This window comes from Lynx rufus, unplaced genomic scaffold (assembly GCF_022079265.1).
Source record: "Lynx rufus isolate CCGP_SWC_20201006 ecotype Redwood Valley unplaced genomic scaffold, mLynRuf1.p SCAF_10, whole genome shotgun sequence".
Taxonomy (NCBI): Eukaryota; Metazoa; Chordata; class Mammalia; order Carnivora; family Felidae; genus Lynx; species Lynx rufus.
The window spans coordinates 6,678,665-6,801,927 of NW_025814824.1; the positions used below are offsets into that span (position 1 = coordinate 6,678,665).

Genomic DNA, 123,263 nt, shown 5'->3' on the forward strand with positions numbered 1-123,263 from the left:
ATTCCAGAACATCCCAGAGTGATCACATGACCAAAGCAGGTGACCAACAGGAGACTACTACTGGGGAGAACGTAATTCCACAACGTTAACAGTCATTCCAGCCTTTTCAAGAAAACATGGGGACCGCGGCTCTTAAACATCTAAAATTTCCACGTACCAGTTTCTACACGACGGGATCTGTGGGTTGAGAAGGTGTGTAATGGAACAAGAATGAATTTACCAGAATGCTCTACAACGAATTTGTGTATTATTCTGAACAGCAGAAGTGCTTAGCATTTGGAGAGTCGCACAAGAATGTGCCAGTCGTATTACATGTTCAGTGTTCGCAGAGCTCTTGGGGCTGCAGATTCCTGGTAAACAGATAAGACACATAGGATGGCCCCTGAGGCACCAGGGCACTGCTGTTCCCCCGTCAGCACCCCCCCCCCCCTCCTCCAAAGCTGTTTTGTCGGCATCATTAACAAAGGCACTCACCACGCACTCCTGTAGTCTGAGGTTAGGCTGTTCTCCGCTTCCTCCTCCTCAAGTAGGTGGATAGGAAGTTCAAGTTCTCTTCATTATCTCCTACCCTTGGATCAAATTCAGGGCTATGATTGAACCTTTGCTGCTATTTCACCTTCTGAACTCCCAACAGACAAAACTCAGGACTGCAAATAGCACCCACTCAGGTTGTCGAGAGCTGCAAAAGTTTATTGTTGACACACAGGGTCAAGCGCTTTCAAAAACATCCACATAAGTTCTACATCTCAGAGAGGACCCTCAGAGAGGATCCACGCGGGCTCTTTTCTGGAGAGAGCCCATTGGCAGAGGAGCCGGGGTGGCAGGGCCTTATTTTAAGTGCGTCTCTTTTTTAAAAGCCCACTTAAAAAGCCCAAGCTCTCTCTCCCCATTCCCAGGCCCACTGCCTCAAAAACTATCTCTTCACACCTGCTGGTAGGTGATGCCCCCATCAGAGTTCTCTGAAAATCCAAGTGCCTGGGGGCTCAGGCTGGCCTAAGAGCATGGCCAACCACTTCTCCATGGTGCCCCCTCCCTGACCCTTTAGCGAGACTTATGCTAACCAGCCACAGGCTCTGGCACTCTCCCCGAACCCCACAAGTAGAACTTCGACACACGTTCTGACCTCTTCTTCCTGAGGGCTAAAATGAGCTCTATTGCCATGTTAAGGTTCTGAGCCAAGAAGTAAGGAACAGTCAATGTTACGCTCAAGAAACCAAGGACGTCGTAATTATGACAGGACGGAAAAAAAAAAAAAAATCCCAGCCTATCCACATACCTGACACTTCCAATACCTCGGAGCTTAGACAAGAAGAAAAGATGGTATCGGAATGGGTGGGACTGGTGGCCGCTGCTTTGAAGTTCACGTGTGTGGGTGACTGAGGCAGTAAGGCTGGGGCAAGAGTGAGACGTGACTCTGGATTTCCCACCGGGTTCCCAAAACTGCTCAGCTTCTCACAAATACTCCAGTCAAGAATGGAGGAGTTGTTTTTTGTTTTCGTTTTAAGCTTATTTATTTGTGAGACAGTGAAAAAGTGAGAGCACAGCGTGCACGAGGAGGGACAGGCAGAGAGAGGAGAAGAGAATCCCAGGCAGGCTCTGTGCTCTGAGCACAGGGCCAGATGTGGGGCTTAAACTCATGAACCGTGAGACCCTGACCTGAGCCGAAATCAAGGATTGGATGCTTAATCAACTGAGCCACCCAGGCTCCCCAAGAATGGAGGAGTTTATTTTTTTCCTGACAAATATCCCACTAGGCCAGAAACGCCCAAAATATGATCTGCAGAATAAGAGCACTATGTGTAGTACTTTCATTTATTTATTTATTTATTTCGCAGGTATGGAAAGTCCCACAGTCAAGTCAGTCTGAAAAGAGGTAGGTTAATGAGGGCAGTTCCAACCACCGGATTCCCAGAGCTCCGTTAATGAACATTGTGATGCTCCAAGCCTGGGCTGGACATTATGGCATGGTCGACACCTCTAATAAGCACTTTCCAGGGGGAGCATCTCGTGATGCCAGTGCACCGTGGAACATGCTCTGGAAAGTACTGTAATGGACCAGATGCGGTCAATCAAAGCATTCTGGAGTCAGCAGAGGGAGACACGCTTCTATAGATTCTTTTTCTTTCTTTTTTTTTTGTTTTTAAACCCACTAAGGTTGCGGAGAGAATAGACTAGTAAAGAGAACGTCTGCAGGAGAAGGGAGTGAACACTGACGAAAGCAGAGCGGAGATGGGAGAGAGCTGATTTCTGATGACATTGTAGTTCCTCGGGGGGGATGGGTATACGTAGTAGCTCTAGGATCCAACAACCCTGAGGCAGATCCCACCTCGTTAGTTCGCCCCGACTGGACAGATCCTGCTGTTCTGCACTGGAACAAGGTGAACTTCATGGAGATGCCTGTGGGCCTTCTTTTTAACTCCAGCATTTGTCATGGGGCAGTCTGACCCTGACCCGCATGCAGGTGCCATATCTCATCTCTGTTCTTCTAGCCGAGCACATCCAAGTACTAGATGTGAAGATAAACCCTGTGACTCATGCTGACATTTACCAGGGAGGGCAAAGCCTGCTTTGAATCCTTCCCAGGGATCAAACAGCTAGAAAGAATGCTAAGCATTTAGTACCTAACCATTATGTGTACAAACCCTCTCCAGACCAGGGTAGATGGTAGACAATTCCCATTTTGCAGATGAGAAAATTAGCCTCAGGTGCAGGACCCGCCCAATGCCACGCATCAGCGGACATAGCTGGGATTCACAAAGGTCTCATTCCTAATCTTGTGTTATTTGACATCGCTCTACTGAAACCCGAGAAACTAAAAGCTTTCCTCAGAAATTACTGAGGGGCACCTGCCTGGCTGGGTCAGTAAAGCACGTGCCTCTTGATCTCAGGGATGTGAGTTCAAGCCGCACGTTGGGTGTGGAGTCTACTTAAAAAAAATTTAAGAAATTACTGCGTTAATGTTTTTAAAAAATAAAGGCTTTCAAAAATAACATCAAAAGCACAGCCACATCAAACCTTAAAAGACGAACTCACTCCAGACCATCACGGGTTAACAGGGAGGAGAATTCGTGAACAACTAAGCTACCCACCACCCTAAATAAACATGTACGAGAATGGGGGAGTGTTAGAGGGGACGGTGAGGCAGTGATGGGCATCTTTCTGATTTTTCTGGCACCATATCACACATCAGCCTCAACTGCACAGAGGAAACCCAAGTGTGGGGAGGTAAATTATGTAACGTCCTAACAGCTGGTCAGTAGCCACGCTGAACCAGAACACAAGTGTGCCACACTCACCTCCTGAGATTCCATACCCTCCCCTGCACACCTAACGGAAGGGTCTCAACAGAGCAGGAGCCACACCCAGAACCACTAGCATCAGAAGGACCAGAGAGGGCCCATCCGCCAAAACTCTGACCTGGTCCCTTCAACGGGGCCAACCCAAGGCCCATGCTCAGGCTTGGGGTCACGCTGTCTGACAAGTGTGGACTGGATGTGACAAGGAATTGGAGCAGCCCCAGACAAAATGAAAGCTACTCTATTTGCTTGAGTAAAGGAGTGATGTGGCTTGGCCTCTGTAAGATGCCAAACACTGATAAATTCTCTACTCCAATGGCCTCTCAGACCTAGTCAACTCAAGTACCAAAAGACCTGGCTTGCCACATTCCCATGAGCCACTAGTCACTTGTGAAGAACAGGCCAGGGTCGTCTGGAGTGCGGGCTGCTTCTCCTCCACCGTGGAGTCAGGTGAGGAACAGTGGAGGTCTGGGTTGGGCATCCGGCCGGTGGTCCTGCTTTCCTATTCATCACGGACTGGAGAATATTGCCCACTGGTACATCCACGGGTCTCCAACCAAGTACCAACAGGCAAAGTCAATGGAACCCCAGGTTCTAATCCTCACACCATGACCAAAACCCCCAGTAAATCCATTTCATCACCCTATCTTGGCCCCCTCACCTCAACCAGGTGAGTCCCACCCCCACCTTGGGCACGGCCAACCCTGTGGTGATTCCGTATTTCCTTGGTGTTTCCTTTTCTCCATCTGCCTTTGATTTTCCCACTTCTTCCAACCTCCTCTACTCCATCCTGCCTACTCCTTCCTTTGCTGTTAGCACTTTGCAGTTCCACTCAAGTCAACATAAAACTGTCTGCCAGCATGGGCCTCACTGAGGATGCTCCCAAAACAGACGACTTAGCAGAAAGTGGCCACCTTGGCTCAGTCAGTTAAGCATCTGGCTCCAGCTCAGGTCATGATCCCACGGTTCATGGGTTCGAGCCCCATGTTGGGCTCTGGGCTGACAGCTCAGAGCCTGGAGCCTGCTTCCAATTCTTTGTCTCCCTCTCTCTCTGCCCCTACCCCACTCATACTCTGTCTGTCTCAAAAATAAACATTAAAAAAAAAAAAAAAAAAAAGGAAGTGGCCACCTCATGGGCTTTTGTGACCGTGAAAATATAGGCACATGACACAACTTAAGCTTTTGGGTTGTTTTGTTGGGTCTGTCATTAGTTATGTCCTTCACCACTTTCTTATCAGAGAAGATTGAAAAACCAAACAAATAAACATGAAGTTTAGCTGCCCTATGAGGGCAACTTGAATTTCCATACAGCCTCCCGTTGCTCTTCCCCCATCTGCAGGTCTTGCTACAATAGCCCAGCTTCCTCCCACCCCTTATCAACTGCCTTGATGAATACGGTAGAGTAATTATGAAGGACGCTGGCTGGGGCTTACACAGAAGTAGTTGAAGGGTGTTTTTAAAGACAGAAGCAGGGCCTGGTAGATGACAGAAAGGCAAAAGCAATGTTCTGCCATGACTCCCAATAAGATCACAGGTGTATCTGCCCTAAAAAAAATATCGCTAGCCTCCCTGAATTCAGAGTGGTCTGTCTTCAGACAGCGAACAGAAAGACCAAGATAGAAAACCAAGTCTAAAATACTAGAATCAACAAACTACCCCAGGGGTAGCTGGGTGCACCAGGAGCTAATCTAGGAACAAGGCAGAGACTGGAGGGGCTGAATGTCACTAAGATGCACCAGCACCTTGCACAGAATGGCTTCTGCCCAGTGAGTAGTACTGCTTCTCTGGAGCATTTAAGAAGGGGCTGGGAACAGGCTATACCAACATGAAATTTCTCCTTTTGGGCAAGATCGTCACCACCGCCACCAGAAGTTCCCAGTGCAGAAGCAGCTACGGCAGAAGGAGGGCTGGAAACCACCAGATTCTTCCACGTTCACGGCAGATAGCAGCACACACCCCTTCTACTGCTTGCTGTGATCTGCCTGGAGTCCACTTGTAACCTAAATTGACCGATAGCATTTCCAGAGCTTGCTGTAAGAGATAGAAAGCCCCACAGGGTAGTTATCTGTCGTGTCCAGAGCAACGTGGCCCCTTAGTTCTATGTTTAATCATGGACGGATCTGAGTTCAAACATCAGCAGCACTCAGTAGGACTGCAGCATGGGACTGATGAACGGATTAAGATGTGGTATATACACACAATGGACTACTACTCAGCAATCAAAAAGAATGAAATCTTGCCAGTTGCAACAATATGGATGGAAGTGGAGGGTATTATGTTAAGTAAAATAAGTCAGTCAGACAAAGACAGTCATATGATTTCACCCAGATGTGGAATTTGAGAAACAAAACAGATGAACATAGGGGAAGGGAAGGAAAAACAAAACAAAAAGAGAGGGGGACAACAACTGAGGGTTGCTAGAGGGGTGTTGGGTGGGGGGATGGGCTGAGTGGGTGATGGGCACTGAGGGCACCTGCTGGGATGAGCACTAGGTGTTGTATGTAAGCGATAAATCACTAGATTCTATCCCTGCAATCATTATTACACTATATGTTAACTAAGTTGGATGTAAATTAAAAAAAAAAATTGGTTAAAATGTAATATTTATGTTATCAATATTTTACTACAATAAAAAAATCCATTTTTTAATCATAAAGGAAAAAAAAAAAAGACCACAGCATGTGCGGTAGGCAGGACTCTCAGATGACCACCCAAGATTCCTGGTCCCTAGCTAATCAAACACAAACCTAGGTACCGTCGTGATCAGGTGACCTTAACACTGATAACCCAGGTAAGCCTGTGATAGGAGTCATTGAAAAGCCATCAAAGCAATGAGCCATTTAAGTTTCCTTTAGCTGGTACCACAAGGAAAGGTCAGATTCAAAGCACAAGAAAGATTCAATGCAACAGCACCGCTGCTGGCTTGAAGATGGAAGGAAGCAAGTCACAAGGAACACGGCCGCCTCCAGAAGTGGAAGGACACCGCCAGCTGACAGCCAGGCAGAAACAGGAAGCCCAGCCCCACAAACCTGAGCGAGCTACATGCACATTCTTTCCCAGAGCCCAGCTCAGCTGACACCCTGACATCAGCCTTGTGAGACTCTAAGCAGAGTCCAAACAGGCCCACCAGGACGTCCAACCTGGACCACGCACGCTATTCTAAGACACACGCACGAAGATACACGCACGCTATTCTAACCTGCTAAGGGCGTGTTCATGTCTTACGCGTAAAAGAAAACAATCACGGGAAGCTCTCCATAAGTGCCATGCCACGGTTCAAAATGGCCTGGCTTTCTTCAACGTCAGGCCTACATGGAAGACGACTAGGGGGCAAAGCCCTCTCCCTACTTCAAAAGCTGCCCGCCCCCAGCTGGAGAATAACACTGGGAATCCGAGTTGAAAGAATTAGGTCTGCTCCTGCCTACCAACCGTGACCCCGTACACACACCAGATGTAGACTCTGTTCGTTGTCAGGGCCATCCTAGCACGGGCCGGGTGTTCCTGCACGTTCCTGCCAGGGAAGCTTTGCAGGACCAGCAATCCTGAGGGGTGCAGATACGTCCCCATCGGGAACGAAGAGCAGGCTCGCCGGAAGAGGTGGAGCCTCCAGGCTCGCGGACCTCACTGGCTGTGATGCAAACTGCGGCTCCCGTGGCATCTGTCTACCTGGGGTCCCTCCACGTCAGCAGGGGGCAGGGAAAGCGACACAAACATGAAGCTCATGCTGCATGCTGCGCTCCAGGTAGTAAAATTCTCTGTCTCTGACGCAAGACTCGCGGGACTTCTGCTGGCACCCACGGAACAGTAATAACCTAACTTATTAGCTCGCAAGTAGGGTAAAATTCCAGATTCTGACACTATTATACACAGAAGTTTAAATCAGGAGATCAATGTCGTTACATTATACATTTCAATGGAATAAAATACCCTTCTTGAATTTTCTTAACAAGATAATAAAATCTACATCACACCTGAGATACAGAAAATATCCAATAAGTTTAATCGAGCCCTGCCCTCTCCAGACACTCATCCCCCCACATATACATGTGACGGACCGGAGAAGAGTGGTAGCTGCCTCCAAGGTATCAGTCCGTTCACAAGACGAGGGACAAATTAGTTTCACATTATCAATTTTTGACACGTGCATTCCACATAAAGAGCTTCCACCCATATGATCTCATTTAATCCCTACCCAGAAACCGAGGCTCAAAGCGGTCAGTCCTCGCAGAAGAAACTGTAATGGACCCTGCAGGTCTGGAGAACAGCGCCACGACAGAAGCCGGGGATGCAGACGGAGTGAGCCCTGCGGAGATGCAGGGGCGCGGTTGCTCCAGCAACACAGCTGTGTCCTGAAGGCACGTTCTTCCTCCCCGTGGGCTACGGGAGCTCTTGTCGTGACTGGGCTTCCTGAGGAATGTCAATGCCACTGCAGAAACGGCTAGAAACCACATGACACAGAGAGGTCTTTTATTTAAATGTTCTGACTTTGTTTTTAATGGAAAATGAAGAAATCCTTAAGGTAAGAGGCTCTCCTGTCCTGGATGAATTTGGACTTGGTCCCCTTGGGTGTCCGTGGCAAGCGTCTGCTTTGTTTGTAGGCGGTGGGTCCTCATCTTGTGACAGTATCACTTGAGGGTCTTGCTAAGGTTGGAGAAGCCAACGCCAACGCAGGTCAGCAGCACTTTATCCCCACCCTTGAGTTCTTCGCCACATGGCTTGGTTTCAATTTTAAACATAATCTGGAAAAAGCTCTTCAAATGCCGCAAAAACTCTATCCTGAAAAGGAGGGAAAAAAAAAAAAAAGGAGGAAGGAGTGAAAAAGGAATTCGATTTTCAAAACAAATTCTCCTTCCCCCACATAGAAGCCAAGCTTTTACTTTCACAGATCAAGAATATCTAAAATTAAGAACTGCTCATCAAAGCTCATTGAACAGTATTTCTTCACAGCCTGCCAGTTTCCAAAGTGGATTTAGACAGCCTATAGAGATGCACACGATACAAGATAAACACATTTTTAAAAGGTCCAAGGTGAGTACATGACACAGAAGTCATTCGGTCCCGCACAGTTGAGGGGACATAAACACAGCGTTAGTCTTGAGCAGCGCAGGCAGAGAAACATGTACTCCCGTGACTCGCAGCATCATGAGGTAAAAACCAAGAAGATGCCAAAGTAGAGCAAAGTCTTTCTCTTTGCTCCTCAACCGCAACAAAACCCTTCCATTCACTCCACACAGATTTACTGAGTGTCTACTATGTACCAGGCACTGTCCTTGGTGCTGAGGATGTTGCAGTCAACAAAAAATCCCTTCTGTCATGAAGTGTTCAATCTAGTGAGGCAGACAAGTTAAACATTCTTTAAAAGTACTATGGAAATTTAAATAAACAAGGAGGGGGTGGGGGGGAGAAACTTGGATATGACAAGATTTGTGTGTATATGGCAGGAGGCCAGGGACGAGCTCACAGTAAACATGACAAGGAGTTTCACGGGGCGGTTTCCTGTCATCTCCTTTAAGACAGAATGATGGCTGCATCCCAACAGCACCTTGGGAACAGCAATTGCACGGAAGGACCATGGGACAGGTAAGCGACTTCTACTGGTCTGCCCTAGCCGACTCAACATCTCCCCAAGCTTGCCCAACCAGAAGACCCACCAGGAGTGTTCAATGAACACACAAGTTCCTGAAGGTTTTACTCAACTAACAACTGGTAGGGAACAAGGGTCCAGTGGCAGAGCCTGGAAGCACAGGCCAACACAAAGACAGGCCCTCCCCACCCCTTACCAGGCGCCATCTCCCCAGGGCAGAGGGGCCAGAAATCTATTGTTTACAAGTAACCCTAGTGATTCTTTTCAGGCAAGTTTGGGAACACTGGCTTAGTTAAAAAGAGATGGTCTGCATGTCTGTAATGAAATATCTAGCAACCTTGTGTTGCTCCCCAAATGAACCATCCAAACTCCCTATCCTGGCCAGATGCCTCTAATGGGCCTGCTATGGAATCACGTAAAGAGCTTTCAAAAGACTGATTCTAGACATAAAGACCAATGGGAAAGAATTGAGAGTCAAGAAATAAACTCACATACTTATGGTGAGTTGATTTTCAAAAAGGGTGCCAAGATAATTCAATGGGGAAAGAATAATCTGTTCAACAAATGGTGCTGAATGACTCCACATACAGAATGATGAAGTTGGACCCTCTCTTCCCAGCATACATAAAAACCAACTCAAAATGGATTAAGAACCTCTAACAGCTAAAACTATGGAAGTCACAGAAGAAAACAGCAGTAAATCCTCATGATCTTGGGGTAGACATTGGTTTCTGTGTGTTGTTGTTTATTTTTGAGAGAGAGAGAGAGAGACAGAGCGTGAGTGGGGGAGGGGCAGAGACAGAGGGAGACACAGAATCCAAATCAAGGTCCAGGCTCTGAGCCTGACAAAGCCTGATGCGGGGCTCAGACTCACGAACTATGAGATCATGACCTGAGCTCAAGTTGGACGCTTAACTGACTGAGCTACCCAGGCACCCTGAGTTTCTTAAATACAACACCAAATGCAGAGTGATAAAAGAAAAGAAAAAAAAAAAGCCACACAAAATGAGACGTCATCAAAATTAAAAACTTTTGGACATCAACAGACATTATGAAGAAAGTAAAAAGACAGCTCTCAGGATGGAAAAAAATATTTGCAAATCAAATACCTGATAAGAGTCTGGTATCGAGATTATATAAAGAACTCTTACAACTCAGAAAACAAAAACAGAAAGACAAGAAATACAATTAAAGATAGGCAAAGGATGTGAATAGACATTTCTCCAAAGCCTTACAAATAGCTAATAAGCACGTGAAAAGATGGTCAACATCATTAGTCATGAGGGAAATGAAGACACCACTATGGGGTCCCACCTCACACCCTATAGAAGGGCTACAATCAAAAAGAGAGAGAACACAGGTGTGGGTGAGGATGTGAAGCAGTTAGAACCCCCGTTCGCTGCTGGCTGGAAGGGAACGCGGTGTGTTCCCAGTCTGGCGGTTAAATCCTAAATAAGAAGCTACCACATGACCCAGTAACTCCCCTCTCAGGTACGTGCACAGGAGAAAAGCAGCATACGCCCATACAAAGGCCTGACACAAAGGTCTGCGACAAAATTGCTCAAAAACAGTCAAAAAGGCAGAAGCAACCCAAATGCCCATCAACTGCTGAGTGGCTACACAAAACGGCAGATTATTCGGCCTAGAAAAGGAAGGCGGCACTGACCCAGCCACAGCGCAAACTCTGAAAACCTGACACTAGGGAAGAAGCCGGACGCAGAAGACCACACGCTGCAGGAGCCCATGTATGTGAAGTGGCCACAAGAGGCCGACCCTGGAGGCAGAGAGCAGACCAGTGGTTGGCCAGGGCCGCGGGGCCCCGGGCCGGGCATGGGGAGGGCCGGGGGCCACTGTGAACGGGCAGAGGGCTTCTACCTGCGGTGCCCAACACGTTCTAAACTTGTGGTTACGGTTACACGACTTCGTGAATACGCTAAAAACCACTGAACTGCACACTTTAAATGGGCAAACTGTGTGGCACGTGAATTATATCTCAACACCATTGATTAGAATACATATATATGGTATTTGTGAAGTTCAGAAGACATACTGAACCTGGCTCCCGCGCTCACACAGTGTAGACACAACTGAGCGCGGGGCACCTCCTGGGGTGCATTTTCTACCCCCTCCTGTCCCTCTGCCCTTCCACCTACACAGGAGGGAAAGGGCAAAAAGGAGAAACGGGGCTGGGACAATCCCTCACCCCGTCCGGTTGACGTGACCAGCATTTCAGGGACTAAGAGAAGAAAGAGTAACTACCCCAGAAAGCAGTTCTGGTGCATGGGGTGCGCTCGCAGGAAAGCCCCTCGCTTCTCGGCTCTCTCTTCATCTCCATCTTTAAAGCGACAGCCCAGGGGTACCTGGGTGGCTCAGTCGGTTGAGTGTCCGACTTCGGCTCAGGTCACGATCTCACGGTCTGTGAGTTCGAGCCCCGCATCAGGCTCTGTGCTGACAGCGCGGAGCCTGGAGCCTGCTTCGGATTCTGGGTCTCCCTGCCTCTCTCTCTGTTCCCCCCCACCCCGCCCCCCGCCCACTTGCTCTCTGCCTCTCTCTCAAAAATAAATAAACATTCGGGGCGCCTGGGTGGCGCAGTCGGTTAAGCGTCCGACTTCAGCCAGGTCACGATCTCGCGGTCCGTGAGTTCGAGCCCCGCGTCGGGCTCTGGGCTGATGGCTCAGAGCCTGGAGCTGTTTCCGATTCTGTGTCTCCCTCTCTCTCTGCCCCTCCCCCGTTCATGCTCTGTCTCTCTCTGTCCCCAAAATAAATAAACGTTGAAAAAAAAAAAAAATTAAAAAAAAAAATAAATAAATAAATAAATAAATAAACATTAAAAAATTAAAGGAATTAAAAAAATAAATAAAGCGACATCCCATCTGCCAACTCTCCGGCGAGGCTTCCCCAGCCGGCAACCTCTCTGAGATAGGACAGCATTCCCGGCCCTGCTCGTGGTGTCCGATTACTGCTCGTGCGCCATGGGCTCACAACTGCCCCGTCCCCTTTGGGTAAAGCACCTCCAGGGCAAAGACCTTGTCTACTGCTCAGAGCCACTCCAGCTGCTGGGCACCGCTGGGTGAGGAGGCAGCAAACAGAAGTCAGGAGCCAGGGCTAGTCCTGACAAGTGCCGTCCACACTCCCGGCAGGGAGGGGAAGTCGCTTCTTCCCCTGCTGGCTTCCCGGTCTTCTCACCAACTGAACATTTCAGTTTCTCGCTCTCTGTCCCAGCCTCACCACACCCCCCAGCCTGTCCCAGGAGAGAACACAAACACATCAAACCCACGGATCAACAAGCTGCATCCGTGGGCAAAGCTTTCCAGCTGGCAGCCGGGGGGGGGCACAGCCACCTCACCCCGTCTGCGTTCTAAGGAGAAAACAGTCTGTTCTCTCGCGGCCTGAGCGCTAACGCAGCCCAGGCACGCTCCGCTCCCAGGGCCTCCCCGGCCGGCCGCACCGTGAATCAGTCGACTGTGCTGGAAAACCCAGACCCCCTGGGCAGCTGGCAGAATCCCCGAGGGGCCCCCGCGTGCTCCTGGGCTCCCGGAGAAGGATGCAGGCCTGCATATTTGCAGCTCCAGGGTATTTGCGGCCTTTGGACCTGGTGGGGTCCACGTTTTACAAGGTGTTCTGCCGGCCCGCCTGCCCGGCTGAGGAAGCCCGCCTGAGGGGCTGGGGGCAGCCTTCGGAATGTCCTCCCGCCTCCGGCCCGGTTCTCCAGAAGCCGAGACCCTAACCACAGGCGACGTTAAATCTTAACGGTCTCCCGAAGGGATGAAACAAGTCATTAACCAAGTCACATCCTCGCCGGCCGGCCGGCGCCCTTCTCCGCCGTCCGCACCCAGGCCCGAGAGGCCCCACTCCCGCCCTTCCCTCTCCCCCGGACGCCAACGGCACACCCCGCGCCCTCGCCTGCTGGACACGGCACGCGGCCGCCGGCCAGCCGGGAGTGACGTGCGGCGCGCTCACGGCAGCCCTGTCCCTCAGCGGAGCGGCGACCACCTGCATTGCTCCGTGTACCTGCAGAGGTGACCGGGATTCTTTCTACACAACCCCCGCGCGAAGGTCCAAACCCCTGACTTACACAACCGTACCTGTCGTGAGCTTCTCTGGCTGTTGTTCGGGAAAAAGTGATTTGTTTTTAGAAGAACAAAACCGAAAACGACAACCTCCTTTTCCGTGAAAGCCTCCAGTCCGTCTGACAAGCAGGTTTCAGAGAATCCTGGAGCACACACAGTCTTCCTGTGTATTTGCCGAGTGGGGGGCTGTTCCGCCACCATCGCTGGTCAACAGGTGGAGGCCGGTGGGCTCCCGCTCACCTGCCCACCAAACCCCAAGTGCCCGGGGCCTGCCAGGTGGCTCGCCCACCTCTTAAACACAGCCCCCGTTGCCTTCAGAAGCCTGACGGAGGCGATGAGAGGTCGCGGGACAGCGCTCTCTCGGGCCGCTCCACAGACACAACCCGGACAGACGGCCCCGCCTCCTGCTCCACCAAGGCACTTCGATATCAGGGTTGCCTGCTTCCCAGGCCCCGGGCGTTGCTCTGCAAGTGGAGGGGAAAGACCCGGGAACAGGAAGAGAACCCGCTCAATGGGGTCCCCAGAGTCATTACACAGCAGCTTTTAAAAAACACACTGGTGGTGCTTTTTGTGGCCAAACAGCGGCTTTCCCAAAGCCCGCTGGCCTCTGTTCCGAGAGTGAACGTGAGCTCTCGGCCGAACTCGGTCTTGGGACCCATATCTCTCCCAGCCTGGCTCCCTGCCTCCTGCTGCCTTTACAAACCGAATTTTGTTTCATCTGGAAAACTGACGATATCGTGTGCTTTTCCTGTATGCCAGCTCCGTGCTGGGGCTCTGACCGTGTGATGATAAGAGTGCCAGGGCCCTGCAGCACCGTAAGCACCCCCAAACGTGAGGTGCGGAGGCACCCCGCCAGCTTGCAGACAGCAACTGAGCGACCGGACCCAAACAGCCGGGCGTCATTCGCAGGCTGTGCGCCAGACCAGGGGAGCCCACCGTCCCCATCAGTCAGTGACAAAAGGGACACCAGGGCTCTCTCGCTCCCCAGCTCTTCACAAGCAGTGGAAAGAGGTCATTTATTAAAGTTAGAAAAAAACAAAGTGGCATGATTTATTTTAGACTTCGAACTAAAGATAGAAGGAGATCGTTTTACGGCAGAATTTGAAACGAGGACTCTGAAAAGATGTGGCGTGGCACCCTGCCCCAGGCAGCAAAGTGCGTGGAGCCCAGCAACGTGGATGCAATCCCAGCTCTTACACAAGAGCTCAGTGCGTCAGGGACGCAGGGACTCTGGACGAGACTGTCTCGGTCAGAACCCCACGGCTGGCCCATGTGCCTCCGGGCACGTGGCTCGACCTCTCTGTGCCCCAACCCCCCTCACCTGTAAAATGGACAGCGAAGGGTACCTACCTGCTTTTATCACCCCCCCCCCCATAGGGTCATCATGAAAACTAAGTGCATTCATATTCTGAAAGCACTTCAAACAACATCTGGACAACAGTAAATACTGTAAGTGCTTGTTAAAGAAACCGACCCTACACAATTCTCGGGAATAGTACGTAAGATGGGAATGGTTTCTTTAGTAAAACAACTGCAGGAAGTTGCTCATAACGGACGCAGATTTAGAGTCGCTGAACAGACAATTTACGGTGACTTCAGGCCTGAGAATACCCAACGCAAGTTTACTAGGCCTCCAGGTGTCCAAAGTGACCTTACTGGGATACTGGACTTCCCAGACAGAGGGGATGTGGAGGCAGGAACCTCGCTGTTCAGCACAGACGAGCTCTGTCAGGCACACCGCACGGCTGGGAGGACTAGGTACCCAGCCTCATTAAAGCCTCATACCACCTCCACAAACCCAGGGCCGCAGGACCACTCAGCCACCTTCACTACCGAGGACACAGATGCGCAGACCCGCTCAGTGCCTTGTCCACGGTCTCCCGTGCTCCAGGGCAGAGCCAGAACTGACACGCATACAGGGGGGACTCTGATGCCTGCGCACCGGCAGGACGCAGAACGCTCTGGTAACCGCAGCCCCCGATCGTGAACAATTTCCAAAAGCGCCAATTAAGATGCTCATTAGTATTTTCCTTGCTGTTAAACCTGCTTTCACATAAAATGTAAATCCTGCCCTAAACTGTAAAGTTAAGCGTTTTGAGGGAAAGGCAGAACCACCACCGCCAACTCTAACTATCTAAAACTCAACAAAGTCAACAGAAATAGAGCATACACGTACCGGCATGCCATCCAACACTATTTTATTCTACGGGGGAAAAAAATCTCTCTGGCCTTCCTGAAGAATTTCACACATACAGACTTACTTTCTTAAGTAACACAGGAAGCCAAAGGCAATCTCCTGAAGTAAGACAGAGGGAAGAGGAAAAGAAGAACACAGAGACCCTTATTTTCCAGAAAGGATTTGAAAGCAAGAAAAAAATCCTCCTTACTCCCAGTGCTCTGTCAACAGACATTTGAAAAGCTATCTATAAAAATCAAAATGTGCAATGAAAAGATGTTCAGCGTCGCTCCTTATCAGGGAAATACAAATCAAAACCACACTCAGGTATCACCTCACGCCAGTCAGAGTGGCCAAAATGAACAAATCAGGAGACTATAGATGCTGGAGAGGATGTGGAGAAACGGGAACCCTCTTGCACTGTTGGTGGGAATGCAAATTGGTGCAGCCGCTCTGGAAAGCAGTGTGGAGGTTCCACAGAAAATTAAAAATAGACCTACCCTATGACCCAGCAATAGCACTGCTAGGAATTTACCCAAGGGATACAGGAGTGCTGATGCATAGGGGCACTTGTACCCCAATGTTTAGAGCAGCACTTTCAACAATAGCCAAATTATGGAAAGAGCCTAAATGTCCATCAACTGATGAATGGATAACGAAATTGTGGTTTATATACACAATGGAGTACTACGTGGCAATGAGAAAGAATGAAATATGGCCCTCTGTAGCAACGTGGATGGAACTGGAGAGTGTGATGCTAAGTGAAATAAACCATACAGAGAAAGACAGATACCATATGGTTTCACTCTTATGTGGATCCTGAGAAACTTAACAGAAACCCATGGGGGAGGGGAAGGGAAAAAAAAAAGAGGTCAGAGTGGGAGAGAGCCAAAGCGTAAGAGACTCTTAAAAACTGAGAACTGAGGGTTGATGGGGGGTGGGAGGGAGGGGAGGGTGGGTGATGGGTATTGAGGAGGGCACGTTTTGGGATGAGCACTGGGTGTTGTATGGAAACCAATTTGTCAATAAATTTCGTATATATAAAAAAAAAAAAAAATCAAAATGTGCAAAGGGCCAGAATACATTTCTTTAAACCAAAGAGGGTCTTGCTTCTGGTTTTCATTAGAAATCTGAGGTTTCAGAAAACGGATTTTTAGGACTTTAACTGCGCATAAAAGTAAGTGCGACAGTTTGACTTCAAAAGCTCCTGAACTGGATGGATTAGGATAAACTGCTCCTCCCAAGTGTGGCTGTCCTCATTGCGGATTCGATCCCTTTCCACCCTTCACCGTATCCAAGTACGATGTTAGCTTCGCCTGCTGCGTCCCTGAAGGACATATATTTCTTCCCACCTTTGCCCCTTTGTCACTTTGGACCACCAGAGCCTTCCACGAGGATAAAGGATCCCAAACAGGGGCGCCCGGGTGGCTCAGTCGGGTGAGCGTCCGACTTCGGCTCAGGTCATGATCTTGCGGTTTGTGAGTTCGAGCCCCACGTCAGGCTTGCTGCTGTCAGCCTGTAGGCACAGAGCCCGCTTCAGATCCTCTGTTCCTGTCTCTCTATCCCTCCGCCACTTGTGCTCTCCCAAAAACAAATAAATAAAATTAAGAAAAAAAAAAAAAAGGATCCTAAACAGATCCTTTCAAAAATACAGCTTTCAAAAATAAACCTCCTTACCCCCACGCTGATGCTAGCTTACCAGAAAGTACCGAAAAGAAGGTAGGGAGTCCTTTCCCACCCATGGCAGCCCCTCTTACATGAAGCCCTGGGAGGCAGGTAACCCAGAGGACAAATGTCCTGTAAGTCCGAGCCCCAAGTCTTAAAACACATAATTTTACAATCTGTCCTATTCCTCTGAAGCTCCATTCAGAGCAGACCGCTTTGTTTTCCCAGGAGACGGTATAATTTTAGGCAAGGTTTCTGGAAGACAGGACACTGCAATTAATGTTTGGTGAAAAGTGAGTCAAGGAGGACACAGGAACTTTTAAAAATGTCAGTCACATCTTGGCCATCTCCGCAGGGGCTGCTGACTTGAAAAGATTATAAAGGCCCTGTAGCCAAACTGAAGGAAAAAAAAAAATCTCCAAAAGAAAAAAAAACCGTCAAGGAAAAATAAAAATATACATTCTGTTTTTCACACCACGTTCTGCCAAACCCCATGGCCCACGACCACATGCATTTCAAGACAGGGCCTGGTGCCGTGTGAGCAGGAGGCCTTCTGCTGCCCTGAGGCAGACAGATGTGGGCAAAGCAACAGCGGTGAGAACGGCTGCCCGGCTGAAGGGGCCATGGCAGCTGCAGACTGTCAGCAGCTTCCAGGAAACTCTCTCCGGGAAGCAAATCTCTGCACTCGGGGGTGCTGTGCTCCTAGCCCTGACCTCCTCCTCTCCGAATGCCTGAATTACCAAGTCTATCTCAGCAATGCTGACCCCTGGTGTGAGTGTGCCATTTACTCAATTTCGGGTCCCATGTCCTGTGAGATACTTTAGATGAGTTATTGGGAGACCGTGTGGTCCTCACCGGCTTCCTGCTTACCAGTCTGTCTTCCCCCACTGTTAACAGAATGGACTCTCTCTCTCTTCCACCTCCCTGTTCAAAACAACCTCCCCCCGTTAATCAAAAAAAAAAAAAAAAAAAAAAGCCTCCTTAAGAATGTCTTTTGAGCTCTTTGTCTCCAGGCCCCTGGAGCCATGGCGGAGAACGCAGCACCCCATGGCTGCGCTCGCCCCCTCTCTCAATGTGATGGCACCATCATTCTTCAGTTATCACAGTACTGTACCTTTCAGACATACAGCATCGGTACCATGATAACCGAAAAAGGACAGTTCAGTCTCGTATCTACCTGAACACTTCCTCCCATGAGGCCCAGCCGGCCCTGCTCCCCACTCACAGATGAGTACGAATGATCTTGAGTGGATAAGTACACACTCGCAGACATCAGCGCTCCAACAGGCTGTTACGGCAACCTCAAGTACTATCAGTGGGAAATGCTTCTCCCCCCCGTGCCGTGTATCACTGAAGTCTTCTGAGAGCTGCTCTTTTTTGGAGAGTGCTTGCTTTAATGCCTTAGCCGTCAACTCTGGAGGACACCCACAGCCTCAAACTCACCTCTCTAACTTCCCCGCTAGTCCAGCAGCATGCCTACGAACTCTGTCTCCTCCTCCGGCTTTCCAGCCTGCTCACACCCTACCATCTTGGACAAAAAGACAGTCCTTTTTGCCACAGCTAAGGAAAAGAGGGATTTAAAGAACAACAAAATCCAAGCTATTAACAGAACCAGTTTACCTTTAAAATGGAAACAAAATCTAAAGCACAGACAAAAGAACTGTCTGGTATTTCTCATGTAACTCTCATATCATGGGAATGACACAGAGGAACGATGAAGCTACAAGAAAGGATGTGAAGCAAAATCCTCGCTAAATACCGGGTTTAGGGTGACAACCTCCGGTTCATGTAAGCAACGGTACGAGCAAGCGTTCACGGCGACAAGCTATACGCAGTACGACACCCGGGTGGTTTTGTGCAACTGCAAGATTGAACTGGATGGCACGGCGCAAGGTGGAAGAAAAACGACTCACGTGTAGGGAGACAGCGGTCCTAGCAGGACTTTGGAGACATCCTGCTGTCCAAGGGTCATGAGCAACAGACCCAGGCTCTGGTTGGTCGAGTCAACACATCCACCCTGTAAACACAAACACTTTCAAGATTAATCGTTCTACCAACCAGAAAATGGAAAACCAACAAAACAGAGAGAAGGAAACAAACCACAGACACCCAGAATATCTGAAGCACAGAAGAGCAGGCAACAAAGTTCAAGCAATAATGAAACACAATACCGGTCTTGTAAGAGCGATCCTTATACCAAGTAACTTCAAGGGGGTAAACAGTTAATAAAAACAACTGCAGGGGCACCTGGGTGGCTCAGTCGGCGGAGCATCCTTCGGCTCAGGTCCTGATCTTACTGTTTATGAGTCTGAGCCCCACGACAGGCTCTGTGCTACAGCTTAGAGCCTGGAGCCTGCTTTGGATTCTGTGTCTCCTTCTCTGCCCCTTCTCCTGCTTGCACTCTGTCTCTCTCTCTCAAAAATAAATAAACGTTAAAAATTTTTAAAAATTAAAAAAAAAAAGAACTGCAATCGCGGAGACTACGAGAATGAATAGACACTCAAGTCTACTGAGGTGCATCTAGTGAAAAACGCCACTCTGCCTTTGTAACTAAAGCTGCGGCAGGACATACAGGCAAAAACGTGTACTCGGTTCCATAGCTGAATACCTAGGGCTAAATGAAGGTTGCTTCTACTGATCCGATCTGTCACGGAGCACCACAGTTAAGGTGACGTGAATGGAACATCACCTTCCACGGGCACCACCTGTGCACACACTCTGTCACACTCAGAAACGGCCGGCCACACTCCAGGGGCCTCCACCTCTCCCTGTGCACGCCTTAAACCTGGGCAACGACTATGATCACCCCCTCGGTTCTTACTGAGGGTGCGTTATTCCCCTCCCCCCAACTCCTCCTTCCTTTTCTTCCGTATCAGAACGCAGAACAAAACTCTCTCCTGAGATGCAACTGCTTTGGTTGCCCTTCTTCTTTCGCTCTTGAATTTGTCCACCTCTGCCGCCATTTTGCTTCAGCAGAGGCTTGCATGACAGCTGTTGACATCTGTGCCCTTAAATTTGTCTTGATCTCTCATCATTCCTCCTGGGGTAATTTGATTTCGAACCATTCAAACTTAACACTGTCCACAATGAAAGCAGGATGACCCTGGATCTCTATGTATTTGGCACACGTCACCGTAAGAAACCCAGTTTCTAACACAGTGCATCCCTGTCCGAGGCGAGGCTCTCTCGGACTGTGCACCCACTGTTTATGTGGGTACGCCTCTGTCCTCTGTTAGTGGGGGCAGGGTAGTGGATAAGTCAGTTTTCAGGCACAGACATTCTCTGTATCACACTCTGTGACAACAGTCAGAAAATAAAGGGGTTTCTGCTACAGCTGGCCTTTATGAGAATCCACTGCTCTTTGCAAACCACTGGAGATAGTAAAGGACAATATTCACCTCGTTTAGCAAAATTTTAAGAAGAGTTACTGCGTACGTATTTCCATCTACAAAGGAAAACCTGACCCACACGGAGAACAGGAGGCCCAAGGAAACTAACTCTGACGGAACTTGCTCCCTCTCACAACTGTCTAAAGTTAAACTGTTCTCTTCAGTCTCTCCTTCTTATCACTGTGTTGCTATTCTACCATGCTCACGGACTTCTAGTACGCGCTAGACCGATATTTTAGTGCGATAAATATGTCAGGGTCTGTGCACAGGATACCACGGAGGGAGTGATGGGGCTACCCCCGAGGCACGGGGTGTAGAACCTGTACTGAGTGGCTCTGGTCTTGTGGCAAAGATGATACAGGGGCAGGAATAGGGACAATTCAAGTGGAGCCAGTGCTATGCAGCAGGGGGGTGTGGCCACTGGGGCTGCCAAGGCGAGCAGGAGAGGGCTGTCACCCGGCTGGCAGCAGAGGGGGGCTCTGGGGAGGGGGACGGGAGCTGGCCCTGGAGGGGACAGCAGGAGGATGGGGGAAACTGGACCCAGGGCCAGCAAGGAGCAGCCAGGAGGCCAACGAAGTGACTGCCTGCTGTCTGCAGAGTAGAAGGCGAGACCGCGGGGAGAAGAGGACATACACAGACTGGCTTTTCTAACCAGGTTGAGTTGAGGGTTTTGACTTTATCTTGGGGAAGTGAGAAGCTGGAGAAGGTCTCTGAGCACAGGGATGAATCGATCAGATCAGTATCTCAGGGGGAGACCTGATCTACAGAAGATGCTAGAGAGGCAGGCGGACGGACGCGAGGAGGGCAGCAGGTGGTGGCAACGAAAGGCAGACGAGAAACGCAGCCCCAGAGAGCCTGTGGCGTAATCAAGGGGGCCTGGGAACAGAGGAGACATAAATGAAACGAGGGATTAGACCAGAGGGTTAAAACGTTGGTAAAAAAAATAAGCAGGACCCTCCAAGGGATGGATTTTTTTTTTTAGGTTTATTTACTTATTTTGAGAAAGACAAGAGACTGTGTGTGTACAGGGGAGGGGCAGAGAGAGGGAGAGAGAATCCCAAGTAGGCTCCACGCTGTCTGCACAGGAATGCTGGGCCTGACACAGGGCTCGATCTCACGAACCATGGGATTGTGACCTGAGCTGATATCGAGAAAAAGAAGTGGGACGCTTAACCGAGCCACCCAGGTGCCCCCAAGGGATGGATTTTATGACTCATTTAAACCACATCATATCACACACCTATGAAAAATTATTCAGGAAAGCAAAAAGTGTTTTCATCCTTTTGACAATTAAGGATCACAGACACACACACAGTTTTCTCAATGATTAAAAACAAAGGCAAAAAACCTGGTCCAGGCATAAGGCGATGGTATAAAACAGAACTTAACTGGAGCGTAAAGAAAAAATAAAATAAAGTAACCTAATCCAGATTGCACGTTTCCTCTCGGGTGGACTGACGATGGGCTGTGCTCTCACCCAGAGGCTTACAATCTGCTCTTTACAGGGATGTAACATACACTCCAGCTGTGCTCGTGGGCCCCCACTGGGCTATTCTGTAACGTGATGCTTCTGATGCCCCCAGGTCAGCTAGAAAGAGACAGCAGCGTCCCCACAGTCACAGAGAGCGCCTGCCAGTCACCACAGGATGCAGTCTTCCCTCATAAATGCCGAGATGACAATCTTCCTGAACTAAGTAACAGGCAGAGCGAGCTCTCGATCATTCACTCCCAGCTTCCCGTTACCACCCGTCTTTCAAAAATCACTCAATGTAGCACCAAACATTGGGCTGGTTTAGCATCAAAAAAGCGGAGGCCAGACTCTAGCCGCACAAGAACCGTGTTGAGATACTTCCTCCTCTGGGAGGATTTCATCCGACAGGGTGATTCCCTTCCTCCACTAGTTCCCAGCTGAATCGCTGCGTACAGACGATCGAGGCACTCCAACGCAGACAGGTACAGTCTGTCCTCCATTTTAACCAGATGGACGTTAAATAGAGCCATTTCAGACCTGGAAATTTCAATCAACTCTGAAGAAACAGTTCATTCTTACTTGTTCCACCCTGGGACCGGTGACATATTTTCAAGAATGCTGACTTGGATCAGGGGAGTAGACGGCGTTAATAAGCTGTTTTCCTTAGTGAGGCCTGTACAGGGATCAATACCCATGGCCCAAGCATCACCCTACCTCAGAGGTTAATCAGCTACAGTGGAAAAAGGAAGAAAGGAAAGAAAGAAAAAAAAAAATCACCACTCTACCCGCCTTACTGGTCTTATTTCACTGGGCTCCCATGTGAGTTTTGCTGCTTTAAACACGGCAAAGCTTCCCCGGGAGACTCCGGAAAAGTACCACAGAGATGTCTAGTGTCCGAGAATAAATACACAGACAAATACAGAGACGAAAGGCCCTTCAGCTAGAGAAGAAAGACAGGTTACAAATGCTACACGCCATCTGGTAGCGTATCACCCAGAGTATGGTTCCCACTTGTGCTCAGTTCTAAAACGTGGGCCCTCGCATCCACAGCAGGGCAGTGACCGTCCCTCAGAGCCTGGATTCTGCACGTTAGAGGGAAAGCCTGGGCTTCCTGACATGGAGCCAAGACAAAAGGTAGTGCAGGGTAACAGATCCTGGAGCCAGATTTGGGACTCCCCACTAAATAAAGCGTGTAAGGTCACGAACAATGTATTTTCAGGTGGCTTCATCTTATTTTCTCCTGCCATCATTTTTCCTTCCTTCCTCATTTCTTCCTTGCTTCTCTGAGGTCACCTCAACTATCTTAGGAAACAGCATGTGAGTACACACAGCGTGTGTGCTGCTTGTCTGGACGGGCAGAGAAAGCACCGTGGCGACAGAGAGGGCAGGCCATGTCCCACTCCCGCCGTCCCGCGCACGGACCCTTCCAAGCCCCGACCACGCTTGGACGCAGGACTGCCTTCCCAAGACATTCTTCTGTGCTCGAGAGCACGCTGCACAATGCGGCCTGTTGATATTATTTTCTATCTGAACTGTCACATACAAATCCAGATTTCCAGTTTCTCTTGAGAAATCTGAGAAGAGCGCACCCCCATTCCCCTACGGCCGGACTGGGGGAGCCGGGAGATGGCACCTGTGTGGTCAAGGCAGTGTCTGCTCTTCACCTGGCCAGTCACCACCAAACATGCTCCGTTTTCACCTTCTCTCTCTTGTTCCAGTTCTTTCCTCTCCCCATTAAACTTACCTGCTCTGTATCCCAAACCAGAGGGGCTAGATCTCTGCTCACTGACTAGCTTACCTTATGTAGTAAACTAGTTAATGCTAAACTGCTGAATGCGTAGGAAGAAGTTAATTCCTTGGCTCAAGCCCTCGGAGGAGAAGAAAGTTGCTAAGGAGTAAGAATGAGAGACAGCGAACCGCTCCCTGATGGCACCGCTCCCAGACCTGCAGAGGCCGAGACGTACCCTATAGATCTCTTCGAGCAGCAGCTTGGCGCAGTTCTGGCCGAGGTCCTCCGGAAGCACGGCAGCCCCCTGGCCCTGGGGGTTGGAGGCCAGCTCGGCACTGAGGAAGGCGCCAGTGGTGGTTTCCGCAACCAGTGACAACCCGAAACCCGGAGACCTGGAGATTCAAAGGCACGGACGTGAGTACAGCTGATAAAGTGGGGGGTGCACATCTTTCTGATGGCCTTCTGTCTGGCCACACCAAGCCTTGCCAGCACTCCCACCGGCTTACACTAGAAATACAAATGACTTAGCGAGAGCATGCAGGGCGGAACCAAAGGAGGCCCGAGTCTGCACTGCTTCTCCTACCGGCCCTGCCTTCCCCCTCTTTCCCCCGACGCCTACCCTGTGAGAGACCCCACTGTGAGAGTTTGTCACCACCGACGTATAAAGTAGCGTTCACAAGGGCTACCAGATATCGAGCACCTACTAGTGGCCAATTTCTGAGCTAGGGGTCTGACACTGTAAGTCTGCAAGGTAAGTATTACCATCCCGCGTAACACGTGAGAAACAAAGCAAGCTGCACCAAGTCCACACCGCCAGCAAGTGACCGAGACGCGTTTCGAAGGCAGGTCTCCCAGACTCCAAAGCCTACGAGAGTTCTCTACCCACAGTACTGGGCCCTCAACCAATCCAGAAGGAAGGAGCGGCCTGGAGGCCACCTGAAACATCAGGCTGTTCATCCCCCGTGATGAGGAAGTACCACACGAGCCAGAAAAGGCCCAGGGATGGCACACCTCAGATGAAGGAACATCCCCACCTCAGAATTCATTTGAGATAACCAGCTAGCACCGCGTCCTCTTCCGCTGCGTTTCTACTACCAACAGCCAGAAGCTAACGCCTTTCTTGTCCAGAATCACTGCCGACTCATTTGTTCACGCACCCCAACAAACATGTGGGGGAAAGCTTCTGTGGCCAGGACGTGGGGCACCACGTACACGAGTGTTCCTGCTCCTAGAGAGCTCAGCGACAACCAGTCTGACACAAAACAAAATCAGTCCACAAACAATAAAAACAAGTCTCTCTCCCCTAAAAGTTCCAAATTTAACACCTCACAGATGTCTACTTCGCCCGGTGCCTTTTAAATGTGTACTTCCCAGATGTACACTCCACATGCAATCACGGCACCCACGTGCCTCCTTTAACCCAATTCAACACACGTGTTCCTGAAGCGCTTTCCACGTGTCCGGCACAAGGCTAGCCAAGATACCTGCTTCAGAAAAACTGTGCATAAAATCATAAAATTAATAGTGTTTCAAATGCACTAAGTGAGCTCACTGTACGAGAGAACTATATTGGTCAGTCCTTAATTTCTTGAAAGAAAATAGTGTCTATGCAGCCAAGAGCTACTAACTAACACCTTTGAGGACAAAGGTTCTGGGCGCTCCGAGTCATGCTCTACAGTGGACACCGCGCCACCCAGCCATCACGCCACGGGACAAGCTGAAGTGGCCTTCGAGTCACCTGACCAGGAGGAAGGCACGGCACCAGCTCCCTCAGTGGTACAGGCGGAGCCACGAGAGCTTGCAGAGTGGAAAACAGAGGGACGCAGAACCAGAAGATATGCTGCCTTCCCTGCTTCAACCCACTCACCTGCAGTTCCCAAGAATTCTGGACTCTTCCATCTCTGAAATTTTTGAAGTGTGTGTAGTTGTCGTTCCAATAAACTTCATGTTTAATCGAAACTGCTCCATTTAACGCTGTATTTGTTGTAGGAAAAACAAAGGACTCGAGAACCTACGAAGCTCCGTGTGCATTCCTCCAGTATCTCCCCTCCAACCTGGGGTGTGTGTGTCCTCGGGCCTGTTATGCTGACAGAGCAGCTGGTCACCAGGCGACCTCACTGAACATCCGCATCAGTACAGTTTGCAAGCGACAGCCCCCAAAACTTCCCAGTTGGTAAAGGACTAGATTTTTTTAAGGTCCTGACTGCGAGGATCAAAATGAGCCAACGGGCAAATGCGTACGCTGGTCAACGAGCTGACGCAGACCACCCGGAACCTCTGGTCCCCGGGCTTCCGGGCCTCAGCACCCGCTCTCTCAGCCTTAGAGTCAGCAAACCTCACTACAGGGATCCCCCGCTGAACTCGAAGAGGAGAATACCCCCCTGTGGCTTTACACTTCCATTACAGACAAGGAAGGTCACCATGAGTCCTCTGCAGCTTGAGATGTAGAAAACAAACACTCGCCTGATGTTATGCATTGCTCTTACACGTAATTTTTTTAAGTGGGGCTTGGAGTTGATGACCCACGAATCTCCATCACGCCCACATCTTGATCCCTGTGTGAGCTTCCTACTCACCCTTAGCAAGGACAGGACTGAACTGCACACGGGGGTCAGCTGAGTCGATGGCATTACAAGCAGCTGCACCACAGCCGGGGGCAGCATGGCCTCAAGCCCGCTCTGCTCTATTCTCAGCCACCCTTTGGTGGAGCCAGAGGCCAGACCCCTCAGACAGCTGCTGCTGCACTGATCCTCCCCCACCGCTCTGTGATCCCCCTCCCCGGAGAATGGCCAAGAAGGGAAGAGAAAGGGAACCTTTTCTGCAGCACCTACTACGTGCCAGCCATTGCATTAGTGGCTTGCGCGGGTGATCGCTCCATCTTTACGGTGACCTAATGGTGCCGGCACCATCACTCCCACCATACGAGTGAGGAAGGCACCGGTGGTTTCGGAGCAGTGCCCCAAAGGGGTCCGGGACCATCACTGACATTCCCAACTACCAGAGGAAGGGCCAGCTGTGCACACAAATCCCTTCCCAACTACAGCCTCCGACGTCTTCACCTCTGCAGCGCTGAACCACGAGCCACCGCCACGTGGCTGAAATCACCTTCGTCACTCCCGTGGGCCTTATCAAGGTCAGAAATGCCACATCACCCTCACCCCTCCTTTGCTCTCTCCTTCGGCCGAAGTCAAAACAAAGCTCAGATGCAAGGGCCGCAGACAAGGGTGGGTGTGTGCTACTTCCTGCTCAGAGAAACACCGAGGTCTGAACTCACAAGTCAATCCCTGATGTTCTTATTTTTAGGAGACACAGCCTACAAGCTGCAGACTCCCCAGCGTTAGTGATCCTGTCGTTCACACTGAAATGATTCAGCAAAAACAAGAACACAGAAAACCCACACACAAGTAAAGCCGATTTGGCAAAACAGTCACTGCTAACTAGAAGTAGAAGGAATACACAGGTGTTCACTGTGCTAGCCTTTCAACTTCTCTGTGTATTTAACATTTCCATAATAAAAAAATTAGTTCTTAATTGCTTGCCTAACTTACTGGTTTCTAAATATACAACCAAAAGCCTAAAACAAGTATTTTCATTACACAGATCATCATTAACTTTTTATTTTCTAAAGTGAGGTTTTCTACAAAGGTTTAATTAAACCCAATTCCAATCTGTAATAACAACCCTCTCTGGCTCTAAGAGTGTTGTTCCACTCGATGGAGAGGGAAGCCAACTGGCTGGGACCAGCGGCAGAGGACATTTTCCCCTAAACTGTTATTTACTCAGGGTGGGAGAACTTGTTTACTTTATAAACTTTTTTTTTTTTTTTAAGAGTGAGAGAGAGCGCGAGAGAGAGCATGCACAAGTCAGGAGAGGGGGAGACAGAGAGGGGGGAGAGAGAGAATCCCAAGCAGCCTCCACACTGTCGGCAAGAAGCCCAACTTGGCACTCGATCCCACGACCCCAGGATCATGATCTGAGCCAAAATCAACAGTCGGACGCTCAGCCACCTGGGCCACCCAGGTGCCCCGAACTTGTTTCGTTTAACTTTTTGTGGGAACAGATGTGATTTAAAGCTGGAAGCACCTGGGTTTTAACTCCCCCAGGCCAGGGTCTGGACCCCTCATCTCCAGCACTGGCCACTGTGACACTTTCCATGTGGCAGGCGCTCCAAAGATGCCTGCAGGTGACAATGGCAGTTAAGTCGGGAGGAAATTAACTCTGAAATCATTCCCCTCTGGCTGCCCTGTAGCACAGCTGGCAGCTGTCATTTCGATCAGAACAGGACTGGAAAAAGGCTGGGGTAGCTGCAGAATTAGGCTCTAGACGCGCACACTTACTTTCCAGAGCTGACTCCTTTCATGTGGTCTGTGTAAATATAGATATCGGGGATGAACTTGTTGAGGATGCTCCTTGCAGAATCCACGATCCGGTTTGCCATCTGCGGGGACACACGCACGGAGTACCTGCAGTCTGCAGTTAAGGGTGCGTCCTGCTCACACTCCAGGACAGAGGAAAGTCAGTTCTAAAGCCAGCAGCTACCTGCGGAACTGTAACACATCGGAGCTCCCAAAGCCATCCTACTTTCCACCTGTCTTTAATTGCTTAACTTGGTAACACTTTAACTCAACTTTTAGAGCATTTTCATCAATTGTTATCATATTAGTATATAACTCTTATATTATTATTATTATATAAAAAGATCACAGTGAGAAACCCCCAGATATAGAGAGTTGGAAAGTATAAAATAACAAGTTCCCAACCCTGCTCTAGACTTCCTACCCAATGCCCCTCCCTTCCCCTAGAAATGGTTCACCTCAATTCTGGAACAAGAGAAGAAGACCGCCTGTCTGTCTGGCATGAGCCGAGCTCGCTTTGAAGTGTTTGTTGTCTGACCACCCCCCACTGCTGGAACCGATGAGTCTGTCCCTTGAGAACCTGAGGCCAGAACACACACCACCCTGGGGCTCACCGGGGCCAATCCCAATCCACTGCCCCCCCCCGCCCCTCGTTCTGTTGACAGGAAAAGCAGAAAAAGATCAGTGAAAGACAGTACAGTAGCTGTTTATAAAGATCTAAACAGGGTGTTTTTGTAACAGAGCCTATTTTCAATTATTTAAGTATCAATTACTCCTTTTGTGGACAAGACAGGCTCCTCACAACTGCTACCTTACAGTCAAAATACTGATAATTGGCACTTTTACACCAGGGCATCCCCAGAGAGAGAAGGAGAAAGACATCAGCAACTCAAGCGAAAAGGCTGGTTTTTAAGGAAGTGGAAACAATTCTCTAAAATTTGACTTCATTATGGAGACCGGCTCTCCTCAACCCCACGAATCAAAAATTCAGTACGGAGCACTTTCGATGCACAACGTTCAGTCAAGAGGTGCCTACGTACGTGGGACAGGAGCCTAGGGAAACGGACGAGTAAGGACATGTGATCTTCCCACTACCCCAATACACACCCCACACAGCAACTCCAACAGGGAGAACAGGGGGTGTGGTCTGCCCAGTCCAGCCCAGCTGCTCAAAAATCACTGTCAATAACATATTCCACTTCCATTCGAGCTGCAGAAACAAAATGCTCAGAGACCGCAAAGAACGCGGCTGGCACCCAGCTCCGCTTTCTGATCCGTCCGGCACCTTTGCCGGAAGATCAACCTTTCCTCATGGCGGTGAGACTCTGCCAATTAGCCCGGGTCCTCCCAGATCTTATGATCAGTCTGCTCAGGGTTCGTCCCCGCCTCGGCACCCCGCCACTCACCCAAACTGTCCAGGTTCTTCCACCTGAACTGCCTCCCTTCACTGTCCCAGCCCCGAGCTCCCCTTCTCTCCCCAACACCCTCCAGCCAGTGCCGGGCTGTGGTCTCCTCTTGACCTTACCGTACGCCTCTCTTCATCTACACACGTGCTGCCCTTGCCCGTCAACAAGACCATGCATTCCATAAGGAGAGGGGCTCTGCTTCTGTACAGAGCAGAGCTCTCCGATGACTCTCACACCCTATTTCTGTACTCAGAAACACTCGATAAATATTTGACTTGACACAAAGGGCAAACCTAAAATGGGGAAAGAGCAAAGAGGAATTTTTCAATACCCACACCAAGCCCGGTTACATCACCACCTCTGTCCAGAATGTACTTCTGACCACAGGCAGCTGAGATAAACAGTGCCGGGTCTCCTACCTTTGGACCGGGCAGGTGCTGTCCTTCCGAGCCCGAGGCTGTCCACTCTCCTAAGGAGAGCGCCAACGCCACTGTCCTGACATAATCCCACGGCATCCACGGCTTCCAAAATCCTTTCAGGTACATTAATAACTGATCTTATGCTCACGGTGACCCCAGGGGCCAGGGCCATGGATTCCTAGTTCCGGAGCTTACACTGAGGACAACCAAGTCACAGAACGGAGATATAAATTAAACAGATCTGACCTCACAAAGACAACCTCCTCCCTCCAGCCCCTCCAGAGATGTGGAAACCAGGTGGGTAACTGTTCCAACTCAGGGCCAGTGGAGTCCTACATCAGAATCCTGGCAGTGCAGAGGGACAGGGTGGCTACAACCCAGAGTCACTGTGGAACCACCTAGCGCGGTGTGGAGGCTGAGTTCCAGAATCGGACCATCCGTGTTCAAGTCCCAGCTCCAGTGAACCATCATTCTGTGTCTAGTGTGCTAGACACATGAGGGGCCCCACCTCCTCATCAGTGAGACAGGGATAATCAAAATACTCTCCCCCCCCCCCCAGGGTTTAGAGGCTCAAAAGAAAGAATGCACGTGAATGCCTGGCGATGCCTCGTGTGTGGTGGGAACCCCACGAATGCCAGTCACTGCTTGTCAGGCCCAAGACTCAAATCTCAAAGCAGAGGCTGCTATCCTTTCAGGAATCAGAGATCCTTCTGGGAACCCGATGAAAGCTACAGCCCCTCCCCAAGAAAGATGCCCACGTAATTTTGCAGGCAGTTTCAGGAGACTGTGAACCTTCTGAAGCCCATACGTGAATACCATATTAAGAACTCCCATAACCGAGAGAGACAATTTCACAGTTCCAGGCCCTACTATCCCTCACTGGCGTTCCAGGTCAGAGAAGGCACGCACGAGTGTGGGTGTGGAAAGAGAGAGACGCAGACTGATGCTCTACGTACCTTCCCTACAATCAGAGAAAGGAAACCAGTTTGTCCTACAAATTCTAACTCACTGCCATCTTGGGCCTCTCCCCCAGCTTCTTCATTTGACTCTTAGGTACCAAATCATGAGCTTCTGGGACAGCGCCACAAACCGGAAACAGAGCGTCCCCCTTCTCCCCACCACCCCCCTCAGGCAGGGGGAGAGGAGAGTGGGTGGCATTAAATAAAAGGTAACCGCACCATCCAGTCACAGCTGCTGGCAGGAACCCACACCAGCTCCTGCCCAGGACCTGGCCGGTCAGGGAGGGAAAAGACGCGCTCTCAGTTAAAGCCACAAGAGCAGGGCCGGCTCTTCTAACCCCGGCCCTCCCATGGGGAATACAACCTCCAAGCTCAGACCCACAGTCAACCGGACTTGCAACTACAAAAACCACAAAACCAGCTAGAGCGTTTTGCCGAAGGCGGCTCTTTTTTTCCCAGGCTCCAAAACTGGCCAGGAAGGCGATCTCAGTTCAAACCCACATTCCTTTGGGGTGTCCCGGAGAGGGGCAGCTCACATCTGGTTTGCAGACAGGAATCTGAGCGAGGGCACTGTGGCTCCTTCCCCGAGGAGCTGGGAAGAGGGTTCAGGGGTCCCAGCCCCGGCCCCACACGAGGAGTTCCTCGGGGTCTTCCTGGCGCCGGTTCTATACAGGGAGGCTCAAAGAACACGGGAGGGAGAAGCAGGGAGGAGCAAAGGGACAGCCCGCCGCCCGGGGCTCTTCCGGCTTTCTCCGTCTCCTCTGCACAACCCCCGAGCCTTCCCCACCACCCAGTGTCCTCATCAAAGGTTCACTCACAGGGCGTGTGCACACCCGGGACACCATTCGGGGAGACCCCAGCGTGACAGCCTCCGTGGAACCCATGTCGTTACCACAAGACTGTGTCAAAACAAACAGCACACTCTGCAAATCACATTTCCAGACTACAGAGAATGGGCCCCGAGCAGGGCTCACTGCCACGAGACAGCATGAGGGACACAAATCTCAAATGAGAAAAATCAAACTGAAACGGTCCGGAATGTGGGCAGGATTTCACGCGCAAGGCCACCGACTGCCGCACTTTCCAGCAACAGAGGCAAACGGCCACCAGCAGGGTTTCATTCTGGGTTATTTACATGGCAAAACACAGGAGCCTGTTGACAAGAATAAGGTTGAGCTAAAAGTACATGCGTATTTGGTTAAAGAGAAAACTAAAAAAACCTTCCTATTTGCACGGCATCTCCATTTCTCCACAGAGAACATCACCTTAGAAAGGCCATACAATTGTGCGCCAACCTGGGGGCTCCGGGGACAGAGGTGCTGGGCGTGGCCCTGAGATGGGCCCCAGGGGAGCCACGCAGAGAGAACAGGTCACAGCGCGGGAGGCTCGGTGACACGCTCCTCTGGTCTGAGGGCTCCTGCAAAGAACTCCGGGCGGCACCCTCTGTCTCAACAGCAGCTTCCCCAGCTAATCCGCGTCCTCACGGCTCACTGTTCAAGCTAATCAAGGCCTCTGAAGAGTCAGTCCACACCACGTTTCTTTTCCTCCCAGGAGGACTACGCCCAAACCTCCTGAGAAACATAAAACTTGACTTTAGGCACCTATCCCACCCCTGGGAAGAAGACATCCTGATCTCTCCCTTTTGTCAAACTCCCACCAGGAAAGTCATTGCGCAAGCCATCCAGCCCTCTGGCCTCCAGTGCCTGCCCTGACCCAGATCTTGTCGGCCTCTGGAATCGTACTACTTTTAATATCCGAGACCCCAAAAGACAACTCCCCACACACAAGTTCTTGTTCTTCTACCCTTATCTTCCCTCCTGCTTCTCTTTCCGGTCAAGACTCTTGACAGAGCAACCTCCATGTTGCACCACAGCCCTCCGGGTCACACCCCTCAGCCGGGAACTGGTCTTGGGGCTGGCTCCTCCTCTCTGGAAGGAGCTCCTCCTTGGCCGTGGGCTGCCCAGAGCATTCTCCAGCCTCAGGCTGACTCCTCTGGGCTCCTCGGGCAGGGGAGGGGGGCGTCCAACCAGGACTTCTAAGAAGCTGCATTTTCTTTATTCTCCTCTCAACCCCTTGACTCTCCCTGGTCCCCCTTCCTGGGAGCACTTGGCCTTCTTTTTTTTTTGGTTTATTTTGAGAGAGAGTGCGTGTTCTCGAACATGAGTGGGGGAGGGGAGAAGGAAGGAGGGGAGGGAGGGAGGGAGGGAGGGAGGGAGAGAGGAAGAGAAAGAGAAAGAAAGAATCCCCAGCAGGCCCCAAGCTGTCAGCACAGAGCCCAACATGAGGCTCAATCTTATGAGCCATGAGATCACGATCTGAACTGAAATCAAGAGTTGGATGCTTAACCAACTGAGCTCCCGAGGTGCTCTGGGAGCACTTTGCTTTTGCTTTCAAGTCTTAGTGGCTTCTCAGGGATCCACCCGCCTCTCCCGCACACTACACAGTAGCCAACTCCAAATCACCCACTTTGGGCTCTCACCTGGCCCCCAGGTTACAGACGTGCATTTCTAATTTCCTTTCTAGGCCTATCTCCCTGTAACCACACGAAGGGCCCTCAAACCCAGCAGGAATAAAACTGAACTTATCCTCACTGCCCCCCACCCGCCAAACACACAGCTACTGTCAGAATGTATATCTCTATCCAGGTGCCAGGAGACACATCAAAATCGCCCTCAAGGACCCCCCTGTCCCCCTATCACAGAGCCAGGTGGTGATGGCATCCCCCGCATGCTGCCCCCAGGATCTCTGTAAACCAGCAACCCTCACCCAGGCTCTTCAGGGCACAATGACTCTCTAGTATCTTTGCCTGTAAGTGGTTGCCACTAGGTGATAGGATTTTTTTTTTTTTTTTTTACTTGAACCTTCTAAAAAGCAGCCAAAAGTTCTTTTAGCATCACCAAAGTTATGGTCTTAACATGGAAATTCTCTCTCTAGATAACTGCTGACTTTGGAATAAAAGCCAACTCCCTCAACGTGGTCTTTAATCTTCACTGGCTCCCGCCCCATCATCCACTACTTCTATCTCCATCTTCTACTACCAAACACCACTGCGCAACCTGCACTGAGGCCACACTGCACGGCTCGCCACTCCCAGAACCGCTGTGCGCTATGACATGTGCACAAGCATTCCTTTCTTGCTCTGCTTCACAGGCCTCCAGTCTTCAAAGCTCAGTCCCAATGCCTTCCCTTCCTATAGGAAAAGGCAGAGGCTAAAAGTCTGGGCTGCAATCAGACAGAGCTCAAATCCCAGCTCTGCTGTCATGAGCAGTGTTATGTGGATACAAATTCCATAAGGTGCTGCCTCAGTTTCCCCATCTGCAAAACAGAATGCAAGTAAACTCAGAAGTCACTTTGAGGCTTAAAAATAAAGTGTCTAAAATGTAAACGGATTAACCTTCGCAATCAGAAGAAACAAAAGTTGCTACATGGGTAAAACAACAAGACCCAACTATATGCTGTCTACAAAAGGCCCGCTTTAACATATAAGCACAAATATAAGCTGAAAGTGAAGATATTCCGTGCAAATGGGAACCAAAAGAGAGTAGGAGTGACTAAACTTCCATCAAACAAAAGAGACTAAGTCCAACAAGACTTTCAGGTCACAAGAGACAGGGCTCCACGCTAAGCCTGGAGTGGAGCCTGCTTAAGATATTCTCTCTCTCCCTCTCTCTCTGCCCCACTCACTCACACTCTCTCTCTCAAAAAAAAAAAAAAAAGAAAACATTCTCTCCCTTCCTCCGCCCCCCTCCTCCACTCATGCTCTAAATAAATAAAAATAAATAAATAAATGTTTTAAAGTCACAAGAGATAAAGAAGTTGATCATACAATGTAAGGTCAATTCAACAGAAAGATGTAACAATTATATATGCACTCACTCAGATCACCTAAATATATAAAGTAAACATCAACAGATCTGAAAAAAGAGCAATACAACAGCAATTGAAGACTTCATACCCCACTTTCAACAATGGATAGAACATCCAGAAAGAAAATCAGTAAGGCAACAGAAGACTTGAACAACATAAACCAAATGGAACTCACAGACATCCAGAGCACATTTCACCCAACAGTAGAGGGGCACGCATTCTTCTTACTTGCACAGAGAACATTCTCCAGGATCACAAGGTTGGTCACAAGACACGTCTTAACAAGTTTAAGAAGGCTGAAATCACCTCAGCTACCTTTTCCAACCACAATGGAACGAAAGTAGGTATCAATAACTGCAAGAAAATGGAGAAATCTACAAACCGATGAAAATGAACACATCCTTGAACATACAAGGGGTCAAAGAAGAAATCAAAAGGGAAACTAGAAAATCTATAGACAAACAAAAATGAAAACACGACATACCAAAACTTTTGTGACTGAGCAAAGGAGTACCAAGAAGGAATTTTATAGTGATAAGGACCTACATTCTTTCTACAAAAGAAGAAGGGTCTCTAATAAACAGCCGAACTTTACACTTCAAGGAAATAAGAAAAGAAGAACTAAAATCCAAAGTTAGCAGAAGGAAATAAATAATAGGGTAGATACAAGTGAAACAGAAAAGCAAAAACCAACGGGAAAAAAATCAACAGAAGAATCAGTTTTTTGAAAAGATAAACAAATGGCAAACCCTTAGATTAAGAAAAAAAGAGCAAAGACTCAAGTAAATAAAATCAGAAATGAAAACAGAGACATTCTAAGTGATGCCACAATCTGTAAAAAAAAATAATAAGGTACTATTATGAACAGTTACATGCCAAATTGGACAACCTAGAAGAAATGGATAAATTCTATCAAGCCTGCATCAAGAATAGAGCTTGAACAGACCAATAACAAGTAAGGAGACTGAATCAGTAATCAAAAACCTCGAAACAAAGACCAGATGGCTTCACGATTAATTCACTGGTGAATTCTACCAAACATTTAAATGACAAATACCAATTCTTAGACTTCCAAAAACATCAAAGAGAGAACACTTCCAAATTCATTTTATGAAACCAGTGTCACCCTGATACCAAAGCCAAACCATAAAGACACTACAAAAAAGAAAACTACAGGCCAATATCCCTAATGAACGTGGCTGCAAAAATTATCAACAAATATTAGTCAACTAAATTCAACAATACATTAAAAGGTTCATATAACATGACTGAGTGGGATTTATCCCTGATATGCAAATGTATGCAAATCAACTAACGTGATAAACCACATTAACAGAATAAAGAATAAAAATCACATGATTGTTTCAATAGACACAGAAAAAGCATCATACAATTCAATACTCTTCCACAATTAAAAACTCTCAACAAATTAAGTATAGAAGAAACTTATCTCAACACAATAAGGACATACATGAAAAGCCCACAGCTAACATCATCTTCAGGAATAATGGAAAACTGAAAGCTTTTCCTCTACAATTTGGAATCAAGCATGGATAGCCACTCTTTCCATTCCTATTCAGCATGGTACTGTAAATCCTAGCCAGAGAAATTAAGCATGAAAAAGAAATGAAAGGAACGCAAACTGGAAAGGAAGAAGTAAAATTATCTTACTGCAGATGACCCGATCTTACACGTAGAAACCCTAAAGATATCACCCCCCAAATAAAAAAACTACTGGAATAAATATTTTTAAAAGTTGCAGAATACAAACTCAACATACAAAAATCAGTTGCATTTCTGTGCACTAACAATAAGCTATCTGAATAAGAAATCAAGGAAATAATCCTATTTACAAAAGCATCCAAAAAACCTAAAAACGTAAGAATAAACTTCACCAAGGAAGTGAAAGAACTGTATACTGAAAAGTATAAAACAATCATGAAAAATATCTTTAAAAGACACAAATAAATGGAAAGACAGTCTACATTCATGGACTGAGAGAATTAATATTCTTAAAACGTCCAGACTACCCAAAGTAAACTACAGATTCAATGCAATCCCTATCAAACTACCAATGATATATTATTTTAATGTTTATTTATTTTATTTTTGAGAGAGAGCGTGCAGCATGCGAGCAAGCACCAGCAGGAAGAGGCAGTGACAGGTGGAGACACAGAATCTTAAGCAAGCAGGCTCTAGGTTCTGAGCTGTCAGCACAGAGCCCGACACGGGGCTCACACCCACGAACTGTGAGATCATGACCTGAGCCAAAGTTAGATGCTTAACCAACTGAGCCACCCAGGCGCCCCAAAATCCCAATGATTTTTTTTTTTTTTTTTTTACAAAATAACAGATACAGAAAAAATAATCCTAAAATTTATATGGAACTACAAAGGACTCAAAAAAGCCAAAGCAACTTTGAGCAAGAACAATGCTGGAGGCATCAGAGTTCCTGATTTCAAAATATATCACAAAGCTACAGTAATCAAAAAGGCATGGTATTGCCACAAAAACCAATGGAACACAACAAAGAGCCCAGAAATAAACCCCTACAAGTCTGTTCAACAGACACACCACATACAAAAATCAACTCAAAATAGATTAAAGATAAACATAAGACCCTAAAACCATAAAAATTCTAGAAGAAAACATAGGGGAAAAGTTTCTTAGCACTGACAATGATTTATTGGATGGAGCACCAAAACAAGGGCAAAAGAAACAACAAAGTGAAAAGGCAATCCACAGAATGAGAGAAAATGTCTGCAATTCATATCTCTGATTAATATCCAAAATATGTAAAAACTCATACAACTCAACAGCAACAAACTAAAAATAATCCAATTAGAAGATGGGCAAAGGACCTGAATAGATACTTCTCCAAAGAAGAACCAGATATGTTCATACATTCATGTGAAAAAGGGCTCAACCACAATGAGTTAGGGGCACCTGGGTGGTTCAGTTGGTTGAGCATCCAACTTCAGCTCAGGTCATGATCTCCCAGGTTGTGGGTTTGAGCCCCGTGTTGGGCTCTGTGCTGACACCTCAGAACCTGGAGCCTGTTTCAGATTCTGTGTCTCCCTCTCTCTGCCCCTCCTCGACTCCCCCTCCCCCCTCTCTCTCTCAAAAATAAACATTAAAATCTTAAAACAAAACGGGTTATCACCTCATGCTTGCTGGAACAGTTATTATAAAAAAAACAAAAAACAAAAGATAACAAGTATGGCTGAAAGTGTGGAGAAAACGGAATCCTTATACACTGTTGGTGAGGATGTAAATTGATCCCACAATCCCACATAGGGTACATATCCACAGAAACTGAATACACTCCCACATTCATTTCAGTGTTATTCACTATAACCAAGACATGAAAGCAACCTAAATGTCCAATGCAAGATAAAGAAAATGTAGTATTTATATACATACAGTAGAGTATTATTAAGCCTTAAAAAAAAAAAAGGAAATGCTATCATTTGTGACATGGTTTAATAAGGAAGACAGTGTGCTAAGTGAAATAACACTTAGTGAAAGATACAGAACAGACAGAGAAAAACAAATACTGCATAATTCCATTTATAGAAGGAATCTAAAATAGTCACACTCACAGAAGCAGAGAGAATGGTGGTTGCCAGAGTCTGGAAGGAAGGGGAAAGGTGGAAATGCTGGTAAAAGGGTACAAAGTTTCAGCTATGCAAGATGATTAAGTCCTACAAATCCACTATATGCCATGTCTGCACTATATACTTAAAAATTTGCTGGGGGTCTTCGGTGGCTCAGTCAGTTGAACACCCAACTTCCGCCCAGGTCATGATCTCACAGTTCGTGGGTTCGAGCCCTGTGTCGGGCTCTGTGCTGACAGCTCAGAACCTGGAGCCTGCTTCGCATGCTGTGTCTTCCTCTCTCTCTACCCCTCCCCTGCTCATACTCTCTCAACAATAAATAAATGTTAAAAAAAAAAAAAATTAAAAAAAAAAATTTGCTAAGATAATTATACTGGAATTTAAAACATAATTTTTAAAAAAATTTGCTAAAAGAGTAGACCTATATCAAATGTTACCACAAAAAATTAAAAGTATAAAAATCTAAAAAAAGTGTAAAAATAAAAAAAAATCAAGAGGGCAGAAAGAAACTCTTGGAAGTAACGAATAGGTTTAAGGCACTATGCTACTGGTTTCACAGGTATATACTAATCTCCAAACTCATCAAGCTGTACACATTAAATCCGTATATCTTTTTGTACGTAAATCATACATCAATAAAATGGTTTTTAATTAATTAATTATTTTTGAGAGAGACAGTGTGAGTGAGGGAGGGGCGGTGGGGGGGGGGGGGCAGAAGATCTGAAGTAGGCTCTGCGCTGACAGCAGTGAGCCAGATGCAGGGCTCAAACTTGTGAACCATGAGATCATGACCTGAGCCAAAGTCAGACGCTCAACCGACTGAGCCACCCAGGTGTCCCAATAAAGTGGTTGTTTAAACACAAAAGAAAAGCAAGTATACCCTTATATTATCACAGAGTATGCAAAGTAATCACTTAATAGGTATTACTGGGGCACCTGGGGCGCTCAGTCGGTTAAGCGTCCAACTTCAGCTCAGGTCATGATCTCGCGGTCCGTGGGTTCAAGCCCCGCGTCAAGCTCTGTGCTGACAGCTCAGAGCCTGGTGCCTGTTTCAGATTCTGTGTCTTCCTCTCTCTCTGACCCTCCCCCGTTCATGCTCTGTCTCTCTCTGTCTCAAAAATAAATAAATGTTAAATAAATAAATAAATAAATAAACAAACAAACAAACAAACAGGTATTATTCCTGCCCTCCTACATCCTCCAGACAAAATGTGCCATCCTGTATCTTAGCTCCCCCAACCTGCTGTGTACCTGTCTACACCACTTTACACATTAGATCAGAATTACATGTTTGCGTAGGTTTCCCCTCATCAGGGGTGTGTTGGTGGTCCCTAAACCAAAGCCCCCAGGAGAGCAGGACATACTCTGGAGTTGTTTGCTTGAGCGTGAACTAAAAAAAGAACAACGAAGGAACCAGTCTAGTCATGGTGAGACGGATAATAAAACATCGTATCTCAGCCAACAATTACCATTTTGCACTGCTAAGACTTCCCCAAGACTGCTGTCTAAAAGTAAGTAACTCTGCGAAGAGGTAAACTGTTGGAAGTCATAAGTCATTCTTCCCTTCGAGAGGCAAGTCAAAGAACAGAAAGCTAAATCAAACAAAAGGATACGCAATTCCTCTAATACGTTTGATCTTCCCTGGATCCGTGAGCTGAACGGGCTTCAGGACCTTCCTCACAGGACAGGAGAAGAACACTTCTCCTCCTCCTCCGGGAGGCATTCCCCGTCGCACAACCTGCCCGGGTGGAAAGACAGAAGAGGTGATGACGCTGTGGAGCGCGTGACCCTGACACCCAACCTGGCTGCGCTATGCCAAGGGGCTCTTCCTCGGGAGGCAGCGAGCTCTTTCGTACCCACCTTGTCAACCCCTTCGATGCCGACAGCACCTTAAGTTAGCACCAAGAGGGCACGTGCTGAGCGGTGACTCCGGGCCAGCACGTCCCCGTCACAGTGAAGCCACTTCAACACGAGGGCCTGTCCCCTCATCCTAACTGTGAGCAACTAGCCCAGCTCACTGGCTCATCCCATTTCTCACCCGTCAGGAGCCCGCTTCTCCTCCTGTGCAATGAACTGATCTATCAAAACTCATTTTATTCAGTAAAAATGAAGTCATTTCCCCCGTTTTAAAACATTAACTTAAGAAAGAGATGCTAAACAGCTTAAGATATCCAGTGTTACTGATGTAACCCTGCTTAAGCAGATGCTTAAATTACTTCTACTAGGTTTTGAAAACACTGAACATTCACAGGGGCATCCAGGTTGGGAGGCCCTGGAGACAAATTACATCTTGATGATTCGACCAGAGAGGGCAGGCCGTGTGGCTAGAACCCTGGCTCCACTGCTCACTAGTGGAGATGCCACGAGGAATAAGAGCCAACGCGTGTGCAGCACTCACACCATCACCTACTGCAGAGTAAGTGCGAGTAACTGGCCACTATGACTGTCATTACTCAAGAGTCCCTCTCCAGCTCCAAGTCTGTAACGTTGGGGTCATGACTCCCGTGGATCTTCTCAATGGAGACGTTCGATGTGACACACACAGACACAATGAGTCACACGGCTCTTCCTATGAGTTCACAAGAGAATATGTTGTACACATATATATACAGCCAACAAGGTACACGCATCCTTACCTTTAGCTCAAATGATTCACCGTCAATTCCAAACTGTTTCAACAGGGGGAGGGCTGTTGCCTTAAGAACATCAACCTGTGGAATTATTTCAGGAAAAAAAAAAAAAAAAGTTATTTAAACCTTGAGAAGTGGGAAGAACAAAGAGCCCACAAAGCAGGATGAGGTTCAGCAACCGGGCAGACGATGTCGTCCTGCAAGGAGGAAGCACACGGGCTTACACCTGAGGGCATGGGCCGGCTCTGCTCCCAAATAAGACTGCAATTTTACAAGCTGCTGGCTTCTCCGAGCCCCTCTTTCTCACTTTATAACAGCATACATCTACCCTGTCAGTCATCGTGAGTATCACATGCATCACGCAAAAAGCATCAAGAAATGGCTAGGCCCATCCAGAAAACAAACCGGGGCTTCTGCTCATTCCTAGAGGCCTAAGCGTTACAGAAGAAAATATCAGCCTTTTTTATTATTCTTTTTCCAACATGGTTGTTTAGTGCTGAGAGCTGGTGGCAATCCAAGCCAAAGCAAACCAAACGAAGTCTGCAACCTGAGCAGGGGCTACCTGGGAGTCCTGCGGGTGCCACACAGGCAGTCACAGGAGGGGGTAGTCCACAAAGGGGTAGGCCGGGGGAGGTAGGCTTGGACTCAGGGAAGCCCCACAGTGCAATGACAATGCCCACAGTTGATGGCAGGGCTGTGCCGAGCATGGATGTTATGACCTCCTCCCTTAGAGCTCCTCGGGGGCCTGGGTTCCTCTGCTTACTTATTTGTGGATGCCCCAGAGGGAATAAGGATGACATTCAAATCAGGTTGGCGAACAAGTCAGTGAACGCTGTCTCAACAGCAACTCGGGAAGGAAAGGACAATCACTCCCTTACTTGTTCCCAACTGAACAGAGCTGCTCTCCAGCCTGCAGGGGCGAGCGACCCCCAGGCAGGGGCAGGGCGGCTCGGTCCAGGCTCCACCTCCTGTTAGCTGTATGGCTTCTGGTCAGAAAATCCCAACTGTCTGAATTTCCTGGTCTTTAAGGTCTGGGGCTCTCAGCCTGTCTCTCTCCGAGCTGCCACCAACTCTAACATGCTGAGATTCAACAGAATGATACTCCAATAAGCCTTCATAGCAGAGAACAGCCCCAACTAAATATTCTGATACCACAAAATTAACCAGGGGCAGAAATGACCTCTGAAGCCTAGGAACCTGGTCAGAATGGATCAGGTGGGGCAGAAGCAGTTACGAGGAAAACTCATTAAAGATTAGCTAATGTCATTCAATACTGAAGCTAAACGTATGTCACAAACTTAAAATAATGCATTTGGGGCTGCCAGGACCGAGAGGAAGCCAGTCGAGGCTAGAATTAAGGGCAACTGGGGAGCAGGCCAACCCAGACTCTGGGAACAGTGGGGGTGGAGGGGCGCACGCTGCTCTGCCAACGTGACTCTGGGACCCAGGAGCCCAGCCTGGAGAGAGGGGAGAAAGCAGCGCATCCCTTCTGCCTCATCCTACCTATACCTGGAGTCAAAAGGCCGAGACCAAATGGACTCTGAAGGTCAGACAGAAGCCCTAGTGTAGCTGAAGGGGGTCCCATCTCCTGAATCAGCCTCTAGCTGCCCCGGATGGCAGGCATCCTGGTGCAGTGGGACTAGGGCCGGAAAAGCAGATGCGGGCTTGAGTCCTTCTCTGCCTCTTATTAGCTGGGAGACCTGGACACTTCCCCACATCCCCAGGGCCGTGGGTGCCTCCTGCGTAAAGTGAGGGGCTGGACTGGACGTACCCCTCTCGCTGTGCACACTCTCATTTTAGCAGAGTGAGGATGGTCTACAAGTTCTGCTTAAGGAAAATGGAGCCGGAACTCTGCGATTACAGGCCCAAGTCTGGTCCAAGTGGCACCTGACGGCAGAGGCATTACCCTTCAGTTCAGTCAGTCAGCAGATAGAAATGCGATCAGATCCAAGCCGACGCGAGAAAGGGAAGAAACCTGCTCTCAGCTACCTTGTCTGAAACAGTGATAAGAACATCCACCTCACAGGGTTGGTTCAAGAATTCAGTAAATAAGGATACATACAGAAGAACACAGGTTCACTCACAACAGGGCCCAGCACACAGGAGACATGATAGTACTTCTTTTCCCCTTCCAGGAGGGTACTGGAAAAGACTGGAACCTTCCTTGCCATTTGACCGGCTTGTTGGCACCAATAAATATCTACTATGCCCTGGTGCAGAATCACGGAGATGCAGATAAGATCTCCTGAACTTTTCTTCTCAGAATTTCTCCCTACTCCCTGCCCTTCTGTCCCCAAGGGAAAATGTCCCTATGCTCTCACAAGGCTCGTCCTATCACTTCTACTGTCTTACCCTCACCCCTCCAGCAGCTCCAGGAGTCAGCCTTATAAACACCCCCATCATCCTATCTAACCTTCTAACCATCCCGGTTCTTCATCTGTCTGCTACTCATTCCCCAACCTATGGCTGTCTTTATAGTCCAAGGACACTGCTCTCTCGAGGTCAGTACAACTTCTCACTGCCGAACCCCCCACCCAGCCCTAAGTCGGCTCCTGCAAAGACTGGCTTTGTGAGTCATCCCCCGCTTCTTAGAACTTGCCTCCTATGTCCACAGTCGCTGTCTCTGGCCCCTCTTCCCTGCTCACACCTCATTCACTTCCTCTCCTTCCCCTACTCTCAGCCTCTGGGACCATGGGGCAAAACCCAAATGCCCATGGAGGTCAGAAAGGGAATTTAAATGAATGATGAGGTCAGCTAAGGCCTGTGTCCAACTGGAGAGCTCACGTCTCATCCAGAGGACCACGCCACTCAGGTCGGGCTGATGGCCACCCGGTGCCGCCACGTCGACCTACTGTAACGTAAAACCTGGGGTCTCAAACATGGACCACCAGTTCAGAGACACACACCAGCACACTGCAGCCCAGAGGAGGAACACCTGTAGGATTAATTCAGTCAAAAAGCCTCCAGGGTTCAACCCCGGCACTGGTCCATCTCACTCTCCTAGGGATTTAACTGTCAATAGGTAAGATCCTGGTGACCTATCTCTGAGACCCCAGACAATAACTTCTAACTGCCAGCTAGACAACCTCTGTGGATATCCTGCCAACATCCCAGAGAAGGATGAAAATTAAACACATCATCCATCATCCTACCACAATTTTCCTCTTCCCCATATCAAATGCTATCTGATCTCTACCCTTCAAGTCAACCAGGACAGAAATCATGGAATTATTTATAACTCCTTCCTCCTGTCCCATCTCCAATTAGCTGTCAAGTTAAGAAACCTCTGCCCCCACAATGTCCTTCAGATCTGTCCCTTCCTTTCTACTTCCACCTCCATGATGTTCAAACTAGTTGAGACCTTTCCAATTCATCCTCATCCTGGCCTCCGGAGTCATCTTCCTAAAATCCAAGACTGACTCTGTGGCCTCCTTTCCTCTAGAAAACCCTCCCAGCCCTCAGCATTTTGCCTATACCTCTGATAAGGGTACCCTCGTAGCCCCCCTGGCTGCCTCCATAGCTGTCCACCTTAGGAGATCAAGATCCCGAAGGGCAAAACTCCTTGAGTTCATCCTGTGTGCACACAGTGGGCACGGACGTGAATCGGGAAAGCCACACATCACAGAGAAAGCTTGAAATGAAGCCACAGGCTGAAGAAATTACTCTTCATCCAGGATTAGGTGTATTTCTTTTATCCTAGCCTGGAGTCAAGTATTCACCAAGGTCACTTTAGTCATGAAGCTAGAAAAAGCAGAGCCCCACCACACCTGAAAACAGATTTTTTTTTTTTTAAATATTCTGCACACAAGAGTTAAATATTATTTCTGGGGAATTCATCAACTAATCTTTGTCACTGCTACCATACAAAACTTTTTTTTAATAACGCCAGTGCAAATAGCTTTTAAGATTATTGGCAATTATAGAAAAAAAAAAAAAGAGTACATAACTGAGGCAGCCAGTACCCAAGTTTCCTCATGTTTCAGAGCTTTTTCCCATTATGCAAGGCTCCTGCTCCCCCCGCCCCAATCCAGAAGTGACAGGCCTCCTGTCACATTTCTAACTGAAAGGCCCATTTCCTAGAATCGTCAGAAAATGCAGTAAAAAAGGAATCATTTGAAATTAGTTTAAAATTCTAAAGAGGCTGTGCACATTCCCTTACAGCTGACAATTTCAGGTCTTGCACTGTACTCAGGATCCTCGGAAGAGTCTATGCACCTGAACTCCCAAGAATTGAGGAGGAAGTGCCTTAGTGCCTAGCAACACATTAACCACGTTTCCACCCTAGGAGATGTCTTGGTGAACACCAGCGGTCTCCGCTTTGGGGCTCAACGCGCCACCTAACTGGTCTTTACTGGCCAGGAAAGCTACACACACTTCCCATTCCGCCTCCGGAGCCACCCTCTCCGAGGTCCCGGTCCCAAGTCGGTAGAGGTGAACCCTGGTGAGGTGTCCTTGGTAAGAACTTCACATCATGGCCTTGGGTTTTCAGATACCTTCTCTGGAGAGCAGGGGATCCTTCCCTCCCCGCAAGAAAGGTCTAAGGCAGACCTGGACAGAACTGTTCTAGTATCTCTCTCTCTCTCTCTCACACACACGACAAAACCCATCCTTGAATGATTCTAAGACAGGTGTGGTGGCCACAACAAAAATTCCAGGTATATATTAAACTATCCTCCCCACACAAGCAGGAAAATTAGCACGCTTAATAAGGAGGTCGCTGGTGCCCACAAACTATCAGAGTTCGCGTATACCTTCCCCGCCCCTGCCCTTTTTCTAAATCTACAAACTCTTCTCAGAAGAAGAAAAGCCCTAAAATTTATGGTTAAAATCTGAGTTAACTCAAGATAATGCTACAGCAATGCCAAGGAGATATTATTATTTTCTGTCTGAAATTCTGGTCTGCTGCCTTGCAGCCGCAGCCATCACATGACCTTAGGAAGACTCCACGCTCAAGCACTGGAGCCAACAGAGCCATTTTTCATGTCAACCATGATGAGACTGCACACATCTGCTCCGAAGGTTCTTAGACACGACAGCGAAAGGCACCTTGATGAATGTTAACAGTCATCACGGCATTTGATGATTGCAAATTTTGGTTCGTCTGCTTCCCGGGGTGATTAATGTCTAAATCTCAAGGTAAATAACAAAACAGAGACCCTCAACAATAAAACCTGTGCTTTGTCAGGAACTTGCTTCTCAAAAGCTGGGCTGTGACAAGAGACGAGACTATTCACTACTCACCGAAGGGTCAACCTGGTCATTGGTTACTCCCCGCAGAACAATTCTTAACGGGTGCTTCATAAATGGAGCCAGGCAAAGAAGACTCTCCAGGTAGTAGCCAATGCTGCGAAGGACACTACAGTCATGTTCCACGGACCCGCCATACAGGAGGCCAGGCTGGTAATACAAGGTTGTTCCTTATACCGGAGGAGGAAGAGCCACATTCAGCCGAAAAAACAAAAAACAAAAAAACAAAAAACACGAAGTGTCAAAAAGGCAACAAAAGCAGGGAGTCCCAAGGGGAAAGTCTGACAAGGGCATCCAAGAAGTTCAAAATGCCATTCCTAAGAGCCCACACTTAACTTTTCCAAAAGCTGACTCATTACTGTCAAGCCCCTGTAACAATAATAAACTGTGAGTGTAATTTAATAAACAGTAATAAATTAAACCCCTCCCTAAGCAACTGAATTGCCAAAGTCGTGGCAGGGCACAGAGGAGAGATCCCAACGGGCGCTATGGGCTTCCAACAGCACACTCTGCCTGCTGGTGGAGGGCTCTGCAAATGATGTGCTGAAATCGTCACATCAGCAACCAGCTTCTTTCCAGGCCCTTGAAACGAGATTTCCCAGAAACTGCACTCATCAACAGGATTCCTAGAGAAGGCAAGTACTTCATGGCACTTAATTCCATTAATAGTAGCTCTTTTTAAACTTAATAACAACAAATAGAAAGATCTAAAATTACTGAATAGCTTTGGTGGAAACTCTATTATCTTCGTTCACTCTTTCCCATATCCGTATCATTCAAAAAGTTTCTTACTGGGTGTATGTATTAGAGGAAAAGCAAAGTAAAATATTCTAGATCTTGGGGGGAGGGCATAAATGGCTGAACACGGTATTGCTGCTGCTCAAAATCTTTTGTCAGTGTCTCCTGGCATAATTTACCAATACATTTAACATTAGAGGAAAGAGATTTACGCTCAGTCCCTCACAAGGAAAGCCACTCTTGAGACGTTCATAAAATAAATGTAGGTTTTACCAAATTAAAAGCCAAAATCCCAATGATCACAATCAGAATCATGTTCTGATCAAAGTGGGAAAGAGTCTACATCAGTTAGTCTAAATTAAATTTTAGATTAGTCTAAAACCAATCCTTTAGGTCAAAAAGCCAAAAACAAACAAACAAACAAAAAAACAAAAAAAAAAAATACATAACCACTAAACTCTGCAAATCTGTTTATGCCTGCAAATTAACAGCGTGACAAATTGGTCAGATTATCAGAATTGAAGGCTTCTACGCTGGTGGGCGCAGGGCACATGAGGTGGAAGCAGGATCATGTAAAATGTCTTACTTCCCAACTTGAGCTGAGGAGAGGACTAGAAAAGAATTACGCACCCTCTGAATCACCGATAAAAATTGCTGAAAAAAAATCTCCAGCAAAACAATATTAAAAATTTTTAATTTTTTAAAAATCTCCAGCAATTTCCAAGTAAACAAGCCAAGGAGAACTCAGGGAATGACAGCTTGCTACGAGCCCCCGAGGTCTCACGTCTGAAACCTGTTCTCCGTAAGGCATGGCTGAATGCGGCTACAGGCCGCTGAATCTCCTGTGACACAAGGGCCACTTATCAGGCCAAGCTGGTCTTCTTTCTTAAGAGAGCCAATGCATGAGATAGGTCATGGTTTCCTTTGCTGAATACATGTGCAAAGGTGAACAGCTCGTGGAGCCGGCCAAAGGATGTTTGCCATGGTCTCCCTGACAAGGTCGAGAAGAGTTTCTAACAGCAAACAAACAGCTAAAAAGAACCTAAATGTTTATCAGTAGGGAACAATCAAATAAATGATCATGCATCCCCACGCCAGAATACTCTACTAGGTGCACTGAAATATCGAGATAGATCTGCGTATGCCTGGCAGGGAAAGTCCTCGGAGACCTCGGTGACAGCGAAAAAATGCTGGCTGCAGAACAACATGAAGAGCATGACCCCGCTGGTCTCAGATACGGAAGCGCCGTGCAAGCAAATGCGTGGAAAGGAGACCAGGGCACACGCCCCAGACCGTGACCGCGGCGGCCCCTCGGGGAGGGGCTGGAAGAAGAAACAGGTGAAGGGATTTTCACATCTTCTGCATACGCTTGTGCGTGCTTCTTTTAAAAGACAAAAATAAAATAAAATTCAGCGCGTTCAACTATCTCACAGACTTTGTTGTAAAATTTTATTGTGACAAAATAAACAATCGGACTTTGAAAAGCCGCACATCAATTTTAGGCGTAAAGTACTTTTGTTGCTGAAGCAGAGGCGGTGCCTGCTTGAGCTGAAACGTTCAGCCCTCTAACTTCTCTCAGTCAAGGGCGCGCCCCTCACGCTGGCAGATCTGACACACGTCTCCAGTCAACTTCTCACAGGCAGGAAGCCAGGTCTTCCCACCCGAACATTTATCCCGTTAAGAGGCACGAGAAGTAGAGGAATGGGTCAGCAGCACATGTGGCTGCTTTCAGGAATGGGAAGAGAGAGCGCTTACCTGTTTGGTTTATTTCGATCCGAGAACCATTAGTTATTTTGTCCAACAGCCTTATGAAGCTGGCTTCAAAGTCTGCGGGGGAAAGAGAACACAGACTGGTCACCGTTTCCAGAGAAGAGGTCTCATCCGGGAACTGCAGTGGAAGGTCCGTGACCCCTGCACCACACCCGGGTTCGAGTCAGGACAGGGCCGGGACCACTGGCTGAGGAAACCGAAGCATCAGAAAAGCACCGACTGGCATATCTATGTTTAGTGGAACTATGAGAAACAATTCAGCTTTCATATTCCACGACAAACAGCAACTCTACCTGCATCTAATGGGGTATTAATTTCAGCAGCCTAACACCCATAAAGGCCTGTTCTTCTGACCTCAGGCGTGCATGCCAAACAAGGGAGAAGCAGCAGAAAGGAGGGAAGAGTTTTAAAGTCAATTTCGTATTTGTTCCCCACCTGAGAGGGCAGATGAATGTGCAGGCCACCCTCCAGTCTCCGAAGCAGTAAGGGGTCCCGGTTTCCTCCACTCAACACTGTCCCTTCTCTCCCCTCATCATGCCTCTTACTCACCTGGAGCTATCACCCCAGTTTAGTTTTCCATTTCATTACACACATACTTGAATGTACAATATTACCATCACCTTCTTTTTAATGTGTGAAAAAAAGATTGCAAGAAAAACCACCACGTGTTAACGAATGGGTTTCTCTTCATGGTAGGACATTGTACGAATTTAACTTTCTTATTTAAATCTTGATGTACATTATTTGCTTCAATTCCTTTTACGGACAGATTGTCGTCTAAAACACAAAAAGTGGGCATTACTTAAAAGGGGGTGGGCAGAGGGGGAAGAAATGGACTTTAAATGTGCAAAAGGAGAGGAGGTAGAATGAAGACTCAGGCAGGACAGCACTTCCTGTAAGTCCTGTGCCTTCCCGTAAGTGGGTCACACACACACTCGTTCTCTCTCGCTCCCTCTCTGGCGTCAACCTGTGCCCGTGAACAAGGACAGGAAGACTAACTTTTCTGCACCAAAGGCATGGTCACCACCTGGCGATTTAGGCAGTCTGTACCCCTCTATATACTAAGAGAAGTTTCCAGCACAGACCCCAGCAGCCGCCTGAACTGATCCAGAGGGCTAAGCAATTCCCATCCACCTGTGCAGTTACTTATTGCTGCCCCCGCACCCCCATCACAGTAGATGCTGCAATCCATACCGAGAACACTGGGCTAGAAGTCAGAGAGACTCCGGCGAGCCCTGAACAGGGACGACAGCTAATTCCAGCAGGTGTGCATCAAAGCATGCCTTACAGCCGGACATTCTCTCATTTAATCCTCAAATCCCCACGGCAGGGAGGGCTGTTCCCATTTTATAGGAGGCTGCGGTGTGAGAATGAAGACCAGCAAGTGACGAAGCCGGGGGCTGATGGCAAGCCTGTCCTTCTCCACGGTCCACACTAACCAGGGACGCCACTTTGCCGAACTCCGTTTAATCCTGAGTCCACCACCTCCTCCAGAAAATCACGGTACCTCTTAACTGTAGGCACTGACCTACCGCAGAGTCCTGCAGACCACTTAATGGGTCCCCAATCAACATTTTTAATGAAACCAGAATAGAATAAACAATGTCAGAGTTAACTGTACGGAGTTAACTGTTGGTGAAACCTTAATGCTTTACAAATATCTGTATGCGTACTTGGTTGTGGTGTCAGGTAGCATCCCAAAGTTTGAAAATAACTCAACTACAAAATGATTTCTATGGCCTCTTTATATAGAGTTCTTAAAGTTTTTACAGTTTTATTTATTTTTGAGAGAGAGAGCGAGTATAAGCAGGGGAGGGGCAGAGAGAGGGGGAGACACAGAATCCGAAGCGGGCTCCAGGCTCTGAACTGTCAGCACGGAGCCTGACATGGGGCTCGAACCCACCAACTGCGAGATCATGACCTGAGCTGAAGTTGGATGCTCAACCAACTGAGCCACCCAGGCGCCCCTAGAATATTCTGGTTTTAAAAATCGGGCATGATCAAGACCACAGCGCCACTTTCTGCCTGTATTTTTAGCAAACGCAACGTGCTCTGCACAAAAAAAGGAAACCTTGATTGCTCAAGTTTTTGAGGTGACTAAAGGGGATTGAGGAACAAGAATTCATGAATAAAGTCCAAGACTGAACTGCATAGCTCTTACAGATTAGGAAAGAAAAAAGAACATTAAAAAAAAAGCCTAACTTTCAATTTTTTTTTTTTCTTCTGCAATCCATGGGAGCACTTACGTACCAACACAGTTTAAAACGCCCAGCAGAGGGGCACAGGCAGGAACAGAATAGGCACACAGAGAGACCTCCAGGCCGGACCATCCCCTGGTCACAGCAGATAGGTGACTCAGAAACAGTACTTCAAAGAACCAAACACAAGAGCTAGTTCCAGAATCCTGGCAACAGCGAAGATATAGCTCCATCACATGGTACGAGAAAGATCTCAAGTTCACCTAATAATAGTAAGACTGAAGTCCGCAGACTTCATTAAGGCAAGATGTGTAGGATTCGTTGTCCTTTCACTTCCCATACACCCTTTGTGACTCTTCCTCCTCAAGACTGCTCTTGGGGGTACAGTTTCAAGTATCTAAAAACACTGGGGAAAAACATCCAAAAATAGGCACAAGTTTACTGCACTGCTTGGGAATACATAATTAGGTGATAAAGCTATAAAGAACATCGGCACAAATACCATAGTGGTCAGGAGAGTGACTGCCAGCAGCAGCAGAGAAGGGAGTCTCTACTGGAAGATGCCCGGCCCCATGGGTCAGCAATGTTCCATTTCTTGACACAGATGGGGTCACACAGGTGTTCACTGTATAACCTTTTAAGCACCACTTTTATGTTTTACACATGTTATGTTACTGTAGTCAACATTTTTTAAAAATTTATATTATTAGGACCTTCAATCTCAGAATTCATTAAATACTGCCTCTGATACCTAATGTACTCCCCTCCTTAAGGGAAGTGAGCTCATCACTTCTTTAAGGGACCAGTAACTCTGTAAAACAGTGGCAGTCATCAGCCTGACCCACTCCTAAGAATGGCAAACTATGTCTCAAATAAGGATGTTTATTTATATCTATTTATAACATTCATATATAAATGTTAGATACAAATACATACAGGATATATATCAGAACACTCTATAGCATCAAAATTAAAGAGATTTCTTATATACTGATATAAATCATCTGCATGGTATGCTGAGTGAAAAAAAAGTAGGATGCTGATGGCCATTTGTGTGAAAGAGGACAACATACATACGTACTTGCTTATTTATGTAAAAAATAGCCCTGGAAAGAAACACAACAAACTAGTAACACTGGTTGCTTCACAGGGAAGGAAAAATAAAAAAGAGACAAAAGCCCATCTTATAAACCCTTTTTGTTCCCTCTGAATTTCATGCCATGCGTATATTTTTTAAAATACATAAAATTTAAGTTAAAAAATACAAATAAAGGTACTGTGACACAATTTAAATAGCCAACAAAACCACTTTCATTAAATAGCCTATGAAAGATCTTTCTATTTTTTTTTTTTAATTTTTTTTTTTCAACGTTTATTTATTTTTGGGACAGAGAGAGACAGAGCATGAACGGGGGAGGGGCAGAGAGAGAGGGAGACACAGAATCGGAAACAGGCTCCAGGCTCTGAGCCATCAGCCCAGAGCCCGACGCGGGGCTCAAACTCCCGGACAGCGAGATCGTGACCTGGCTGAAGTCGGACGCTTAACCGACTGCGCCACCCAGGCGCCCCTGAAAGATCTTTCTAAATACTACAGTCATTATGTATAAAATATATGTATTCTATGTATAATATGTAGTAATACATTATGTGACAAATGATAAATTATATTTTAACTGAAACATATAACATCTTTCCTAAATTGTCAGTATGTCCAGAAAAAAATTAGAGAACATAATAAAATATTTTGAACAGAAATATTAATTTTATCAGAATACACAGGAGTCTACCAAAAAAAATTCACCATACTAACCATAGTATGAAAAAAAGGAAAAGAGAAAAAAACGAACTGAGATTTCAGATACGGAACAGATTTACAAGCCAAAAAGTAAATGACAAAATAATCTCAAAAAGATTTTAAAAGTGGAAAATATAGCAGAAAAAAAATCAAGCTAATTCATTTTAACAAATACGACACAGGGGCACCTGGCTGGCTCAGTCAGTAGAGTATGCCACTCTTAATCTCAGGGTTGTGAGTTCAAGCCCCACACTGTGAGTTTAAGCCCCACACTGGGCATGGAGCCTGCTTTAAAAATTAATCAATTAATTAATTTAAAAAATACAACACAGACCAATAGTCTCATTCATCTGTAAGAAGAAATAAAATGTGAGTTAAGAAAATCAGAAATAAAAAATAATATAATTAAAAAGAAACTATAATCTCTATGGATACATGTGAAATTAATATAGCTATGTAAAAAGATGATAAACAGATAAACAGAAAGAGAAATCTAAAACTAAGGGAAGGAGAAAATTTATCAATAAATCAAAAAGCTCACTGATGAAGTTGCTGGCAAATGTTTTCCCGACATTCAAAGGAAAATAATTCTTATATTACGTATTCCAAAGAACAACAACAAAAGCACAGAGAGATGGCTTCAATCACAGAACAGTTAAGAGCATCACATGCAAAATAAAAAATTACAAACTAATTTATTCTGTTCATTTTTTATGTTTTTTAATTTTTTTTAACATTTATTAATTTCTGGGAGTGAGAGGCAGAGTGTGAGCAGGGGAGGGGCAGAGCTGAGAGGGAGACACAGAATCCAAAGCAGGCTGCAAAGCAGGCTCCAGGCTCTGAGCTATCAGCAGAGCCCGACGCAAGGCTCAAACCCACGAACCGTGAGATCCTGATCTGAGCTGAAGTCAGATGTTCAACTGTTTGGGCGCCCCCAAACTAACTTCATTTAATGAGAACAAATGAGGGGCACCTGAATAGCTCAGTCGGTTAAGCATCTGACTTTGGCTCAGCTCGTGATCTCAAGGCTTGTGGGTTGAGCCACACATCCAGCTCTGCACTGACAGTGTGGAGCCTGCTTGGGATTCTCTCTCTCTCTCTCTCTCTCTCTCTCTCTCTCTCTCTCTCTCTCTCTCTCCCCCTCCCCCTCTCTCCCTCTCTCCCTCTCTCTCTCCCTCTCTCTCTGTCTCTCCTTCTCTCTAGGCCCTTCCCCCACTTGTACTCTCTCTCTCAAAATAAATAAATAAACTTAAAAAAAAGAAGACGTTATTAAATACAAGATTAAATACAAAAACGGGGGGGTGGGGATCAGGTAACTAGCTTAACTACTACTAAAAAGGCATCTGTTAAAATTCAATATCTATTTTTCAACAAAATTCTGTTTTAAAAAGTATGAAGAATGAATTTATTTATTGTAACAGACTTTTACAGATAAAAACAGAAGCCTCTTTAGAAGTTCAAGGAGAACATCTTCATTGGCCTTGGGGTAGACCAAGATTTCTTTACAGGGCAGAGAAAGATTTATAGACTGGGCGACATTAATAGTACTTATTGCTCATCAAAAAAACCCACTAAGTGTAAAAAGACAAGTCACAGAATGGAACTAGTTATTTGCAATACTTTAACACAGAAGCCAAAAATTGTGCCATATTAATAAAATGTAATAGCACGCTATAGCAATGAAAATCAACTACTGCTGCTACAACAAAGATGGATCTTACAAACACGATACAGAACAAAGAAACCAGACATACACAAAAAATACAGACTCGGGGTGCCTGGGTGGCTCAGTCGGTTGAGCATCCAACTTCGGCTCAGATCACGATCTCACAGTTTGTGAGTTCAAGCCCCACGTCAGGCTCTGTGCCGACAGCTCAGAGCCTGGAGCCTGCTTCAGATTCTGTGTCTCCCTCTGTCTCTCTGCCCCTTCCCCGCTCATGCTGTGTCTCTGTCTCTCAAAAATGAATAAACATTAAAAAAAAAAATTAAAAAAAAATACAGACTCTATAAGACCACTTATATAAATTACGGTTAACATTTCAGAAATTTAATTTATGGTTCAAAAAGGCAGTTTATTACTTACACTGCAGGTGGAGAAAATGATGTGACAAAACAAGCATGAGAGGGGTCTCAGGGCTGCTGTTTTATTTCTTGGCATGGATAATGGCTATGGGAGTATATCCCCTTTGTAATAATTCACCAAGCTATATATTTATGATCTTTGCACTTTTATTAATGTGTAGTACACTTTGGTAAAAGTTCATTTTTAAAAAATAAAAACCAAGTTCAAAGAAAGAGTACCTTTAAAAAATATGAAAAACGCAAAGAAATCCAATCATCTCTCTAATCTGCTATGCTAGAAATACCATTAAATACATCTCCAAAAAAAAAAAAAATGCAGAAGGTGTCAATACAAGGAAGAAATCACAATTAAGGGAAAAGTTAGCTTACCAATTAGGCAAGAGGATTTCACATACTTTGATTTGACCCCACATTTTAAGAAAGCATTGTCTTTGGCCTAGCAATTCCACATCTAGAACTCTATCCTGCAGAAATAGAAGTATGCTAGGAGATAGATACAAAAAATTTTATTGCTGTTTTATTTATAATAACAAACATTGAAGATTACTTTTTTTGTCCCATACTTTCAGGTGTTTATACAAAAACCTGTAAAAGAAATAAAATTAACAGAGGAAAATTTAATTCTCTGATTTATACTGCTTTATGACCTTCCAAGTTTCCCATTTATATATAAATTCTTCAGTTGTAGTCCTTTTCTTTACAAACACATTGGGAGGAAAAATCATACAATCACGTCAATTGGTGTAGAAAAGGCATTTGACAAAATACAACACTCATTCATAATAATGATAAACTCTTAGAACAATACGAATAGAAGGGAACTGTCTCAATTTCATGGAAAACATCTTCAAAACAAAACAAAACAAAACAAAAAAAAAACCCCACACAGCTAACACTACACTTAGCAGCCAAACGCTGGAGGCTTTCCCCCTAAGACAGTGAACAAGGCAAGGCAGTTTGCTCTCACTGCATACTTAATATGGTGCTAGAAGTTTCAGCGAGTGCAGTAAGGAAAAGGAAATAAAGCCATAAAGTTCAGAAAGATAAAACTATTCCCATTTGCAGATGGCATGGTTGTTTACACAGAAAATCTGAAAGGGGTGCCTGGGTGGCTCTGTCAGTCAAAGGTCTGACTTTTGATTTCAGCTCAGGTCATGATCTCATGGTTTGTAAGACCGAGCAGAGTTGGGCTCTGTGCTGACGGCATGGAGCCTGCCTGGGATACTCTCTCCTTCTCTCTCTGCCCCTCCCCAGCTTGCACACACACACACACACTCTCTCCCTCTCAAAATAAATAAACTTAAAAAAAAAAAAATCCCAAAGACTCTACAAAAAGACTCCCAGAACTAACAATTTAGCAAGGTTACAGGATAAAAGATACACATCTTCTGAAAAATGAACTGTATTTCTATATACTCGCATTGAATAGATGGAGACCAACACTAAAAATACCATACCATTGACAACTGCTCAAAAAAGTAAAATATTTAGGTGTAAATCTAACAAAATGTGTATAGGACTCATATACTGAAAACCACACAAGGTTCCTGTCAAAATCCTAACAAGATTTGTGTTTAGATAAGACAAGATCATTCTAAAATTTATATGGAAAGGTAAAAGAACCAGAATACCTTATAAAATCACAAAAAGTAAGAGTAAAGCTGGAGGGATCAGCCTACACGATGACAGGTACAGTAATCAAGAGTACGTGCTACTGGCCAAGGAACAGACCTATAAATCAGTGGAACCGGATTAAGGCCCCAGAAACAGAACCACACAAATGCGCCCAACTGATTTTTTTACAAAGGTACAAAAGTGATTCAATGGAAGAAAGATAGCCCTTTCAACAAACGGTGTTGGAGTAACTGGACACCCATAAAACCAAAAAAAAAAAAAAAAAAAAAAAGGGAACCTCAACCTAAGTTTTAAACCTAGTACTAAAATCAAATGTAAAACTATAAAACCTTTAGAAAACAGAACATGAAAAATCTCTGGGATCTAGAGCTAGGCAATGAGATCTTAGCTTCAACAACAAAAGCACAAGCCATAAAAGACAAATTTGACAAATTCTATTACATTAAAAGTAAAATCCTGCTCTGCAAAATACCCTGTTAAGAGAATGACAAGACTGGGGGTGCCTGGCAGGCTCAGTCGGTGGAGCGAGCACCTCCTGATGTCAGGGTCATGAGTTCAAGCCCCACACTGGGTACAGAGCCTACTTAAAAGAGAGAGAGAGAATGAAAAGACAAGCTCTAAAGTGGGATAAAATATCAGCCGTCCACATATCTGACAAAGGGCCAGAACACATAAAGAGAATTCTCAAAACTTAAGGGTCAAAACAATCCTACTAGGAAATGACGTCCAAGGAGGCAGTGAGCACAGCAAGTACTACACCTATCACCCATCCATAAAGACACCCATGAAGATGGCCAAAATACAAACCGGGAGCCCACTGGCAGCGGGCTTCGAGGACGAGCCTGGGGAACCACGAGGCCCAGAGATGGCATGGCGCCCCCCCCCCCATCCCAGTCCTTGGTGGAGTACCCCCTCCAGCTCCTCCCCTGACGGCCACCAGCTGTGGCTGACGGCTGCCTCTCTGGACTGTGGCGCTTCTGCACTGCCTGTGCCCGGACCGGCCACCCTGCAGCTCCCGATGGCATCCCGGGTGTGCGAGGACCATGGGCTCTGTCCCCTTCCTTGTCTCTTTCCTCCTTTTCTGGGGTGGGGTGCTCCTGGGTTTTGTGATCCTCCTCTGAAACCGGGTTACACTCACTGGTGTTCCTCTTCCTTCTGAACGCCATCGGTGGCCTCCACATCAACAGCATCACCCACCCGTGGCCACCACCAAGGAAACGGCAGCCCGCCCTCCAAATCCAAGAACATCAAGTTCTACAAGAAAGTGTGGTCAAGATGGGACTTTTCCAACATGTGACGTCTGATGGGGAAAGGGGTAGGACAATGACCTTGAAACTGCTGCCTCTCAGCCAATGACCTTTGGAGGTCATCCAGAAAGAGCCCAGCAGACTCTGCAGCTGGTGTGCAGGGCCAGAGGCAGGAGGGGGCCTCAGTGCCACCAGCTGCACAGGCTTAGCCAAGTTATCAAGATGCTGATTTTAGAAGAAGTAACACATTTTAAAACCTTTCAGGGTTTTGATAATAGAACAACAATAAAGAAAAATAAATAAAAAAGAAAAATAATAAAAAATAGTGACAATGCCGAATACTGGCAAGGGTGTACAGAACCTAAATCACCCCCACATTGCTGATGGGAATATAAAATGGTAAACCCACAGTGGAAAACAGTGTGGCAGTTTAAGCATGCAAACTACCACACAACCCAGCAACTACACTCCCAGGCATTTATCCCAGGCAAAGACTTACGTTCACATAAAACCCTGTACACAAATGTTTATAGCAGCCTTACTCAGAATGGCCCCCAAACTGGTAACAATCCACATGTCTTTCAACAGGTGGATGGTTAAGAAAAACTGTGGTACTTTCATACCATGGAAGACTGTTCAGCAATAAAAAGGAACAAACTTGATTTAAAAAAAACTTAAATCTCCAGAGAATCATGCTGAGTGAAAAGTCAATTGCATAAGGTTACTTACTATGATTTCACTTATATAACATTCTCTGAATGACAAAATTATAGGAATGGAGAACAGATTATCGATTGCTAAGGGTTAAGAAGTTGGTGGGGCAAGGAGGAAAAATGAGTGTGGCTACGAAAAAAGGGCAACTTGAGGAATCCTTGTGGTAATGTTCAGTGTCTTTACTCTTACCAATGTCAATTTCCTGGAAATGATACTTTACTATAGTTTTTCCAGATGTTACATACGGGGGAAACTGGCTAAAGTATAGACAAGATCTCTTGGTATTATTTATTACAACTGCATATGAATCCACAACAATCTTAAAATCAAAAGTTTAGCTTTCAGGGTGCCTGGATGACTCAGACAGTTAAGCATTCAACTCTTAATTTCAGCTCAGGTCATGATCTCATGGTTTGTGGGATCAAGCCCCATGTAGGGCTCTGAGCTGACAGCTGCGAGCCTGCTTGGGATTCTCTCTCTCCTTCTCTCTCTCTCTCTGCCCCTGCCCCAAGCACATGCGCACACACACACACACACACTCAAAATAAACATTTTTAAAAAACAAAAAATAACTAAAAACTTAGTTTAAAAAAAAAAAAAAACATGGTACGCAGTTCCATCTGGAACAGCATTTTACAGCTTCCAAGCAACAGCAGATGTGAAAGAAGACCATTAGGATTCTTAGCATTTGTCTTTAAAAGATGAGTATCTCATTTGGGGCTCCCAGTAATTGTCAGGTGGCAGCAAACTGTAACAGTCAACAGAGGCACAAAAGGGCAGGTTCCCGGTCAACAAGACACTATTCAATCTACTATCGTTACTAAAATAAAATACAGGTGCTCCTTGTGGTATACTAAGTAATGGGTGGAGTGCCTGGGTGGCTCAGTCAGTTAAGCACCCGACTCCTGATTTCAGCTGAGGTCATGATCTCAGGTTGTGGGACTGAGACCCTCACTGGGCTCTGTGCTGACAGCATGGAGCTTGCCTGGGATTCTGTCTCCACCTCTCTCTCTGTTCCTCCCCTGCTCACATGCATGCTCTCTCAAAATAAATAAACACTCAAAAGAAAATAAATAAATGTATTTGGTCTTTGTCCCCAATTCCTGGCACAGAGCTCCTAAGACCCTTGGAAGTTCCAAAATAATAGGAGTGTCTTTTAAAATTTATTCATAAGGAGCCCCTTTGGAGGACACTTGAATTTATGCTGATGAGGTGACTTAGGATGAGGCCCATATACAGCCTCAGAATAGGACTGGTCACCAGAAAAAAAGTGATTAGAGGCTTGGAAACTTCGGCCCCACCAAATGACCCTGAGCGAAGGGGAGGCTGCCTGGAGATTAAATCCTGTAAAACTCTAGAACAAGGAGAGAACTTCCAGGCTGGTGAATGAACACACATGCTGGAAGGGTGGCATACTCTGGCTCCAGAGGGACAGAAGCCCTTGCTCCGGGACCCTTCGGGGCCTGGCCCTACATACCTCATCTGTGTGTGTGCAGCCGTATCCTTCATAAAATCCTTTATAATAAACTGGTAAATTAGTGTTTCCCTGAGCTTTGTGAGCAAATTATCAGTCCAAGAAGGGGGTGTGGGAACCCCCGATTTATACAGCCAGTTGGTCATTAAGTACAAGCGGCCTGAACGTGCGATTGGGACTTGTGATTGGCACCGCAAGTGGCAGCAGTCTGGTGGGACCGAGCCCTTACCCTGTGGGATCTGAAGTTATCTCCATGTAGACAGTGTCAGAATTGAGTTAAATCTGTAGTACACCCAGTTGTTGCTAGTTGAGAACAGGAGAACTGCTTTGTAGGGGAAAAAACCCACACATCTGGTGTTAGAAGTATTCAGAGGAGAAAAACAAGTTTCCCTTACAATTCTCCTTCCAGAAGACACAATTTATGAACAGCCAGACTTATCCCCAAAACAACCCATCAATTTACCAAGAGATGTTTTCCTTTCAAAGGACCTCTATGTAGCATGTTTCAGCAACACATTTGAAGGAATTCTTTTCATTAAAACTCCATTCACCCCTCCCTTTTCGGAATCTCATCTGCTTGTGCCCCATGCAGCACTCCCGTGGGTCCACGTAACTCCTCTCTCCAATATCACAGGGAAACCCAGGCTCAGTCAGGTGACTGGCTCAGGGACGGGGACCGGAGCTCAGGGACCGGGGCCGGAGCAGGCCTGCGTCCTAACTGCTAACGCAGTGCTCCTCCTGCCCAAGTCTATCCTTCTGTTATTCCCACTTAAAACGGCCATCATTCTCGCGGAATTCTTTCCATTTGGACCTCACCTTACCCACTGTGAACTCAACCTAACCCTGCATGACACAGCCCTCAGGAAATCCAGAGACAGAGGCAGTGTGGACGGCTGCTTTATAACATGACAAGGAACAGCCAAGTCCATCATGCAGTTCAAAGGGAGAACAAGCCCGGAGGGCGGGAGCTGGCTGCAGTCTCCTTCCAGCCCTGCGGTCAACCTCACCAGCTAGTTTACCTAATGCTAACTATGCCTTGGCTTTCTACCTGCAAGAAAACAGCAGCCAAAAAAAAAAAAAAAAAAAAAACAATTTTCTCCTAATAGGAAGAGTAGAACGAAACACAACTGTTCAAGTTTCTCAAGAGTGAAGCAAAAATTACACATATGGTTGTACAATTAATAAAAACAATTCCAGGATCATCTTTCCTTGTGGTTCAAATTCTTCTCATTATGTACAATCCCTCTCTGCGTTGGAAGGAGGCACTTTTATTTAAGAGATCAGCTTGTTTGCCTGAAGTCACAGAGTGTGACCCTGTGTCTCATCCCCTTCTGAATCCCCGAGCAGCTTTCTTGGTTGACATGCTGCTATTCCCAACCATCGGAGACACGGGGAAAAGAAAAAAAAAGGACAAGGCTTAATAATTAAGTCTTGTATGCCAGGGTGTGTTTCAACAGCCACACTGTTGACATTTTGGGCACAAGTATTCTTCATGTGAGGAAGCTGTCTGGTGCACTGCAGGATGTTTATGGTATCCCTGGGCTCCACCCACTAGATGCCAGAAGCAGCCTCCCAGTTGTGACCACCAAAAATGTCTCCAAAAACTGCCAAATGTCCCCCTGGGAAGCAAAACTGCCCTCGTGGAAAACCACTACATTATACATAATACATACAAATACTTGGGAGCCGTCACCCAAAAGGAACCCTTTAGACTGAAAAGAGAAGATAAAATCAAGGCATAATTCTCTTTAAAAGAAGACAAAGTTGAAAGTTGTGAAAAGTTCCCACATAGAAGCAGAAACGGATTTCGGACACCAGACAGCAGAACTATACTTGAGGCAGAAGTTACGCAGTAAAACCAGCTAACTAACGTTTATTCTGCCGACGTGCCAGGCACTGTTCGGGGCACTTTGAGTGTTATTTCATTTAATCTTTACAATAACCCTGTGAGGTTGGTAACGCTGGCCTCGCTTTACCGATGAAAAAACCGAGGCTCGGAAATGTTAAAGAACTCGCCCAAAGTCCAAGAGCTGATATAGCAAAAGCAGAACCAGGACCCAAACCAAGGTCTGACTCAGACCAAGCTCTTAACCACCCAGCTACTACAACCGCAACACACTAAGCATTTTACCTCAACGTAATAAACAAAGAACTCTTTGACTTACAAGCTGTTCCCTTCACCGACAGTGATTCTGGCAGTCACCACCCTATCTGTCCAGACCGGCAGCAGACACAGAAAGTGTTCCTTCGATAAGCCCCAGAGAAGCCTCTGCCCTACCTCCTCTGAGTCCCTTCACAACGCTCAGCCCTTCCTAGTTCACGTTACTCAAGCCACTCTCTCAAGCACTTCCTACTTCGAAAGCTCCTGGAGGACGGAGCAAGCAGCTTCTCATGTTTACACTCCCACGAAGCCTTGCATATGCTGGGGCTCCGTAACCTTTTCTGAACCACTGCCCCTGAGGCAGGCCCCACACCCCCACCCTCCAGAAGGGATGATTAAGCAAGCACCTTCAAGAGATGCAAGTTTTCTACTTAAGCCGAAGATTTTATTGGATAGGCTGAGTTGTTGCCAATTCTCAGAACCTGAGTCAGAAAGAGTCAGAAAGGGACAGATGATTGGCAACACAGCCCCCTGGCTACACCTTCAATCAAACTACCAAGGGCTTTCTCGACTATGACCATGTATCTTGTATCAGGGGCCACTTGTATTGACATCCATAAACAGGCACGTATGTGTGTGGATATGCATAGGTATATATACACAGGGGTGTATAACTATGAATGCATATATATATACATTTATCTCAGTTCCCTCTTGAAGAAATTAAGCAAACATCTACAAGATTTCTCAGGACTTGGAACCAGCACAAAGAACTCTAAATCAGGAGCCTCTTTTTTTTCCCCCCTTGGTATATTAATCAGGTAAGAAAAATAAGGCTCTACGTAGTGCTCCCCATAAAACACCAGCACATCTGCCAACAAGCACTACCTCCCCCAGGTAGTGGAGTCTGGCGTCGTTCCAGGAAAAGTGCAAAGTGGCCCGGCCCTGTTGGAAGAAATGAGAGTTCGTGTGCGTGGCAGCGAAGAGAAGTTCACAAACAGAGGACCGGGGCAGGGGGGAGGGAAGAATCCTTTGGAACATTAAATATTAGTTTGGAGGCCACCTGTCGAAAGACAAACACTAAATTGTATCTTACAGGTACTATATTTTCCACAGAAATCCCAGGTTTCCAGGACACTGTGCTTCTATTCCTATTAAAACAAAACACACAAACAAACAAAAACTATGCCCAGTGTTCACAGAAGAAGCTGGTCGTACCATATCCAGCCAATGGCAAGTTCTCTAGAGTAACCTGGAGGTAAAAGGGAGAGCTGGCTGAGAATGCCACAGAGGAAAGCAATCAAGCAATTGCTTTGCCCAAACAGACACAAAATACGGGCAAGAAATGTGGAGAATACCCAGCATAAACCATGCTTGGGGTCCCTCCTTAAACTTCCTCAGGGTTTCTGAGCAGTAGCCAGAAGACAATCATGTACCAACACAAACCTTTCTCATGATCACCAGGTATGAAGGGTCTTCTGGTTCTTTCTTTGCTAACCCTCTGTCTCCATCAATGACATGGCATTTTCCCTTTATGCGCAACCAATCACCATTCAAGAGAAGCAGAAATGTAACCCTCCAGAATAGGCATCAGACAGATGATGAAACGGGCTGGCCACATAGTACAGAAGTTGGTGCAAAATTACACACTTCGACACGACCCACAAAGCTTCCAGGACCAACCACAAACCCTCTCCTTCAAGGTGCAGATAGGTTTTTCCTTCCTCCCCCCGCCCCCCACTTCGGGGGGCTCTCTCAGTTTGGGATAACCAGACAGAAGCTTTAAAATGCATGTGTCCAGGGGACCAGTTGAAAATCGGCACCACTTAACTTGATCTGGGTTTAAAGAGGGACTGTTTTGTAATCAATCCACCGTTGTAGGGCAAAAGGGGGACTCGGAAACCTGTAGTTTAGCGCTTGTCACCAAATCTCTTACTAAAGGCAAGGCAATTAGGCCCATGACTGTTAAAAAATTTATCCCAAAGCTTCCGTCCTGCGCACATCACAGATACGGCTAAAAACAAAGAATTTTTAAAATGTCTTTAATCCACATCCACAGAGAGGTGTGAGGGCAGCCGAGAAATCATGGCGACAGGGACAGCCGATGTCCATGGGGGCAGCTGTTTCTGAGACGTGTTTTGGGACAGGACGCGGAACCAACCAGTGGTAGGTACTTTTCTCTCCAAATCTCTCTCCATCTTATAACTGCCCAATCACATTTCGGTCCAACAAACTGCCTTTATCCTTTGAGAGGTTCTCGGCGAGGGCGAGACCAAGAGGGACCGAAGGCGGGCGAGGGGGCGATGCCCGGGATTTGTTGCAACACGTAGTGCTGGAAAACGTGTAGCTGTTTACTACCAGCGCCCCGGAGCCGCCAGCGCAGCGCGCCGCGGAGCACGCCCCTCGGGCCCGACCCCGCCTCCCCCACCCCAGCCCCGGCGCGCCCGGGTGCGGGGGCGACGCGCCACTAGCCCTCCCCGCCGCGCCCGCGGGACGCGCAGGCTCCCCGCGCGCCGCCCCCCGGGGCATCGGCGCCGCACGCCCGCGGCCCCCACGCCCATCCTGCGCGCTGCCCGCCCCGAGGTACCTCGGAGGCCCGGGTTGTCGTCTCTGGCCCGAATCCTTCGGATTTTGACGGGGCGCCCACTCAGGGTGGACAGGACCAGTCGTTGGCGCAAGAAGTTGCAGCCCGCGTAGCTGAGGGAGTGCGACTGGGTCGCCATGTGCGCGCCCTCGGCAAAGGTGCCGGCGGCTGGGGCGCAGCGACTTCGGACGGGCGCGAGGGTCGCGACCCCGGCGGCGGCGGCGACAGCGGCGGTGGTGACCCGGGCTCTCTCTCGTAGCCCCGCAGCCCCCGGCGCGTCCACGTGGTTTGGAACAGGAAGACGGAGAGACGAGACACCGGGTCAGAGGGGAGAGGGGCGGAGTCGGTGACCGACACCCCGCCTCCCCACCCGACCGGGGGCGGCTCCCGCGCTGGATCTCGCGGCTATTGGTCCGCGCGAGATCAGGGCGGTGCCCATGCCGCGCTTCCGTTGGCCAGCGCTGGAGCTGGGCGGTGCCCGGGCCGCGCTGCCATTGGCCCGCGCTGGAGTGGGGCGGTGCCCGGGCCCCGGCAACAGCGCCTGGCGGGAGGGAGCGCGTGCGGGGGGTGGCCCGGGAGCCCGGTGCGGTAGCTGGCTTGTCCCGCAGGTCTCCCTGGGGTCTCTCCTGGCGTGGCGGCCGGGGGAGGCGACGGGCTGGGATTGGGTGCCTACCACATGCCTGGTACTTAGCCTCAGTACTGACCGCAAACCCTAAATGTGGAAGGTATTATCTCCCCGCCTTTTTCTTTATAGAGGAGAAAACGGGATTGGCGCGCTCATCCAGTTGCAGACTCGGCGCTGAGCACGCTGCCGGCGCTGTCCCCACGCTCCCCGCTGTCACCAGGCGGGGTAGTCCCATTCCCTCCTTACGCTTGAGGAAAGATTCGAGAAACATTGCACAGGTGACAGTGGCCGCATGCTTTGGGACCGGAGTCTTGCGACACCAGGCCATTGCTTGTTTTATTATGAGACACCAAGATTTCTTTGCCCCTTTCACATCGGTCCCTTTACATTCACAGCGCTTCTCGCCAAGTCTGTTCCTCCCACCCCGCATGCCTCAGAATGGATAGTTGTAATAACTTCACACATACACACACGGACTCTGCTTTCCCCTCTTTCCTATCTTTTTAATCCTGCACACCAGAATCTTCCCAAAGATTGGATTGTGTCACTCCTCGGCTCAAAAACCTTAAGAGAGGCGCAGATATCTATCAAATGACCACGAACTGAAGAATCCAATATCATAATAACACGGGTTTGCAACCGTTCTTGGACAATATCACCAGATCATGAGTTCCAGAACATTTAGGGGCTAGGCAGGGGGAGGGAGGAAGATGGCAGAGATCTGCAAGGGGTGGAGCTTGGGTAAGATTAACCAAGGTAGCAAGTCTTGTGTAGATGAGACTGGGTTATGAGGAACCACTGGAGAGGTCTGAACTCCCACAGAGTGACAGGTTATTAGAGGAAAAGACAGAATTTAACAAGCAGTGCAGAAGTCTATTAAGGGAGGTGGGTAATGCATTTATATTATTGCCGTTTCTTGAGACTGCCTTTCAGGAAATTGGCAGTGTCTCCCGATGTGAGTATTGAAAGCTCCTGGACCTCTGAGGGCGTTCTTTGAATCCTGCAATGGTCTGTGCCAAAGCAAATACAGGCGCCATCACACCAGGAGTGGATTTTTTTTTAAATACCATCTCATTTTAATTCCTCAACAACCTTAAAACACAGCTACTATACTCTGTAGCAAACCCCGTTGATGCCTTGTTCATATCCCTTCAGCAATGCAAATCTGCTCATTTTCCTCCAACAGCACCTGTATCTCTTTGTCTAAGGCTTTTTCCCACCTGCATGGAACTCAGTAGACCAAAGGTGCTGAGAAATTGGGGCACCTGGTGGTTCAGTCGGTTAAGCTTCTGGCTCTTGATTTCGGCTCAGGTCATAATCTCACATTTCATGAGATGGAGCCCCAGTTAGGTTCTGCACTGACAGAGCATGGAGACTGCTTAGGATTCTCTCTCTCCCTGTGTCTTTCTGCTATCTCTCACTTGTGCTCTCTCTCTAAATAAATAAGTAAATAAATAAATAAATAAATAAACTTAAAGGGAAAAAAAAGTGCTGAGGAATTAATCCCCAGAGTCCTCAACCAATGACTGATGGGCATTGATGTATAAATATCCCAGATCCTGAACCCTTGGACAAAATAGCTCTGTGGTATATATTTTACAGTGTTTCCCTAGGGTTCCGCAGAGGTTTTAAGCTCCAGCTGCCCACTGTGGTGACTTACCTGGTGACTAGCTTCCTCTCTTCCCTGAATACTTCTCAGCTGCCTTCTGATACTTCCTGGGATTAACTCCCAAATAAACTACTTCCACTCAAATTATTGTCTCAGAGTCATCTTCTGGGCAGAGTGAATCCTGATCTTTAAAATTTGAGGGGCGCCTGGGTGGCGCAGTCGGTTAAGCGTCCGACTTCAGCCAGGTCACGATCTCGCGGTCCGTGAGTTCGAGCCCCGCGTCAGGCTCTGGGCTGATGGCTCAGAGCCTGGAGCCTGTTTCCGATTCTATGTCTCCCTCTCTCTCTGCCCCTCCCCCGTTCATGCTCTGGCTCTCTCTGTCCCAAAAATAAATAAACGTTGAAAAAAAAAATAAAATAAAATAAAATAAAATTTGAGAACTGAGGTTGAGAGAGAATAAATGACCTGCTTAAAGTGGCATAGCTAATAAAGGACAACCAGAATAGAAATCCCATCTTCCTGTTTGTCTCCCTCTGTAGCTCCCTCTCCCTCTCTCTTGAGTCATATATCTTTGGCACCCTGAATCTCCAGTAAAAAGTCTAGCTACCATAAGGCTGCCATGCCAGAGAGACCACACAGAGTGCTGACTATTCCAGTGGACAGCATTCGGAGGAGTCCAGTCCCCAGCCAGCCTCCAGCCAGTTCATGGAGCCACTATGGCTGACACCATTTGGAGCACAGATAAGCTGTCCTCACCGAGCCCTGCCCAAGCTGCATATTCCTGAACTAAAACGAATGGTCCTGTTTTAAGCTATGGGTTTGGGGGTAGTTTGTTCCACAGTAACAGATAACTGAAACTACATGTCTCTGATTTCCCATAATTCTAGGTTAGCCAACCCCGAGAGATTTGAAAGATTTGGAAGACAAGAGCAAAGGCACAGCCACGTTGTTCATGTTTGAAAGGTCACTGCAGGGCAGCAGGCTCTCTTGCAGCTCACATACTTACCCCGAGGCTGACCTTCCTTATTGGACTGGGCCCCTAGCTCCTCCAGCTTCCGCCAGATCCTGCTTTAGCAACTCCAGCTGCTGGGCCAATTATGCATTTACCTCCATGATGAAGGACACCATCTTCTACTGGTCCCTCACATCATTGAGGTTGGACGCTTGCAGGCAGTGAGAGAGTGATGCGCGTTCCAGCATGTCCTACTGACTTTGGGTCCTATCAACAGGCACAAAGGCAACAGCCTCACAGACTGAAATCAGCCTCCACGATTGCATTAGATCAAATCCCTATAGCAAATCTCCAGTGAGTGGTTCTGCTTTTTTTTTTGAACCCTGACTGGTACGACAAGTCATTATTGAAAGTTTACTGAGAGTAAGGCTCTCAGCTAAAGGCTTTGCCTACATGATCTTACTGGTCCTCACACCAACTAGGTCAAAAGTTGGATTTTAAGTATATAGGGGTTTAGGATACAATTCTCTCTACTTTCATGTATATTTGAAATTGCCCATTACAAACTTTTTAATCTCATAGATTTTTCTTTCACACCAAATGATAAATGACATATACCTTGCCTTATAATCACATCCATACAAAAAAAGATAAGGATAAGGATAATATAAGGATAAGAGTGTCCTTGGCTCAGCGATGGGACATTGAATTTAGGGACCAGAGTAGAAATGGATTCTTCCCCATCTGTACAAAAAGTTGCTCAACACATTTCTACCCACTCTGCTATCTCATCATCTCCTTTATTCAAACCATAGTGGTTCTATAGGATTTTTCTCAGCTCAGCCTGGAAATAATGATTACCTGTTTCAGGTTTAGGATGAATATCTGTGTTTAGTCCTCAGCCCTGGGCTCGCACAATAACTATTCACAACTACATTTTTGCATAACCTGTTTATGTGGGCAGCCTTCCTGAAAACACTGAGTGATCCAGTGAGTGCAAGAACAGTATTCGGTCATGTAGAGTAGAGGTAGTGTCTTACCATTGTATCCCCAGTGCTTAGCACCTAGCAGGAGTTCAACAAGTATGACTAGAATCAATTACTTAATCAATTAATTGAAAGATACATGGATACCCTAAATCAATAAATTCAGAACTATCTAAACCAGTGGTTTTCAAACCTTAGCACGTACAGGAACTGCCCGGAGGGCTTGTGGGTTTTGTTTTGTTTTGTTTTTTACATTTTTTATTTTATTTTTTGAGAAACAGAGACAGAACACAAGCAGGGGAGGAGCAGAGAGAGAGGGAGATACAGAATCTAAAGCAGGCTTCAGTCCCTGAGCTGTCAGCACAGAGCCTGATGTAGGGTTCAAACCCACAAACATGAGATCATGACCCGAGCCAAAGTCGGACACTTAACTGACTGAGCCACCCAGGTGCCCCTAGAGGGCTTGTTAAAACATAGATGGCGATGGTAAAATACTGAGAGTTTTTCCTCTAAGATTAAGAACAAGACAAAGATGTCCATTCTCAAAACTTTATTCAACATAGTACTGGAAGTCCTAGCCACAGCAATCAGACAAGAAAAAGAAATAAAAGGCAACTGAATTGGTAAGGAAGAAGTAAAATTGTCACTATTTTTGGATGACATGACACTATACAAAGAAAACCCCAAAATGTCCACCAAAAAATACTGTTAAAAGTAATACATGAATTCAGTAAAGTTGCAGGATACAAAATTAATACACATAAATCTGTTGCATTTTTATATACTAATAACAAAATAGCAGAAAGAGAAATTTAAAAATCCCATTTATAATTATACCCTCCCCCCCACAAACACACACAAAAAACCCCTAGGAATAAACTTAACCAAGGGAGTGAAAGACCTGTACTCTGAAAACTATAAAACAATGATAAAATAAATTGCAAAGCAACATGAACAATGGAAAGATATACCATGCTCATGGATTAGAAGAATTAATATTGTTAAAATGTCCATATACCCTTGGGGCACCTGCGTGGTCAGTTAAGCATTTGACTCCTGATTTTGGCTCAGCTCATGATCTCACAGTTCATCATCGAGCCCTGCATTGCACTTTGTGCTGACAGCACGGAGCCTGCTGGGGATTCTCTCTCCCCCTCTGCTGCTTGTGCATGTGTGTGTACTCTCTCTATCAAAATAAATGATTAAACATTTTTTTAAAAGCCTATATACCCAAAGCAATCTACAGATTCAATGTAATACCTATCAAAATACTAATATCGTTTTTCACAGCACTAGAACAAAGAATTCTAAAATTTATGTGGAACCACAAAAGACCTCAGGTAGCCAACAATCTTGAGAAAGAATAAAGCTGGAAGAATCACAATCTCAGATTTTAAGATCTACTACAAAGCTAAAATAATCAAAACAATATGGTACAGGCACAAAAAGTAGACATTTAGATCAATGGGAAAGAACAGAGAGCCCAGAAATAAACATTCTTTTTTTTTTTAAGTTGACTTAATTTTTTTTTGGGGGGGGGGACAGAGGGAGAGACAGAGCATTAGCAGGGGAGGGGCAGAGAGAGAGGGAGACACAGAATCACAAGCAGGCTCCAGGCTCTGAGCTGTCAGCACAGAGCCCAATGAGGGGCTCGAACTCACAAACTATGAGATCATGACCTGAGCCGAAGTCGGATGCTCTACCGACTGAGCCATCCAGGCGCCCCTTAAGTTGACTTATTTTGAGAGAAGTGAGCACAAGCAGGGGGAGGGGCAGGGAGAGAGGAGAGAGAGAATCCCAAGCAGGCTCTGTGCCATGCAGAGCCTAACATGGGACTCAGTCTCACAAAGTGTGAGATCATGACCTGAGCCAAAATCAAGAGTCAGAAGCATAACCAACTGAGCCATCCAGGCACCCCATAAACTCATTCTTATATGGTCAATTAATCTACGATAAAGGAGGCAAGAATATGCAATGGGAAAAAGACAATCTCTCCAACAAATGGTGTTAGCAAAACCGGACACCTACATGCAAAAGAATGAAACTGGACCACTTTCTTACACCAAACACAAAAATAAACTGAAAATGAATTAAAGACCTAAATGTAAGACCTGACACCATAAGAGTCCCAGAGGAGTACAGGCAGTAATCTCTCGGACACTGGCCTTAGCAACATTTTTCTAGATGTCTTCTCAGGCAAAGGAAACAAAAGCAAACATGAGACTATTGAGACTACATCAAAATGAAAGGTTTTGAACATCAAAGGAAACCATCAACAAAACAAAAGGCAACCTACTGAACGGCAGAAGATAATTGCAAATGATATATCCAATAAGGGGTTAATATCCAAAATATACAAAGGATGTACACAACACCAAAAAACCAAACCGTCCAATTAAAAAATGGCCAAAGGATATGAATACACATTTTTCCAAAGAAGACATACAAACGGCCATCAGACACATGAAAAGATGCTCTCAAAACTGCTAATCATCAAGGAAATGCAAATCAAAACCACAATGAAATATTACCTTACACCTGTCAGAATAGCTAAAATCACAAAGGCAAGAAATGACAAGTGTTGGTGAGGATATGGAGAAAAAGGAACCCTTGAGCATGGGTGGTGGGAATATAAACTGGTGTAACCACTGTGGAAAACAAACGGATGTTCCTCAAAAACTTCAAAATGGAACTATCATATGATCCAGTAATTCCATTCCTGGATATTCCACTAATTCAAAAAGATATGTGCATCTCTATGTTTACTGTAGCATTGTCTGTTATTATTGCAGCTATTACAATAGGCAAGATATGGAAGCAACATAAGTGTCCATCAATAGATGAATGGACAAAGAAGATATGGTGTATGTACACAATGCAATGTTACCCATAAAAAAGAATGAGACCTTGGGGCATCTGGGTGGCTCATTTGGTTGAGCTTCTGACTCCTGATTTGGGCTCAGGTCATGATCTCAGAGTCCTGGGATCCAGCCTCATTTTGGGCTCCATGATCAGCATAAAGCCTGTTTGGGATTCTGTATCTCTTTTCCTTTTCCTCTCTCTTCCACCCTCTCCCCTCCCCCAAAAAAAAAGATGAGATCTGGACATTTGCAACAACATGGATGAACCTACGGGTTCATGAAGAACCCTATGCTAAGTGAAACAAGTTAGTCAGAGAAAGACAAATACCACATGGTTTCACTTACATGGGGAATCTAAAAAACAAAACAAAGGAGCAAACACAACAGAAGCAGACTCATAGATACAGAGAACAACCTAATGGTAGCCAGAGGGTATGAAGTTGGGGTATGGGCAAAATGGGTGAAAGGGAATAAGAAGTACAGACTTCCAGGGGCGCCTGGGTGGCGCAGTCGGTTAAGCGTCCGACTTCAGCCAGGTCACGATCTCGCGGTCCGTGAGTTCGAGCCCCGCGTCAGGCTCTGGGCTGATGGCTCAGAGCCTGGAGCCTGTTTCCGATTCTGTGTCTCCCTCTCTCTCTGCCCCTCCCCTGTTCATGCTCTGTCTCTCTCTGTCCCAAAAATAAATAAACGTTGAGAAAAAAATTTTAAAAAAATAAAAAAAAGAAGTACAGACTTCCAGTTATGGAATGAATAAGTCATGGGAATGAAAGGTACAGTGTAGGGAATATGGTCTATGATATTGCAAGTATATGGTAAGCATAGCATAACATATAGATTTGTCAAATCACTATGGTATACACCTGAAACTACCGTAACATTGTGTGTCAACTATTCTTTAATTCACACACACACACACACACACACACACACAATTGTTGGGCCTCTTTCCCACAGTCTCTTCAATATATCTGGGGCAAAGCCTAAGAATTTGCATTTCCAACAACTTCCAAGTTGGTGTTGATGGCTTAAGAACCATGCTTTGAGAAGCTTAAAAAACAAACAAAAGATGTACGGGATGCCTTCAAACACACACGTAATGGGAGTTGCAGAAGCAGACAAGAAAGAGAACGGGGCAGAAAGAATATTTGAAAAAAAAATTGTGAGTAAATCTTTCCAAATTTGATGAAGTTCATAAATCTACATATCCAAGTTGTTAAAGTGACTATTTAGAAGTTGACCCTGGGGGTGAGAACCCCTTCCTGATGGACACCTTGGTTACAACCTCCTGTGGCTCTGAAGCACAGAACCCAGCCAGGCTTGAACTCCTGACCCACAGAAACTGTGAGATAATGAGTATGTGTTCAAGCCACTATGTGTGTGGTTTGTTACCCAGCTACAGAAAATTAATACAGTGGGTTTCAAACCCAGGTCTGTCTGGCTCCCAGAGTCTATTCTCCTTCTCCATCTCTTGATTAGTTAAATATATTGTGAAAGGTGTTAACTGAGGAGCTGGTAGAGATTACAGACTTTCAGAGTTCCAAGAAGCTCGCAGGTCATTAGTCCGGTCCTCTAGGACGAGCAGAGCCCCCTGTCCCAAAGGAGCATCTAAGAAGGTTGGGATATTGAGCTAGAAGACGTTGGCCTGAGTCCCACTAACATTTAGACGATGCCCATAAGATGACCATAAGATGACCATAACATTTAGAATAACCATAAGTAGTGCTTTTGAAGATTCTTTTTTTAATGATTCTTGGAGACTCATTGATTGTGATATTGAACATCTGTCTTCCCATGACTATTACCAGCAAAAACACTGATACAATTCGAAAATGTTTGTGTGCTTGTTTTTAGAGCCTTTGGGGCGGGGGCGAAGAGAGAAACTTGAGTCTGATTTTGCAGACAACCTCAAACCACCTTCATTGACAGTGAAAGTGACAGAGAAGTGGATGATCAGAAGGTGATCAACACTCAGAGCAGAATTCTCAAGGCTCCAGTTGCCAGTCTGGAAGCTACATCATAATCAGGGAACATTGTGATTTATAATTATGAAACTTTAAGTGTGAATTTACACCTAATACACAAAGGTAACATTGTCACATAAACAATACATCCCTGACTTTCTAGGACTCTCTTTTTTTTTTTTTTAATTTTTTTTTAACGTTTATTTATTTTTGAGACAGAGAGAGGCAGAACGGGGGAGGGGCAGAGAGAGAGGGAGACACAGAGTCCGAAACAGGCTCCAGGCTCCGAGCCATCAGCCCAGAGCCCGACGCGGGGCTCGAACTCACGGACCGCGAGATCGTGACCTGAGCTGAAGTCGGACGCTTAACCGACTGCGCCACCCAGGCGCCCCTCTAGGACCTTCTTAACTTCTTTTTTTTTTTTTTATTAACTTCTTTTTTTTTAATGTTTACTTACTTTTGAGAGAGGGAGAGAGAGAGAGCGCGTGAGCAGGGGAGAGGCAGAGAGAAAGGGAGACAGAGCATCCGAAGTGGACTCTGAGCTGACAGCACACAGCCTGATGCAGGGTTCAAATTCATAAACTGCGAGATCAAGACCTGAGCTGATGTTGGGTGCTTAACCAACTGAGCCATCCAGGCGCCCCTGTCTTAAATTCTCATATTTTATTCACTGTCTCTGTCCAAATCATACTCGTCACTCATGAAATCACACGTTCCAATATTTGATTCAGAACTGTCTGCATTACAAGCTTTTTCACTGTTATAGAAATACTTCACCACAGAAAGGAATTTACTGGTCCATGAAAAGTCAAAGGCACCCAAATGTCCCCTGACTGATAAATGGACAAACAAAATAGAGTATATCCATACACTGCAATATTAGTTGGTAATAAAAAGGAACGAAGCACTATATGTGCTACACCATAGATGAGCCTTGAAAACATCATACTAAGTGAAAGAAGCCATCTATTAAAAAAAGAAAAATCCACCTGTTGTGCGGTTCCATTTATATGAAGTGTCCAAACAGGCAAATCTGTAGAGACCAAAAGTAGATTAGGCGGAGGCAAAGATGGTCATTAGAAAGTCTAGACTTCTGTTACACCAGCTTAGCAAACCCAGTGCAAGGAAGCCACGTCTCTCCTAATGGCACCAGCAAATCTGGAGTAGAGCTCTCACTGAGTCACACACCCGTGTCTGAACCAATCACAGTAGTCTGGAGGAATATATGTTCTGATTGGCCAAAGCTGGGACACAGGCTCACCTCCTTTGTAGAGAAAGTCTTGTCGGTGCCTCTCGGACTACAGGAATGGAGCCTGAGAGACGGAGCCTGGCTCCCGTAAGGGAAACCGAAGTGCTATTATCGCAAGAGATGACAGATGCCAGGCCGGCAAAAACAGTACATGATCGCCTCACCAAACCTATCGGTCAAAGGGTCTCATCAACATAGAATCTCTTCGTGAATTAGCGCATCAGAACTTTATACTATATGGAACTTTTTCCAAATCAGTTCAATCCCACACACATTTGTCTAACGCCTGGCAGGGTCCTAGGGTTGCCTATGCCTGGGGAAGGTACAAGGGTAGAGGGGAGAGACTAAGAATGCACAGGTGAGTAAGACTCAGCCCCTGTTCTCAGGATGTTCACAGCCCAGTTCAGTGGTTCTTGAGCTTCCCTGGGGGATATTATTAAAGATGCATGTGTCCGGGCCACAATCGAAGATTTTCTGATTTGGTGGGTGTGGGGCTGGCTCTGGAAATGTGTCTCCAGATGCACACCTCAGGCGATTATGCTGCATGGGGTCCAGGAGCTACCCTTTATGGGATTCTCTAACTTGATGGAGGGAAAAGACCTACAAAAGGGAGGCTACGGCACATCTGAGAGCCTTTACAGGATGAGGGCGAATGCCTGAGAGGCGGAGAGGAAGCAGGGTCTTTGTGTAGCTCACATCATGCAGTTTGCACAAGATACGGTTGCCTATGAAGGAGACAATGGATTACATCCAGCCCGCTGTGAATGTTTCTGATTATGATGAGCCTGGGGATATTTGGATGATGAGAAGCTAAGAGTTGGTTTTTGTTCATGTGCTTGGAACGACCCTGTACATTCGCTCTCCTTTAATTCCAGAGAGAAATTTGAGAGAGCACGAACGAACTTACCCTTCAGAATTTATCCTACACTTCAGTACTTGCTTAACTGAAAATCTTTTTTTTTAAATTAATTTATTTATTTTGAGAGAGACGGAGACAGTGCAAGCAGGGGGAGGACGGTGCAGAGAGAGTGGGAGAGAGAGAATCCAAGCAGGCTCCGCATTGTCAGCACAGAGCCTAATGAGGGGCTCGAACTCACAAAAACTGTGAGATCATGACCTAACCTGAAACCAAGAGTCAGACACTTAACCAACTGAGCCATCCAGGCACGCTTTAACTGAAAATCTTCATCCTTCTTTGTTTCTTTCAAATTGTTTCAATATATCATTTCACCTTTAAAAATAATTTAATGTTAGATGAGGCACCTGGATGGCTCAGTTGGTTAGGCGTCTGACTTGGGCCCAGGTCATGATCCCATGCTTTGTGGGTTCAAGCCCCACATCAGGCTCTGTGCTGACAGCTCAGAGCCTGGAGCCTGCTTCAGATTCTGTGTCTCCCCCTCTCCCTCTGCCTATCCCCTGCTCATTCTCTCTCTCTCTCACAAAAATAAATCAAACATTTAAAAAATTTAATATTTGATGTTATATACTATTAGGGTTCCATTTAGATCGACCCTTTTAATAACAAGTAATGAGGTATCTTAACCTCGTAAAATGTAGGTGTAATCCCTCAATATATTGCAGTTGATATATCTTTTTTATGTTAGCATAGGTTTATTAGAGACTAGTGTTTCTGTCACTTTAGGATCTTATAGGACATTGAGAGAGAGAGAGAGAGAGAGAGAGAGAGAGAGAGGTCAATTGTGGTGGTTTAGAATGTGTCCACCAATTTTTCATAACTGCCTTCGATGGGTGGATCCGAGTTTCCCTTCCCTTGAGTATGGGTTGGGCTTACTGACTCACTTCTAATGAGTAAAATATGGCAGAAGTGACAGTGTGACTTCTAAGACTAGGTCACAAGAGGCACTGCAGACTCTTGCTTTTTCTTTTTCTTTTTCTTGGATTGCTTGCTGTGAGAGAATCTAGCTGCCATGTCATTAGGACACTCCGCAGCACTACAGAGAGGCCATGTAACAGGGCACTGAGGCCATCACACAACAGCCATGTGAGGGAGCCATCTTGAAAGGGGACCATCCAGGTGACTGCAGCCCCAGCCACTCTCTTGATTGTAAAAGATGCTGAGACAGAACCATCTGGCTAAGAGGCTCTCAGATTCCTGTTAACTCAGAAACCGATGAGATAATACTGTTTGAAGCTGCTAAGCTTTGGAACAATTTGTTATGCAGCAATAGATAACTAATACACCGATTAAAAAAAGATGCTACCCTTGGGGCTCCTGGCTGGCTCAGTCGGAAGAACATGAGACTCTTGATCTCAGGGTTGTGAGTTTGAGCTCTACATTAGGTATAGAGATTACTTAAATAAATAAAACATTTTTAAAAATGATGCTACCTTTAATTTTAAAGTAAATAACACTTTTTAAAAAACTACCATTTGTTATCACCATCATTTTATATAATAAATCATTAAAATCTTTTAACTTTTTATTATGCACAATCCTAATATACCAGAGAGTGACCCTCATATACTTATCTATCCAGTTCAACAACTACTAACTTATGGCCAATCTTATTTCATCTAGACCCACATCCAGTTACCCATATCCATTGAAAATTATTTTGAAGGAAATCCCAGACATCATAATGTTTCATCTGTAAATATCTCCATATGTATCTCTAAAAGATAAATACCCTTTTATTTGCTAAAGAAACTATAACAAAACCTTGGCTTGCGAGCATAATTCATTCCAGAAACATGCTTGTAATCCAAAGCACTTGTATATCAAGGCGAACTTCAAGAACCATTGGCTCAGTTGTGATCATGTGACATTGGGCGTCACGTATGACTCATATTGCAAGACATCATTCATTGATCAAGTTAAAGTTCATTAGAAATGTTTGCTAGTCAAGGGGCGCCTGGGTGGCTCATTCAGTTAAGTGTCTGACTTCAGCTCAGGTCGTGATCTCACGGTTTCATGGGTTCGAGCCCTGCCTTGGGCTCTGTGCTGACAGCTCAGAGCCTGAAGCCTGCTTCAGATTCTGTGTCTCCTCCTCTCTCTACCCCTCCCCTTCTCAAAAATAAATAAACATTAAACATTTTTTTTAAAAAGAAGAAATGTTTGCTGGTCTTGTGGAACACTCACAGAACAAGTTACTCGCAATCTGAGGTTTTATGGTACTGTGATTCTCTTATAGAGTTTCCCATATCTGATTTTGTTGATTGCATCCCTAAGACGTCACTTAACATGCTCTTCTGTCACTGTATATATATTAATTGATTATTTGATCTAAAGCAGATTTCTCAAGCTGGGCACTATTGACATTTTGGGCCAAATGATTCTTCATTGGAGGCGGTGGGGGGGGGGGGGCGGTGATTGTCCCATACAGAAGGTTAAGCAGCACCCCGAGCCTCTAACCATCAGATGTTAGTAGCACACTCTCTCCCAATTGTGACAACCAAAAATATCTCCAGACAATGCCAAATGTTTCCTAGAAGGCAGCATTGAGAGTCACTGACCTAGAGAATTCCTAAGATTCAGTTTCCGTTTCTCGTTTGTTTTGCAGGAGGTATACTTCATAGGTAGGATGTGCACTTCTGTCATGAGGCATAAATGTCTAGAAGTCTGTTTCTTGGGTGCTGGCCGCTACTGATAATCATTGCCTACTGCCATTCATTCATTACGGGCAGCAAAACAATCATGTTCTTATTCGATGATTTCTTCTTCATTAACTGGAGAACTTCCATAAAGAGAAGCTTTCTGTTATCGACTATTTGGTTACCCGAGGTGCAGTCATAGAGGAAAGAGAAGATCTCTGTTCCTTTTCCTTTATCTGCCAGTTTTCAGAATAACAAGTTCTGCAAAAGTGTCCATTGGGGATTTGCAAGGATATGAGCTCATGAATTCAAGCACATTCGATGTGTTTCAATCCACCTCACTTTGTATTCTTAAAACTGTTCAAGGTATCCCCTCTCTCCAGGAAGAGACTATTCAACTTGGTCGCTGAGCCTTTTTGCACGGCTCAAGTATTCCCTTCATAAATTTCTTGCTTTCGGGGCGCCTGAGTGGCTAGTCGGTTAAGCGTCCGACTTCGGCTCAGGTCATGGTCTCACAGTTCGTGGGTTCGTGCCCTGCGTTGGGCTCTGTGCTGACGGCTTGGAGCCTGGAGCCTGCTTCGGATTCTGTGTCTCCCTCTCTGTCTGCCCCTCCCTCGCTCATGCTCTGTCTCTCAAAAATAAATAAATGTTAAAAAAATTTTTTTGATTAAAAAAAATAAATTTCTTGCTTTTTGGATGACACGATGTTCCCGGCTCAACCCGTATATTTCCTGTGCCTAATCTGGAATCAGCCATTTTTCCAAGAAGCTTGATTTCTTTTAGAGGGAAGTGGTTATTAGAGGCCATAATCTGGGCACTCTTACCTATTCTGTTTTTATTTCTAGCCTTTCTCAGTAGACAGAACTAGAAAATACTTTTTTTCTTTTTTAAGATAAGATATACTGAGTTCATACTGGTACTTCCAATTCAAAATCAGGATTCAAGTGAAATTAAGTTAACTGCATTGTTCTCACATTTGTATCTTTCTGATCCCATGGCAAAAAAAAAAAAAAAAACAAAAACCTTGCTTTCCCACATCTCCAACATAATTAATTGCTTTTTCTCACAAAACATGAAAAAGAGTCTAAGAGCAATAATCCTAGCAGTACCATTGCACAGCTCTGCATCGGAAAACTAACCCTGTCCCTTATAGATGGATTCCTGTTAGTTTCTGCTTCAGAAGTTTGCCTTTTCCTAGACATAACCACTGAGAGGGTCCTAACTGAAATAACGGTGAAACTATTTAAGAACACAAAGAACAAGCTGTTGTCAAGCCCAAGGAAAGATTTCAAAAATCCTATTCACATCTGAGTTTTTAAAACCTGTAAGCTATATGCCATTTACATTATAAACCGTTTCTGTTTGCCGACTAACATAAGGCACGTGCATTTCACGGCCCACCTGATTTTAGGTGTGATCAAGCATTTTGCTCTGGCCAGTGAAATGTGAGTAGAAATTATTACAGGTGTCACTTTCAAACTGAAGCTCCTCTTTCCCTTTTCCACGGCGACCGGCATTTTTCCAGTTAGTAGGTGCTCCATTAGCCTGGGTTTTAGAGTGAGGACAAATAGGATTCAGTAGTCAATCCACCACCGACATGCAGCCTGAGTGAGAAATAAAGTCCAATGCTCTGTCCAACACACAGCCTTCCTGTACCATTCCCGGAGGACGGTCTTCCAGAATCTTCTTGGAAATTTCCATGGGCATACAGCTTATGTCACATGAAGCAGTGTGCTCCATTTCTTGACAACTTTAATTACTTAAAAGTTCCTTAAATATCGGTCGATATCATTCTTCCTCTTACTGTGATGCATTACTTCTATGATTACATTTAATCCCTCTTGCTACAAAGTCCCAATGTACTACCTTCTTCTCGTTGTGAAATATTCCCAGGTTTTTGCATTAATCCTCAGTGTCATTATTTCCAGACGACTCTTTCCCAGTCACCTACCTCTGGGCCATTCTTCAGTCTAACAACCAAGAGGACTATGAATTCGGCATGGAATATTCTCCACTCCTCTCTCCCTACCCTTCCCACCCCACCCACCTCTGCTTTTTCCCCCACGCTGCTTGCGGCTCAAATGGAAGCTTACCACAGTAAAACAAAACCCTGAAAGACACTTTTGATGTGAAAATCCTCCAAGAGATCAAAACCACATCGAGAAGAATAGCTAATAGTTAGGTCTGGGACTCTAATAGCCAAAAGGGGACAAATCCCTGAATTTTGCCGTCAGGGAGAATTATTGGAACAATAGGGTTACTGTATAATTCCAGCCCAGTGATTTTTGAGACTAAGCAATCTGAAACCAGAGAAGGGAAACCAGCTGCAGAGAATTCCAAGAAACATCAACATGTGTGTACTTCTTGGAGGGAAATTTCCAGTGATTTCTGGGAACATTTAGTAACTTCTGTGCTTACATATGTTTGGTGTGTAAAGGCAAGTGCTTACCCCAAAGCTATTCATTCAGAAATTGACACAGTGAGTTTTTCTATTTTTGTTTAAAAAAGTATCCCATTTTTTTCCTGATTTATAAAAATAGAAGCTAAAAAAAATACCACATGCTGTCATAAAAAATTTGAAAAACACGGAAAAATATACATGAGTTGCAATTAGTTATGACAGGTACTCATACAATAAAATCATTGCATATTCAATAGATAACGGCATGGCTATTAATGGTCATGGTTTGATGCAACAAAATTGTAGTTCCAAACGATCTGGGTGTATCCTTAACATGTAACCGGGTTTAGAATTTTGAGGCTTTCACTCTCTTTTTTTTGGAGTAATAAAACTTATGACTATTTCATGGACGACCAAATTGTCAAAGAAGTTTAGCTGTTCTCAGTGGCCCCCCGGGAAATATTTAGTCATTTCAAACTCAACATGGCTAAAAACTGAGCTCATTTTCCACTCAAATCTGAGGTTTTCCCAAGTGATGCTATTATTTTTTCAAAGAAATGAAGTAGCACTACTTTTCTGGCTCACGAGACCTACAACATCAATGCCTCTCTCCTTCCCAACTTACGCGGGAAGATACTAATTGCTCCTTTAAACTCTCTCTAGGATTCCATCCCTTCCTCTTGTATTTTGCGACATTACCGTAGGCCCCATCAACTGGGAAGCTGTGAGTAAGGAGGATGCATTAATGTCCATCCAGCTGCCTCCATCATTCCCTCTGAAGCTCTAACCCGTATTTACGTTTTATCAGCCCTTTTTCTAAAATGTGTGAAACTCCTCCTTGCAAATCTAAATTCTTTGGCCTCATGACATCCATCTAATAGCTATTATCTACTCTGTGCAAAGCACTGTGTTGGCAGGAAGGATACAATGACGCACTGAACAGACACGCTTCCCTGCCCCATGGTGCCACAGTCTAGTCGAGGGGACAGACAACAAAATGAACAAAATAATTGTGTAACTTGTGCCAAGTGCCTGAAGGAAACGACCAGGGTGCTGGGCCCGAGAACCACGGGGGGTGAGCGGTCACTGGTGGCTAGGCGATGTGTAGATTGGCAGGGGGTGGGTGGTGAGAGAGGAAGTGGGGAGATCGATAAAGATGCCGCTGCCGTTGGGCAGCTGATGATGATGGTTTGGATTAAGGTGGTGGCAGTGAAGAGAGATGACACAAAGGGGTAGGGGAAGGGCTGAGTCAAAGATCACGTCCAGCTTTCTGGCTTATTTGTTTTTAATATTTTAAAAGTATTTTTAAATATTAATATTAATTTATAGTGATATATTAATTTAATATTAATATAATATTAATTGTTTTAATATTAATAATGTTTTTAATATTTATTTTGAGAGAAAGAGCAGGGCAGAGCGGGAGAGAGGTAGAGAGAATCCCAAGCTGGCTCCACACTGTCAGTGCAGAGCCTGACACAGGGCTCGATCCCACAAACCGTGAGATCAGGACCTGAGCCGAAATCCAGAGTCAGATACTCGATCAACTGAGCCACCCAGATGCCCCCAGTTTTCTGGTTTAAACAACTGGGTACGTGGTAGTGACAGTTCTGAGATGAGGAATATGAGGCCAAAGCAGATCTGGGAATTGAAAGCAACGGTTCCATACTGGATCTAAACCAATCATCTAAGAAGGAAGAGAAACCAGCCCCAGAAGCGCTACAGAAACATGCACGAGGGAGCGGGCTCCCGAGACCCTCCCTTTAAACCCAGTTCTCCCAGGGAGAACCCAATCCTTTGGACAACCAGTGGCTGAACAATCCTCCTCCTAGCTGGGGATCCAGACCAGAATGGCTTTGACTTTGGCCTGTTGAGTTATCTTCTCTGGCCTGCAGGGGAGAAAGAACCTGGCCACACCTCTTCCCCAGCAGTGCCTGCTCCTAATCCATCCCTGCTGTAAGCAGGAGGAGCAGAGAGAAGGGGTTTTCTTCTGAAACCCCCCATCTGGCAGGGGCACCCTCTTTCTTTTTAAATTATTTTTATTTATTTTGGGGGGGAGGGGCAGAGAGAGAGAGAGAGAGAGAGAAGGAGAGAGAGAATCCCAAGCAGGCTGCACACTGTCAGTGCAGAGCCCGATGCAGGGCTCAAACTCACAAAATGTGAGCTCATGACCTGAGCCAAAATCAAGAGTCAGACGCTCAACTGACTGGGCCACCCCGGCTCCCTGTACCCCCTTTCTTTTTAAGAGAGTGGGAGAGAACACATGCATGTGGGGAGGGGCAGAGAGAGAGAGATTGAAAGAGAAAATCCCAAAAGGCTCTGTGCTCAGCGCAGGGCCCAATGCGGGGCTCGACCTCACCACCATGAGATCAAGAGTTGGATGCTAAACCGACAGCCACCCAGGCGCCCCCTTATGGCACCTTCTTTAGACTCTCTGCAGAATAGAAAGAAGGGGAACTCCTCCCTCCCATCCTTCCAAGACTGGGATCGCTTCTAAGAGGAAGTATTACCCGCCCCCAAGTTCCTGTCAATCAGCAGAACCTTGATCTGCTTCTCTCTGATCTGGAGGGTGCACGCTACCTGCTACAAGCAGAGAGAGGCAGAATCGGCCTTCCACTGGTCACGACCATCCTGACACTGAGTCCTGGCATCCTTCTAGTCCAGCACTGTGAGGCAGGGCCTGTCCCCTGGGTGTAGGGCCTCTGGCTGACGGCTCCCTGCCCGCTTCCAAGCAGCCCTCCCTGGACAAGCTGAACCAGATCTGTGTCCCGGGCAGTAACATGTACTGTGTGGCCTGTGGAACCTGCTCCTAGCTGGCTACTCTGACCTCAGCCACCAGGGTGAGGCCCTTAACTTCCCGGAGAGAGATATGCCTGCTAGGGCTTCCGGCCTTATCATTTCAGCTTCCCAGAACGTGCACACTGTGTTCTCCGAGGCCCAGGGCTCGGTCTACCTGGAGACCACAGGTGCTGCCTGCAGGTGGGGCAGACATCTGTTTTCAGGGCACAGCTCCCTCTTGCCCAGAGCAGTCCTTCTGCCCAGGCTTTGTCTCGAAGACAGGAACATTTGCCACCCACGCACTCCTGCTTGGTGCTCCCAAGCCTCCTGGCTACTGACTCCATCTAGATGCAAATGTGGGCAGACCCCTCATCGTGAGGACTATCAAATCCATATGGGTGACCCAGAAGGATGCCCATGCCTCCTGACCACGTGACCAGGACCAGGCCATGAAGTCCTAACCTTGACTGACCTCCCGCTTTATGACGTTTGAACTTTGAACTTGACTATTCAAGAAATAAAAAAAAAAAAAAGGAAAAATATTACATGCTCCTGGATAGGAAGAACAAATATTGGTAAAATGTCAATACTACCCAAAGCAATCTACATATTCAATGCAATCCTTATCAAAATAACACCAACATTCTTCACAGAGCTAGAACAGTCCTAAAATTTATATGGAACCAGAAAACACCCTGAATAGCGAAAGCAATTTTGAAAAAGAAAACCAAAGCAGGAGGCATCACAATCCTGGACTTCAAGCTGTATTACAAAGCTGTAATCATCAAGACAGTATGGTACTGGCACAAAAACAGACACTCAGATCAATGGAACAGAATAGAGAACCCAGAAACAGACCCACACACATATGGCCAACTAATCTTCGACAAAACAGTAAAGATTATCCAATAAAATAAAGACAGTCTCTTCAGCAAGTGGTGCTGGGAAAACTGGACAGCGACATGTAGAAGGAACCTGGACCACTTTCTTACACCATACACAAAAATAAACTCAAAACGGATGAAAGACTTAAATGTAAGACAGGAAGCCATCAAAATCCTTGAGGAGAAAGCAGGCAACAACCTGTTTGACCTTGGCCGCAGCAACTTCTTACTCACCATGTCTCCGGAGGCAAGGGAAACAAACGCAAAAATGAACTATTGGGACCTCATCAAAATAAAAAGCTTCTGCCCAGTGAAGGAAACAATCAGCAAAACTAAAAGGCAATCGACAGAATGGGAGAAGATATTTGCAAACGACATATCAGATAAAGGGTTAGTATCCAAAATCTATAAACAGCTTCTCAAACTCAACACCCAAAAACAAATAATCCAGTGAAGAAATGGGCAAAAGACATGAATAGACACTTCCCCAAAGAAGACATTTAGATGGCCAACTGACACATGAAAAAATGCTCAACATCACTCATCATCAGGGAAATACAAATCAAAACCACAATGAGATACCCCTCACCCCTGTCAGAATGGTTAACATTAACAACTCAGACAACAACAGATGTTGGTGAGGATGCGGACAGAGAGGATCTCTTTTGCATTGTTGGTGGGAATGCAAGCTGGTGCAGCTGCTCTGGAAAACAGTATGGAGGTTCCTCAAAAAATTAAAAATAGAACTACCCTACAACTCAGCAATTGCACTACTAGGTATTTATCCAAGGGATACAGGTATGCTGTTTTGAAGGGGCACATGCACCCCCATGTTTATAGCAGCACTATCAACAATAGCCAAAGTATGGAAAGAGCCCAAATGTCCATTGATGGATGAATGGATAAAGAAGATGTGATATATATATATACAATAGAGTAGTATGCGGCAATCAAAAAGAATGAAATCTTGCCATTTGCAACTATGTGGATGGAATTAGAGGGTATTATGTTAAGCGAAATTAGTCAGTCAGAGAAAGACAAATATCGTATGACTTCATTCATACAAGGACTTTAGGATAACAGATGAACATAAGGGAAGGGAAGAAAAATAATATAAAAACAGGGAGGGAGACAAAACATATAAGAGATTCTTAAATACAGAGAAGAAACAGAGGGTTGCTGCGGGGTTGTGTGTGGGGGGGTGGTCTAAATGATAAGGGGCATTAAGGAGTCTACTCCTGAATTCGTTGTTGCACCATATGCTAACTAACTTGGATGTAAATTAAAAAATAAAAAAAAATAAAATAAAAAATTCCAAAAAAAAAAAAAAAAAGGAAAAGGAGAAATGTATTTTCTCTCATTCCTTTGAAGCACTTCCGTCTAGTTTATACTGGATCATTCAGAACTTGGTAGTTATTTCTACTCATTGTCCTTAATTTGTGTGATGCCTTTAAACTGTGCCTTCCCAATAAGATTGAGACTATGCTCCTGTGTGCACTCTCTCCTCTCTGCCAAGAGCTGGGAAGGCAGCGAACCCCACCCCTCGTTCCCTTCGGAGGAAAACAGCTCAGCCCCTATCTCTGGCCTTGCCCGATAGCCTCCCCGAGCCCCATGCCAGCTCTATCAGTTTTTTGCACATGGATGCCCCTGGGGGGTGGGAGGGAGGCTGGAAGGGGGAGGAAAGGTCTATGGGGCCCTTGGCCTTTAGGAGAGTAAAGTACTCAGCCCAGGAGGAAGACTCAGGCTTTCAGACTTCGGACTGTGAGGGAAATGATTTTAAAAGGGTAATCATACAGGCATCTGACAGTCCATAAAGAAAACAGCAGATGACTAACAGAAATTACAGGATGGCTCCACCCTCTCGCTGAAATGGCATATTCTTTTGAACGCTCTGGGTAATTTCACAACACTCAGTGCTCTCGCTAGGAGCGGCTTTCCATCACGGAGTCTGGAAATGAGGGTAATTACGGATATCCTTCCCATCTTCATTGCCCACTCAGATCTCCTGTGTGACCAGCCTCTTTCCCCTTTCCTTGTCCAAGTCTTCATCCCTCCAGAAATCAATTTATTCATGCAAGTGGGACAATAGTAGGCAAAGTGAGCAGGAAATAATAATAATAAATTCAATTACGCAGCATTTGAGGCTCGGTTTCCAGTAAAACAGAACTTCCCGGCTTCCTCCCCCAACGCAACGCGAAAGCATTTATGTAGACACAGTGCCATCTGCTGGCGTCTGGAATCGCAGCAGCTGAGAATTCAGCTTCCACCTCGGGTTGCCTCCAAACCTGAACAGCTCATTTCACTCATTCATTCAGAACACATTCACTGGGTGCTTACTTTGAGCCACGCACAATGCTAGATGATAGAGGTACAAGAAAGCATGGCACTCGCCTGTCTAGTGTGGTGGTTACACTTGGCACAGGTGAAAAATCATCTTGGGGAATTTTTTATTTATTTTTAAAAAGTTTTTAATGTTTACTTATCTTTGAGAGAGAGACAGAGTGCAAGCATGAGAGGGGCAGAGAGAGAGGGAGGCACAGAATCCGAAGCAGGCTCCAAGCTGTCAGCACAGAGCCCGACGTGGGGCTTGAACTCACGAACTCATGAGATCATGACCTGAGCCAAAGTCAGACGCTTAACCGACTGAGCCACCCAGGCATCTTGGGGAATTTTTTAAATAAAGACCCTTAGGGGGTGCCTGGGCGGCTCAGTCGGTTGTGCGTCCGACTTCGGCTCGGGTCATGATCTCGCGGTCAGTGAGTTCCAGCCCCGCGTCGGGCTCTGTGCTGACAGCTCAGAGCGTGGAGCCTGCTTCGGATTCTGTGTCTCCCCCTCTCTCTGCCCCTCCCCTGCTTGTGCTCTCTCTCTGTCTCTCAAAAAAAAAAAAATGAGTAAATGTTAAATTAAAAAAAAATAAATAAATGAAGACCCTTAGGCTTTGCCCTGCAACAATTCTGAATTGGTGGGTCTAAGCTAGACCCCAGGAGCCTACGTTTTAAACAAGCTTCCCAGGTGATTCTGAAACAGGGAGTCCACAAATCACATGTTGAGCAAAAGTAATGCTAGAGAAGCAGATAGCGATGTAATCTGGCAAATGCCACAACGTGTAGACAGAGTCTGCTGGGGACACAGAGAAGGGATATCTAACCAGACTGGAGAATAGAGTGGAGAAGGCTTCCCGGAAGGTAGGCCTCCAGACAAATAGAAGTTGACAAGACGGAGAGGGGAGCAGAGGATCCAGACGGAGGGTGTAGCACCATCCACAAAGGCAAGAGGGCACGAAAAGTGCACACAGGTTGTGTGGGATGCTGGAGAAAAGTGTGGGGGAAGGTCAGAAAGGAAGGACCTGGAATACGGAAAGCTAACTTTATCCTAAAAGCTCTGGGGAATGTGGAAACTTTCTAAGCAGGAGAATGACGGGATCAGATCTGCATTATAGGCAAATACCTCTGGCAGCAATGCCTTGAGGGTGCAGGACTAAAGAGAGGGATGCCTTGGGGAAGAAGTGGTAGGTAGGTCTCTGAGGAGACGGTAGCCCAGGGCCGAGAGGAGGGAGCAGACACGGGAGGAGCTGAGAGGGCCCAAGGATGACGCTAAGGGTTCTGGACTGGGAGGCCAGATGGCGTCATTTCCAAAGACAAAGCACACACAGAGAGAGGGACGGGGTTGGGGAGGGCCAGAGAAGACTAGAAGAGGCACGACAGGGAGAGAGGCCGTGAACAGCGTTCCTTTCTGGTGTAATTGTCACTGCCCTGCTCTACCCCTTGCCGTGTGATCTGAATTCTTCCTTAACCCCACCGTGCCTTGGCTGTGTTTCCTCTATAAGATACAGATCCTAATAGTATCTACCTCATAGGGTTGTTGTGATAATTAAATGAATTGACACGTACAAGGTGCTTAACAAAAGTGCCTCACACGTTTAAGACTCAGTCGATGTTAGCTATTATTTATGGCCAGATTCCTAACTGGTTGTGGTACATTGGGTCATTGCTCCCAATGCTTCGGTCTCTGTTTTAGAATCAAACATCCGTGTCCTTGGCTAAACGACTTTGCGGCACCTCCTGCTAGCACAGAGTACGTTCCTTCTCCTGTTCGGCATCCGTGACTCGCTCTGACCCGTGCAGTGTTAGTGACACTGTGACACAAGCAGAGGCTCTAAATATGCCGGGGAGATCTGGCTTGCTCTTTTATGCGTGTGCAATTCACCAGCCACGACCTTGTTGGCCACCGGTTCTGGAATGATGAACACCAGAGAGCAGACCCCGGGCTGGACGCGCAGCCTCTGTTGGGGGAGGGGAGGGCACCCAACCCACAGGCTTGTGAGCAACAAAACAAATGAGATACGAATGCTGTCGTTACAGAGCATTATTGCAGCAACTGCTAATTAATCCACTGATACAGGAAAACACTTTCTGGCCAATTTTTTAACACTTACTCAGAGACTATGATGTCTCGACACTAGGCTGCTCAAAGGACACAGCACAAGGTGCCCAGGTACTTTAGGTTTCTGACAATACGCCAGGCCTTCTCAGCCTTTGTTAAAAGCAATCACCGGGGTGCCTGGGTGGTTCAGTCGGTTAAGCGTCGGATGTCAGCTCAGGTCATGATGTGAGTTCGAGCCCCGTGTCAGGCTCTGTGCTGACAGCTCCAAGCCTGGAGCCTGCTTCGGCTTATGTGTCTCCCTCTCTCTCTCTGTCTCTTAAAAATAAACACTAGAAAACGTTTTTTTTTTTTTTTAAAAAAAAGCAATCGTTATAGAGGTTTCCCAACTTGCAGTCACTGAGAGGTTACTTCGGGTGCCTTCACGTCCACCAGAAGAGAGGTACTGAGCCGGAAAAGTGGCAGGTGGGCAACCCACTTCTGCTTACACCCTTCCTTCCCCTTGGCCAAGCTCAACTCATGGCCCTGACCACAGAGTGACCCAACAGAAAGCTAAGTTTAATTATAGGCTTGAAACACAGAAGTGGGCCCAACTTGACCTCCAAACGTCCTAAGAGCAGCAGCGTCTGCAAGGCCATTCGCTGTGTGGAAAGGACCCACAGGAGCCAGCAGACCTTCTTTCCCTTTATCTGCGAGTGTTTGGGTCTTTGTCCGTCCCTCAGGTGTACCTGATAACCCTGCTTTAGTCTAGACAGCAGAGCGGAGAGAGCACTGGGTCAGGAGTCAAGAAAAAAAAAAAAAAAGTTCTGCTGACTGCTTGTCTGACATTGAGTAAATCACTTAAACTGGCTGCCTCTCTGTTTTCCGTCTGTAAAATGGGGATGATAGGACCTGCCCCCAGGTATCACCTAGTTGTCATAAGGATAAAATGAAAATATGCTTTCAAAACTGTAAAATGAGGGGCCCCTGGCCGGCTCAGTTGGTAAAACGTGAGACTCTTGATCTTGAGGTCACGCGTTCGAGCCCCGTGTTGAGGGTGGAGATAACTTAAAAATTAAAAAGAATTTTAAAAAGTACATTATTTATTTAAAAAACTATAAAATGGGGCGCCTGGTGGCTCAGTCGGTTAAGCACCAGACTTCGGCTCAGGTCATGATCTCACGGATTGTGAGTTTGAGTCCCGCGTGGGGCTCTGTGCTGACAGCTCAGAGCCTGGAGCCTGCTTCAGATTCCGTGTCTCCCTCTCTCTCTGCCCCTCCCCTCCCCTGCTCTCTCTCTCTCTCTCTCTCAAAAATACATAAACATTAAACATTTTTTTAAAACTGTAAAATGAAGTATAAGTAATACATCCTAGCACCAGGAGCTTCAATGTGGGGGCTCGGAGAGTAGGAGCAGGAAGAATAATACGGAAATGGCGCCCCCTTCTGTGCATCTCAGGAACTGCCCCACACCACCAGGAGCAGGCTTCGTGCCCAGCGGGGAGTCCGAGGCTCAGGCATCGCCAGGTTTCCTCCTACTTCATGTTCTCTTTATCAGTTGCTTTATGAGTTTCCTCCTTGTTTAAATTCCCCACCCCTGTCTCTTCCCTCGGGTTTGACTTCAGTCTGAACACGGGATCGTCACAGCCACTTAGAATTCTCCCCCTGAGCCCTCATCATTTCTTTTCTTTCTTTTAAAGTTTCTCTATTTTGAGAGAGAGAGAGAGAGAGAGAATCCCAAGCAGGGGTCGGAGCTGTCAGCACAGAGCCCAGAGAGGGGCTCAAACGCACAAACCAGGAGATCATGACCTCAGGGGAAGTCAGATGCTTAACGGACCGAGCCACCCAGGCGCCCCAGCTCCGATCATTTTTTATCCCACTGCGGGGCTCCATTCCTCACTGTGGGCCTCTCCTGTTTAGGACAGATTAAGTTCTAACAGAGTTAGTTCGTCTTTTCCTGTTTGGCTCATCAGTTAGTACTTGCTGAGAAATAAATATTTTTCACCTGCTCATCCATATATTCTGTGCCGTTCTCCAGACAGTGAATTACAAGCCCAAGGCGAGACTGCGAAGAGCGTTTGTCTCGAGGGTCCTTTCTGCACAGGGTTTTGTTGGTTTTCTTTTGTTTTTGTATAAGCACCAAGAGCCAAGGACCGGGTGTTCCCGAAACCCTTCTTCCCATTATGCAAAGCCTCACGGTGCCCCAAGGCATCACAGTTCCATCTACTGGGACAAATTTGAGTAATTAACTTTTTAAAAGTTATCTGCTACCTGATAGTATCTTAATGTGCTAACACACTTGTCTTTTAATAGCAATCTTTAAAATCTTGAGTCAAAGACTGGGGGTGGAGAGATTAAAAAAAAAAAAAAAAAGAGAATGTCCACTTCCAATAAAAAGATTTGCCTAAAGAGATTATTACACATTTACACAAAGAGCCTTACATTTACACAATGATAAAGTGTTCCCATTTTACTAAGAGCCTCACCGCCTGCTTGGAGGCCGTGTGATCACCGCTTACTGAGCAGAGGGAGGCCCAGCAAGGTTTCGTATTCGCTCAGGTCTGTAGAACCAGGCCTGGGACTCAACTCTTCTGCTGTGTCCCCCATTTTTCTGAAGAGAATATTTGATGAGGCAGAGGCTGCAAATACTGACTGAAAAGAGATATTGATAATTGAAAAGAATTGTTCACAGATTAAAATTTTCCTTCAATTACTATTATTTGGTATTACTGTTCACAGCAGTCATTAATACCCTCTTCTGCTCTCCAGAAGGAAGACTCCAGAGTGTAGAGGTTTTGCTGTGTTGATCGCTATGTTCCTGAAACCATGGCTGACCTTCCGTAAGTACTAACTGAAACAAGCAAACAAAAAAATGAATCAATATGAATAATAAAAAGGTGATGTTATCAATTATGCCTCAGTAAAGCTGAAAAAAAAATACACTGAGAAAAATCCACTGCCCTTATTTTAAGTGAAGTTATGGGGGCACCTGGGTGGCTCAGTAGGTTGAGCATCTGACTCTTGATTTCAGCTCACGTCATGCTCCTAGGGTCGTGGGGTCAAGCCCCGCATCAGGTTCTGAGCTAAGTGTGGAGCCTGCTTAAGATTCTCTCTCTCTCTCTCTCTCTCTCTCTGCCCCTCTCCCCTGCTCACACACACATTCTCTCTAAAATAAGTAAACAGATAAAATAAAGTGATGTTAGATTGGATTTGTTTTATTCTATGACTGGATAAAAAGTATGTAGATTCATTACAGCTTTTTCAAATGAAACAGAAAAGTGAAAAAACAAATGAACACGTCACACGCATTAGTTTGGCACGCACGGAACAGAGGCCATGGGAGGACAGGGTGAGAAAGTGGCCGTGTGCGAGCCCAGAGGAGGGCTCTCACCGGATGTCAATCCTGACGACACCTTGATCTTGGACTCCCAGTCTCCAGAGCTGTGAGAAAACAAAAAGTAAAGCCTCTCAGTCTATGGCATTTTGTGGCCACTGGAGCAGACTAATACAGGATACGCTTCTCCTGTATAGGTTCTCCTGAAATACAGGTGGCATTTCTCTTGGGTAAACACCTATGAGAGAGATTCCTTGGTCTTATGGTAGGTGTGTATTTAACTTGACAAGAAATTGCCAAACTGTGTTCCAGAGTCGCTGCATCATTTTGTGTTGACATCAGCTGTAGTTGCCCCACATCCTCGTCAATATTCGGCGTTACCTGGTGAGGCCTTTGCTTTGTTTTTTGTTTGCTTTAGTTTTAGCTATCCTGGTGGGATATACTGGTATCTAATTATGGTACTATTTTACATTTTCCTTTTCTTTTTTAATTTTTTTTTTGAGAGAGAGACAGAGAGCGAGAGAGAGATCAAGTGGGAGAAAGGGCCAGAGGGAGAGACAGAGAGGGAGAGAGAGATCCTCAAGCAGGCTCCATAATGAGCAGGACTCAATCCCACCATCCTGGGATCATGACCTAAGCCAAAATCAAGAGTCCAGTGCTCAGTCAACTGAGCCATCCAGGCACCCCTACATTTTCCTGATGATGTTAAGCATCTTTCAAGTGCCTACGTGTTAATCATGTCTTCTTTGATGAAGTATTTGTTCACATTTGTTTCCCTTTTTGTTATCAGGTTGTCTGTTTTGTTATTATTGAGGTGTTAAGGGGTCTTTATCTATCCTAGGTATAAGCATTTCATTCAGTGTATGTTTTGCAAAGATTTTCTTCCAGTCTGTCTTACCTTCATGTTTTCTGAACATTGTCTTTCAAAGGGCCTAAGTTTTTAGTTTTTATTTATTTATTTATTTATTTACTTATTTATTTGTGTTTATTTTTGAGAGAGAGAGGGAGAGAGAGAGAAAGAGAGATGCGTGCGTGCATGAATAGGGGAGGGACAGAGAGAGAGGAAGACACAGAATCCGAAGCAGGCTCCAGGCTCTGAGCTGTCAGCACACAGCCCGATGCGGGGCTCAAACTCATGAACTGTGAGATCATGACCTGAACCGAAGTCGGATGCTTAACCGACTGAGCCACCCAGGCACCCTGCTAAGTTTTTATTTTTAATAAAGTCTAATTTATAAGGTTTTTCTGTTATGGTTCATGCTTTTTGGGTTCTAAGAAATCTTTACCTAAACAAAAATGACAAAGGTTTTCCCCTACATTTCTTTCAGAAGTTTTATAGTTTTTTGAAAGTTTATTTATTTTGAGAGAGACAGGGACAGAGCACACAAGTGGGGGAGGGGCAGAGAGAGAGGGAGAGAGAATCCCAAGCGGCCTCTGCACTCCTAGTGCAGAGCCCAATGTGGGACTCGAACCCACGCACTGTGAGGTCATGACCTGAGCTGAAATCAAGAGCCAGATGCTTAACCAATTCAGCCACCTAGGCGCCCCAAAGTTGTTGTTTTTTTTTTTAATTTTTTTTTCAACGTTTTTTATTTATTTTTGGGACAGAGAGAGACAGAGCATGAACGGGGGAGGGGCAGAGAGAGAGGGAGACACAGAATCGGAAACAGGCTCCAGGCTCCGAGCCATCAGCCCAGAGCCCGATGCGGGGCTCGAACTCACGGACCGCGAGATCGTGACCTGGCTGAAGTCAGACGCTTAACTGACTGCGCCACCCAGGCAAAGTTTTATGATTTTTAACTTTTACATTGAGGCATATGATCCACTTTGAATTAATTACGGCATATGATGAGAGGTAAGAATTGAGTTCATGTTTTTCCACAAGGATATCCTATTATTCTAGCCACATTATTATTTTTTGTAAGTAATCTCTACACCCAACATAGGGCTCAAACTCACAGCCCCAAGATCAAGAGTTCCATGCTCTACTAACCAAACCACCCAGCCGCTCCTCTAGCAATATTGTTTAAAAGACCATCCTTTTCTTCTTTGTCAAAAATGAATTGACATTATTATATGTAAGTCTATTTCTGGACTCCCTATTCTGTCCCATCCATATGCCTATCTTTACATCAACACCATGCTGTCTTAATTACTATAGCCTTACAGTAAATCTTGAAATCTGGTAAAGTTCTCCATTCCTATTCTTTCGTACGTTTGTTTTGGCTGATCTAGATTCTTTCTATTTCTCCACAAATTTTAGAATAAACCCCTCAATTTCTATTAAAAAAAAACAAAAACAACAAACCCAAACAACCTACTGACATCGTGACCAAGACTATGTTAAATCTATAGATGATTTGGGGGAGAATTGACATAACAATAATGAGTTTCTATGCATAAACACGATACATCTAACCATTTATTTAAGTCTTCTATAATTTTTCTTGGAAATATTTTGTAATGTTCAATATTCGGTCTTTGCATTCAGTTTGTTAGATTTACCCCTAATATTTATTTTAATGTTACCTCAGGGGCACAACGGTGGCTTAGTCTGTTGAGTGTTGGACTTCAGCTCAGGTCACGATCTCATGGTTCATGAGTTCGAGCCCCACATCAGGCTCACTGCCGTCAGCCAGTTAGCACAGAGCCCGCTTTGGATCCTCTGTCCCCCTCTCTCTCCCCTCTCCCACTTGTGCTTTCCCCAAAATAAATAAGTATTTTTTAAAAATATTACTTCAAATGGCATTTTAAAAGCTTTTTATTTTTATTTTACATCTAAGTCAGTTAGCATATAGTGCAACAACGATTTCAGGAGTAGAACGCAGTGATTCATCCCCTGTGTATAACACCCAGTGCTCATCTCAAGTGTCCTCTTTAATGCCCCTTGCCCATTTAGCCCATCCCTCCACCCACAACCCCTCCAGCAACCTTCAGAGAACCTTGTTCTCTGTATCTAAGAGTCTCTTATGTCTTGTCCCCCTCCCTGTTTTTATATTATTTTTGCTTCCCTTCCCTTCTGTTCATCTGTTTCGTATCTTAAATTCCACATATGAGTGAAGTCATATGATGTTTGTCTTTCTCTGACTAATCTCACTTAGCATAATACCCTCTAGTTCCATCCACGTTGTTGCAAATGGCAAGATTTCATTCTTTTTGATTGCAAAAACTTTTTATTTGAAATGGTCTGTTGCTAGTGTATAGAAATACCATTGTTTCTCTGAATCTTGCAACTAGAACTCATTAGTTCTAGTGGCTTTTTAAAATTTTTTTTAACGTTCATTCATTTTTGGGGAGAGAGAGAGAGAAACAGAACGTGAGTGGAGGAAGGGCAGAGAGATCTAGTAGCTTTTTTGTAGATTCCTTAGGATTTTTCACATACAACCCCATTTGTGAACGAGACAGTTGTGTTTCTTCCTTTCCAGTCTTCCTTGCCTTATTGCCTCCAGAACAATGTGAAAGAGACACGATGAGGGTAGACATCTTTGTCTTGTTCCTTACCTTCGGAAGAATATATTCACCATTAAGTATGATGTTAGCTTTAGGCTTGTTTTCTTTTGTTCTGTATGCTTTGGTATCTTGTTAAATCCTGCTGTGACTCAGAACATGGTCACTGTAAATATCTCACATGTGAATGAAAAGAACATTATCTATCTATCTACCTATTGAGATCTCCTACATTTTCTCATTTTAACACTTCCCCACATCTTATATGCGTATTACATTAACATCTTAGAGTTATATCACCCCAATAGATCATATATATATACATATTTTTTTAAATTAATTAACTTTGTTTACATCTTGGAAAACTTTAGTTATCAGTATAAAAAGGCTTCCTCATTCTGTTTTCTTCCTCCTTCTTTCTGAATGCCATTAGGTGGCATTTCATCATACGGATGGACCACACTTGACTTAACCAGTGTATCCCACTTTGAAGGGTATTTTTTGTTTTGGGAGTTTTGTTTTTTAATCAGGAAGGCAAATTTCTCTCTCTCTCTCTCTCTCTCTCTCTTTTCCCTTTTCTTCTTCTTTTTAACCTTTTGACCCCTTTCTCTCATTTCTCCCACTCTCCACCCTTGCCTCTGGCAGCTATCAGCAGTCTGTACTCTGTGTCTAGGAGCTTGGCTTGTTGTTGATGTGTGAGACTCCACATAGAAAAGAGAAGCATGGTATTTGTCTCTCTCTTATTTCACTTAGCATAATGCCCTCAAAGTCCATCAATGTTGCAGTAAATGGCAAAGATTTATTCTTTTTTTTTTTTTTTTTAACATTTATTTTTGAGACAGAGAGAGACAGAGCATGAACGGGGGAGGCGCAGAGAGAGAGGGAGACACAGAATCTGAAACAGGCTCCGGGAGACACAGAATCTGAAACAGGCTCCGGGCTCTGAGCTGGCAGCACAGAGCCCGACACAGGGCTCGAACTCACAGACTGTGAGATCATGACCCGAGCTGAAGTCGGACGCTCAACCGACTGAGCCACCCAGGCGCCCCAGGATTTATTCTTTTTGATGGCTAAGTCACATTTCTTGGTATATACCACATTCCATTGCATACACCACAATTTCCTTATCCATTCATCCATCGATGGACAATTAGGTTGTTTCCATATCCTAGCTATGGTAACTAATGCTGCAGTGAACATGAAGGTCCACGTATCCTTTCGAATTAGGGTTTTCGTTTTCTTCTGACCAATACCCAAATGTGGAGTTGCTGGATCGTATGGTAGTTCTATTTTTAATATTTTGAGAAAAATCCATAGTGGTTTTCAGAGTGGCTGAGCCAATTTACATTCCCACCAGTGAGGCACGAGAGTTCCCTTTTCTCCACATCCCCGCCAACATTTACTATTTCTGGTCTTTAGCCATTCACGTTATAGCCATTCTAACAGGTATGGGTGGTATCTCACCATGGTTTTGATTTGCACTCCCCTGACGATTAATGATGTTGAGCATCATTTCATGTACCTGTTGGCCATCTGTATGTCTTCTTTGGGAAAGTGAAATTCCATTGTATGAATATACTACATTCTGTTTATCTATTCATCTGTCGAAGGAGGTTTGAGTTGTTTCCACCTTTTGGGTATTATGAACGATGTTGCTATGAACACTCACGTACAAGTTTTTGTGTAGACCTAAGTTTTCAGTTCCCTGGGGTATATACCTAGCAGTGTAACTGGGTTATATGGTAACACTATGTTTCATTGAGAAATCGCCGGATTGTTCTCAAATTACTGCACCATTTTACATTTCCGCTGGAAGTGCATGAGAATCCCAATTCCTCCACATCTTCACCAACACTTGTGTGATCTGACTTTATCTTAACCTTCTTACTTTCCAATTTTTCTTTTTCCCTACCTCCTTCACTCACTTCTCTATTTCCTCCCCTCATTTGGACAAATCTTCAGAATTTCTTTTCTTTTTAAGTATTTTTTAACACTTACTCATTTTTGAGAGACAGAGAGAGACAGAGCATGAGTGGGGAAGGGGCAGAGAGAGAGGGAGACACAGAATCAGAAGCAGTCTCCAGGCTCTGAGCTGTCAGCACAGAGCCCCATGTGGGGCTCAAACCCACGAACCACAGGTTCATGACTTGAATTGAAGTCAGACACTTAACCGACTGAGCCACCTTGGCGCTCTTAACTCTTCAGAATTTCTAATATTACTGAGACCCTAAAATAGTTCCACCCAGGAACCCTTTCCCTTGTATTAGATCTTAAACTTTTGCATGAAGTCGCTACCAGCCTCTAACTCATCTCTACTATGCGCATTTTTGGATTTCTAATCCTCAACAGCCAAGCCCCCATCTAAATGCACTGCACCCCGTCAGTGTTTCTGATCTCGGGGTTTGAAAAGAATCTTCAAAGTCTCTTAGTCTTGTTCATTTTATGAAAGAAGGATGTGGAGAGAAGACTGAATAAAAAGAAGGTGGGAAATAAGAGAAGGGAAGCAGAGGGAGGAGACAGGAGGGAAGCACCAAGCTTATGCCTGACATTTTACATAATCTTATTCAAATCTCACAGCGACCCCAAAAGATTGGTGTTACCTTTCCCCTGTTTCAAAAATGAGGGGACTGAAGCGAAGAGAAGTTAATTATTTTGTTTGAGGTCCCCCAACCTGTGAGAGTCGAACTTAGCTACTTGCAACTACAAATCCTGTGATCCAGGAAACTCGAATTTCGAGGAGAAGAATGACCCTCATGGGTGTATGATTACCTTATCCCTCGGTCCTGGGACAGACATACCCTGGATGGACCACGGCTCCAGCAGTGAAGGGGGATTATTAGGAGAATAACACAGTGTCTTGTTTCTGAAGGGAAGTCAGTGCTGTGATGGGAGTAGTTTTGTCTCAAAGGACAGGAGATGTCTCTGGCTAGGAGAAAATAGGCTGGGAAGTATGTCCCTCCAGCAAGGTTATGGTATTTGTCACCTGGAAGGAACTCCAGAGTTAGATATGTGAGACAGTATAGAAAATTCCAGGAGAAAACTTCAGAACATGGGTTACCTCAGAGCAAAGGAAGCTACTCATATTTCTACATATTATTCAAAGAGCAGTAGCGGGTGCCTGGGTGGCTCAGTTGGTTAAGCGGCTGACTTCAGCTCAGGTCATGATCTCACAGTTCGTGAGTTCGAGCCCCGCATCAGGCTCTGTGCCAACAGCTCGGAGCCTGGAGCCTGCTTTGGATTGTGTGTGTGTGTGTGTCTCTCTCTGCCCCTCCCCTGCTCGCACTGTATCTCTCTCTCAAAAAATAAATAAACATTAAAAAAAGATAAAACAAGAGCAGTAGCAATTTATAAAAATAGAACAAGGTCATTACACAACCAAGTTCATTTGTTTCATTTTTGCCTTTGACTTGTAGGTCTTGCTTTTGAAAATATTTTTGAAAAATTAAATCTTGTTGCATAACTAACAAAGTCAAACCGTTAAACCATAATCAGAGAGAAATCTGATCTCCGTCTCTATCTCTCTGCTCCATTCCCTCCCCCCAGAGGTAATCAGCATTTTTTGTTTTTTAATTTGTTCTTTTAACTTTGTTTTTATCTTTCTACTTCAATTTTTTTTTCTTTCTTTCTTTCTTTCTTTCTTTCTTTCTTTCTTTCCTTTCTTTCTTTCTTTCTTTTCTTTCTTTTTTCTTTCTTTCTTTTTTTCAAGTAATCTCTGTGCCCAAGGTGGGGCTCGAACTCATGACCCTGAGTTGCACGCTCTACTGACTAAGCCAGCCAGGGACCCCTTATGTATTTTTAAAAAATATTTAAGGTAGGGGCGCCTGCCTGGCTCAGTCAGTGGAGCATACAATTCTTAATCTCAACGTTGTAAATTCGAGTCCCACGTTTGTTGGGTGTAGAGATTACTAAAAGATGAAATCTTAAAATACGGGATATTCATTTCCTCTTCCTCTTTTAGTTAAATGGTAGTATATTACCTTAGTTTGGCAATCCTGCTTTTTTTCACTGGATATCATGTCATAGCAGTACATAGAGGTATTTCTTACTTGTTTTTAGAGCTATGTACTAATTCTAGTATGTGAACGGGTCCTAGTTTATGAAAGCATTCTGTGATGGATGATCGTTGAAGTTGTTTCCACTTTTTTGGTTTTGCAAACAGTGGTCACTGAGCAACCTTATGTATCTTTTTGTATTTTTGTCAGTGGATCTTTAGGCTTGAGGCCTAAAAGTGAGATATTTGGATCGACAAGTTAATATCTATGCAATTTTACTAGATAGTGCCAAATTCCCCTCCCCCTGGATTATACCATTTTTGCGTTCCCACCAGCAAAAAATTAAAGTGCTTGTTCCCTGACTGCTTTGTCAACACGTTTTGCTGTCTAAACTTTTAGATTTCTGCCAACCTGAGAGTTGGGGAATAGTATCTTCGTGCACTTTTCATTTGCATTTCCTTTAAGTGTGACTGTACATCTTTTCACATATTTAAAGGTCCTTTATTTTCATTATTGTGTGTGTGTGAATTGTGTGTGTATATCTCCTGTCTATTTTCCACAAGGTGATGGTTTTCCTTTTCTTCTCCAAGTGATGAAGCCCTTCGTATATTTATGAAGGATACTGATGGTGATGTGCTGAGAGCCTGCCTACAAGCACCGATTGTTAAATCGTCAGGAATTTTGTGACCCGGCTGATGTCACATGGGTGCAGGTGAGCGCATTTTGGCAACTTCAAATCTACTGTGGTGGGAGGGTTTACACCATGGCAATTGGCAAAGACTGAACCAGGAGTCCTCCTTGCTCTCCAGAACACAATCAGACACCATTAATCCTTTGTAAGTCAGAAATACCTATCGCAGTTTTTAACTTGTCTTTTTATTTTGCTTATGATGTGTTTCGCTAACGCAAAAATTTTACTGTCACTGTTGTTTTGTATAGTCCAAATTTCAGTCTTTTCCTTAATTGCCTCCGGATTTTGAGTTCAGGAAGTTTCCCCAATTCCTTAATTACGGAGGAATCCGCTCTTACTTCCTTCTAGTAATTATACAGCTTTGTTTCTTTAAGAAGTTTTTAAATCTTTGACCCATCCGGAATTCATCTTGTGTAGAGAAACGGATATGACTGTCTGGCTATCTATTTACCCCAATACTATTTACAAAGAAGGACTTTTTCCTCCATTGATTTCAGATGCCAGCTTTATCACATATTCAATTTCCAGATGTAATTATTTTTGGATTTTCTACTCTGTTTCATTGATCTGTGTATTCATGCCCCAATACCATAATCTTATTGTACAAGCTTATAATGTTTTTTTTTAATTTTTTTAAATGTTTATTTACTTTTGAGAGAGAGACGGAGTATGAGTGGGGGAGGGCAGAGAGAGAGAGGGAGACACAGAATCCGAAGCAGGCTCCAGGCTCCGAGCTGTCAGCACAGAGCCTAATGTGGTGCTCGAACCCACAAACCCTGAGATCATGACCTAAGCCCGAGTCAACCGCTTAACCGACTGGGCCACCCAGGAACCCCAAGTCTTTTATGTTTTAATGACTAGTAGGGCTGGCCTCATTTTCTTCTTTCTCAGAGCTTTCCCAAATATTCTCATTGATTTAATTTTCCAAGGCTCCTTCTTCTGTTGCTTTTGCAAAGTGCTTTAAAAAAAAATATGGGCTTGGGCCGCCTGGGTGGCTCAGTCGGTTAGCGTTCAACTTCGACTCAGGTCATGATCTCACAGTTCATGAGTTCAACCCCGCAACGGGCTCTGTGCTGATAGCTCAGAGCCTGGAGCCCGCTTCGGATTCTGTGTCTCCCTCTCTCTCTGCCCCTCCCTCACTCTCGCTCTGTCATTCTCTCAAAAATAAACAAACATTTAAAAAACAACAACAACAACATGGCCTTGTATTTTCTGACTTCTGCCTCCTCTGTAGGGTCCATAACCCTACTTTAGTTGAGACCTTCTCTTTCTTTTTCCCCTGATGTTCTTGTCCTGGATAAGTTGAATTCTACTCACAGACGTTTCCTCGGACAGAAAGCATTATGTAAACTTCATCTAGCATTGTGAATCACTAATTCTGTTCCTGAGTAGCTATGGGATCTGGGGGCAAAACCATCTCCAGATTTTTTCAACTATACATTGAAAATAAAAAATAACCTATTTCATAGGGGGTTTGTTTTGTGCAATTAGAAATAATTTTCAGGCAGTTCTCAGTCCTACCTGTCAGTAGAATTTGACTCACTTAATTACTCCCTCCTTGGAACACAACTGGCTGACTTCCAGCTGACCCCACACTCACCCTAACTAACTTACCTTCCCCCTCAGGCTCCCTCAGTGTTGCCTCCTCAGCCTAGAAAGTGGGGGGACTCCAGAACTCAGATTTCAGATTCCTCTCACCTAAATTCACCCCCCCTAGTGAGTTTACACTATGTTCAGAATTTAAAGGATGACTCCCGGGGCGCCTGGGTGGCTTAGTTGGTGACACGGTTACACGTCAGACTCTTGGTTTCGGCTCAAGTCATAATCCCAGGGATGGAGCCCGATGTCAGGCTCCTCGCTGAGCACGGAGCCTGCTTGGGATTCTCTCTCTCTCTCTCTCTCTCTCTCTCTCTCTCTGCCCTTCCCCTGCAATCCACCCCCTCAAACTTAAATAAATAAACATTCCCAAATTTTGTATCTCCAGCCCAGACCTGCACTACATACTCAAAATCTGTACACCTAACTGCTTCCTTATCAACTCCCACTGGACGTCTCAAAGATATTACCAATTTAATATATCCCAAAACAACTCTAATATTCTCCCCCAAACCTGTTTCCCTTACGGTCCTCCCAATCATCTCAGTTAATGACAATTCTGTTCTTCTAGCAGCTGGTGGGGGGGGGGCACTTTTTGTCCACTCTCTAATCCACCTATCCCTGGGTTCATCCATGTGGCCACAAGTGGCAGTGATGAGGTCTTGGGCTGGTGGGGGTTCGGAGTTAACAGCCAAGAAAGAATTCTTGAGACGTCTTTGGTGCAAAAGGGTGATTTTACTGGGGCGCCTGGGTAGCTCAGTCAGTTAAACGTCCGACTTCGGCTCAGGTCATGATCTCACAGTTCGTGAGTTTGAGCCCCACATCGGGCTCTGTGCTGACAGCCTGGGGCCTGGAGCCTGCTTCGGATTCTGTGTCTCCTTCTCTCTCTGCCCCTCCCCTACTCATGCTCTGTCTCTCTAAAATGAGCAAATGTCAAAACAAAATTTTTTTTTAATTTTTTTTTAAATGGCCATTTTATTAAAGCACAGGGATAGGATTCATGGACAGAAAGAGCTGCACGAGGGTTGTGCAGAGTAACCACCTATGGAGTTGGGGAGACAGAGTCAAATGGGAGGCCTCCAGAGGGACTGGGATGTGCTAAGGAGGACTCCCAGGACACCTGAGGCCTTGCTGTCTTCAAGCAAAGGTGGTTTTCCCTCTAGTAAGGCATTAACATCAGGACAGCAGGGGGTTTCTGGAGAAATGTTCTACTCTGTGTGTGCCTCAAGTATTTGCCAATGGGCTGCAGGTTATAAGGAAGTTTAATCTTACCTGCCATTTCCTTCTTGCCTTTGTTCCCACATCACTGTGGACGGGAGGGTGACGTTGGGGCTCCAGGATATGAGGTTTCTGGAGATTAGGCTGTTGATAAGATTGCCTTTTTCTTGGAATTTACTAAGATATTTGTAAACTGATGGAGACTCCAGTCTGCAGGACTGGGGTCTCCATCAGTTAACTATTTGTTTTCTTTCCTCCCCTTTGTCCTTGGGCAGCCAAGGTGCCTGAGGAATGCCACCAGTATCCAACTGGGGGGGGGGGAGGGGGGTGATGCCAGCTTGTGCTTCCCCCCTCGGCTCGCCTGATGCTCCCTCACCACCGGCTCAGCTTTTCCAGGCCGGAATGACTGTGACGGCCCGGTGTCCCGCCACAGGGTCTATCTCAGGCTTCTTCAGACCCTGACTTCTGCAGGATTCCTAGAAGGCAAGCCCCAGCACACAAGCCCTTCCTGAATCTCTTGTCCACGTACATCCTCTGAGGTATTACCGTGAACTCAGAGCCCTTACCGCACTAGGCCCCGCGAATGCCTATGTATGGAGAAATGCCCGTGTTAGGCCCAGCCGCGGAGAAATGCCCGTGTTAGGCCCAGCCGCCCAGACACCTCCCACAGCTCGGCACTTACTTACTCATTTGTCATCAACGAACTTTAGCAAAGCTGCAATTAGTCGACAGCTTTGTGGGGCCTGTTGATGTGACCACAACACTCAGCTCTTTTTCTCCCCGATGACAGGATGATTCCTCTGCTGTTTTGTTTGTTTGTCTAAACATTTTTTTTTTTTCCTAAGCCAAACTTCCTCAAGATTTTCTTTTAGGGCCCTTTTGCAGCTAAAAGCTCAAATGTTCCCGGCGTTGGAGATTAGAAGTACTTTCTCTACACCTTCAGGTTTTCTAGTGTTTCCCCACTTGGACTTGTGCAGACTTTTCCCTTCTTTTGTCACTTCTGTTTTGTAAGTTTTCCACTCCTTTCGTTTGTGTTCTTTTTCCTTACGTAATCCCTTCCTTGGCTTTCCTTGGGTTATTTTGATGGCCTTTTTCTAACTACAAGAACTGAATGTGTAAGTCATTTGTTTTCATTCTTTTTTCTTTTTTTTTTAATTTTTAAATGTTTATCTTTGAGAGAGAGAGAAAGAGAGACAGAGTGGAGTGTGAGCGGGAGAGGGGCAGAGAGAGAGGGAGACAGAATCTGAGGCAGGCTCCAGGCTCTGAGCTGTCAGCACAGAGCCTGACGGCGGGGCTTGAACTCACGAGATCGTGACCTGAGCCTAAGTTGAACGCTCAACCCACTGAGCCACTCAGGCGCCCCTGTTTTCATTCTTTCTTAATCATGAATAAATATCACAAGCTATTCAATGTCTGTCTTTCTTTCTTTCTTTTTTAAAATGTTTATTTTTGAGAGTGGGGGAGGGGCGGGGGGGGAGATACAGAATCTGAAACAGGCTCTAGGTTCTGAGCTGTCAGCATAGAGCCCAATGAGGGCTCGAACTCATGAACTGTGAGATCAAGACCTGAGGCAAAGTAGGATGCTTAAGAGACTGAGTCTCCCAGGCGCCCCATCTAAGTGCAGTGCCTCCTACCCATCAAACGCCCCCTCCAGCCCCCCAGCCCCCACCCCCACCATCCAGTCCCCCAGCTCAGATACACTTACCCTGTGGCTGGCATTGTAGTGGACACACGTTATTTTAACAACTCATGCCAATCTTCCAGGCCCATGTTACAGGTGAAATAAGCACTCAGATGTCTGTCTTGCGATGCCTGGCTGACTCAGTCAAAACAGCATGCAACTCTTGATCTCAGAGTCATGAGTTCGAGCCCCACCTTGGGTGTGGAGATTACTACAAAGAAAAATAAGTAAACTTAAAAAAAAAAAAGTCAGTCTTGTGTTTCCATTCCTGGAATAGAAATATTTGAACAGTTTTAAGGCTTTGCCCCCTAACCGTGCCTTCCTCCCTCCGTCCTCTAACTCAACACCCAGAGCAAATGCCATCTCTGCGAAGTAAAGGTTCCTAAAGCACTGACCACCTGATATAACACAGCCTCCCTCCACACTTTCACACGTTCTATTTTGTTCCTAACGCTGATCTCAAATTATCTTGCTCGTTTGTTTCCTTGAGACGACCTGCCTCCACCACTAAACTTAAACTTCCAGGAACAGAAACTAGGTGTTGTTCAACACCGCATTGCCGAGGCTTCAGTGAAGAAATACCCGTGGCATCAATGCGTTGCCGAAAGCGGAGAATGGAGCTTGTGCAGAAGCCGGCACTTCTAAGACTCCGCTAAAAGTAACAACAGCTACTCTTGAATCCGAAAGCGTGATCCTGGGAGATCAGAGGCACCCCTCCACGGCTGGGACTCAGGGCACCTCACTGCATTTCGGCTGGGTGTCCCCTCCTGTGGTGGGGGGGAGGAAACGAGCCTAGTCACCCATTGTGATTCTACGCACAACAACGTACCTTAAAACCTGCGCGAAAGCAAGTGGGGAGGAGGAGCGGTCGCCCGGCCGCAGAGGAGCTGGGGAGGTGCGGGCTGGGGGTGGGGGAGGAGGGGACAGTCTGGAGACCCGGGAGAGGGGGCGAGGGGGCGCAGGGGTGGGGAGGGGCGCGAGGGAGCGCCGGGGCGGGACGGGCGCGGAGCTGGGGGAGGCCGAGGGCACGCGAGGGGGCGCCGACGAGACCTCCCGGGCCCCCGGCGGCGGCGGCGGCGGCGGCGGCGGGGGCGGGGGCGGAGGGGGAGGGGAGGAGGCGCGGCGGCGCGCCGGCGGGGGTCGCTGAGGCCGCGGCGAGGGCCGCGCGGGCGGGGCGCGCGGGCGGGGGCGCCGGGGAGCCGCGGGGCGGGCGCTGGGGCCGGCCGGGGGCGGGCGGGGCGGCCGCGGTGGCCGTCGCCTCACTTCCGGGAGCGCCCGGGCGCCGCGCCCGCCTTCTGCCGGCCGGCCCCGCACCGCACACCGCACACCCGGGCGAGCGCGCAGCCGGGCCGGACTCCGCAGGGCGCGCGGCCCGGGCCGCTCCCTCCGACCATGGGGGCGTCGGCGCGGCTGCTGCGCGCGGTCATCATGGGGGCGCCGGGCTCGGGCAAGGGCACCGTGTCGTCGCGCATCACCAAGCACTTCGCGCTGAAGCACCTCTCCAGCGGGGACCTGCTCCGAGACAACATGCTTCGGGGCACAGGTGGGAGCCCGGGCCGGAGCGGAGGCGGCGCGGCGCGGCCCGGGTTGGGATTTGCTGGCGGGGATGCGGGTCCCGCGGAAGCGAGACCCCCGGAAGCGAGACCCCCGGATACGGGTCCGGGTATGCGGGTGCAGGGATTACGGGCGCAGGGTCGCGGACGCAGCATCCCCCTCCATCTGCCCCAGCGGAGCAGATCTTAGCTGCTGAGCAATTGCGCCCCGAAGGCTCCAGCCTCCGGGGGCCGGGGGCCGCTTCCGGCGGGTTATTGGTGAAAGAGATTAGGAATTTAGGACGAGTTCGAAGTTCAAAGTAAACCGCTTGCTTGGTTTGTTAGAGAAGCACGTCCAGTTCCAGTCGCTGCTGCTCCCTCGGGTGCTGTGGCCTGATCTCCACGTGCCCTTTAACCTGGAGGACTGAAGTTTGACCTGAAGCGTTTGATCTTCCTTTTTTTTTTTTTTTTTTTGTTACACTGGGATTTTCTGGTTCTGACGTTTCTTCCATAATCTGAAGGCCCGAGTATTTTTCTTAGGCTCGTTGTAGTCACAAAAATTGGCTTAGATCTTTGATACCCCAGAGATTTCTTAGACAGGAAAGCTATTCTTGTGCATAGTTATCGGAAGTTTCGTTTCTCGTGCCAGATAAATTCTGATAACTCAGTGCCAAATCCAGTCAAACTCTATACAGTGGATGAGTTTTATGTCAGTGCAAATCATCTCTTAAGAAACCTGCTTTTATGTATTTATGTTTTATTTTTATTTACTTATCTTTTTAAAGTCAGCTCCACACCCAAGGTGGAGCCCAGTACGGGGCTTGGACTCATGACCCTGAGATCAAGACCTGAGCTGAGATCAGGAGTCAGATGCTTAACAGTCTAGACTGAGTCACCCAGGCGCCCCACGAAAGGTGTTTTTAAAAAGTCAGCAGTAGGATGAGTTTTTTTTCCTCAAAGGTGTTGACCTTTGTTTTCCAAAAAACTCATTTTGAACCCCCTTTTATTTTTTTAAAATGTTTATTTATTTTAAGAGAGAGAGAGTGCACGCATGCAATGAGAGCAGGGGAGGGGCTGAGAGAGGGGGAAAGAGAATCCCAAGCAGGCTCTGCGCTGTCAGCCCAGAGCCAGTCTTGGGCCTGATCCCATGAACCATGAGATCAAGCTGAAATCAAAAGTCTGAGGCTTAACCACCTGAACCACCCAGGTGCCCCTGAACCTCCTTTTCACATTCATCTTTTTAAAGTTTCATCTATTTATTTTTGGAAGAGAGTGAGCATGTGCTCGAGAGAGAGGGAGACAGAGAATACCAAGCAGGGGCCACACTGTTAGCACAGAGCCCAGTTCAGGGCTGGAATTCACAGACCATGAGATCATGACCTGAGCCCATATCAAGAGTTGGATGCTGGGATGCATGGGTGGCTCAGCGAGTTGAGCGCCCGACTCCAGACTACGTCATAATCTCGCCGTTCCCGGCTTCAAGCCCCGCATCGGGCTCTGTGCTGACAGCTCGGAGCCTGGAGCCTCTTTCAGATTCTGTGTCTCCCCCTCTCTCTGCGCCTTCCCTACTCAAACTGTGTCTCTCTCAAAAATAAGCAGTAACAAAAAAAAGTTTTTAAAGAGTTGGATGCTTAGCCGACTGAGCCACCCAGGCGCCCCACATGCCCCTGAACCTGCTTTTAAAAAATTATAGAAGTAATGCCTACAGAGGTAAAAGAAGAATTGGAAAAAGGACAGAAGTACATGAAATGAAAAGTAAAATCTTCTCTCATTTCCTGCCTCAGCCCCATTCTTCACAGGGGAACAGGATCTCGTGTTTCCTTTTAGAAATGTGTGTGTAGGGGTGCCTGGGTGGCTCAGTCGGTTAAGCGTCCGACTTCAACTCAGGTCATGATCTGATCTCGCAGTCTGTGAGTTCGAGCCACGCGTCGGGCTCTGGGCTGATGGCTCAGAGCCTGGAGCCTGCTTCGGATTCTGTCTCTCTCTCTCTCTCTCTCTCTCTGCCCCTCCTCCGTTCATGCTCTGTCTCTCTCTGTCTCAAAAATAAATAAACGTTAAAAAAATTAAAAAAAAAAAAAGGAAATGTGTGTGTATAACACACACACATACGTGTGTATAGGTATGTGTGTATATAGGTGTGTGTATAACCTACATATCTCTTATTTTATGAAATATGCAGTCATACTGTGTATGTATTCTGCACCAGTGTATTTTCACTTTATAGCTAGGATGTTTTTCCACATCAAAACATAAAAGTCTGTTTCATTCTTGTAATGCTTACTTAGGTATCTATTTGCTGAATATTAAAGTCTGTTTAATCCCCTATTGATGAGCATTTAGCTTATTTTTAGGTGGGATTTTTGTCTGCTTCAAAATGCAGACAGATACGGGAAGAAAAACAACCACCTCAATGTTTTTAGTTCTCTTGGATTTCTCTGTTCAGCACCTAGTCTGGCGAATTGCTGTTTTCATTTTTCTCTTCTAACGTTGATCCTTTAAAACATACAAAATGTTTTGTCATTAGTTAACGCTTCTAAATAAGGTTAAATTGCTTGGCCTGCTTGCTAAATGTTCTTGATGCAACATACTTCAGTAGTTAGGTAACAATAAACAGCCTCCAGAATGGCACACCAGTGGGGGTAAGGTTATCCAAAGTAGGAAGGCATAATCCTTAAGGGGGTCTCTGAAAAATAACTGGAGCAGTGAGGTGTAACGATGTGTTTAAAGAACACCTTCAGCAGAGAGTTCAAGTTACCTTAATTTGTGAAAACATAAAAGGTTTTTTAAAGTTAAGTTTAAAGCCTTAATTGGCTTTACTTAATTGTAAACTTTTTTTCAAAATGAAGAAACATTGCTCTTTGTGTATCCTTAACATCCCTTGACGGGCCTGCTGTCCTCTTTCTGGCTCCACAGGGAGAAAGGAGGCTGGAGGGAGGGGAGAGAGCATCATGGGAAAAGGCGTCCAGCTTGCCTCAGGCACCTGCTCATTTTTAATAAGTCTTTAAAAAGGACAGTTCTTTACCAAAGAAAACAAAGTGGAACTTAGGGAGGCGTTCAGGAGATTGTTATTACAGATGTTCAGTATCTCAGGACTAAGAACATATTCTCAATAAAAATGTTTCTCTTCTAATAGTTTTCTCTTTGAATATTTCTCTCCTTCCTCTCCCTCTCTCTCTCTTTCTCTCTTTTGTGTGTGTGATTGGATCTTTCCCACAGGATCAGAGCCAGAAAAGAGGTGTTGTCTTCTATTGAAAAAAACTAGAAGTGAACTATACTTACTATAAAGGAAGAAAAACACGTCACGAGACTATACAAAAGAAAATTAAAATCCTCCTAATTACAACACCCAGATACAATTGTAATTAATCCTTTAGTGCCTTATGTGCTTTTTTCTTTCTCTTTTCTCTGTTGCATTTGTATGTCCAGCAAAACCTCGGTTTGCAAGCATAATTTGTTCCAGAAACATGCCTGAGATTCAAAGCACTCATATATCAAAGTGAATTTCAAGAACCATGGGTGCAATTGTGATCATGTGACGTTTGGCATCCTATACTACTCGTTTTGCAAGACCTCGCTCGTTTATCAAGTTAGAATTCGTTAGAAATGTTTGCTCGTCTTGCGGGACACTCGAGGAACAAGTTACGTGCAGTCCAAGGTTCTATTGTATTTGCAAAATTGTTGCATTCTAAATGATTGTTTATATACCTTTTTTCTCACTTACTTTGAGCATGCTCACATGCCACGAAGCGGTCTTAAGAATGATATATTTTTTAACATTTCCCTGTTATTTGGACACTTATGTTGTTAACCATTCTTTGCCATAATAAATACCATTACGACTATCCTTGTACATGAATGTTTCGTAGCATCTCTGCCTATACTTGTGTCCTTCCAATAGCAAGTCCCTGTTGTGGAGTTTCTATAAATATGGTATTTCATGAGGGTGCTGTGTTTTTGTTTTTGTTTTTTAAGTTTTTTTTTTAATGTTTATTTGTTTTTGAGAGAGAGAGAGAGAGAGAGAGAGAGAGACAGAGCATGAGCGGGGGAAGGGCAGGGAGAGAGGGAGACACAGAATCCGAAGCAGGCTCCGGGCCCCGAGCTGTCAGCACAGAAACCCACGAGCCACGAGATCATGACCTGAGCCGAAGTCAGCTGCTTAACCGACTGAGCCACCCAGGCGCCCCGAGGGTGCTGTGTTTTATAACCTACAGCTGTCATCTATAGCTAAAGTTCATTTTTATTTTTTAAAGTTTATTTATTTTGAGAGAGACAGAGACCTTGTGAGCAGAGGAGGGGCAGAGAGAAAGGGAGAGAGAATCCTGAGCAGGTTGTGAGCTGTCAGCATGGAGCCCAACGCCAGGCCTGAACTCTGGAACCGTGAGATCATGACCTGAGCCAAAATCAGGAATTGGACACTTAACTGACTGAGCCACCCAGGCGCCCCTAGAGCTAAAGTTTAAAAAGTTTAAAATCAGCCCAGAGGATGTGATAAGGACCCTGGAGACACAAGACAACCTGTTGACAGTAGCAAACCTGTAGTAATGGTGGGCCAGCCCTGACCCTGGAGTCAGGAGACTTGAATCTGACCCTTAGACATTAGGCCAGCCTTCTCACTTAAAGATGAGAAACTGAGTTCAGGGGAGGTTGAAGAATTCGCTCACTAATAAACAACAGTTGCTGGGAGACCAGGATGAACACTCAGGTCTCCTCGAGGGCCAGTTAAACACTTACACTTATGCGGTATTGACATTCAAGAAATAATTTTAGGTAGACACGATTTTTTAATTTCAAAGTATATTTGAAAAGCAACTAGCACACCAAACCTTTACTTTTATGAACATTATAGTCTGTTCATTTAAAAAGCTGGGTCACTTTAGGGGTGCCTGGGTGGCTCAGTTGGCTAAGCGTCGAGCTCTTGACCTCAGTGCAGGTCGTGATCTCACGGTTCGTGGGACTGAGCCCTGCAGCGGGCTCCGTGATGGCCGTGCAGAGCCTGTTTGGGACTCTCTCTTTCCTTCTCTCTCTGCCCCTCCCCTGCTTACAGTCTCATTCTCTCTCTCTCAAAATAAATGAATAAACTTAAAAAAATAAATAGAGGCACCTGGGTGGCTCAGTGGTTAAGCATCTGACTTCAGCTCAGGTCATGATCTCACGGTTTGTGAGTTTGAGCCCCATGTGGGGCTGTCTGCTATTAAATTTTTTTTTATAATGTTTATTTTTGAGACTGAGAGAGACAGAGCATGAATGGGGGAGGGTCAGAGAGAGAGGGAGACTCAGAATCTGAAGCAGGCTCCAGGCTCTGAGCTGTCAGCACAGAGCCTGACACAGGGCTCGAACTCACAGACTGTGAGATCATGACCTGAGCGGAAGTCGGAAGCTCAACTGACTGAGCTACCCAGGCACCCCCGGGCTGTATGCTATTAATGTAGAGCCCACTTCAGATCCTCTGTCCACCCCCCCCCCCACTCTCTGCCCTTCCCTTGCTTGTTTTCTCTCTCTCTCTCAAAAATAAACATTAAAACATTAAAATAAATTAATAAAAGAAAATAAAAAGGAAATCATTTCTGGGGCACCTGGGTGGCTCTTGATTTCATAGGTGTGAGATTGAGCCCCACATTGGGCTCCACACTGAGTGGGGACCTGCTTGAGATTCTCTCTCCAGCTCTCTCTGCCCCTCCCGCACTCTCTCTCACAATAAACTTAAAAAAAATAATTTCTATTATTCTTATTTTTTTTTCTGATAGAAAATTTATAAAATACCCAATAGTGTAAATATGTACAAAAATCACTTATATCACACAGAGATGGCTACTATTTTTTGTTTAATATTTATTTTTGAGAGAGAATAAGCAGGGGAGGGGCAGAGAGAGGGACAGAGGATCTGAAGTGCTGCACCGACAGCAGAGAACCCGACTCGGGGCTCAAACTCACGAACCGTGAGGTCAGGACCTGAGCCCAAGTCGGACTTGGATGCTCAGCCAACTGAGCCACCCAGGCGCCAGTGAGGACTACTATTAACGAGTTGCGAGTGGCTTTCCATTTTTTTTTTCTGTCTATACATTTGCATTTATATATTTTTATATAATAGAGAATTTGAAATAGGTGTAGATTATTTTCCAATTCTGTTGACAATGCACATTATCATATGAGTGTGCTATCCAGAGGTCCTCTTTAGCGGTTTCCTAGGGGGTCTGGAATGGGATGAAACAAATACACCTGCTGATAGGTTTCGTCTCCCTCCCCTGCTGTAGAAATCGGCGTGTTAGCCAAGACTTTCATCGACCAAGGGAAGCTCATCCCAGATGATGTCATGACTCGGCTGGCTCTACACGAGCTGAAAAACCTCACTCGGTGCAGCTGGCTGTTGGACGGTAAGTGGTGTTGGGAGCACCTCAGCTGTCCAGAGTGAGGAGCGTGGGCAGAGAAGGAGCATTTCGTGGCTATGGACGCACGTCTGGTGGGCAGGGGGCCTGAATGCCGCCATCCAGCACCCTGAAGACTTGGGCCACTCGTCTTCTCTGGACCTGCTTGTTCATCTGAAGGGAACGACAGAAGTGGACTACACGATTTCTGTGCTCCCTTTAGATGTGACTCGTTCCTTCCCCCTCCTTCGAGAATATTTTATGGTGAGGGAGGGTCACGACAAAAGGGAGAAGGAACGGTGGAGAGTAATTTACAATCCAGCTGTGAACTTTCCCCAGCAAGAGGTGTGGTGGAATCCTCGAGGGCAGGTTGATACTCGGGTCTGGGGGGGTGGGAGAGAGACAGGTATTTATTTTGAGGGATTGGCTCACAGGATGATGGAGGCTGAAGAGTCCTAAGATCTTCAGGGTGAGCGTGCAGAGACCCAAGAGAGCCGGTGGGCGATCTGGCTCCAGTCCGAAGGCCAGCAGGCTTGACGGCCAGGAGGAGCTGGCCTCAGTTTGAGTCGAAGGCGGGGAAAAACCGAGGTCTCAGTCTCAGCTCCAGGGCAGGCAAGCAGGCAGGAAGAACTCCCCCTTATCTGGAGGGGAGAGTCAGCTCTTTAGGTTTGTTCAGGCCTTGGGTGGCTTAGGCGAGGCCCACCCACATCAGGGGAACAGTCTGCTTCACTTAGTCCGCTGACTTAAATGTTACTCTTATCCCAAAACAGCTTCTCAGACACAACCCCGGGTAACACTTGACCAAGTATCCGGACACCCCATGGTCCAGGCGAGTTGACTCACAGAATTAACCGTCATCCCAATTGCCCTACAGCTGTGATCAGCCTGCCTGGTATTCTTGCTTTGTTTTCGGACTGTTCAACATTAATGAATCCTCTTCCTTCTCTCCCCTCCTCCCCCACTCCCTTCCTCCCCTTATTCTTTTTCATTGTTGTTGTTGAATTTGTAAAGGTTTTCCAAGGACACTTCCACAGGCAGAAGCCCTGGACAGAGCTTATCAGATAGACACGGTGATTAATCTGAACGTGCCCTTTGAGGTCATTAAGCAGCGTCTCACTGCTCGCTGGATTCATCCCGCCAGCGGCCGAGTCTACAACATTGAGTTCAACCCTCCCAAAACCGTGGTGAGTGGCTGTGGTGGCACTGGCCCGGCCTCTCACGGAGCAGACGGTCTCTGATTCCTCTTGCCCTCACAGACGGAAGTTCTGTGACGCCTGACCAAAGCTCCAGGGGGACGCTCTGGGGTCACTTGGCGCAGTGGACGAGTCCAGTCCACTCAGCTTGTTGGGAAAGGAGTCCCCAGGAGCGACAGGGGGCTTGGTACTCGTTCAGAAGTATTTGCGGATTTCCTACTGCGTGCCAGGCGGTGTGTTAGGAGTTGGGGTGATAAGGATTAGTGACCACTTGAGAGGGTTTGCAGTTGAGATTCCCAGTCTATAGCTGATTCATTCTGCATACGTACGAAATTATTTAGAGGCTGGAGATGATCCTGGGGTCTCGTGGCCCTGTGCTGCAAAACGATCTATGTTTGGATTTGCTTCTGTTTACTGAAAAGCACGCTTTTGTGCTTGGTACTAGCATACAGATGTTTAAAAATCACTTAGCTGCTTATAAAACTATGCTTCAAAACGGAGATGTTTGGTACCAGCCTCTCCTAACTCTTCCATAGGGCATTGATGACCTGACTGGAGAGCCTCTCATTCAGCGTGAGGACGATAAGCCAGAGACAGTTGTCAGGAGACTGAAGGCGTACGAAGTCCAAACAGAGCCGGTCCTGGAATATTACCAGTGAGTTTGTCGCTCTTCAGAGCTTCTCTTGCGTGATGAAACACCAAGTCGGTTTTCAGTTAACCCATGCTTTCCAGCTGGAATGCTAACATACCAGAAGATCCGATTCAAACTGGTTTGAACGGTAAGGGGGAAACGTAGCGTGTGTAACAGAGAAGTCCCGGAGGTAGGCTGGGCTTCGGTCACCACGAGGTCTGGACAGAGTGTTGGCGTTCTCCCAGCTTTCTGTGGGCTTTGTCCTTAGACTCCCCGCGTGCTCACACACAGTAGCCAGGAAACAGGCAGGGCGTCCTCTTTCACGGAGGGCTGAGGGGTCAGCTTTCCCCCCAGTGGACAAAAGCCCCACACGTCGTGAAGACTGCACCAACCTGAGCCGCCACTGTGGTCAGGGAGCACCTTGCACCGACTGTTTTAGGCTTAGGGGACCGCTCATTCTGGAGCCGGCCCCTGCTTGGGAGGGAGGAGACTGGCCGGTCCCCACCTGGAGCTCGGAGTGGACCGACGTCGCGCGAACTCTGCTGGCAGGTAAAGGGCGGGCTGCCGTGAGCGCTGGGGCTGCGAGTCCAGGAATGCCCGCCACCTGTGCCACTGGAGGGCGCGTGGAAGCTTCAGGCGGCTCCCTCTCCTCCCCTCGTTTGGCTCAGTCTTCGAAAGCTTATATTCTCACACAGTTCCGTCCGCTCTTCAGGAAGTTCCTATCCCACAACACCTACGGGAACTCTCCTGGATAAATCTGTGACCCAGTCTCCTTAGTGCGGCTTTCCCTCTGCTTATGGAGGAGGGATCCCTCCCATCCCCTTTCCCTTCACACACGCACTACCTGAACGGTGCTTCGGAGTCAAGACAGCACAGTGTTGTGGTTGGAGCAGACTCTGGAGCCAGACTCCCCAAGTTCACATCCCCGCTCGTTGTTTATTCACCTGGTCTTCACCTCTTGCTTAAATGGGGGTAAGAATAGAGGGTCGAAAGGGTGAGTTAGTGCAACTCCTAGGATTGTGTCTGACCCATAGTAAACCCTGTGTAATCAGTGGTGTTGTAATGGGGCAGGTACACAGCGAAATCGGAAGCAGCAGTCTCCAGACTATTCTAGTAGTACTTTCTGGAGGGCGAAATTACAAGGGCACTTTCTGGGGTCGCTGTTACCCGTAACTCCGTGGTTCCTAGAATGAGCTTGTCTCTACCGGTTACCAGCTGTGCGTGTGTGGCCCCGGGCAAGGCATTCAACCTTTGTGGCACACATTCTTTGTGTGTGTCAGGTCAGAGCAATAGTAGATAGTACCTACCGTACAGGGTTATTAAGGGAACTGAGAGAATCCACATGAAGACTTCCCGCGGCCCTGGCACTAATAAATCACTCAGTGGTAGCTGCTATTATTATTCCCTCTGCTGACACCGTGCCAAACGTTGGTCCACACGGATCAAGGCCGGGCCCCCAGGAAGTTGTATCTGCCATATGTGGGGGAGGCTGAGAGCTGGGTAGATCGTGGTTACCGTACAACGTGCTGTGTGCTGCTATCAGTCAGGAACCTAATTCACACTAACTTTACGCAAAAGGGGAATGTATTGTAACCACAAGGTCCAACGATAGTTCCTGTGTCCAGTGTTCAGACAGTGTCCTCAGGCCCCGGTCACACTCGGCTCTACTTTTCCATGTTGGCGGCTTCGATCTCAGGCGGGCTGTCCCTCCGTGAGCCTCTCAACACCCCAGCTTATCTCCTACCAGTTGAGCTACTGAGCAGAAAAGAGAGCGTCTTTGGCAGCAAAAGCCCTCTGGTCGGCACTGATTGGCCCTGATCACGTCCATTCTTGAAGCTGGGAAGTGGGGAGAGTCCCACCCAAATCGCATGGACCTGGTTTGGTGAAGGTGGTGTTTCCCAAAAGGGGTTTTGTTATTCACTCAAAAGCAAGCAGAAGGGAGAAGCATTGTTGCTGAGCAGATAAGAACCCTGCGAGCCTATTCGTGGAGGTAACCACCGGTTACTTCTCTCCCGATGTGGGAAGAGGGGTCGGGAAAGCTGCAGAGAGGAAACATAAGGATCCAGGTCCCTGTCTTAGGAGATAAACCTGGTCTTTCCAGGCTTCCGGCTTTTGCTACCTCTTGCCATTTTTGAAGCTTTTCCTTCTAAACGCCTGCATGCAGAACTAGGGCTGGACTTAACAAAAACTAAGAGTGGTGTATATGGAATATCAATATGCGTGGATATTTTTATTTATTTTTAATTTTTTTTAATGTTTATTTATTTTTTGAGAGAGAGACAGAGCATGAGCAGGGGAGAGGCAGAGACAGAGGGAGGCACAGAATCTGAAGTAGGCTCCAGGCTCCGAGCTGTCAGCACAGAAACCCACGAACCACGAGATCACGACCTGAGCCAAAGTCGGATGCTTCACCGACTGAGCCACCCAGGTGCCCCTGCACTGATATTTTAAATACTGACAGTTGTATTTGTTTTTAAAACTCTTTCAGCGGTGGGACATTTACAGAGTAATTAGGTCTTTGTTAACAAACAGCTTTATGTTCTTACTCTTTAAAGGACCTACAGTTGAAGCAGGTTTTATTACATAGAAATTAAAAGGGCACATGTTCATCCAAGGTACAGCTTTAGGATTGTATACAATTGTATACAATAGGTGCCTGCACTTGTGCCCTCAGTAATTAACTCACTTGTAACACTGGCTTGATTCAGGAGGCCACAGCAGTTAAGAAGCTTGTTCTCTCGAAAGCTTGACAAGATGCCTGTGAATTTAGGAGGGCTTCTAATATGCAGAGACTACACTATTTGCATAGTGTCTTTCCTTAGCAGATGTCTCTTAACCAAGAAAACAGTGGGAATTACTCAAAGTTAGTCTTAACTCTCGCCAATTGTATGAGGTATCGAGAGAGGAATGCTTTAGTCCCCAGGGAAGCCTCTGAAAACCAGGTGAAAGGTTGCAGAGGTACGATGATCCTGTTTTCAGGAAGAAAGCAGGGTTCAGCCTTGAAGACACTGTGTGCGTGTGGGTTGCAGGAGGAGGGTAAGCAAAGAGAGGCATGCCAGCATGTCTGGAGGGAGTCTGTCTTTTGAGGAGCAACCCTGGGATTCTGATCTCACCCGCAGGAGTAAACAGACACTGGCTGCTGGTCTGATGGCAAGCCAGACAAATCTGCCTGGGGAAAAATGGAGAAACACAATAGGAAGTTCAATAAAAACTTTGTATTCCCTTTTCCTCTAAAATGTGAAAGGATAGCATAGAGGAAGAAATAAAACTAGGCAAAAAGAAGGAAGCACAAGCAAGTATTAGACAGCAGTTTTGCAAGTGGGGAAGTAGACAGAGGCAAGGAAAGGTATCTGACAGGCCCCGTGTTGGGGAGCTACTCCGTGTGTGATCTGGGCTGTTACTTTCTAAACACACAGTTGTGTCAGTAACAAAAGGAATCTGAGCTCCAGAAAGGATTAAGTGAGCCAGTATATTTAAAACACTGAGCACATACTCAATAAATAAGTGCTACTATTTTTCAAGTGACTGTTTCCATAAGCCAGAGGGCACAGCTGAAACTAAAATCTAGGTTTACCAACGCTAAGCCAATGCCTCTTTCTCTGGATCACAGATTACTCACTGAGACCCCTAAATCCACTTTTTTTTTTTTTTTTTTAAAGTAAACTCTACCCCTCAAGGGCTTGAACTCACCACCCTGAGATCAAGACTTGGATGTTCTACCGACTGAGCCAGGCAGGCGCCCCTCACATCACCATCTTTGAAGAATCACTTTGAGGGGCACCTGGGTGGCTTAGTCATTAAGCGTTTGACTCTTGGTTCCTGCTCAGGTCATGATCTCATGGTTCGTGGGTTTGAGCTCCGTGTCAGACCCTGCTCTCTCTCTCAAAATAAATCAACATTTAAAAAAAGAAAACAACAACAACAATCACTTTGAAAAAGCTCATTAGGAAGAGTCAGACCTGTGTTTTTCTGTTTGTCATCTTTAGGAAAAAGGGGGTGTTGGAAACATTCTCCGGAACAGAAACCAACAAGATCTGGCCCTATGTCTATGCTTTCCTACAAACAAGGGTTCCACAAGCAAACCAGAAAGCATCAGTTACTCCATGAGGAAAAGTGCATAAAACCAGTAAGATGAGCAGGGGCTCCTCGTCCGCAGCCTGCCATGTATGAGTTTTTTTGAAAATTGTATTAGTTTCAGTTGTACTGATTTTATTCTGGAAATGAAGGATATGTCCAATGACGAGGATTCATATTTCCGTCCAATGTGTTTTATCCACTTATCTTCTATGGGCATGCAATTAAAAAATATCAGATATGTCTTAACTTCTGAAAATTTGTCTAAAGGATAATTAAAAGAGCAATCGGAAATAACGTAAGTTCTGTTCAGAAGAGCAAGTGATACAAATTTTATTTTTCTGGAAAAGCTAATAAAAAAAATTCCACGTCACTCTGGAAAGTATCTCATCAGAGAAATTTGCATAGACTGTTGCCCAAAAAACGGCATCACTAGCATTATGGTACATGGTTTTGTGAGACACTAGGTCTATCAAATTCCAGAAAACAACTGGAAACGCGCATTAGTTTCAGGATGCAAATTCACTGCTGCCTTTATACTAAGAAACTTACAAGCATAGCCATTTTTGCTGTATTTATTTTGTCGTTAAACATACCTTCAGTTTACTCAGAATTTTCAGTCTGCTATACAATTGTATTAAACTAGCATATAGGAAAATACTACTTTCCTATGACATGTTGTCTTTTGAGAATACGTGTCCTGAGGAAAATGTTAGAAAGTGACCCTAGAAGTTCTTGCAGAAGCACCGAAGTTGAATTGTCCACAGAAAATGTCATTACAGTCTTATGTTTCTGGGTGTTACTCAGGTTAAGAAATATGTGCTACTTGCCAGAAATATGACCTACTTGCCAGCTTCTGATCAGTGTGTAACCTCTGGGTGAAGAGTAACCAGTTAAAGTACAAAAAGAAAAGCAAAGCCACGGCCCGAAGTGAAGTAAGCACACTTGGTCATCAGGAAGTAGGAACAGGTGTGCCTGGGGAGCATTCCCTTGACAGAGGGAACAATCCCAATTAGTAATCAGGTGTAGCAATTAAGAAGGATTTACCTGAAAGGCTGAAAAGGACCGGGAAGGTAACTGAGTTTGCTGAGGTTCTTTGTTCATCAGAGAAGCGGACACCTCGCTTTCCCTGCTGCCCCGTCGTCTGGCAGGAGAACTGTGTTTGCATGCTGGGCAGCCATCTAAGAGTGACGACAATTTGGTTTCTTAGCGGGGCAGCAAGGACGCACGCTTCTGTCCCGTGGCCTGCTGGGAAGAGCGGGGCGATGAGGCGGAGGGGAAACCCAACCACATCTTCAAGGGCATATTTACTCTTCTTTTACCTGGTGCTGAGTCAAACGAAACGAGTCCTCGTACAAGCGGTTAACTGCCTGTGAACATTTGGCCCATTTTATTACAGGCGCTTAAAATACACATGCCAGCAAGTTGTTCTTTATTCTGTAGGGAAAAACTCTTCTCTTTCGATTTTTAAAAATTCAACGTTAATCTTTCAGAATGGACCAAGGCTTTTAAAAATAGTAAGCATTTCTTTACAAAAGTTACTACGATGCTTTATTTGAATGTTATTATGCTTTCTAAAACGGTTGTGAACTACTAAGCTTAGGAATTATCACTGGGTTAGCAGGTACATGATTATTAATGTTCTACAGTAAAAGTGAATTTTAGAACTGTGGGTATTACTTTGTGTCCAGCATTCCACAGGGCTGACTCCATCCCACCCTTCTGTTCTGCTGCCCTGATGTCTCCCGCGCTTCCGAATTAGTGACTACTTTCTAATAATTGTCTTAAAATTAAAACTGTGTCTTAAACCAGTACAGAGGCTGGTTTCATTTTAAGCTAGATCTCCTGCTGTAGTATTGCAGGCATACTGGACACACTTGGATTTGGAACTCAAAAAGGGGCAGAAGTACATGGCTATTGAAAGTTAAGACCTCTTCCTGTAACCACTCCCTCCCCGCCTCAGAACACGTAACCGGAAGTTTTGCACGTACGTCCATTACTTTGGGAAATGCGCGCACTATTACTTTTTTGCTTTATTAAAGCAAATAAAGAGAACTTGTTTTACGCCGAGTTGATGTCATAGACAGTTCTGATGAAGACTGTCATTGTTGAAAAGCTCAGTGACCGTCGTCGTGATTTAAGTGCCACATGGAAGTATGTCCAGAGCTGAATGCCAGGGCGAGGAGAAGCTGCCGTGCCTTAGTTAAAAGGCTGGTGAGGACAGTACCTCAGCCCACGACCCTGTGTTCTGGGGTACCCGTCGTTCTGGTACACCTTTCGTAAGCAGAATGTGCTGCGGGAAATGCAAATTGGCAACACCATCTGCAAATATTCTCCATTTCTCTTTTGAAATGGGTTAAATACTGGCTCAAACTTTTAAACCCCAGTCCATAGCTATTTTCCAGCCAGGTATTTACAATGGCATTCCAGCAAAATATCTGAGACATTCAATAGTCTGTGACAAAACTTATGTTAACAACAAATCATGGTGATTACAGACCCGAAATTGCTGTTGGTACCCGCAACCAACATCAAGAATAAATTTGTATTTAAAACACGTTTGTAAGTTGTGTCTTCTCATTGACAAAATAAATAGCTTTCTTAACTTTGCAATTCAAGATTTTGATTTTGGAAGTTACTAGTTTAAAATGTTTAAAGCACGGTAAAAGCCAGTATGCTCAGTAGAGTGCATACCTGACTCCTTGTTTTTGTTTTTTTGTAAACTAACGATCACGTTTTCCCATATATGTAGCACTGGGTAAAGTTAAATTGTCATGCCAAATTGTATTTTGGAAGGATTTTACCCGAGGAAATCAATTTGATGATGTTTCATGTTTTACCAAAAGACTCTTAAGTGTTTGAATAGTAAACAGCAGGAAGAACCATGCTGTTTTAAGAAACCAAGTGAACGATCCAATAATTTTATCATTTTCATACTCAGAAAAAAAGTTCAAATCTAATTCTTCAAGGCGTATGAGAATGGTTTTGACTTCACTATTACATGCTAAGCAATTCATAATCAACATTTTATTCATGTTTGTAACCGCCCCCCCAACCCCCCGCCACCCCGCCATCAGCTTAAGCAAGCAAGCAAATACCTCTTCGAGGAGTCTGCTTTTCGGAGACCTGTGACGTGGCAACAAATGTCCACTATGGAAATCAACGCAAAGGATTTTCAGGGTTTTAAAATGCGTATCACATAGATGCAAAACCGAAATGAACAGCCTTAAGCTTAAATTTGACAAGTGCATCTCTGTCCGGAATCAATTTAAGAATTGAAATACTGGGGCGCCTGGGTGGCGCAGTCGGTTAAGCGTCCGACTTCAGCCAGGTCACGATCTCGAGGTCCGGGAGTCCGAGCCCCGCGTCGGGCTCTGGGCTGATGGCTCAGAGCCTGGAGCCTGTTTCCGATTCTGTGTCTCCCTCTCTCTCTGCCCTTCCCCCGTTCATGCTCTGTCTCTCTCTGTCCCAAAAATAAATAAACGTTGGAAAAAAAAAAAAAAAAGAATTGAAATACTTGACTAATTTTTGAGAATAGTAAACGGACATCTTTATTTTTCTCAAAAAATACCCCAAGGTTAACTTCAGGATCACTTTGTCTCAATCTACAGTTTTTTCATCCTGTAAAAAAAATCCACTTATTAAACCAGATTCATGTTCTTTGGTCAGCCCGTTATTCTTTTTTTTTTTTAAGTCTATTTATTTTGAAAGAGAGAAAGAGAATCCCTGCAGGCTCTGCACCATCAGCGCAGACTGATGTGGGGCTTGAACCCAGGAAACGTGACATCATACCTGAGCAGAAATCAAGAGTCAGATGCTTAACCTACTGAGCCACCCAGGCACCCCATGTGAATTCACTTTTAATGTTTATTTATTTTTGGGAGACAGAGCGTGAGCAGGAAAGGGGCAGAGAGAGAGGGAGACACAGAGTCCGAAGCAGGCTCCAGGCTCTGGGCTGTCAGCACAGAGCCCGATGCGGGGCTTGAACTCACAAACTGTAAGATCCTGACCTGAGCCGAAGTCGGATGCTTAACCGACCGAGCCACCCAGGCGCCACGTCATGTTAATTCACTTTTAAAGGGGGAACAGGACTGTTAAAGAACATTCAGTTTTCCTAAAGGTAAGTTATCGGACACTGTGAGCATATTACACAAAATTTGAAAGAGCCCACTAATGGTGTAACTGGATGAGAATGTTACCCCTCTCTATCTCGTAGAGAATAATTTTAAATTCGTATTCTCTCCACTACCATAGATAAAATGACACGGAGTTAGCAGGCAGTAAATGGAGTGGTAGCAACTTTTGTTAGAAGCTTACTTTTACCAAATGAAACAAAAGTCTTTGATGGATCCTTTCAGTCATCTGTTGGGACATTTCATCTGTCTGGACAGCCCACCAAGGTTCATTTTGAAATGTGAATTATCCCCTTGCTTAGTACACTCATTATTTCTTAAGAAACAGAGAAGAGGAGGGGCGCCTGGGTGGCGCAGTCGGTTAAGCGTCCGACTTCAGCCAGGTCACGATCTCGCGGTCCGTGAGTCCGAGCCCCGCGTCGGGCTCTGGGCTGATGGCTCAGAGCCTGGAGCCTGTTTCCCATTCTGTGTCTCCCTCTCTCTCTGCCCCTCCCCCGTTCATGCTCTGTCTCTCTCTGTCCCAAAAATAAATAAACATTCAAACTGGTTTCCCTTCTTATTTAAAAAAAAAAAAAAAAAAAGAAACAGAGAAGAGGACATTTTTCTTAAAAGTAGTTTGTGGTACTAAAGCAAAATAAAAATAAAAAGTGTCAATCTGTGCTCAGTACTAACCTCAGTACTAACGTACTACTAAATATGTGAAAGTTAAAGTCTTTAAGTGCAAATTATGGCACTCCTCAGTGGTTCCCAGAATAAACCCAGTCACACTTACATACAAAACCCAGAACACTTCCCTTGGAATGTAAAAAAAAAAAAAAAAAATTATACACACACACACACACACACACACATATATACACACCTGCAAGTTACACCTTAAATAGTTCTTCCAGAATTCCTGTTTCAGAGAACAAAACCGAACCCTTCAGGATTAGCTTATTCAGT

At 46.1% G+C, this 123,263-nt stretch overlaps 2 protein-coding genes and 1 long non-coding RNA gene across 8 annotated transcripts; 2 read left to right on the forward strand and 1 right to left on the reverse strand.

Annotated features, from left to right (window-relative positions):
- Positions 1-7,273: 7,273 nt before the first annotated feature.
- RCL1 (RNA terminal phosphate cyclase like 1) lies at positions 7,274-105,479 on the reverse strand. 6 transcript variants are annotated; one of them, XM_047101333.1, is made up of 9 exons: positions 104,418-104,435; positions 48,374-48,445; positions 45,875-46,050; positions 40,640-40,714; positions 39,617-39,741; positions 27,718-27,843; positions 23,616-23,772; positions 18,705-18,808; positions 7,274-8,072 (listed from the first exon to the last, which is right to left on the reverse strand). In XM_047101333.1, the coding sequence occupies exons 3-9, from the start codon at positions 45,932-45,934 to the stop codon at positions 7,922-7,924; spliced, it is 798 nt and encodes a 265-aa protein (XP_046957289.1). In that variant the 5' UTR covers positions 45,935-46,050; positions 48,374-48,445; positions 104,418-104,435; the 3' UTR covers positions 7,274-7,921. The 6 variants fall into 6 exon arrangements, 3 of the variants coding, with proteins under 3 accessions (XP_046957289.1, XP_046957275.1, XP_046957283.1); XM_047101319.1 differs by lacking the exon at positions 104,418-104,435 and adding an exon at positions 64,222-64,524; XM_047101327.1 differs by lacking the exon at positions 104,418-104,435 and adding an exon at positions 61,699-61,720.
- Positions 99,754-105,085, forward strand: LOC124528027 (uncharacterized). The gene is made up of 2 exons (XR_006966061.1): positions 99,754-99,919; positions 104,919-105,085. It is a non-coding gene; the product is annotated as an uncharacterized LOC124528027 (long non-coding RNA).
- A 235-nt stretch (positions 105,480-105,714) lies between the features above and the next one.
- Positions 105,715-120,742, forward strand: AK3 (adenylate kinase 3). The gene is made up of 5 exons (XM_047101362.1): positions 105,715-105,936; positions 112,177-112,296; positions 113,299-113,471; positions 114,017-114,135; positions 118,098-120,742. The coding sequence occupies exons 1-5, from the start codon at positions 105,786-105,788 to the stop codon at positions 118,216-118,218; spliced, it is 684 nt and encodes a 227-aa protein (XP_046957318.1). The 5' UTR covers positions 105,715-105,785; the 3' UTR covers positions 118,219-120,742.
- The last annotated feature ends 2,521 nt before the right edge of the window (positions 120,743-123,263 follow it).

Bases quoted from the DNA above. Each gene is read 5' to 3' on its own strand.
- RCL1 (XM_047101319.1), bottom strand. From the start codon at position 64,357: ATGGCGACCCAGTCGCACTCCCTCAGCTACGCGGGCTGCAACTTCTTG. The intron at 48,446-64,221 runs GTACCTCGGGGC...TTTCCCCCGCAG, and splicing joins CGACAACCCGGGCCTCCGAG to ACTTTGAAGCCAGCTTCATA. The intron at 18,809-23,615 runs GTACGTCTCGGC...TTGTGTTTACAG, and splicing joins TGCTCGAAGAGATCTATAGG to GGTGGATGTGTTGACTCGAC.
- AK3 (XM_047101362.1), top strand. From the start codon at position 105,786: ATGGGGGCGTCGGCGCGGCTGCTGCGCGCGGTCATCATGGGGGCGCCG. The intron at 112,297-113,298 runs GTAAGTGGTGTT...GAATTTGTAAAG, and splicing joins GTGCAGCTGGCTGTTGGACG to GTTTTCCAAGGACACTTCCA. The intron at 114,136-118,097 runs GTGAGTTTGTCG...TGTCATCTTTAG, and splicing joins CCGGTCCTGGAATATTACCA to GAAAAAGGGGGTGTTGGAAA.